Source organism: Haemaphysalis longicornis, unplaced genomic scaffold (genome assembly GCF_048455015.1).
Source record: "Haemaphysalis longicornis isolate Haplotype H1 unplaced genomic scaffold, Haemaphysalis longicornis Haplotype H1 scaffold_6, whole genome shotgun sequence".
NCBI classification, from domain to species: domain Eukaryota; kingdom Metazoa; phylum Arthropoda; class Arachnida; order Ixodida; family Ixodidae; genus Haemaphysalis; species Haemaphysalis longicornis.
The window spans coordinates 75,155,560-75,280,045 of NW_027526407.1; the positions used below are offsets into that span (position 1 = coordinate 75,155,560).

Genomic DNA, 124,486 nt, shown 5'->3' on the forward strand with positions numbered 1-124,486 from the left:
CTCGCATTAAGCTTTATACCTCTATAACGTTTTCTTTCCTCCTTTCCTCCTTAGACCGACGCCTTAGACAGCTGTTGCAATATTGCTGCTGCTTGAATAAGCTCCTTGTTTCAGTTGCTATGGCTCTGAAGAAGTCACACAATGAAGCGTCCCACTCTAGTTATAACGCAAGCAGGAGGTTAATAAGAAAGTTTATGAAGCGAGGATTTTTCGCTGCCACAGTTGCATGCGTCAAATAGTCTTCTGCCAGGTGCGTGGTGTCATATATTTTACATCTGCGCGGTAGAATCGGCGTCAAATTATTTCTTCTTATATTTTCCTAAGTAAATTTACCTGCGCGTTACAATCGGTGGAGGGGCGTTAGAATTGTGCGAATACGGTAATTAATAACCATCAATATGTTAAATCGGGTGCCATATTTTGTGCAAAGATCGAGGCCTAAAAAAGTAACCGGATGAAAATGACTTCTTGCCTTGCTGTATTGGAAAGTAAGATAAGAAGTAAACAAGACTGGTACAAACCAAGTTGCAAATCACCTGTCGCTGCTGAGCACATTAAGCACTAAAAATACGCCTTTTTTTGCAGCCTCGTGCTCAATGGGAGGAGCCGCGGCGAGCATCGACATCGTCACAGAACACATGAAAGTCCGCAAGCAGTTTGGGAAGCCTCTCGCATCTTACCAGGTCGGTAATGTTCAATCACTCACTCACTCAATCAATCAATCAATCAATCAATCAATCAATCAATCAATCATGCTCTACACCTGCTCTCTTTTGCCATCCATTTCGACATGCAGCACAACCAGTTCAGTTTGGCAAGGATGGCGACGAAGCTCCAGACGGCACGCCTCATAGTGCGCGAAGCAGCTGAAGCAATCGACAACAACAGGCCAGACAAGGTCACCATGAGCGCCATGGCGAAGCTTCACGGAACAGAAGAATCCTTCAAGGTGTGGTAGAGCCACTGTCATGAGGAAAGTTGATTTCATCTGTGACGTCACTGTGACGTCATAACAGGAGTTGATGCCACTTTAGAAGACGAGAGTGGGTGTCACATTACTCTCGTGGAAGATTATTTGGGGAGCAATGCGGAAGCGGTCAAAGCTGCAGAGTCGAAATCGAGCTGTGCATTGCAACGAAGGATGGGCTAGCTCAGCGCAAAGCAGAAATAATTGACTTTAAATCAACAAGAAAAAAACTTTTATTCTGTAAGTTTAATGTCGTTTGAGACGTCCGCATGGTATCCTCACTGAAAAGAGCATGAAATTTTTGAAGCTTTTAAGATTAATAAGAAAGGAAACCCGTGCATTAGTGAACGGCAAGTTTCACTTTTTGAAAAGGAGACTGTGTACTTGTCATGATCAGTTGGCACTGCGTCGACGGTAGGTAGATGACATATTGTCATAGTCTACCCAAATCATTTTCTGATATTTTTATGCCAATTCTTTTTTTCTCATATATTCTTCGGCCGCAGGGAACCGCATTTAGTTGTTTGTCAGTACTTGTGTTTTGTGGATCCCTTCTTTTTTTGTGTGGTCTCTAGTGCTGGTTCCCTTTCAAATACGATGTTCCGGAATACGAGTAAGACTTTCTTGCCCCATGGCTGGTTGAAAGAAATAATAATTTCAGTTTTCAGTCTCTGCGGAATTATTTTCTTCCAGGAGAAGATGTAATACTGCATTTTCAGCTTCATACTGCGCCGCTTTTCTTGCACGAGTATTCGCTCACTCTTGTGAGCGGGGTGACACCTCTATATAAAGGAAGTCCCCTATTCAATGTTTCGACCAAATGTGTCGTTGCAGATCACGAACCAAGCCCTTCAGATGCTGGGAGGATACGGCTTCATAAAGGAATACCCGGTGCAGCAGTACCTGCGGGACCTTCGGGCGCACATGATCATTGAAGGTAAAAACTACTGACTACTAAGTAGTGCGTAATTACGGTACTTCACTTCCTGGCTGTGTGTCGAAGCGAAAAAAATGCGGGTTCGGGAAAATTAATTTCGTTCCGGCTCAGCTCCGGTTCGACTAAATCACGTACCAAACCGGTTCACGAACCGGTTCGGAAACTTTGAACCGGTTCGCAAACCGGTTCGAAGAGTAGAATTATCAGCAAAATTAGAAAAAAAATGTTTAGTGGTTTAAAGCGACCGTAACAACAAAATCCTAACAAAAATTCAAGATATAGCTTTTTATCGATAACACTGGTGCAATTTCGAAGAGAACTTTAAACAATTGAGCCAGATATTCGGGTGAACAGACGAAGTGTTGACGATCCCCCATCTACTTTCTCGCCCAGCCCTTATGTCGTCGTAGGGACTAGATTGGGGGTTTTCTCTAGAAAAGGGCAGGTGTGTCCGGGCGACATTTTTTTTTTTATTTTGACGAAAAATTCGTACATAGCTCTTTATGCACAGGGAATATCTGAAGTTAACTGGCAGGGAACAAAACTTTTAATTTCTAAAAAAACGAAATTCCAATCCTGGCTCGGCTCACAGACGCGTTGGACAAATCGCGCGAAATTCGAAACATTTAACTCTGTGCCACAAACACAAGCTATTGCAGCTATCACCGCAGATATTTTCCTGTCTAGACTTTGCATACATACTTTTACATGAGTGAGCCTGTTTATTTTTGGTATCCAGAAAAAATTCCTTCCAATAAAAATTACAAACATGACACATTTTAAACAATTGTCGAAGTGTTGGGTCCTGCTTTTCTGCATCTAAACAAGATAGGGAGTTCGACTTTCTAATAATATTTGCCATTATTTTCAATTTCTTGTGCCAACTTAACTTGGTCGGTTTATGTTTGTAGGTATTTGTTTTTGCGGTTCAGTTCTGGTTCGGGTTCAGTTCCGGAAAAAAATACCGGTTAGGTTCCGGTTTTCGGTTCGGTTCGGTTCGGTTCTGGTTCGACGCCCTGCCTTCTGGTTATGATAGCTTGTATTGGCGAAACAAGAGAACACTGACTGCAATGTTTCATAAAATGAATCACCTCCCGCGAGTCAACTTCGCCAAATGTTGATTTCCTGAACTTTTGGGGTTGTTTGCAGTTCTCTTCGATCAGCAGTGATTCGTACAAACAAGATGGTTTCTATTCTCGTTTAAACTTTGGCTATTCATATTGCAATTTGTTTTTTTTTCATACAGGAACAAACGAAGTTATGCAAATGGTGATCTCCAAAGACATCCTCAAAGGCTGAAGTGATAGGAGAAAGAGGTGAGAGGTTTGCAATGTACCAAACTTTATAGCGGCTCAGACCACGCATTCTTTGTCTGTTTCAAAATTAGATACCTCATTGCCAATGAATTAAACTGAGCTACCTCATGCTCATAGATTACTATACATGACTGCATACTGTGCATACTCTGTAGGAAGTTGCACTCGTTTGCATACACAGTAGATGGAAGGGCATGAGTGGCTATGCACTGCACAAGGGTTTACGCCCTAAAGGAGTACTGACACGAAATTTCCATGTTCACTGCACAAGGGTTTACGCCCTAAAGGAGTACTGACACGAAATTTCCATGTTACGTTTTTTTCACTGCTATGGGTGCCTACCAGCCCACTAGTCATAGAATGGCACATTAGGCGGTCGATCGCAGCGTTAACAATTATTTACTGCGTCATTTATTCGTGTCAGTTTCGGTTTTGACAAAACGAACGCCGAGCGGCCGCCATGAAAGTATGACGTCCGTGACGTCATCATTCTTGTCGCACCGCTGTCGGTCTGGACGCGCGCGCCCGGATTGGTTGAGGTCTTATGACGTCAGTCCCAAAACCATGACGTGATAAACACGGCGTAGCAGCGCCCGCCTACCGCAGCCAGCGTTTCGGCTACGTCCCGGGAGCCCCGACTTTGGCTGTTTGGGGCAAGAAGCAGATGATGTCATGCCAGCATGACATACATGTCATGCTGGCCCGCTGGGGACTTTCTCGGGCGGGCAAAGATTACAATGGATTTAAAATATGTTGTACTGAACGGTTGCTGTTGAAACCTGCTGGGAGATATCTCCTGATAACAAGGAAGCATTTTACATAGTTATCTCAGCTTTGAAATTTCGCGCCACTACTCATTGAAGGATGTAAATCACTGTCTATAACTAACACCCTTACACCCTAGAATTAAAAACAAAACACCCGTGTTTTCTTGTTTATAACACCCTGGAAAAGACACAATGATACACCCTTCTAAAGGGTTATTTTCTTTGTTTTTTGATAGGGTGTAATGGTGTTACAGAAAGGGTGTGAATCATTTTACGGTGTAGGACTCACCGCAAGTCCGAGCATGTACGCAGTCATTTGTGAACACTAACTAGCCTTGCGTATGGACATAATCAATTTCTAAATCAAAGTCGCTCACACGCTTAGCGAACTGTAAGCGCATGTAAATCGATGGCCTCCAGGCATGACGACAAATCAGGAGCTGTACACCTCGCTAAGCAGTGTCGATCATGTATTTTTTTTATTATGAGGAGCGCATGTTTCGCGCCATTTTTTGTCAAATTGATTTTATTCAGGGACAGCTAGTTACAGTTTCGACGAAGGAAGCAGTTTTAAGCTTGTATCTTGAGCCCAGAAATTTGGAAGCCGAAAGTAGGGGGGCGGTGCTTTTAATCAAGCGTTATGTGAAGAGCGTGATAGCGTGATTCCGTTTCACGTTAGAAGCACCCAGTCACGATGCCCATGAATGCTAGCGCATTGCAACAAATTCAAATCCAGCATATTCAGCCAGTGTTTGTCCTTTTCTTGTACAGATTTTACAGCCGTCGTGACGTGTGATCCACAGGCTTGTACAGATTCTACAATGTACAGATTCTACAATCACCGTGAAACATGGACCAGAGACTTGGGACTCAAGGATTCGCTCCAAGTGGTGTGCCAATGTTATGTGCCGATGTGATGTGCCAATGTGATGTACATAAATCAAACTACTTTTGTACCTGGACAATCACTGTTATGCTCAACAAACGAAACTATCCGTTCTATTGTTACAATAAAAAAGCAACAACTATTTTTTTTGTGTTCGTACTGTGTATTCTGGTGGCCGACTTCGGAGAGTTGAACGCCTACGCACTGAGAATTACGCCTTAAGAGATTGTCAGAGCAAAACACAATGTTGTGACATGCAGTGCATGCATCATGCCTGTTTTTCCTTTTGGATGATGATGTTTTACCACCTCTCTTTACAGCATGTTTCTATTCTTGCTTCGTAGAGAGCTTGTTTTGTACAGGACTAGAAACGGAAAGGAATGATAAAAGCCGAATTTCTTTAGAATGAGTCGTTAAGAAGGACGTTAGTGTCGGCGGGGGCTGACATGGGCTAGCTAAGAAGACAAGGGAATGCGTTCTTCAGAATCACCATAATTTCAGAAATGTATCTGCCTTCCAAAAACCAAAATGAATTTCTAAAATGGTCGTTGATTTTCAACCCACGTTCGATCAGCAGAGTAATAAATTAGGCTGGAATTTCTTTGCAAGCGCTGCAAGGTAATTAAGAATAGCTTACCTGTCTCACTGAAAATTTGGCTGCTCACTGGATGCATGCGACAGCATGCGGTAACCTTGCCAGTTTTGACTACGTGTGGCCCACGAAGTACGTGGCATTGTTGAACACCACAAATATGCCTAGCAACCTGTATTCCTCAGCAAATGCAACATGTAGAGTACCGGTTTGCCAACACTATCTGCAAGCAGTGCGACGCCACCGCATTTTCTTTGCGATGGTGGCATTGCCATATAATGCTCGCAACCTGCACTATGTGGTTACCCAGAGACACAACGAACCGATCCAGTTGACACAGTAACCGATCTCCGTTAAAGAATACATCTCCGAACCATAGCACAAGTCTTCATGCATAAGTTGGATCTGTTTCGTGGATACCATGATGCTGCACATTGTGTTTTGATGTTGCAAGATGAATATAAATATCAAGATGAATATGTGTGTGCAAGATTGTTGCCTGAAGTTGAGGGTAATTAGGGAGCAATACACGTCTATTGTCTTTGTAATTAGGGACTACTTATAGAGGGTCTTTAGGGCAGCACTCGAAAGCAATGAAAGCTTGGCGGTTTGCGACGCACACGTACATTGTCATATGCTTCGAGCAGTCGAGCTTTGTTGCTTCAGGAGCAACGCTTGTTCTTTCAACCCTCACGTGCTCACAGGACTCCCGGACCAAGTAAGGCATTAATTTCTCGCGCAAACAGCCGATCATTTTCAAATGACAGCTGGCTTTGCATGCAGAATTTGGTCACTGATTGATTACCTCTTACATAGCCTGTTTAGAGTTCGTTAAAGGACACTAAAGTGCAGAACAAGTTGGCATCTATCAGCAGACTACAAGGCCATGGACACGAATATACTGCTATAGTGGCAGCAGCAGTTCCTTATTAAGGCAGAAAATTCCCAAATTGTTGTGCTGAAACAGATATTGTCGCCCCACACACTTTCCTGCACAATGATTTGCGACATCCCCAATCACGAAGTTGGCAGAGCCTGTCTTAATATTGGCGCGGTTGTCATTTCGATTTGGAAATAGCCTTTGGAATGAACCAAACTTGTTACAGAAGGAGACATGCTTCACTCCGCAACCCTTTCCGGCGCCACGCGACATGTCTTTGAGCATATCAACAGATCCACAAATTTTGCTAAGTCTATTGGGTGCTCAAACGACAACCCCTACCCCAAAGTGACCTGTAACATTCTTCAAACCGTGGGACAATCTATGAACATATGGGAGTACCGCAGGAAATTTCTTGTCCGCCGGTTCTATATCGTCACGCATTGCGCATGTGCCTATCTTTACCCGTTTTATCAGCTTCTGTACCATGAGGCGAATGACGTCACTTGGAGAGAGAGAGAGACAAAACTTTTATTGCCGCAAGGGCTAATTCTGGGGAGGGGTGGTGACCGAGGGAGGAAGGTCCCCGGTGACTTTGGCAGCCCGGGCGACGATGGCATCTTGCACCGCCGAATCCGAGCTGCCCAACGCCCTCGCCCAGTGCTCACCGTCTCGATATGGGGGGAATGGGTTGTGGGGGCATTGCCAGAGGAGGTGATCCATGGTTTGGACCACCCCACAAGCGGGGCAGTGGGGTGAAGGGTACAGACCGGGGTACAAGCGGTGCAGGCGGGACAGGCAAGGAAGGGTGTACGTTTGCACTAAGCGCCAGAGGCGTTCTTCAGTGTGAGAGAGTGCCGGGTGTGCAGGGGGCAGTAGACGGCGGGAGAGGCGGTAATGAGACGTAATCTCATGAAAGGAAAGGAGCCGATCTCGAGCTGACAGGGCTCCATGGAAGGGTTCAAGGCTAGGACCCGCTCGGAAGGTGAGCTCTCGAGCGGCTCTGTGTGCTGCCTCGTTCCCTCCCACGCCCGTGTGGGCTGGGGTCCATACCAGCTCGGTAGGGGAGTCAGGGGGATTTTGAAGAAGGATTTTGAGTGCCAGGGCAGAAATGCGGCCCCGGGCGAAATTTCGAATGGCCGTCTTCGAATCGGAGATTATGATCGCAGGGGAAGGCCGCAGTGTTAATGCCAGAGCAATAGCCGCCTCTTCCGCAGTCGCGGGGGAAGAAGTGCGAAGGGTGAGGGTGGTAAGAGGGGGACTGTTGGGAGCGTTGATGATTGCGACCGCGTAGGCGTCATGGTGCCTGTAGCTAGCCGCGTCAACATAAACAGTTGCCGGATGCACTGGGTATCGCTTCGTAAGGGCCCGCGCACGCTGCTCCCTGCGGGCTCGATTGTGCGTCGGGTGCATGTTACGGGGAATGGGCCGAACGATGAATAGGTCATGGATAATGCTAGGAATGGCAAGAGAGGATTCTGTAGCGAAAGGTAAGTTGATTGCAAGTCGCCGGAGGAGAGATTGACCTGTTGAAGTTGTTGCAAGGCGGGCGTACTGGCTCACAAGATGAGCTTCGAGGAGCTCAGATGCGGTGTTGTAGACACCAAGCGATTCTACACGAGCGGTGGCAGCGCTCTGCGGAATCCTGAGCGCCGTCTTGTACACTTTTCGAATGAGGCAATCCACCTTTTTGAGTTCCGTAGAGGACGGTGCTAGATAAGGAAGAGAGTAAGTAATGCGACTTATTACAAAAGCCTGTATCAGCCGCAATCGCTCTGCCTCCTTGAGCCCTTCGTGGCGGGTGGTGATGCGGCGGAGGAGGTTGATAGTCTGATTGACTTGGGATGTTAGGTTGGCGAGGAATGTGGTATTGGCGCGGTTCTGTTGGATATTGAGGCCTAGGATTTTAAGGCAGGGCACTCGGGCAACGGGGTGATCATCCAGCCGGATGGTAATGTTCGGAGCTGCGCGGGCGCGTTTGGGACTCTTGGGCAAGAGAAGCAGCAGCTCTGCCTTCTCGGGCGAACAAGTCAAACCGACATCACGAGCATAGGCTGCAACACAATCTGCCCCCTGCTGGAGGGTGGTTTCAATGTGTGCGTCACTGCCGCCTGGAACCCACAGCGTGACGTCGTCGGCATACAAACTGTGGCGAAGGGAGGGCACATTAGCAAGAAGACGAGGGAGGTCTATCATAGCGATGTTAAAGAGCAGTGGGGAGAGAACTGCTCCTTGTGGGGTGCCTATGGAGGGGAGCGGAATGACGGCGGAGCGTAGATCATTAATCTGAATGACGGCCGTGCGATTAGCGAGAAAAGCCCGCACGTAGTTGTAGGTGCGGGCTCCAGGAGACAGAGCAGCCAAATGGCGCAGAATGGCGTGGTGGGAGACCCGATCAAAGGCCTTTTGGAGGTCTAGCGCTAGGACGGCTGATGAGTCGGCAGTAGGGGGAGCAAGGAGAAGATCATGCTTGAGCTGCAATAAGACGTCTTGGGTGGAAAGGCCGGCTCGAAATCCGAACATTGTGTGCGGGTACTGTTGCTTACTCTCCAGATATTGGGTCAAACGGGCATGTACGATCATCTCGAGGACCTTACCCGCACACGATGTGAGGGAAATGGGCCTAAGCTGTTCAAGAGCGAGCGGTTTACCCGGCTTGGGAATGAAAGAGACTTTAGCATGCTTCCATTGGGGTGGGAGCTCCCCAGACTCCCAGTGACTGTTATAATATTCTGTTAGGACCTCTATGGACTGATCGTCTAGATTTCGAAGGAGCTTGTTGGTTGTTCCATCCTCTCCTGGCGCTGAGTTTGGGCGAATTTTAAGAATGGCTGCGCGAACTTCAGCTGTGGAAATGGGACGATCCATTGTCTCATTGGGCTGGCCGGTGTATGGTGAAAGGGGCTCCTGCGGACCCTGGGCAAGGTAAAGCTCCCTGAGACGGGCGAGAAGCTGATCGCTTGTGCCGGGAAATTTATTTAATAGGGTGGTAAGACGATTGCGGCTGGTTGATTTCGAATGAGAAGGATCAATCATGTGGCGAAGAATGGCCCAGGTGCGCCGCATGCTAAGGTTGCCACGCATGCTGTCGCAGAACTGACCCCATTGCGCACGTGCCAGTTCAGCCGCATAGTTGTCAATAGTGATGCGGAGATGAGCAATGCGCAGTCGAAGACGACGATTGTGCTTTTGACGGCGCCAGCGTTTCTGAAGGCCCTGATACGCTGCCCAAAGATGCTGAAGGTGAGCGTCAACAGTTTCCGAAGGAATGTCGGGGTCTAAGGATGAATCGTGGGCTTTCTTAATCTCGAGTAGATGTTTAAGCCAATCCTGAACCGGAGTATCATCGGTAGGGGGTGCTTGTTCTTGACATGAGAGCCGAAAGGCTGGCCAATTTGTGATGTGAGTCTGCCGCAGTTTTGGAGTAAATGCAGAATGCAGTCGCAAAGTGGATTGAATAATGAAGTGATCGCTCCCTAGGTTGTGGGGAGTACATTGCCATTTCAGGTCAGTAACGCGCAAGGAAAGTGTGAGGTCAGGAGAGGTGTCTGCCTGTACACTGTTGCCTATTCTGGTAGGAATAGAGGGGTCAGATTCTACTGTTAAACGTCGAGTCTGAATTGCTTCCCAAAGTAAGCGGCCTTTCTTAGTGACGCGATTGTAGCCCCAGGCTGTGTGAGGAGCGTTAAAGTCCCCAAGTATAAGAAGGGGGTGGCCAGTTGCCGCTTTTGTGGCCCGAATCAGAAGGGTGCCAAAAGTATGATTAGACGCTTTAGGGCCACTATAAACGTTAAGTATATGAAGGCAAGAGGCAGAGCGTTTTGGTGGATACAGGGTGATGAAGTCATGTGGTATCGCAATATCGGCAAATGTGTGGTGCTCAGCGGGAATGTTACGCTGTACCAGAACCGCCGTTGAGTTATTACCAGGAGTCACTGGAAAGCTTGATACCCCGTGAGTTTGACCTCTCTTCCAGGCTCTTGCAGGGCAATAACAGCGGGGGGTAAGGGTTCAGCAGAAATTAGGTGTTGAAGATTTTGGCGCTTACGGAAGAAACCGCGGCAATTCCACTGCCACGCGACAAGGGGGTTGCCATGCCTATTCATCGTTGCCATCGTTACAGGGAAGGGGGGCATTCTGTGCGGTGTCCAGGGCTCCGAAGAAATGCCGAAGGTTATGGTTGATCGTTTCCAAAGTGGATTGCATCACCGCTTGGTTGGCTAGAAGGGTGTTATGTAGGTGCAAGTATTCATCCCTCTGACTAGCAAGGGAACGTTCAAGAATAGCAAATTTCTCATCACATGCGATCGCACATGGTGACTCATTGATAGATACCGCTATGCGCTTAGGGGGAGGAGAGTCGGAGTTATCAACTGTCTGATGAGAGGGGGAGTACCGGCTGGATCGGAGGCATCAGGCGGGTGGTTATGGGCATGAGAGGGGGGAAGCTTAGCAAGCTGGAGCTCCCGCTTAAGGGCAGCATTTTCTTGACGCAGGGTAGCGACCTCTGCGCGGAGGGCCCGAAGCTCCTTCATTACTTCTTCTAGCAAAGGGTCTGGGGAAAGGGGTGGAAAGGAGGATCGAGACGGAGCCCCACCGGGCGAGGAACGCTGGGTGCTCACCTGCTGATGGTGTTGCACATTGCTTGGCAGATTGAAGGCTTGCGTTTTCGTGTTCGCTTGGTTGTTGCCGTCAGGGGGGCGTTTCAACTGCGACTGGCGGGTTGGCATGGGGGGAATACCAGTAGACGGGGTGCCAGTCACAGCCGATGCAGTGAGTCTACCGGCGGCGGCTTGGGCATACGTAGGAGGCTGGCGTCGAGGCTGATAGCGGCGGGGGCACTCAGCTGTGCCGGTGACATGTGGGCCCTCACATACAATGCACTTGGGAGAGCAGGGGTGGTCTTCTGGGGCGTTGGGAAGTCCGCACTTGGGGCAGCGTTGGGGGGTTGTCTGCGTGTTCGGACACACATCTTGGCGATGGCCTGTCCGCCAGCATGTCGTGCAGGCCTCAGTTTTGCGGCGAAAGGGTCTGCAGCGGTAGGTGGCGGAGCGGTAGCGGATCCAAAAAGGAACCCGCGTGCCATGGAAGAGAATTTGAGCGATGTTCGAAGTGTTTAGACGCTTGACGTCTAGTATTTGGAGGTCAGGGTTATAGTTGCACACACTCTCCATTATTTGCGCCGGGGTGTCGTCCGGGGGGATATTGAAGATGAGGCCGGTGACGGTGTTCGCCGGTACGGCAATGTGTGTGCTCACAGGATACTGTTTCCCATTTAGGAGGAGGGTTTCAAGCTTCTCGTAGGATCGTGCTCGCTCCTCAGAGGGCGTACTCACAACGATGAAGTTGGAGACCGTGTGTATTCGCACTTGGTCGTCTGGGATCATTGGTAGCGCAGCCTGCCGTTGAATGGTGTCGGCTAAAACCGCTGCAGATACTGTAGCAAGGGCGAGGCCTCCGCGTGGTCGAAGAATTATTTTCACGTCGGTCGCTGGTAATGGAGTCACCGGCGTCCGACGTTTAGGAGAGCGCTGGCCATGCTTGGGACTGGAGCCCGAGGCCGACGGTTGGGAGATTGCAGCAGACGCTGGCGCTTGGTTGGCTGCCATAAACGATGATTGTTTCCGTCTTACATCGAGCCATCCTGGAGTAGCGAGCTCGTTGGGGTCGATGTCTTCACCGTCTACAGTGTATTCCATGCGGCCGTCGCTGGTAGAAAGGTTGACGGTAGGCTCGGCCAGGGCGTCGGTAGCCATGGAGCTAGCGAGGAGGCACGAGCGCTGCGGTCGGAGGAGGCTGGCGCCGGTGGTGCACGTGCCACGGGAGCACCGGCGCAGCTGCGGCGGCAGCCGGTGGGGCGGGGGTAGGCCTAGCTGCGGCTCTCGGCGTGGTCGTCACTTCGAAGAGCAGTTTTAAGGAAACGCTTACTCGGAGGACAACGTACTTGGTACCGACGTTTCGGCCGTGATGTTAGGAAGGCGGCGATGTCTGTTTTAGGGCCATCGATGCACTCTGTGAGCTGAAAAGGTCGAAGAAGCGGGAGCCCATGCGAGGCGTGTGAACGGCTCTGAGGCACCCACGTCACTTGGAAACCCGAAGAAGAAATTTCCTGCAGTACTCCCATATGTTCATAGATTGTCCCACGGCTTGAACCAAAGATTTTGTCTTGGGAGAATACTCATCGGCAAAGCAGTCTAGATTAAACATAGGTTTGAAAACTGATTGATTGATTGTGGGGTTTAATGCGCCGATGCAACGCAGGCGATGAGGCGCGCCGTAGTGGAGGGCTCCGGATTGATTTTGACCACCTGGGGATCCTTAACGTGCGCCGAAATCTCGTACACACGAGCGTTTTTGCTTTTCGCCTCCATCAGAAAAGCGGCCGCCGCGGCCGGGAATCGAACCCGCGACCTCGTGCTCAGCAGCAGAACGCCTTAGCCACTGAGCCACCGCGGCGGGTGGTTGGAAAAACTGACCATGTATCAGCTTACTTCGCTGCAAACGTTTTCGAAAGACGATAGCCTTCTACCGCCCCTGATAAACACGGTGGAGGTTTGCTCACGTCAATTCAATTTTGCCGCTTTCCACTGCCCACGTGCCATTTACTGGAACCTTTGGTTATTGTAGGACTTGGAACGCCACCCCAAGAGGGCGCCGCGAGCGGTTTTTGTACTTTTGGGTCAAATTTTTTTTTCAGGGCGCATTTTTTTACTCGTTATTGCAAAAATCAGGCGGCCTTATATTTAAATTAAAAGAATAGTGTAAATATTACCTGTGTGTTGATATTTTGCTTCAAATATGCCTAATCTTTTCTTTTTGCTGAACAATATTGGCAATTATGAACATTGCCACCAGATTTAGTAGTTTATAAATGCTTTGCTATATAAAGGCCTCGTAGAGGAATTCCTTAACTTTTGGCCGGGTGGCTGAATCGTGGGATATGCATACAGCCAGACCAAAACTTTCGCGTTTAAGTAGTCCAAGAAAGACTACTGTCTTTAAAAATTGGGGGGCGAATTCGCCTTTAAGCGTGGAACGCGATAGCGTTATCGTACTCAGCGATGAGGAATGCTAGCGTGACCGGCACAGACCTACGGCAGCGCATCCATCACACGCGGGTATCAACAGCGAGCCCTACGTTGTATCACAATCTAGCAATGACGTTCTGCAAAATTAATAATAATAATCGTCGTATAAAGGAGCAGAACACATGCGCCAAACACGATTATTCCTACCACTGATGTTCGGCCGATCCCATGATTGGGTATGTGTCCTTCACCAAGGACTACCAGCACCACCACCACCATTATCATCATCATCACCAGCAGCAGCAGCAGCACAAAGAAATCGTGATGCTCGTGCCAACAATGCGCATTTTTTACCACTTATCTCTTGTGGTTATGCGCTCGTTTTTCATTTGAATGGGTTCAATTTGCGTTCTTTTGCAGCGGGCGCATTAGCCCTCCTTACGCTTGAATCATATCCAATCCCCCACGTGGGTATGTGCCATGTCACAAAGAACAACAGCAACGCCGCACAACCGTACCACGCTTGTGCAGTTGGCATCACCACCAGGGTAAAAAAGCTCTGGGCGGCGACGCATTTTTGTTCAACTGCGAAGTTTTGGGGAAAAGTCGTCTAACTTCTGAGAAATTTATGGCCACATGGACTGCATTTCAGGTAGGTACCAAATTTTCCTTTACAGAAAGTTCCTTCACCTTGGGGAATTTCTGTTGAACAAGACCAAACATCGAGTTGTCACGATTCACTTGCTCTTGCATTAGAAGGGGATAGCCACCCGCGTTTGTGCAGTGGTACGCAGAGCGACTGCCATAGATCGGCAGTTGTAATGGGCTCGAATTCCGGGGCGCGATACGAATGCTTCTTCAACCGCGAAGTTTTGTGAGAAAGTCGCTCTTGCTCTCACCCTAGGTAAGCGTTCAAATAAGCATTGTTTGGCATGACAATAGCCCGAAGCAGATATGTTTTTTTTTTTTTGTGAGCAGCACATCTCTCTGATAGAATTTACATAATACCCATGCAGTTCGTCATACCCATTTCATACCCATGGTCATACCCATTTTGAAACGAATTTCTTATGGCGCCAGACAGGTAGAACGGTTCTTGCTTTTTTTGGAAGTGTTGTTGGGTTATTCTGCTAATGCAGTTAAATATGCTTTGTTTTTTAATAGTTCTAGCAATGTTTATTTTTACAACAATGACAAACAGACGTTAAATTTAGACGTCAAAATAACGCGTGCGTCAACATCATCATCATTATTTTCCGCTTACGGAGACTCGCGTCACTTTTCGGCTGCTTGTCACGTTTACGGCTCGGGTTGTGCGTGTTTACACCCGACGCGCGATTTGTCTCCTGGTTGTGGCACTTATTTCTGCGACGTCAGATGCTTATTAAACGTGCCTAGGCCCCTATATATTCGTTTGCGCTAGCATGAGCGTGTTCAGCATGCTTCCGAGATGCGGACACCTGAGTCGCACTTTGCGATGTCTGAAATCTCTACCCAACATTCCGGCTCGCAGCGTATCTACTTCACTTGATGGTAAGCTACACTTTTTTGTGTGTGTCCACGTCTAGCTTCGTCATTGCAGTTATCGCTGTTTATCCTGGTAATTCAACAGTCAGTTCAAGGCCGCACGCCTGATTTTCCGTATGTCACCTGTGAAATGGTTGACCGCCGGATATCCGTACCGTACGTACGTAAGGCAGGTCATGCCATCGTTATTTTTTTTAATCTTACGGAAATTCAGTTAACCTCAGACCCGTTTGCAGTTCAGTTTCGTTCACCAATGCATGTAGGTGTTACCTTGTTCGATTAGACAATCCGTTATTGGTTGCTAGCAGATAATCCATGCCATGTGTGATAATCACGCTGGTGTATTTTTCTAGCAGCCGCCATTTACATGACCAGGTTATTTCGCCGAGAGTGCTTCCCAAAACCTGTTGAGTGCAGCTTAAGAATTCCCCGTTATTCACAATAAGTTACTTCGTTTCGAGTATTTTCTCACATTTCACGTAATCTATCTACAACCAAGCGGGATTAATTCCAATCTAAATTATCTATGCCCTTTTATTGCATACACGGGAAAAGCATTAGCAGCGGAATGTACGAAAAATGGCGAAATATTTCGCCCAGCTGAAGTTTAAGAAAAATTAAGGAAAGCTCAAGACACTGATTTAAATCCGCAAAAAAAAAATATTGTTTTTTGAGCAGGCATTGCTTGACATGCTGTTTTGTGTTGTGTAAAAATTAAAAGGGCGGCAAATTTAAGCTTCAAGTGTTTTATTTGTAACTATCAAAGCATTGTCTGCCTTTGAACAAAAGCTGGGAGGGCTTTGAAAGGTGATCGTCTAGTTACAACGGAAAGTTCTTCAGTGTCATTTTAATTACGACTACGATGGCAGTAATGCTGATTGTTTGATTGCTAACTCTTCATGCATTGATGAACACGACGGCAGCGATTCGAATGGTTTCTGTCCATGACAATACCACCACAATTAGCTTTCTATCCAACCTCCTCTGTCAACAATGACCAAAATACCTCTTATCACTGGCAATAATCATAATCGTTTACATTTGGTGTAATGGCCACTCTCCTGTGTCATTGAAAATGATGGCAAAAATGGCAGTGATTATTTTTTATCCCTACTTTCCTGACAATGTTCGTTAAACAGCTGCACTCTAAAAACACACAAAATGGTGTGAGTCCGAGCGAGGCAATCTGCATGCATTGCGGTTGTATGAAATGAACACACCACTCTCGCAGCTGTGAAAGTATCAATCACTGGGGCCGTGGGTGGACACAAATGCAAGTTCGCAGCAACAGAAAGCAACAACCAACAATGCAGACTGACAGTTTGGAACTGCAGTTCGTGCAAGCTCGTCAAGCAGCAACGAGCATGGCTTTACTTGTCGTCTTCCGACGACCGTCACAGCTTAACGTGACCTGACGAAGAGTGATGCTCAAGGGAAAGTGACATACTTGGAGAGCTCCATCGAGTGACCATAGAGCAGCTAAGCAAAGGACAGCGCTGGCACAGTATCCTGTCATTGTGAAGTGCTGGCTGACAGAATGGGCACATTTTTTTAATACTGTACAAGTTCACACAGGACTCGGGTGTCATTGTACTAATGGCGCTCTTGGGTAATCAGTCTTGGACTCACCCCGGATAATCCTTAGGTAGTCCGATGACTCCACTCGCCTTAGACATGCACGTGGAAAATGAATCCAGATAGCTTCTCAAACTGTCAGCCGTAAGTCTGGGACTGATGATCGAAGGAACCCACAGTGTCACATGCTAGCATCAGTGTCCTTGGCGACGTGTCACTATGACGTTGGGCATGCTTAGCCCTTTCAGTCACGAATTATTATATTCACTGCAGAAAAATTCCATACTTGGAGGTTTAGCAGTGTCTAGAGGTAAGAAAAAAAGTTCAGTCTCTCTAGAATACTTATTACGCAAATGGCGTCGCGTCTTCATACGGAGACACCATTACTCAATCCTGCTTTTCCCTATCAAAAATAATAAATATCCTGAGGCAGTTTACAAACAAGGAGGTGAAATAATAATTTATACACATGAAAGAGGTGTTTTTAGCCTTTATAAATGATTTACGCCGCAGTAAAAGAGAACTTAGGACGGCAACACGCCGGAGCTCCCACAAAGCTTGGTGGCGTACATTTTGAAACGTTGTTTATGAGTGCGGTTCTGCCATTCCACATCACATGGTGCTACTTTTCACTTCCGTAGGGGTTTCGAACATCAGCCGCACCGCTCTGCAGCATGAACTCTTTTCGTTTTTACGAGGAAAACGACGAAGAAAGTCGCGTCTCTATATGGAGACACGGTGACTGAAAGGGTTAGCCCAGCGGTGGCTTGGTGGCTGCGCAGGAGGGGACGACAGTACGGGAAAGAGGCCATAAATCACCTGTAATCAAGGCACTGTGTTGGAAACAGTTTGTCAGACGCATTGGGAGGACATTTGAAATGTGGTGTCGCTGATCTAACTGTCTGGTCGCACTGGCATCCTTTTCCAAAGGTAGCCCAATAGTCATCAAAAAGTGTCCCGCTAACATGCAGAAGCTCTTTCTCCGACGTCGAGAATGGATATCCTGCCCCAGAGGCTCCTTAAAAGGAAAGCAAGGGGCCTTACATGAGTACCGTATTTGTTCGACTATAAGACGGTCACTAATATAAGGCGAGGGTGCAGTTTGGAGAGTACGAAGAAACTGCCGTGAAGTATACTGAGCTTCGAATATAAGGCGGGGTATGACTTTGAGAATACAAATATTGGAAAAAAAAAACCTCGCCTTATATTTGAATAAATACGGTAGTTGCAGTGCTCAGGGTCGACACGAACAACTCCACAAGCAGACTTGTTTCGATGCAAAAAAAGGCCAAAATTCTGAAGGCGGGGGCCACCACCGCCTACAGATTTTCACAGTGCAGTTTATGATGCTAGGAATTGTGGAACAAGATTAGAAAAACGTGTTTGACATTTTTCTGACAAGAGCAGCCGGGTAGGCACGTGTAGATGTGAAATGAATTCACCTGTAATTTTGCTGAATATACCTTTCCAAAGGAGTGCTGACACTGCAGTTTCGTTTCTAAAAACTAATGTTGTCCGCGGCAAAAGTGAGAAATTATTAGCAGCAGTGACAAGGTGACCAATCGCGTCGTTGGGTTAACTGCAAATACATTGTACAGTCTTTGTCAAAATTTTTTAGGCCAAGCCGGGGATGCACAGGCCATGCAAAAAATGCCATGTACAAGCTTACGTCCCTGGTGAGGCTGAAACGTTCTATGCCAGAAGGCTAGAGAAAACATCTTTCTTTCTTACTGTCATAAAACATTTTGGACACATTTAAACGTAAAGCTTATTCTTTGAACTCTGTGTGTTCGAAAAGGCTTAGGATTGGCCTAGAAAATTTTGACAAAGGGTGTAAGTCTCCCCCTAGATGGCAGCAGCTCACAACGTCACCGTGTGGGCCGTGCTTAGTCGTTTCAAGTTTTGACGCGATTTTTAGCCTTACTAAAAATCTCGGGAAAAACGAGTCAGAGAAATGCCAGCCCTAGATTAAAAGCAGCAAACGCACCGTAAAACGGTAAAACACCGTAAATAGTAAAACAGTAAAACACACCATAAAACAGTAAAAGCACTGTTTGGAACTCGAATCAAAACTGGGAAAGCTACAAAAGGCACGGTCTTTCAGTTGAAGCATCGATAACCCACGTGTTCAATTTCTTCTCTCGTCCAGCTACCATTGGGCTCTCGGAGGAACAGATCCAAATGCAGCGAACTGCTCGCGAGTTTGCCGAGAAGGAGATGCTTCCAAACATGATGGAGTGGGACGAAAAGGTGACATTCCAGCGTTTGGCCTTCACTGCGTGTCTGTAGGCCTGTTTTATATAAATTACGATACAGGTATAATTCATGATTTTTTTTTCTGCCTACGTACACATAAAACGTTGCTAGTAAGTGCCCGTTGAGGTGTGCTTGATCGATGTCACCTGTGGAATGACTCCACTTGTAATGAAAACGAAGCTTGTACCTTGGACAATCCAGAAATGATTGAGCAGCTGTAGCTTGTTTGAGTGCGCTACCTTGTTTGTAGTGACACTGGATCCCAACCATGAGGCAGAGATAACTAGAAGGATAAGAATGCAGTGGAGTGCATTGGGCAGGCGTTCTCAGATAATGAATGGCAGCCTACCATTGTCCCTGAAGAAGGAAGTGTATGACAGTGGCATCTTACCGGTACTCATCAATGGGGCAGAAACTTGGAGGCTCACTAAGAAGGTTCAACTTCAATTGAAGATGACTCAGCGAGCAATCGAACGGAAGATGATAGCTGTAACATTGAGGGACAAGAAGAGAGCGGAGTTGTCAGGGAACAAATGCGTGTTAAGGACATATATTAGTAAAAATTAAGAAGAAATGGGCGTGGGCAGGGCATGTAATGCGAAGGCAAGATAACCGTTGGTTATTAAGGGTAACAGAGTGGATCCCTAAAGAAGGCAAGCATGGCAGGGGGCAGGAGATGAGATCAAGAAGTTTGCGGGGATACATTGGTCGCAGTTCGCACAGGACCGGGATAATTTTAGGTTAATGGGAGAGGTCTTTGCCCTGCAGTGGGCGTAGATAGGTTGATGCTGATGATGCTGACCTTGTTTGAGCGTGAGCGCTAGGTGGCCCGGCTTTTTAAAATTGCTGTTGTCATTCTGTTGGAGTGTGAAGCCTATCAGTGAAGGTCGCAGGGCAAACGAATGCTACGCGGGCAAGAAAGAGCATTCCAAGGCAATGTCAGGCGTGCTAGGCACAGTAGCATCTGTGCCACTGTGTCTAGCTTGCTCATTGACTCTGAAGTGCTGGTGAAACTAATTAAAATTTGAAAGAAAAGATCATAATTAATAAAGCACCAAGTCCTTCTCCTGCTCGAGCACTACCGATCGCATTCACTGTAGGAGAATGTCTCATTTTTTTTCTTTGTAATTTGTGTCATTTCATTGTTCCAATAACGCATTCGTTACATTACCTAGCAAAGGCTTCCTTTTGAGATGTTTTTTGCAAGGTGGGTGTGTATGTGTGGAAACCTTAAAGCGAGACACCGACCACCGCGTGCTGTCTTTTTTGCTCTGTGTTTCCGCAGGAACACTTCCCCGTGGATGCCATGCGGAAAGCAGCTGGGCTTGGCTTTGGGGCCATATACATATCGGACGAGTACGGCGGATCCGGATTGAGTCGGCTTGACGCGTCTGTGATATTCGAAGCTCTTGCAAAGGGCTGCGTCAGCACCACGGCGTACATCAGCATACACAAGTACGTTTGTTAGACCTGCGCTTTGCTTTCCTCTGTTGCAATTAAGTTTCAAGATTCGTATCACCCAATGTCTCTGACTGGGGTACCTTTTCTGCAAGCTGTTTTTTTTTCTGAAAGATTGTCATCAAGAGCAGACATCACAATGCATATTTGGAACTCATCCTAAGGATTGTATCAGGGAGTGCTGTTTTAAGTGCAGAGCACTTTAGGGGCTCGCCTTGTCATTGTAGCTTGCTCGCTGGACCCAAGTAGAACCCCCCCGGCGTACCGGCGTCCCACAGAGGCTTCGAAAAGCAAGCAGTTTGTATAGTCATAACCGTTCGAAACTCGTCAACCGCTGGCGCTTGTCATACATCTCCCCGTTGTTTAGCCCAAAGAAAACTGCCGGTACATTTGAGGAAAAATATACGTAATTAACCGGCAGCGCTTGCGCTCATTTAGCTAGGAACGCTCGTTGGGTTAGCTTTTACAATAGTAAGCGGAAAAAAGTGGCAGTGCAACGCCGACACATGTGGGAGGAAAAGAGAGCACAAAAAGAACAGAACTCCCGCTGGTGCAGTTTCAGGCAGGGGGCGGGCGAGCACTGTGAAGGTGGGAAATTTGAATTGTATTGGACAATCCTGCGTTCCATTCATCAAGAGAGGAATGAGACAGGGTGGCGAAGAGCGTGATGGGTGTTAGCAGTGAGCGGATGATGGCGCTAGAGCCCATTATGACAAATCACTGCTCTGCACTTCCGACAGCTTTCACATTGAGTGGAGCAGCTTTAATGCTTCACAACTAGGGACCTTTCTGCAAAACCTGACGGAATGTATGGGTAGTTGGGGTGAGGATGTGAGGCCCTGTCAAGAATGAAGCAGTGGTTACAAATAATTTTGTCCATTTTTGCGAGCTAGTGTCCTAATTACTATTATAAACTTCGTGCACGTTCAATTTCTCGAATCGCTGCCTCCAAATGTCGTGTAATGAGCACAAAAAATTGACTTCAACATCCCCTTGTGGTCAAGAATTTTTTGGTCAATATGGTCCCTTCTTTGGTTGATGGAGAATATGTGAACACAGATGAAATATGTGCACAGATGTATTGTCGTCACGAAAAAGAAAAAAAGACACTTTTCAGCAGTTTGCAACATTTTTTTCTTTGTTTTGTAAGCTCTCTTTACCAAGTTTCATAAACAAGCTCAAAAACTTAAAGCCGTTCCACTCAACGTAAAAGCTGCCGGAAGTGCAGAGCAGTGATCCGCTCACTGCTACCACCCAATGCAATTCAAATTTCCCACCTCTGCAGTGCTCGCGCGATTTCTGCCTGAAACTGCGCCAGCGGGAGTTCTGTTCTTTTTCTGCCTGCATTTCCTCCTGCACGTGCTGGCATTGCACTTTTTTTGCTTACTATCGTAAAAACAAATCCAATGAGCGTTCTTAACTAAATGAACGTGGGTGCTGCCGGTTAATTACGCATATTTTGCCTCAAATGTGCCTACAGTTTTCTTTGTGCTAAACAAAGGGGAGATGTATGACAAGTGCCAGCGGTTCACGAGTTTCAAACGCTTATGATTATATAAACCGCTTGGCTTTCAAAGCCTCTAGGTTACGCCACGATGACCGAATGCCGTGTGGCTCTACTTGGGTCCAGTGAGCGAGCTACGACGACAAGGCGAGCCCCTAAAGTGCTCTGCACTTAAAGGAATGACCTAGCAAGGCCACATTAGCCAGCAACCCACTGCAGCGTCTAAGGCCCAGTGCAGCTGAGGTACAAATTCGCAAGTTCCATTCCTAGCTGCTGCTGTTCTCCCGGTGGAGGCGAAAAACAACCACTGAAGTGTAGCAGAGTTCGGCACACGATTGTCACGTGAACGGATGGTGGGGTGGTCTTTACCAGCTCGGAGCAATGGACACAGGGAAGCCGTTGACGTGTTTGACGTAACACACATTTAATGCACACACAAAAAAAAAACCCTCAGGCAAAGCACTCAATATTTAAACTACACTCAAACGATAAACACTCACACCTCTAACAATCCCCACCAACAATTGAACTCTCAACCCAAAAGGCTCTACAATAAAGTTCTACACAATTCGTCCGAATCAACTCATTCTATCACCTTCTAGGTGATCTCGCTAAAGCACAACTTCCTAGTTGTGTCCTATGCTTGCGTCCCTATTGGACTGGCCTACCCCGGTCGTCGGCGCTGACGTATCGCACCCTTGCGTGGCCGGGACTTGGTGGTAGCCGTCGTCTCGCTTCGTCGGTGCCGGCGTTCGATGCGCACGGTCACTCGTTGGACGGCGTGGGCTCCGCGCGTCCCGACTTCTTTCCTCTGTGGCTACCCCCTGGTAACCACTCTCGCTGGAGGTCCTTGATGCCGGCATTCGACGCGCGCGGTCATCCCTTCGGCGGCGTGCTTCCTCGGTGGCTACCCCCTGGTAGCCGCTGCCGCTGGAGGTTCCAGGTAGGCTCGGCACGAATGTCGCTTTTCGGGGCCGTCGAGACGAACGTCGACGGAGCGTGGACGCTGGCCGCTGGTGCCCAACCGATGCCGCTGGGGCCACGAAGACACAGGTTCGTGGTGCACCTAGGATGACGGTGCCGATGCGAAGTCGGCCCGCTCCCGCCCAGGCTCGGATGGCGTGGTCGATGGCCTGGCCACGTCCCCCTGGCTCGTTCGTTGAAGCGCACGTGCTCCGGCCGCCTCCTGGTTGTCTGCCTCCCGTTGTCTTGCCTCCCCGTCCTTATATGGCCATCTCGCCACTTGTCCCATGCGTGGCCTTCCCTGATTGCCCGACCAGTGTGCTGCCACCTTCGCCCATGATTCCTCGGTGCGTCGGCGCTGGCGCTTGCTGATTGGCGCGCTCATGGCGCGCCCTTCGAAATTCTCGTTCCTTTGTTCTTTTCTCCTATTTTTCCGGGGTCTTGGTGCGTCCCCCTCTCAGGGGTGCCCTGACACATGACAACGATAAAGATCCCCAATCAGTCTAAAGTTCTCCATGCCCTTCCACTTCGGTGTTCCTCAGATCCCAGCTTCAGTCCATATTCGACTTCGACTTGCCGAATTCGACTTGCCCGACACGCTCAATTCCTAGATTACAATTTCACATTGATGCGTGCGACCTAAGGCCCATTCACACTGCGACGAAAGCGACGGAAATTCTGTCGCTTTGTCGCGCGACGACAAGAATTGGTCCCGACCATTCGCCAAAAACGATCGTCACGCGACGGAATTCCCGTTGCTTTCGCTCGCTCTCATTGCTAGTGTGAACAGGCCTTTACCATACAATCTTGTGGCTCTAAGAGTAGCGTGCTTGGCAGCCTATTGAGTACATTTTCTCTCTCTCTGTTTTTTCCAGCATGGCGTTGTGGATGATCGATGCATTCGGGAACCACGAACAGAAAATGAAGTGGCTTCCCGAATTATGTACAATGGAAAAGTTTGCATCTTACTGCCTGACTGAACCAGGTAATTTTTCTGTGCTAGCGTCATTTCGCGAAAACGCAGTTGTGGCAGCGTTGCTGTCTGTGTGAAGCCTCGGCAAAAGATGGCAGAGTGGGAGGAAGTTTGATGGCGTGGAGGGAGGTGTGCTGAGGGTGAGGTTAATTCAGTTGGTCCACACAGATCAGTCACACAACTGGAGTCTAACCGCTAGCACTAGCCCCACTGCTATTGATCAGAATGACCAGCCGTCGATTTTTCCTTCATAGAGGCTCTAGCGAAAGGCTGGCGGTCACAGCCCAGTGAATCTTTCTGTGGTGTTTAGTTTGTGCATGTCACAGCAAACAGTTTTCCTCCTGAACTCTTTTATTATATTGTAAAAACTGCTTCGGCAATGGCTGCAGAAAGAAGCTAGCCTGCCCAAATTTTAATTTTCGCCTTTCTAGTTTACAAAGTTGGTTGTGTCCTTGTACTTTCACAAAGGCAATGTCGTAACTGAGCAAGCTAAAGCCAGATATTAACAGCCAGTTGATTAGTGCATGTATGTATGTATGTATGTATGATTGGTGTATGACAGCTGCATCTTACCGGTACTCACCTACGGGGCGGAAACTTAGAGGCTCACTAAGAGGGTTCAACTTAAATTGAGAACGACTCAGCGGGCAATGGAGCAGAAGATGATAGGTGTAACATTAAGGGACAAGAAGAGAGCGGAGTGGGTCAGGGAACAAACGCGTATTAAGGACATATTAGTAGAAATTAAGAAGAAGAAATGGACGTGGGCAGGGCATGTAATGCGAAGGCAAGATAATCGTCGGCCATGAAGGGTAACAGAGTGGATCCCTAGAGAAGGCAAGCGTTGCAGGGGGCGGCAGAAAGTTAGATGGGCAGATGAGATCAAGAAGTTTGCAGGGATAAATTGGTCGCAGTTAGCACAGGACCGGGGTAATTGGAGATTAATGGGAGAGGCATGTGCCCTGCAGTGGGCGTAAATAGGCTGGTGGTGGTGATGATGATGATGATAGGTGCAATCAATGGGCAAGCTCCCTACCACTCGATCCGCTGTACGGCTGTGACACCTGTTGTGCCCGCAACGAGGTAGCCACGTTTATTGTGAGCTTGCAGAGACCATTCTTTGTGAGGTGACTAAGCGGTGGTTCACTTCACGAGCCTCACTTTACATTGAGGCCTTCTTGTGTCAAGCAAATGAGGGCTAGTGGGCAACTGATATTTTTCATAACAGCAATTTGAATAGCTCTAAACGACATAGCCAACTCCTGCGCTAACGAACGTAAGCTGCGGATATCGCCTCCGCGAATTGCTGCGTCAATTTTGGCGATGACTTCGTCTGTAGTAGCTGCTCCTCCTGTAATTCGCCCATCCATTGCGTGGAGCCTAGGTGTTGTGAGATTATTCAGTGTTGGCACCCCATTTGACATCAAGAACATACATGGGCTAGTCCAATAAGGTGTACCGTATTTTCGCGCGTATAACCCGCACCGAAAAATGTGAAAATTTCAGTGGAAAAGTAGGGGTGCGGATAATACGCGGAGTTCTCCCTTTAGTGCAGCTTCACGGCAACGCGCGTTTTGCCGTGAAGCTGCACTGCGCGTTGTGCCGCGAAGATGACCTTGTGTACAACAGTGAGGACGGCGGCTCAAGTGGTAGCTCTAGCGAGAGCAGTGACACTCGGTGAATTGTGACTTTCGCCTTGCAGTCTGTGTGTTCTATTTGCTAAATACATGTATACGCCTTTTCTGCCTACGTAGTGTGTGATGTGTTGCTTGAGCAGTAGCTTTGGTGCAGCCTTTCCTGTACCAAATGTGCGGGCAATACACGAGGATTTTTTTTTTTTTTTTTTTGTTTCCGGCGGGCTGAAAGTGGGGGTGTGGATTATATGCAGGGGCGGGTTATACGCGCGAAAATACGGTATGTCCTCTGGAGTTCTTCCGCATGTGTCGGTAGTCTCACTTTTCATCGAATGCAGTGGCTAGGGAGAACGGACCACTCTGCGTTATTTTTTTTTTCTTCATGAAATATGGTAGCGGGCTATCCTGTGCAGTGAATGAAATTCTAATCCTTCCTGGCAAGAGGAACAACCGTGCGTCATCTACTCCGTGTGTCATCTACTCCTGCGTCATCTACCCCCTTCACTAAGTCGTGATAGTAGTTCATGTTGGTTACATCTTCTTTTGCATTTCTTCCTCACAAGCAATGAACTAGCTCGCGAACAAACTGGTACACCGTAAAGTTATAGTTTTTTTTTTTTTTTTAAGTTACTCTGCACTGAGCACTCTTTTATGTGTTACGAAGCTGCACACAAACTTTTTTAACCCAAATCTGCCTTGTCTTGCTGTCGTTATGACGTGCGATGTCAGTCAAGCGCCGCTCTGTGTTGGGTCTGTTTCTCAGGGTCTTGACCTCTCTTGATACATGCTTTTCATCCTTAAAGAAGCCATGCAGACAAAGTACAAGTTTGCTTTATTCGAAAGATTTCCTGTTTTATAGTGCCCCCAGCACTTCTCCGGAAGCAAACAATGCTTTATTCACTGCGAAATTAATAGATTTAAGTTGAAATTTTGATTCTCCCACCAAATCGTGTGTTTTAACGACGTCTGCAACGACATCATACGAGTGGGTATTCAAGCTAAACTTGGTGTGAAGTGGAGGCTTGTTTACAGTTAGTCAACCTAGACGGCACCAGCATACCGCAGCGGGCCGTTTTCTGCCTTTGATTTGTTCTTGACCGTATTTGCACCTGGCTTGTTTTTGTTCAGGGCAGGAAATAATCCTTTCGGGGAAGCATGGTGCTCGCTCGGCAAATGTGTTCCCGTAAGATGTTGTCGCTTTCGCCAATCGGTCAGTGTCGTCCGAGACAACCGCAAAGAGCCGCATTTCTGTGGAGCTAAAACGAGCCTAGCGCGCGCAGTACCAACAGCAGTACGCATCGGTACTTCTATGTTTATGTGTGCTTTCGTAACTTCCACTGTTTGTCCCACCATTCTTACTGATATAAAAAGAATGTGCCCTCAATTTAAGTTCAAATAGCTCGTTTGGCAAGCTTGTAAGGTCTGCCGAATTTGCATTTCATTTTGTCGGCCTCAGCCAATTGCAGGGCTGGCACGTGTGATATCATCGGTTCTGTTGCAGGAAATGTACTAGTGGGTCGCATGACCATTCTCTTTTCTCTTAATTACCGTATTTACTCGCATAATGATCGCACTCGCCTAATGATCGCACCCCTGAAGTTCGCCGGCAAAATGTGACTTTTCTTTTTTCCCGCGCAATGATCGCACCCTGAACTTGCCGCAGCCATATGTCGTATGTGTGCCAAGTCTAGACGACGATGGTCGTGCTTACGTCAGTTTCCTCCTCTTTCAAAGCGGACATGGCTGCGTTATTGTTGCGGACTTGGTGATATATTAGCGATATCGGCAAGCGTGAGTTCATTATTGGGCCGGAAGAAACTTTCACTAAATGCACATAATGTACTCACAAAACATATAAAAAAATGCTCGGCTTGCTGTGTCGGCAGCCGTGTCTTGATGTCCCACACTGTGACAGCAGCAGCCACTTATTGGTCGACCTGTTCTCACCTCACAGCAAACTCGTTCTGGCGTGTTCCGCAATGAAAACACTGCATTTTCATCACTCGGTGGTCAGTGGAGTTTGTATTGTGTTTTTATTTGTTATGTTTATGATGTTCATGAGACTTATCGTAAACATGCTGAGCTGCAACTTGCGTTTTCTGCGCTGAAACTTTTTCCCGAAAAATTTACCTCGCGTAATGATCGCACCCCTAACTTGGCATCATATTTTTAGAAAAAAAAAGTGTGACCATTACGTGAGTAAATACGGTATATAGCTTATTTGAATGAAGTTTACATTAAGTCAGTATGATTCTAATGAGGCAATCTTTCAAATGAACCGAACTTGTGTTTTTTCTGCGTGGCCCCCTTTAAACCCCTGGTGTCGATACCTTCCGCTGATCTGACAAATGCCATCCTTGCCTGATCTCCCACTGCCTTTCTTTTGCCTTTCCAATCGAGGATATACGAACTGTCCTAACAATGGTGTGGCTGTGCTTGTCTTTCACTATCGCTGATGGCAGGTTCTCCCAGACTTCGTGGTGAGAACTGTGGAACAGAAGGCGAAAGACTAAATGAAAAGAGGGGACACAGACACGGCGCTGTGCCGTTGTCACCGTGATTTGCCCGGTTTTCTGCTTGCATCAATGTTTACTCAAATTCGCTTGCCTCCGAGCCATTGCAACTACGTTAACTCGTGGCATTTTGCTTCCTGGCACCGTTTTATGATTTCCACTGACTTAACAGTCAGAAGTTGCAGTTTTGAAATGGCACCAATGTTATACCCGTGCCACACGTACACAAAAAGTGACATTAAGTGCTTAATGCCTTAAGTTTTAATGCCATTAATTTGCTGCTACAGACAAAAATCTAATGCTATTCGCCCTAATGTCATTTTTGGTTTAAGAAGTTTCGCACAACTCATTCGCCTTCAATCTGTCTACCCTCGAACGCCACCAAATGAAAGCAACGAAACTCTCAGCACCAACCAGAGTGTTGACGCGGAAACGTAGCTGAACTTTGAAATAAGACGATTTTTCGTTCACTCTTGGTGGCGAAGTTCTCAAGAAGATGAAGTTCACTAAAACAGCGACAAAAGGCAAAACATCGTGTTACTCATCGTTTTGAATTTTTCGGATTTGGCTCCCGCTGGCAGGCGGCTGCTGAAGCCAGTTTTAGAAACGGCTCACACCATTTGTTTAGAAAACACTATTTCTCTTAACGTTTTCTTTCACAAGAAATATTTTTAACCCTTGTAAGACATTTTTCTCAACGTTAAGCTTCTAAAATGTGAGTGCTATTCTTCTTTTGGTCATTATCGCCATCATGTTTAACACATTTAATGCCTTTGCGTTTTCGCGTGTAGCACGGCCCCGACCAAATAATGTCGTTCGGCATCTTAAGGCCTTAAACACTTCATGTCATTTTTCGTGGATGTGTGGCACGGGTATTAATTAAGTAGGCAGACAAAGAACATTCAGTGCTTTGGTAGTCCCAAAATCATACCTTTGTCTCTTTCCACGCTCACTTTCTAAGCATACTCAATTCACTGCTTGCTCTGTCTTTTACATTCTAGTTACGAATACAGAACACTAACTGCACAGCAGAAAGTTTGGAGCACGATCCACCAAGCCGCTGTAACGTCAAACAAGGTTCGAACCCGACAATATCGTAACTTTGTGAATGCTACATGTACTGTTCGCGTTCTTCCTTTACTAACAAACTGCAGTTCCTCCAACAGACATCAGCATCCTTCAACTACGAACTTTCACTTACGACAGCAGTGTGTGTCCTTAGGAGGCGTATATACATAGGTTTAGTATGTATGTACTCATCCTTTGTCTATCATCATACACCCCAAAACAAAACGCTCACATTCTACCTTAAATGTCTAAATGCTGTTTGGCCATGCAATTTGTCTAAATGAGAGTAAAGGCACCAGCACTACATGTTCTAACGCCTCCTGCCCACTAAATTAAATACATAGTTTCGACTCATTTGTCGCATCACCTTAATGATCTCTCCCTCCGCCTGTTCCAACAGAAATGCAGAACAGAAGGGTGCGGTTTTTTTATCCCGTTTCCTTCTGTTTACTTTGCTAACACACAACACCAACTTGGTCCTTTTTTAAAGCACCCAAGGTGTCTTTATTCGATGACTGACAAGCGGTGACAATGGTTAATGAGAACGAGGCGATTATTTTGTGCGGCCAATGCGAGGGGTAACCTTTACTCCAAGTCACTAACAGTCCGTGAAGGGGCCAGCTGCACTGTTTCATGTCACACTTTTTTGAGACAGACGACACACGGAACATTTAAAGAAAAGCTGGCGGATGAACACACAACTTCGAGATCGGCAATGATCCGTCGCCAATGAGGAAAAGAGAGAAACCGGACGCTGAAAGATGGAAGAAGATGATAAATATGAAGTCTCAGAACTGTTCGGCGAGTCTTTGCCGACTGTCCGGGCAGAGTTTTCACTAGATGGGCGCTCCGGCCTGGGCCGCCCTCACTGCCAGCAGCTTCCCGTAGCCACCCCGGCCGCTGTCGTAGTCCGTTCGGTATTCGTCTCTCACTTGACCGCCGCTTTTACCGCGACCGTATTGACGTCCCTCCACAAACCCGGCGTCCCAGTCCGTTCGAATGATGCGGTCGTCCAGTTTGGTGCCGTTTATGTAGCGCATTGCGTTCTCGGCGTCCGCACGCGTGTAGTACTCGACGAAGCAGAAGCCGCACGGGGTCTTGTTGAATCGGTCCAGGCCCATGATCACTTTCCGCACGTCGCCGCACTTGGAGAAGAGCTCGTAGATCTGTTCCTCCGTCGTGAAGAAGGACATGTTACCGATGTAGAGCGTGCAGCTTGTGCGTAGCAGCCGTTCTTGCTCCGCGCGGCTGCCCTTGAAGTGCTGGTCGCGGTAGGAACTGAGGTCGGTTGTCATCGTTGTGGCTTGCGTGCCAGGCGGCGGAGTTCCTTGACGCGCAGAACGCGGAAGGTAGTTGTCGGCTGCGAAAATGGAACGAGTTCGAGCACACGCGTGCCGCCTGCCTGGCTGCTCTCGTGCCCTAGCGGGAATTATGGCGACGGCGGGGAAGCTAACGAAAATGTAAAGCAAAAAAAGTAGCCACGTCGAGCCGCGCTTACGGCCGGTGCGCCGGCCGCACGAAGCCGATCCAATCCACGCGTCCGGCTGATTTTGCGAGTGACGCCGTTTGCAACGCGTGCCATGTGCTCCGTCGCCGCTGAGTTGCCTATTTTGACTTTTCGCGCCAATTAAGGCGTCGGAATCCTTTTTAAAATAGACTCGGACGATCTTCAAGATGCAGGTGTCGAACACGAACGACGTAAAGATCTACAATCTGAGCGCGGGCCGGTCGCTGCCGGAATGGCTGTCCGATCGGAAAAAGCGCATGCTGGCGAAGAAGCACTCGGAGATACGGCATCGCATCGAACTCATCCAGGACTTCGAGATGCCGACGGTGAGCACCAACGTCGCGATGTCGCGCGACGGGCAGTTCGTGATGGCCGTCGGCACTTACAAGCCGCGCGTCCGCTGCTTCGAAGTGTCCCAGCTGTCGATGAAGTTCGAGCGCTGCTTCGACTCCGACGTGGTCACCTTCGACATTCTCAGCGACGACTACACCAAGATGGTGTTCCTCCACTGCGACCGGTACGTCGAGTTCCACGCCTCCTACGGACGTTACCACAGAATCAGGATACCCAAATTCGGCCGCGACATGGCGTACGTGTCGGCCGCTTCCGAACTGTACTTCGGCTGCGACGGGCCCGAAGTCTTCCGGCTCAACTTGGACCAGGGTCGCTTTCTAAACCCGCTTACGACCGAAGCGTCGGCGATCAACGTCTGTCGAGTAAACAACCACCACAACCTCGTTTGTTTGGGCACCCAGGAGGGTCGAATCGAGGCGTTCGACCCCAGGTCGAGGTCGCGGGTTGGAGTCCTTGAGTGTGCGCTGAGCAGTGTCACTGAGGACACTGAAGTGCGTGGCATGCCGTCCGTCACGGCGCTGGCTTTCAGGGACGCCCTGACGATGGGTGTCGGAACAGCCACAGGCCAGATTTTGCTGTTTGACATCCGGTCCGACAAACCATTGCTTGTTAAGGATCATTTGTATGGACTGCCCATTAAGAAGCTTGCTTTCCACAACGAAGCTGACGTCGTGATGAGCATGGACGCAAAGGTGCTGAAGCTCTGGGACCGGATGACCGGAAGGGCGTTTACTTCGGTCATGCCAGGTGTAGATTTAAACGACCTGTGCCTTGTCGGGAACTCCGGGCTCTTCTTCTTGGCAAACGAGGAGAAGAAAGTCCTGTCATACTACATCCCGAGCCTGGGTCCGGCGCCCCGCTGGTGCTCTTTCCTGGACAACCTGACGGAAGAGCTGGAAGAGACCCACCAGGAGACGGTCTACGACGACTACAAGTTCGTCACGCAGAAGGAACTCGAAGACCTCGGCTTGGGTCACCTGGTTGGCACCAACCTCCTTCGGGCGTACATGCATGGCTACTTCCTCGACATCAGGCTCTACCACAAGGCTAAGGCGTTGGTACAGCCGTTTGCCTACGACGAGTACCGGAAGAAGAAAATCCGAGAGACCGTTGAGGCGGCGCGGAAAAACCGCGTCGAAAGCAAGCTCAAGTTGCCGGCCGTCAACCGGGAACTGGCCCAGAAGCTTCAAGAAGCGGCGGAAGTCGAAGCCACGCAGAAGACGAAGAAGGCCAAGAATGTTCCAAAGACGGCCCTCCTGGACGACTCGCGCTTCAAGGCCATCTTCGAGAACCCCGACTTCGAGGTCGATCCCGCGAGTGAGGAGTACCGGCTGCTGAATCCGCTTGTGAAGAGTATGGACAAGAGGCAGAAGAAGAAGAGAGAAGAAGCGGCTGAGAAGCAGGGAGACAATCTCATGGACTTGCTCAATCCGGTTGAGAACGGGAAGGGAAGCTCGAGCGAGGAGGAGAGTTCCGACGACGACCGGACGTGGTTGAAGGAGGTGAAGAAGCAGCATAAGATGTTGAAGCGGGAGGCTAAGTCGACGGGTGGTCCCAAGATGTACGAATTGAAGAGTGGCATTGAACTTCGCGACGGCGTTCTTGATGGGAAGAGGGAAGCGGTGGATGCGGTGAGGAAGCTGCAGAAGACGGCGCAGAAGTTGACGCTTGGGCAAAGACTGGAGAAGGAGAGGTCGGGTGCGGGCGCGGTTGTGGGGGCAAGCGGTAACAGGATGATGACTTTTGAATTGAAGAAGAGCAGAACGGAGCGGGATAGGGAAGTGAATGCCAAGGTTCATATGGCCGAGCGGAAAAAAGTGAGGCGGTCGACGAAGGGACTGAAAATGGGGAAGCCGGCGCCTTTTTAAGTTATCTCATGTTTCCACATTGTGTAAATAAACGGTGTTCCTCTTTTTCAGTAATGTCCCCTTTTTGCTCTCGCGGTTTGAGTTCACTCAGGTGTGCTGATATTGGAATCAAGTGTGAGCAGTACGGTTGCATATTGAAGAAAATAGATCATGATAGGCCCTGTTAACCAAACAGTTTGCAAACAGGACTGTTGTTTGCAGTCGCCCAGTGATGGTTTAACCACTACTAACTCGTCTTGTTTTCGTGTGAATAATACTGCGAATACCCGGTACGCTGCTTTGTCCTAGACGTTTTCCATAGTTGGAATTGCGCCCAACTCCACTAGCATGGGAAAATGTTAGTTGAAGTTCTGTGGAAATGACGATGCGAAACACGACGCTGCCACGCGCATTTGTAGGCTGCTGCGAGTGGTTTCCGGTACTAGTACACCAACTTCTGTTCTATCGCCTGCGTCATGTCCGGCTGCCGGTAATGGCTGCCCTTTTCTTTCTTTTTTTTGACTGCAAAGCTTAGCAAATAGTTGTTTTTCGTGTCCGCAGTTAAAAGTACCAAGAAATTGCCGAGCACGGGCATCGCGGTGGCCGCCCGGCAGTTAATAAAACCAAGAAAATGCCTAGCGCTCGTGTGTGTGTGTGCCTCGCGATGACTGCCCGGCATCCCCTGCACACATTTGTCAGGCCAAGCATCTCCATTTTGGGAAACTGGTCAAGATTGCGGCGACCGCCCGGCAGTTAAAAAACCCAAGAAAATGCCGAGCGGTCGTGGGTGCTTGCCTCGCGGTGACCTCGCAGCATCCGCGGCACACGATTGTCAAACCAAGCATACCTACTTTAAGTAGGTTGGCCAAAAAAACTCCAGCGTTCGCCGTAACTGTGGCAACAGTTGCTCGAAACCAAGAAAGACTCCAGTGTTCGCGTTAATCGGGGCAACACTTGCTTGGAACGAGAAAGACACGTCATTGTGTATGCATCTCCAAGGTAATGTCCAATGATTAACACCTCCAGAAAAATGAAAGAACCTCACACTCGCAGCAACAGTTACGGAGTAAAGGTCGTCGTGGCAGCAAAGAAGACTCAAATCGGCTGCAACCGTGGACTGAAGCCTTCGTGAAGGTCGTGTACAGCTTCGCTACCTTTAAGCCTTGGACGTTAGTGTGAGCTTCTTTCATTTTTTCATTTTCGTTTCCAGAAACGCCAATCTTCACAAGCCGTTTGTGTAACGTGCGTTCCTGTTTGAAACAGTGTTTTGCAGTTTGTACTCTTTGTACTCTTTTTCAATGTACTATTAGGTTACATTATTTTTACATCGCCAAAAATTTGACTGCAGTTGGCCTTCAGTGAATGTGGAAAACAAAACAAAACATGGCAATGCTAAGGAAGGCTTGAGGAAGTTTTTTGTCACCTGTTGTTGTTAGCTGGGGAAGAATAGAAACAGACGCATACATTCTCCAGATGCGAGCTGTAGTCGCAGCATCCAGACTATACATCCAATGCTCTACCATTCAGCTACTCAAGTGGCTGTCCTCCCATGCATTTCTAGGTGTATTTATGTGTATGTAAGGGCTTCACATGCTGAATGTAGTGTAGGTAGTGGTAGTGGAATGTCCGTAGTTCGAACATCCTTAATCAAGGCATTGTGCTGCTGAGCATGAGGACACGGGTTCGATTCCCGGCTGCGGCGGCCACTTTTCTGATGGAAACGAAAAGCAAAAATGCCTGTGTGTACGAGATTTCGGCGCGCTTTAAGAATTTCAAGGTGGTCAAAATTAATCCGGAGCCCTCCACTAGGGCGCATCTCATCGCCTGCGTTGCGTCGGCGCGTTGAACCCTACAATCAATCAATCATTCAGTTCGAACATCCTAGTAGTATTCATGGTTAATTCGCAGTTGTGTTCTGGTCTAATAAGAGCAGCTTGCTAAAGTTGGTAGCTTCCCCACAATGCTGTTTTCCCTGGGCTGATGCAGCGTGCTTGTCAGAGTAAAGACAACATTTGAGATTGACACTACATGAGAGGAAGGGGCACACCTTTGCTAATTTTGTTGTCATGCACTGCTCACACCCAGCTACTTGAATGCAGCCCAGTTAAAGTTGAAAAAGTGTGAAGAAATGTCAGCTTCACGGTTTTAGCAGCGTTGCGGTTGTAGCTGGCCGAAATGCGTGGCACGTAACGCGTTGAAAATACCACGAAAATGCCCAGCACTCATGAGCGCAGGCCTTGTGGCGACCGCCAAGCGCTCCTGGCTCGCGCGGTGGCTTAGCAAAAAGAACGACAAAAACTCCAAGGAGCGAAAAAATGTCGAGCGCTCGTGAGCGCGTGCCTTGCGGCAACCACAGAGTATCCCCGGCTCCTGCAGTGGCGTTAGCAAAAAAAAAAACTGCGAAAACCTTGAGGAGCGCCTCGCGTTGCCTAGCAACCAACAATGCCACAGCTAGTGCAACACCTGCTCCACAGAACCTCGACACAACTCCAGGAACGCTATGCATGAGTCGAGCACAAAAGCGCCGCCTCTGCGCCCCAGCTGTCATCAAGCGCTACCGTGCATGTAATGCTTGGCATGAGGAACATGACGGTATCGGTGCATATGACGACGACGACTACTACTACTAGCACAGTGCAAAGCGACGACGGAACATGTAAACAAACAATTTCAAACTTGTACACATGCGTGGTGATGTGTCCTTCACGGAGGAAGAAACCCTGCAGCTTCGCTACGGTTCAAGCCTTGCGCGACTTCGTGCAAGCTTCGCCAGTTTTTTATCGAAAAGCCTTTAGTTCGCGAACTTCTAAAGCAGATCCAAGCAGTCCGAGCTCATATATATTCTCATTTTGTCACTGTTTGGATTGATGGGACTTCGCAGGCACAAAAGGTAGAGCAGGGGAGGGGGGGGGGGGGGGGGGGGCACAATAAGAAAAGGGCATGCGCAACCAAGCTTTGCTTTTTCTACAGGTGAGTATTCACACACAAGGTGAAGATTTCAATTGTAATGGCCTTCAGTACTGACAAGTATGTGTCTGAGATCCAGGCAGCATTTCAAAAGACCCAGTAGAGATGCATGTGCTGCCAAATGACTGGTTGCCCATATCTAGAAATGTAAGATTTAGGGTACGACTACATGCGCAGGTTTCACATTTTGGCATTAGCTAGAGTTGGTGATGCAGATAATTGGTTGATGACAATCTCTCAATTGCTTTAAATGAATTTTTTGTAGCTAAAAGATTTGCGATTGTTTGGCTGTAATTGGCTGGTTGTTATTAAGTTCGTTCTGAAGTGTTTTCATCAAGCCTCGGCCAATCCCCTTTCGTGGGCATTTTCTGCTCTATATGTGCACGTTTATTCACTGGGGCATGCCCTAGTTTGTTGCACGCCAACTTCATGTAGTAGTAGTAAGAAACTGGTTCATTCAGGGGAGATGTTGTAAGCAATTAGGCCACTGTCTACTCTATTGAATTGAATGAAAGGTTGTAAATCTGCTTGAAAAGAAAAGGTCGCAACTTCACAATAGAAATGTTCGTGAGCTCAAGCTGGTGTTCATGAAGTCAGCTCATGAGTCCATGCTCACGGTTTCATGGCGAGAGTGAAATACACACTGTCAGTTAATATTTTGAGGCAATACCTGTTGTCTTAATGGGGACTCGCCACTACTTCGGGACCCACGGTCTTCAAAAGCATCGTGTACTGATGAAAAAAAGTTTTACAGACACATGAAAAAGGTTCCTAACAACTTAGTTTGCTTCTTTTAGAAATACTTTATCATTTCTTTACTGAAAAAAAAAAGTAAAGAAGAGGCATATTTTAGTTAATCTAGTTTTCACTAGATGGCACTAGTTGCTAGCAAGTGAGGTTTTTTTTATTACTATTATTTCAGCAACGAAGTGAGATATTTTTAAAATAAGCAAACTAGACCGCCGGAAACATCTTCGTGAATCTGCAATACTTTTCCTATTGGTGCACAATGGTTTTTTTAAGCCCGTGAGCCATGAAGTACTAGTAAGTCCCATAGCAATGTCAACAGGTGAGTCCCCCTTAAAGGACACGTTTAAGCACCGGCAATTATATTTTGAAGGGCAGTATCAGGCCGGGCCATGGTCCTAGTTCTGTTGCAAGGCATGCCTATCAATGGCAAGCTACGGGCAGTTTGTGTTGTCAAGTTCACGGCTTTGCCGACAGTACAATGCAGGGTGTAATTGCATGGGGGAAATATCTTCCTCAGGCTCTCGGCATGCCTGGTATGGCGAGCTCAAACTTGTACTCGACAGCTGATGCTGGAAAAGAAACTGTGTGCCTACGAAGAAACCCAAAGGTGGTGCCTGTCTCTGCTGGCAGTTTTTTATTAAGACGATAGTCTTTCTTGGGCTACTTAAACGCAGAAATTTGTCTGCCTGCCTGTATGTCTGTGACTCGATTCAGCTACCCAGCCAAAGTGAAACGGAAGCTGCGCAATAGTCTTATATACCCACAGCCAATTCTAAATGTCTAAGTCCGGTGGCAATGTTCATACTTGTCGACATTGTTGAACAAGAACAAGACATTACGCAAAAATGAGGCAGACAATCAATACACGAGTGATATTTGCAGTGTTCCTTTATTAAAAAATTCACAGATGCTTGGTTTTTGGGATAGCAAATGAAATACTACATCAACTGAGGGAAAACGTCGCCTGCTGTCGCGCGCCATTTAGCTCCTGACAGCATTTTAAGAAATCAAAAGGCAACGGTAACGAAAGCTTCCACTAGATAGGTTCTACGTTCCGCTTGGAACGCATGGGGAGTAGGGAATTGAGGTTCCATAAACGTTGTAGTAGGGGGCTTCAAGTCACGCGCGTCTCCGCCGTACAGCAGCGCTGGCATCGAGGCACCCAACTTGGAGCGGTGGAACACGGTAAATTTAAATTGACTTGAGCAATCCTCTGACATGTTTACCTTGGGTGGAGCAAGACGGGAGAGGAACAGCATGAGGGGTGAGCAGGAAGGAGAAGGGAGGCATTTATTTGGCAGGGGTGCCTGTCGACTATCGTCTTTTGTCAACATTTGCAACTAAAAGAGCAGATATGTGGTTATTTTCCCCCCCTATCGCCACTGTTTCTTTCATTGTGCCTTCGTGATCTTTCATGCACACACTAGCACAGAACCATCTCTCGAAGTGTTCCACGTCGGTTCCTCAATGCAGGCAGTGGCAGCGATGCTGCAGCCCTCGTCACAACCGCCAAGCGAGACGGGGACGACTACATTCTAAACGGCACCAAGGCGTTTGTGAGCGGTTCCGGTGAGAGTGACGTCTACGTGGTGATGTGTCGAACGGGCGGGCCGGGACCAAAAGGCATTTCCACGGTCGTCGTCGAGAAGGGAACGCCTGGCTTGAGCTTCGGCAAGAAAGAGAAGAAGGTGGGTGACTCTCGCACCAACATGGGGGTCTATAGGCGCAAACCACACCCTCTCTGCTTTGTTTACGTTTGTGTTTTATCACCAGCACCCGACTGCACGAAGCCGTCTTATCTGTTTTCGAAGCAAAGCCGCACTGGCTATCTCATTTTGATAGGGAGAATACTTCATCCTGTTGTCACTAGGCTAAAATAATTGTAAGTGTTCTCGAGCTAGTTCGACTGTTCCGGAAAGGATTTCTGGGAAAGATAAATGCTGGCTGGCCGAACACGGGCATATTCAATTTGCCAAAACTCGCCCGGGAGCGTCACGTTGTTGACCGCTTTGTTGCCACCTGTGTAATCTTTGAATTCTGAGTGGAGCATGGGTTCGCTCCAATAAGCGTTTTTTCCCTCAAGAAACCTGTGTCGTCTTTGGCTACGTGACGATATCAAGGTCCCGTATCAGGCCACTGGTTGGACTCCTTTGCAACGTGTTGTGTGGGTGTCTTGCAGAGAACGATGACGGGTTTGGCGTTTCAGGGAACCTAACAAAGGGAACAAAGACACCTAAGTACTCTTTATGACGGGGTGATTGCAAAAGTTTTGGTGTCAAATTGCCGAATGTGCCCTAGTCCCATCCAATTTCCGTCTCTTTCCTCTTCTCTCGCTTACTAAGACTCGAGACATACCCGTGTTCGCATCGCAAAGCAAGGAATAAATTAACAGAAATGTATCTTACTACTCACCTAGTCGCTACATCTACAATTACTGTGGGCAAATTACTCCTGTATGCCTCAGCATATGTCTGTAACACGTTTCTAAGTTGAAGGCCACAACGCATATTCAGTATGTCTCTTTTTGGTAAACTAGGTTTGTCGAGCTGTGGTGGTGTTAGGGAGCGTGTTAGTCTCGCGTTTCGAAAGCCACTGGTTCAAATTCCACCCTGGCTTCAGTTAGACTTTTTTTTTTCAACTCAGTTACTTTGTTTGTTTGGTTATTTTGTTCTTTGAGCTGTCAACTATTTTGGGTGCCATCCACGTTCCAGTGACGTCAGATTTTCGATGTCACTTTCACATTAGAACAAATATCATAGGGTAGGGAACGTACTTGGATAAAAGAGTCACCCTTGCTGAAATTAAGAGCACAAAAGTGGACTGTAAACGGGCGTGTATGACTGTAGAGGACTGACGGAATGGCTGTCGAGGGACGAAGTGAGAAGTTGGAAATGACAGAAAATTAGGTGGCCAGATGAGGAAAGCAACCAATTTAGACCGTAAACTTGCCTAGTGCGCAATGTTTAGTCTGGGCTTATACTTCTTTTTAGCGTGGAATCTTCACTTTGTGCTGTCGGAGCATATCCAAACCAACTTGTGTGGGGCAGTTTTGTTTCAATTTCAGACAGCTTGTTGCTTTAGGCAACTACTACTTCAAGTTAATTTCTTCTCAATTTAAGACACTCCAAAGAATTTATCTTTTCACCAGTGCTCAGAGCTCTAGTCGGAACAATTTGCGGTGAAAGTTTATTATTATTGAATGAGCAATAGACGGGGTATATCGGCAAAACTTTTCGCTGTCAATTCGTCAACAGAGCAAGCAGAGGATGCGAAAGTGCATGGCTGCATTGGTGCTGCTTTTGCCTCAAGTTCAAAGGGACTGTGACGAGATGCTTGCCGGTTCTTAAAGATGCACCAATGGATCTTTAAGAGGTGCAGTGTGCTGCGACTACAACGACTTCAGTAAAGGAAAAGAAGTGTACCGTATTTTCGCGTGTATAACCCGCACCTGCATATGACCCGCACCCCCACTTTCCGGCGACGAATAAAAAAAATATGTCCCTACATATTGCCGGCATATTTTATACATTAAAGGATGGACCAAAGCTCTACTCAAGCAACATTACACATTTGTTTATGCAGAAGAACTTACCTAGCTGGCTACGTTGCTAGTTGACTTGCCGCATACATTTTTTCAGCTTGGTATACTGTTGAGCTGTGTGTGCAAGATAAGCACCGTCAGGGGGATAACAGTGGCTTAGTCGCTATTACTGCTGTAGGGGCATCACGGCCCAGTGCACATTGCAGTGAAGCTGCACCAAAGGAAATACCTCTCATATCATCCGCACCTCTACTTCACCCCTGAAATTTTTGCATTTTGGGTGCGGGTTATACGCGAGAAAATGCGGTATTTACATCAGATTACATGCCACACCTTTCCACTGGTCACCATTGTTCCTCATCGTCAACTTCTACCCACATTTTCCACTCACTTCTTTTCCTTCAGGAAAAAAAAGATTCAACGCAGTGTAAGGTCCACTACGGGTGTGTGTGTGTGTGAAGCCTTAACCATTTTTTTTTTTTTCAGCATACAGGTGCCTGCCTTTTTTGTGCCATGGTGGGCATGTCTTTTTTCGAGGGAATAAGCTCCCTGCCTCCACGTTTCCCTTGCAGCTGGGGTGGAACTCGCAGCCGACGCGGGCGGTCATATTCGAAGACTGCAGAGTGCCCGTGTCCAACCGTCTCGGGGAAGAGGGCCAGGGCTTCTCCTTTGCCATGCTTGGGCTCAACGGGGGACGTGTCAACATCGGTGCGTAGCACGTTGGTGACCGGGATGAAGCTACCATCTTTATTCGAATATAAGGCGAGTTTTTTTTTTTTTTTTTTCCCGAAATCCGTAGTCTCAGTCATACCTCGCCTTATATTCGAAGCTAACAAATATACTTTTTAACCCGAAAGTGTTTTATTCCTGAATACACCAAGATTTCAATGACGTCATATCCGTCACGGAAATGGCGTCAGTACAACGAAGCAAGTAGCCTGTAAAGGGTGCACCCCTGTTCACAGGGTCTCCCTGCAGGGAAGCAACCTTTAGTGCTAAAGAGAACGCTATCCTTTGGGTGGTTTCTTTTCAGGTTTTATATTTTAACACAAAGTGTTTTATGCCAACCCCAAGATTTCACTGATGTCATATCCGTCACGATAATGACGCCAGTACACCTTTGCTAAAGCAGGCCGCTAGCAGGACGTCGCTTGCCAAGCACACCCACAAGATAGCCGCCGACCTGCAAATCATGTTTAGCTGCAGATTTCGCTGCGCATTTCACTTTCATGTTTTACCGATTCCTATGACATAAGAACCAACCAGTTTTTTTTCTGTTTTGACTCTCATAACTGCACTCTCGCCTTATAGTCATGGCTGCCTTATAATCGAATACCGTACTTACCCGATTCTAACGCGCACCTTTTTTCCGCAAAAATAGGCCGAAAAATCGCATGCGCGTTAGAATCGGATACGAAACAGATACTGCCAAAACAGCTGAAATTTCGTTCCACCCATCGCCATCTCCATCTCAAGATGGCGCCAAAGCTTTTAGCAAGAATTTTTCGGATCTAGGCGCCTAGGCTTTTCTTTCGGCGTTCACACAAATTGTCAAATTATTCCACTTGCGTGCTTGATAACAGCAATGGCAGCAGCGGCAACGAAGGTGCGCCGCTTCCGCGGCTTATGAGCGGCTCCCACACGTTCACAACGAGTGGTTGGCTGAAACGTATGCCTCTGGAGAAGCTCGCAGGATGGACATGCGAGGCGTGGGTCACGATCCCGTTGAACATGGTTGAACGTTCCTTCAGAAGTGTGGCATCGCGAACGCGCTTGACAGCACCAATGACGAGTTGTTGCGGTCAGCGGAAGGCGACAAGGAGCTCTCGGAGAGCGACGAGGAGTGAGATGAGTGAGATTACGTCGGGGAATCAATCGCCCGTTTCTCTCGCATTCGGTTTTCTTGCTCACAAAGTGCCTTGCGCGTTACAAACGGAGGTGCAAGTTTTTTCGTTTTTTTGCCTGCAAAATCGGGTGCGCATTAGAATGGGGGGCCTGTAGAATCGGGTAATTACGGTAAATACGGTATACAGTTGGAGTCCTGTCCGCCCTTAAAATGGGCTAACGCAATGGCAATAGTACCAATCTGTGTGTGTGTACTATGCCGCATGTGTCTTGCGGCGTGTCTTCTGCAGCAGGCAGTGCTCTGGGCGTTGTAATGTCACAGATACGATTTCCTGTCTGGCAGCAGCAGTTTCCCCAAGTAGTAATCGCCTTCTTTGAGATCTGTTTGTTGTACGACTTTCTGCCCATCAAACTGGCATTGGTTCCCGTATAAGGGTATATTACCCCTGTCACACGGCAAATCTAATGTCATTCAAAGTGAATGACATTAGCTTTAATGTCAATTCGGTCCGGCCGTGCGGGTCTACATGGCGAAACAAAAGTCATTTGGGGGTGACAGCGGTGGCGATTAATGAGCTTGCAAAACCGCAAAATTATGTTTCAAGCGCATCTAGAATGTTTTCACACACAAAAAAAAATTTTAAAGACATCACAAAGAAATATTTTTTCAAAAATAAAAATAAGAAAATCACGGGTTTATGGGACATCAGTAGACATCACAAGCCGAGACAAGTCCGCAAAAAAAATCCGTATTAGGGTAGCGTGCGCACTGGCGACACGATTTTCTTTTTTGTTAGTACTTGTTTGTCTTTCTTTATTTGAACAACAACATTAAGAGGAAAATATAAGTTTACTGACAGTTTTTAGAAACAGTATTCGTTAGTTTATTGCTGAACTTTCTTCACTAGTGATGCGCCACTGCTGTCGAGGCTACTCACTTGGCCGCTGAATGAGGTCCGGGAGCTTAGTTAGTCGCTAAATGTCATTCGCCTCAAATGTCATTCGGCATCGTCGTGTAGCGCCGAATTAATGACATTTATAACGAATGACATTTGCTCTAAATGTCATTAGATCTGCCATGTGACAGGGTTATTACAGTGCTGTTGAAACAAGGGAGAATAGTACTATAACAAGAGCACAATGTCTAGGAGCTGTGAATAATTTTATGAAAAGTATAGCTTCTTGAGATAGCACTCTGCTGATTAATTGTTGGACCACTCGTGTACGCTGACATTCGGTTGAGGAAATCTCGTGTTTTTGTGTTTAATAATAAAGTATGGCCTGTCTTGAGTTTGTAGCGTGCACCGTGTGCTCTGTAGCACCTCTTGATGCTTGAAACTCTACCCTTTCTTTCTTGAAACTTGCATGCCCTGGTGACGTGCAACTAAGGTGTGCTCCACACTTTCAAGCTCAGAGGACTCTGAAGTGTAGAAACAAGTTGGCTTCCTTAAATAGATTGCAATTCCAAGAATGGAAATACCATATTTTCATGCGTATAACCCACACAAAAAATGCAAAAATTTCAGTGGCAAAGCAGGGGTGCGGATAGTACGCAGGGTTTTTTTCCTTTAGTGCAGCTTCACGGCAATGCACGTTGTGCCGTGAAGCTCCTACACAGTGACAGCGACTAAGCCTTTCATGGCAGCGATTGTGCAAAACATACGAGGACAAGGAAGAAAGAACAAGGACGAGGGCACTCTTAACAACTGAATTTTATTTGTGAATTGTTACTTTTGCCTTGCAGTCAGTGTATCCTACTTGCTAAATATACGCCTTTTCTGTCTGCATAGTATGTGATGTGCTGCTTGAGCAGTAGCTTTGGTGCAGCCTTTCCTGTATCAAATGTGCGGGCAATACTGAAGGATTTTTTTCTCTGGCGGGCTGAAAGTGGAGGTGCGGATTATATGCAGGGGCGGGTTATACGTGCAAACATGCGGTATACTGCTTATGGCAACCGCAGTTTCTCATTAGCGCAGAAAATGCCAAATGTGTGAAAGCAGGTATTGCGCCTTCCACTGACTTTCTCACACTATGATTTGTGGCGTGACTTATCTAGAATGGTGAAACAGAAGATTGGTGGAGCGTGCCTAGGTGTTTTTATCAAACAAACACTGATGCAGGGGGAACATGTTAATGTCAAATAAATGTATCCAAAAACTCATACTGACAAAGCGTTCTCCGTAAATGTGCAGACTTTAGCCCTTAGATTTCATTTACGAGGTTTCTTTACTACAACTACTGTACTGGTAACATTTGTTTCAGTTTCAACTTTGGTCCAGTGTAAGTACCGTTAAAAGGCTTATGCGAGTGAGAATGAGAGGGGTCTCCACTTTTTGCTGTCTGTGTTTATTGTTTATTTATGCAGTATGAAAATCAGTAGAAGAACTTCAAGTATGAAAATCAGTGGAAGAACTTCAAGATTACAGGCTCAGTCTGCACAAGATGCCCAGCTGTCGGCCGCCAATCTGGGAAATCGTGCAAATAGTTTCTGCTGCTTCTCCTAGGTAGCAGCACCTTCCTTGTTGGAAACGCCTGAAACGACTTTGTGCGCGGTCCCTCTTCATGCTGTGTGGCGTGATCTTTTGCATCCCATAAACATGAAAAAAAAAAACAGCAGAGAAAAATGACAGCACTAATTATTTACTTCTAAACAAACTAAGTGTTGTTTGCCATCGAAAAAAAGCCAAAATAACTTTGGATGTGTGGCCTTTCAGTTGAAAAAAAAAGGTCGTTCTTACTTTAGTGTCCCTTTAACTGCTAGCTGCAATGTACAAGGGGAAAGCTGTTTTGTTGTAAGCTACGGGAACCTCAATTTAACCTTCAGAGCAACAGTACGTTTACTGTGGTAATACAGTAGACTCACGTTAAGACGAACTCGAAGGGACCGTAAAAATTTGTTCGTATTATCAGAAATTCATCTTAAGCGAAGGTATCTTTTTTTTTTTTTTTTTTTTTTTGCATTGTGGACGTTACAAGAGAGGAAAAATGTTGTTCGTCTTAACCATAGTGATCGTCTTAACCTAGTTCCTCTTAACAAGAGTCCACTGTAGTTCCTGCTGCACTGATGCAATGCAGGTGCAAACTAAATCACTGAACTATGGTTTCTAAAAAATACCTGTACTCTGCAGCACTTTCCAGTTCCTTTCTTTGCAATTTTTTGTGCAATCAGAGGCCAAAGGCAGGTTCGCTTTGAGTTAACAGTTCCCTGATACTGCAGTGGGAATTATGTAATGGTGGCGTCTAATTATGTGTTTGGATCCTGTGCCCTTTGTGTTCTCTTTGCTGAGGCTAGTACTTCCTTCGCTGTTGCTACTAGGCACTAGACAGGGTCAGGCTACCGTCTTGCATTTGTGGTTGAAACTGCGGCCTCTTGCAGCGTCCTGTTCCATGGGAGCTGCGGCTGCTAGCATCGACATCGTCATCGAACACCTGAAGGTCCGAAAGCAGTTTGGCAAGCCCCTCGCATCTTACCAGGTACTGATATCAGCCAATACCCGACCCATCTCTTAGCTGTCAATTGTTTGTCTTTGTAAGAACTTCGCTGACAAGTGCAGCAAACTTACAAAATGCCTGCTTTATGTAACCTGTAACCTAGATCGATTCCCGTGTCATTTAAAATAACGCAGTGTGTATGGTGGCATCCAACAGTGGGATCAGTGCAGAGCACTTTAGGGGCTCGCCTTGTCGTCGTGGCTCGCTCGCTGGACCCAAGTAGAGCCACACGGCGTTCCGTCATCGCTGCGTAACCCAGAGGCTTCGAAAGCGAAGCAGTTTATATAGTCATAAGCGTTCGAAACTCGTTACCCGCTGGTGCTTGACATACATCTCCCTGTTGTTTAGCACAAAGGCAAGATATATGTAATTAACCGGCAGCGCCCGCGTCCATTTAGTCAGGAGTGCTTTTTGGTTTTATTTTTACGATTACAGTAGAATCTCGTTACAATGAATTTCGCGGGACCGCGGGATTTAATTCGTTATTTTGAAATATTGCAGTACTGAAAAACCATTATTTCCATGTCGGTAATGTAACACAACAACAAAAATTACGTACCTTTGCTGGAGGTGCGAGTGTTGATACGCAAATAACAAGCAAAAACGCTGGGCACAGTCTGATTACAATTTATTGCTTAAAGAAATCTGTTATCTTCTTCTGGCGAGTAGACGACAGACGCTGAAGGACGAACGACTCCACATCCTCGACCTTCTTGTGAACGTCGTCGGGAACATCTTCGCAGCGCCCGAGGAATAAACGGATCTTCTCGATCGAAACAAGAGCATCAGAGCTAGAAACAGTCGCTTCCTCTTCGTGCGTTGATACGGTGTCGGCATCTTCCGCATCATCTTCATCATCGCACTGTTCTTGCCCACACACTTGGTTGACGATATCTTCGGTGGTGAGCTTCGCGGATGTAGCCGCCGCACTGTCGCAGTCAACGTAATCGTCGAAGGTCACCGCGGTGTCAAAGGGGAGCTTCTCCGTAAGCTCATCCCAAAGTTCTGGGTTGAGCTCCTCTCTGTCCTCGCTCTCTTGTGGCACAGGTGAAGTCTTGAAAAGGCCAGCCCTTCGCCAGCAGTTGCTGATGGTGCTTGCCTTCACGCTCCACCACCACCCCGTGAGCATTTCTGCCGCTTGACGAATGTTGACCTCTGTGGGCAGCTTGAGTCGGATGTTAATCGGGAGGCGCTGCACAAGACGCTTCCGAAATTCGGCTTTCACACATCTGATGATGCCCTGGTCCAAAGGTTGGAGCAAAGAAGTGCAATTGGGAGGCAGAAATTCAAGTTTCACATTGCTCAATCGCACGTTCACCACATGCGCCGAACAATTATCAACGATGAGAAGGATTTTTCTTCCTTTCTTCTTCATTGCGTCGTCGAGTTGCAGCAGCCACTGGGTGAACAATTCTCGCATCATCCACGTTTTCTTGTTGGCTCTGTAGTCGCAAGGCAACGAGACAACGTTTTTCAAGCAGCGTGGCTTAGCGGACTTGCCAATCACTAGTGGCTTGAGCTTTTCTGTGCCCGTGGAGTTGCAGCAGAACAGAACTGATACGCGGAGACGCAATTTTTTTCCGCCCTTGCACTTCTCCCCTTTAAAGTTCATAGTTTTATCAGGCAATAGCTGATAAAAGCACGCCGTTTCGTCGGCGTTAAAGACGTCGTCTGGAGAGAAAGCCTCGACGATTTCTTGGAAGTTGTCGTTCCGCCAGGTTACTGCACTCTCGGTGTCTGCTGCCGTCTCTTCGCCACAAGCAACTTGCCACGCAATGCCATTCCTCTGACGGAAGCGATAAAGCCATCCGGCACTTGCATCAAAGCCGGAGATGTCCAAGGCGAATGCAAACTGTCGGGCCTTCTCCTGAATTATAGGGCCTGACAAAGGCACATCGTGTTGCCTAGCGTCCTTAAACCACGTGAGGACGGCGTCGTCAACCTCCTGGAAGTCGCCCAGCCGCAGGCGTTTTCTTGAGGGTGCCAGCTGAGACTCTCGATGCAGCTTCATGATCTTGTCGCGATCTTTGAGTATTGTCGCGACTGTTGACGGCGCAATATCACGCTCCCTGCACAAGTCGACTTGCTTTTTTCCATTGCTCAGCTCCGTCAGAATGTCCACTTTTTCTTTGAGCGAAAACTGGCGCCGCCTCTGTTTAACACGGGGTCCAGAAAAACTCATTGTCGGCCAGCAGAATGCACAACACAATCATGGCGCAGATACTTTGCAGCTCCAGCTGACATCTACAAACGTGCTCACACTAGGCGTACGACGTAGTGTACGCACTCACCAGGCCGGTAGTGACGCCGCTCGCGATGATGCCGATGCTGCTTGGACTGTATCCGTTGAAACGGGTTTCCCCAGCTCTTACCTTCTGCTGCTGATGATGATGGTAGGTGAAAGCTTCAAAGATTTGACACCGAAAGTTCAGTGGAAGTTCGTAATAACAAAGCGTAATAACGATTGCGAGTAAAAATTACCTACGTTATTCTGAAATATTCGGTATTCTGAAATTCGTAGTACTGAAATTTTTTTACATATAGAGTATAGACGTTTTGGCGGAGATTTTCAAAAAATTCGTAAATCTGAAAAATTCGTTAATTTGATGTTCGTAGTAACGAGATTTTACTGTAAGTGAAAAAAGTGGCAGTGCAACGTCGGAACGTACAGGAGGAAAGGTAAGCACAAAAAGAACAGAACTCCCGCTGGCGCAGTTTCAGGAAGGGGGGTGCACAAGCACTCCGAAGGCGGGAAATTTGAATTGCATTGGGTGGTAGCAGTGAGCGGATGACGGCTCTACAGCCCATTATGGCGAATCACTGCTCTGCACTTCAGACAGCTCTCACATCGAGTGGAACGGCTTTAATTATTTGGTGTAAAGTTTCCGTTTTAGCTCTGTGTACTGAAAGGCCATGGTTCAAGCCTTGAGCTCGCCAGTTCTTTTTCCATATGCAGTTTTAGTTTCATTTGTAATTTTGAATGGCTTTGGTTAGTTTTCAGTGTTTTAAGTGATCGCTTTTTGTTCGTTATGTCAGGGAGAGCAAAGTAGTGCCATACATGGCAGTTTCTTGTGGGCGTCACTTTGCTTTAGTGGAGTGCTTGTACAGTCGAACCCCGCAATAACGAATCCGCCGAAGAAAGCTAAAAAATTCGCCTTTGCGGGAATTTCGTTGCCGCGAGAATGAAACATAAACGGCAGGAAAATCGCCCGCAAACTGAAAATTTATTTCCGAAAGTCGGTCATAACACCTTGCGAGCCTTACCTTGCAGTAACTTCACAGCTCAGCTCTCACACTACAAGAAGTGCTTCATTGCTAGTCGTGCGGGCGCCTAAGAACGACCGAATCCAAACGCAACCAAAACATCCTGCGGGTTCGCCTTCTCTGTGCGTTTTTCTCCCTAGTCCTTGGCACCGAGTATGTTTGAGCATGCAAGCGAAGTCCAGCTTCTTCTGTTGACGAACTTTGACAGACAGTGGCTCCTCGTCGTTCCACAAAACTAAGTGAGCACCTCTTTGTCGACACCCACAAAGACCACAGTCGTCGCTGCTTTGTTTTGCGCACGTGTGCCTATAAAGAGTGGCACCCTTGCTTTTCGAAATGGTAGACCGAGCTGCAGGCGGTTCCAAACTCGTCGGCGCTATCCTCCCTTCTTCAACTTGGCCTACTGACTTGGGCAATGGTGGCTGCCTTATCTTGTAGCGATAAAAACTTCTGCTTTTGATTGAGAGCAAATGGGCCACACAGCGAACGCACGCACGCTGTTCAGCGATAGCCAGCTAGCATAGCCCAAGCCAAAGACGTGCCTCGAGTCACCATGTGTCGCCCCCTGGTGGTGTCACTGCGAGGCTGTCTCCATGGGCGCCTGTTGCGCGGTCTTTTATGTGAACAAATATGGCGGCGGCCATGCAAGAACTCTGTGGCAGAAGTTTACGTACTCTAAAAAAAATGCATTTGAGCACTTTTCGGGCACTGTTAGCCTCAAATGGGTTGATAAAATGCTGACTGGGCTTGCGGTGAATTTCGTTAACACAGGATTTATTTCCAAAAACATTTCGTTGTTGCAAGATAGGAAATACATGGGCTTCTATAGACACTCGCTGGGGATCCAGAAACATTTTGTTGTTACGGGAATCTAATACTTGCAAGGTTGGTACTGTAGACAAGGGTGTTTCTAAAAAGGTGGAGATGAAATCTGTGTGCATGCACAACATCTATCCGTTGGTCAAAACTCGAACTTTGAAAGGCAGCTGCTGTAAATCTGTGCTCACTTGAATTTGAAACGCAGTAAACTGAAGTTGAACTGACTTCAATCATGGGAGCATTGCCAAAATTTTACCCTGGATGGACCGTTTGTGCATCGTAAGCTTGTCTGCGCTGTCACTGGGTTGTTCCAACAGAATGTTCTCCCTTGCTTTCCCGTGTTTACAGTCAGAGAGATTGCGGCAGCAAATTTTGCTGAGGAACTCGAATGCAGCTGTAAGGATGGCTCTTGTCTGAAACTCGTGATTTGAAGCTGTTTGGAGCGATGTAAAAACTAGTGGCATTTGAACTTCACGCATTGGCTCACTGCTAGCTTAAATGTACTGGTTCTGCGCGTTGAGGACTTGGTAACTTTCAGTTCTTCTCCGCCGTCAGGAACACGCAATTGTCAGCAGCTCCTTCGGGGGGTGAAAACTCTCAGCATTTGCATTGAGAGTGGGGCCACAAGTAGAACAACGACCTCCTCAGCCAAACCTTACACCTCCCACCCAAGATACGTGTAATCCCGATAGTTGAAATGGATTAAAACTAGAAAAATGTTTAAGCTGCGTGGCCAATAATTTGGGAATAGACAATAAACACATTATACAATGCAGTTCAAACTACGACACTCATCTGATGGCAAAAAAAAAAGCTAAGAAAATACCGGGACATTCACTAAAAGCAAGCCAAGGACACCACAAAAAATGATGAGCTCATGTCGTAGTACAGCATGAGCGGCCACACAAGAAATGTTTGGTTCAACTGCGTTCATCATGCACCGATATTCAAACACACGGAGAAAAAAGCAGTCCACCAGAGTCACGTCCATGAACATGCAATAATTCATCGTGCTGCGCTAAATTGGAGATTGGCGATATTCACTCCAATTGTTGTGCGGCCAAACGTACTTGCACAGCATGGTCTTCCCTCCCCTCGGTTCTTCTGCAAGCACTGCTGTCCGAATGGGTGTTATGCCTTGCAATTACAATGAACGTGTTCCGCTTCTCAGTGATGTAGGGAGAAGGTGAAAACGTAATCAGTCATGGTTTTCGGGGGCCTAGGTGCCAAAGAGCCAAAGCTCCAATTTGATCAAACAGCGAATTGCCTAAAAGGGCTCTCCCCCATTATTTGGGTATTGGGTTTGCATCTATGAGTATAAACACATTACGCGTAGCTAAAATTGCCGCTCGCTTTGTCGCGTGCGGATCTGTCGGGAGCGTGTTTACGCACGCCTCTACACGACGGTGCTGCGCTTACTGTGAAGCTAGACGCATTGCCCTGACTTACCTTGACTGACTGTGGCTTCTTGGATGGCAGCATTCTATACGCCTTAGCCAGGGCTGCTACTAACTCTACCTCTTCCCTGAGAAAATGGTGGGAGCTGCTTTTACAGGCAGCATGGCTAGTTGTGTCACCGGGAGGGTCGAGGCAAACGTCGAGTCGAAACGATGTACAAAATTATGTACCGGATATGTACAGGACAACTGGGACAGCCCACAGTGAAGCTTAGAAAACGCTTGCCGGGGTTTAACCGGCATTGCGGGACTCTCCCCACGACCGACAGCAAGTTGTACAGCGCTGAACATGAACACCTGAACCTCATTATAACAAACACTGATATAGTGAATTATTGGCTATAGCGAACAAAATACAAACTTTGGTTGGGCAGGCTTCATTTCAATGACACTTATTCTTTTATAACGAAAGGGAAACTGTGAGAGCCGCGTGCACTATCGGATATAACGAAGAAATATTTGGCCAGTAGGCTGAGAAGCTACTTGGAAAAAATCCTGCCATCCGAAACTGCAGAAGTAGGAAAGGCCCCTTTGTTCGTGGACATTGTGGAAAACTTCATCCTGCACAGTGCTGTGAATAGCCACCAGACGAAGATCCCGTCTTTCCTCGAAAAAAATAGGAATGCAGGCCTGTTTTGTCAAATGAACTTTGTTCTGTTGTAATTTCCCGTGTCATGTTCCGGTTAATTGAGCTTGAAATGCCACAAAGAGAAAGATAAGGGTTACCTTGTTTATAGTAGGTTCAAAGATTTAAAATAATGCGTTTTTGTATCAAGGATTTTTGCGAGAGCCTGATTACCGATTGGTCTGAACCGATTTTTATCTCTACTTTTACAACGAATGTCAGATATAACGAAATAAATTACTGTCCCGATACTACTTCGTTAAAATGCAGTCCAACTGTATACCCTTGAGTGAGCCGGAAACAGAAAGGAGAAACCAGGAACACCAAGGCATGCATTGTCTATATGAGCAAGGGGCGTTCAGAGAGCGTGCGTGCACGTGGCTCGCCAACCACAACAGCAAAAAGATGCTACACCTTTTGTACCGGGCTGGGCGCGGCCTTGCTCGTTTCTGCGCACACTGCATGTGCTGACATCGTAATTGTCAGCAGCCCCTTCGGTGAGTGACAATGTCTCTGCATTTGCGTTGCACAAGCACCGCAACGACCCCCCCTTGCCCAACCTTACAGACTTGTTTTTAGAAATATGGCTGCACCGTTAGTGTGGTTATTGTGTGTTTGGGCTAATACGAAAAAATTCTGAGTTGTGTAAATTGATGTGCAACCCTTGTGGAAGACACTGATGTTTGCTTTGTTTGGTGCACGTAGAAAAGAAACATGGCATTATGTAAATATATTAGAGCCTTGCACTAAAACACAGTCCTGTAATAGAAGTGGCTTCTCTACGTACAGGAATTTTTTTTTGCTGATAAAGCAGAATTTTATTAGATCGACACTTTTTGTACACATACTTTTTGATGTGCCTGAAGTCTTTTTTTTTATGGGGCAAGAAAAAAAATTGTGCAACAAATAAACCTAGTCAAAGTTTCCACGAGTAAACAAGAATTCCTTTGCATGTTCTAATAGTACTCCCTCTACACGTGCTGATTAGGTGCTGATTAGGAGTAATCCTGGACACCTTTTGTTCAGTATTTTGTAAGCTTGCGGGCGTATTCATGATTACATCGTTTCACTTGCACTTGTTATCGGGTTTGTACCGCTATGTTTGTTCTGCGCACATTTTTTGGGGTCACATTATTACTTTTGGCTTTCCCCCACAACTCCGGCGTCGTGCGGGATAGCGTACTTATGTGCACTGCGTTGCACGGAGAAGTCAGAAATTTGTACCTTGCGACAGAAACAGGTTCTATTCTTTGCGTCATTTTTAATTTTCTTAACATTTGTTATTTTTTAAACTAGGAAAACTCCAACACTCTGAAGAAGAGGCGAACGTGTGCCAGTAATAATTGATTTTAGTCGGAAACACTGCTCACGAATCTTTTGAAGTTTTTAACATAGCGTTCGGTTCATCTCTGGTCCACCTGGTTGACATTTTATTGTCTTATTAGCAGTAATATGCCCACCAAATGGGCAGAGCCATCGAATGAGTAATAGGCCCATCAAATGGACTTATTGCCCCTAATAAGCCCGAACCTCCATTTATATTGCATGCACAGTTGTCGTCAAAATTTTCTTCGCCACAACACAAAATGTTTCTGGGCCCCAAAGAGTTCGAAGCAAAAGCCTGTGTTCACGTGTGACAGAATTATCATATGACAATCAGAAAAAAAAAAGGTGGTTTGACCAGCTTTCTGACTCAAAACATTTCAGTCTCACTCATGGGGTAAACTCAAATTTTAAATTCTTCGTGGCCTGATGACTTCGTGGCCTAATCACTTATATGGCCCATAATTTCTTGACAAAGACCGTACATGTCAAAGCTTGAATCCATAAAGTCGTGTTCTGGCATGCGAACACAGATGGTACTAGTAGCAAATGTGTAACAAAGCTTTTAATGGCGAGAAAGAGGCTCAGGCACAAATGCATTCTACCATTTCTTAATTCACAGAATAAGCACTAGTCACGTCAAATCTAAACAAACTTCAACTCTTGTGCGGTACGCAACAGCATCACTAGAAAATAGAATACAGAATAGAGTATGCTTTACCCAAAAATACATAAAAAGAAAATAACAACAGCTATTTGTTAATTGCCTTTCATTTTGTCTGAATAGGTGTTATGTCTCATTATGCTTACCCAAGTATAGCTGCATCACTCTAACTGCGTCACTTTGAGATCATGCGAGTTTTGCTGCTGATATCACTGATTAAAGCACTAGCCTCAGTATATATAGAAGGCCTTACCTTTAGTCATGACTCTTCTCATATCTTGAATTCAGACAGCACTTGATAATAGCTTCGTGGCTAATCGTGGAATATTGTGTAAGGGCTGTGAAAAAAAATTAAAGCCGTTTCACTGAATGTGAAAGCTGTCGGAAATGCAGAGCAGTGATTCAGCGTAATGGGCTGTGGCGCCGTTATCTGCTCGCTGCTACCACCCAATGCAATTCATATTTCCCACCTTCGCAGTGCTCGTGCGCCCCCTGCCTGAAACTGCGCCAGCGGGAGTTCAGTTCTTTTTGTGCTTGCTTTTTCCTCCCGCACGTGCCGGCGTTGCACTGCCACTTTTTTTCGCTTACTATCGTAAAAACCAACCTCACGAGCGTTCTTAACTAAATGAATGTGGGTGCTGCTGGTTAGTTACATATATTTTGCCTCAATGTACCTATAGTTTTCTTTGCGCTAAACAACGGGGAGATGTATGACATGCACCAGCGGTTCACGAGTTTCGAACGCTTATGACTATATAAACCGCTTGGCTTTCGAAGCCTCTGGTTTACGCCGTGACGACAGCCTCGGGCTATCTGGATGACCAACTTTGAACTAACGTACTAGCAGCAAGTGCTTTCAGTCATCAGTAATGGTTGCCTACTACATGGGCTGTTGTGAAAAACTGCAGTTGAACTTGATCTATTACAGCTAGCAGAGGAAAAATTTGCTTTTGTTGGGTGTTTTTGAGCCCTTGTCCTGTTGTCGTTTCTCCTGCAACTGTACATCCAATGCCGCAGTTTATCACTGAAGCTGTGTGGACAGTAGGTTTCTTGTTCTGGTAACCGTGGATCTAACTTGAGGTTATTACACTGGAGCTATGCTGTTCCATAGGTCACAGCGGTTGCAACCTTCATGGAGGCATTGTATGAAAACACCCATGCATACTAGGATATAGAGCTGCCCAAATTATGCTGTTCCAAGGCACTTTAATCCTTCTGCTATAATGTTCTTCACAGCCTGTTTGTTTCTTCAGTGTGATACACCGGGAATTTTGATTTAAAAGGACTCGCTGCTTCATAGCGTTAGCATTGTCGGATTGGAAAAATGTTACAAGCTGTTTCACCATATCGAAGCTAAACCAAGGTTATATTGTCTTTTAACTCTTTCGCTGTCTCTGACACACCGGTACGTTTTCGCATTTCCCCTTCGCAGCGTCACTGACGTACCGGTACAAACTCCATTGTGCGTTCAAAAATTCGAGCCATAGCGCAAAGCAGACGCGCCTGGACCATTCGCACCATCTGTCAAATCTTTTTAGTGGCTCGTATTTCACTCACTAGATCTCTACGATGGTATATTCAAGAGTACGGAGCAACCGCGCCCAGCTTTTGTTGCTGGGGGGCAAGTTTGCTCCGCGCGCTGTACTCAGTCGGGATGAGTGACCATGCAGCACGCGTGCGATTACGGGTGCAAGGGTCGTTGTGCCATCTGCAACGGGTTTCTAGGTTTTTTTATTCTGTTCCCGTGTCTGCTACGGTGCACCAGGTTAGCCCAGCGCGCCGTTCCTTCTTCAATAGACCGAAACATGACTCAATCGCAGCTTTTGCTCACTCGCCGCACCCTCGCTTGCCGCTGTCAGCAGCAAACGAGGTTGTTGTATCAATGTTGTATCCCCTTTTTATCTCTATCTGCCATCGTGACTTCGCAATGCATCATTTCTGTGCGTTGTGCGGGCTGTTGAAAGTGCTCCCTCCATGCGCGCGGGTACTTTCGGATGGCTGGCTGCGCAGGGCCTTTGACTGCGGACAGGAGCGATGGTTCTTCCGATTACAAGCCGAGCTCGGATTCGCATCCTGGGAGTTTCTCATCCGAGGGAGTGGTGTGAGTTCCGCAGCGTCAGATTCTGATGTTGAAACGGTGGGGTCGTCATCTTGGAACTGTGCACGGCAAACTAAAAATATCTGGAAGAAAGGCGATTTCTCACCCACGCTCTTTCCTTTTGACGCGTTACGTTCCGGATGCTATCTTAGTCTAATAAATCACTATGCTCCTTCCCTGATATTCCGTAAACCAAGCCAACACTGGGGGTGCGTCTTGGCTAGAAACACCCGAAAGTGAAAGGATTAATAACATGCCTGTGGAATGCCTTTTATGTCACTTTTAACGAGGAGGAAATAATTTTTTTGCCTTTTCTACAAAGACAAACTACATTTAAGCAAAATTAAAGCTCAAGATGCTTGAGCTGCTGTGTTATAGCATCAAGGATCACGTAGGCAAGGTTTTGGAACTTAAAATACAACTACATACGCAAAATTAATGGATTTAGAAATGTGTATCTTTCATGCATTCCTGCTGCGGACTTATTTGCAGCACGAATCGCTCTTTTCAGAACAACCAGTTCAACTTGGCAAAGATGGCGACAGGCCTGCAGACGTCGAGGCTCATCGTGCGAAAGGCAGCCGAGGCCATCGACAATAACACTCCGGACAAGATGTCCCTCTGCGCCATGGCGAAGCTCCACGCCACTGAAGTTGGCTTCAAGGTGGGGCCCCAAACTGTGTTTCTCTTTGTCTTTAGTGGCATCGACCTGCGTCTTGAGATTCGGTGCTTCTGTGGCTCTTATTTGTATGGCAAAATCTCGGTGATACGATCACGGCTGGTACGAATTTCGGTGCGACATGAATTTGTAACATTTTTTCGCCGAAATACATTGCCTGCAATGGGGAAAACTTTGGTCGTTCCGAACGCGTTGGAGCACCTCTGCAGATCATACAAATGCGTGAGCAGCAGCATACGAAACTGGGACACACAGAACATCTCGCAGGGCAGGCGCTGAGTTTGCGAAGCCACTTGCCGCCGATTCTAGTGTGTACTAATGCGGCCCACTTTGGGAGAGATGTGAAAGCCTGCCGACAAAACGATCCGGGCCTGCCAGTCATGGAGAACTTTCAGCTGCAAGTTGGGAAATTCATGTGAAGTGCAACAGCCGATCTCCGAAGAAGGGAGGGAGACTGCCAGCTCTGCTGTTACACCAGCCTTGCACCACCAGTCCAAGCTGCGCCAATTTTTTTATTGCAGTGTGTGCCCAATAAGATGTTATTCCTCGTACTGGTCTCATTGTATAAAACGTCATTTTAGATTCCTTAAAATTAAGCACCCCCTTCACTTGGGGCATTGTGATTGTGAAAAAAAAGGGGGGGGTTGCTTAGAATCGAGTAAATACAGCAAGTACAGTGGCACCCCGATAATATTACTTTCAAGGGACTGGGCAAAAACATTGTAAGATCGGGGTATGGATCAATGTCACCATAGTAGACGGTCTCATGCAATGGTTGGACGAAGAACATGTTTAAATTACTATAATTAGCACGTTCTCGCATAATTTGTAAACCCCTCACTGAAATCCCAAGTTTCTGCAAAAAAAAAAAAAAAGACAGTTTTGTACCCCCCTCCTACCGGGCATCTATGTTTTCCCACCAGCCGTGCACCACACGCGCGCGAGATAAGAAGGCCGACGTGGCTGAACAAAATGAGAGCGGAAAAGGCAAAAGTGTTAAACTGCCAAGGCGATGCAAGAAAAGGCATTAAAGAAAAAAATGAAGCGACTGTTGCCATGTGGTATCACGCATGTGTTCACGTTTGTCGGTTTGGTGTGAGCTTCAAATTGACAGTCCGCCAGCCACCTGGACTTTTGACTATTCACGATTGATGCGTTGGCGCTCTGCAGTCACATGCGGCCGTTGAAGGTTTCCTCCCGCTGGTACGCATCTGCTTGCTGGAGCAGCAGACTGTTTACCTTTGCACATCAAGCAGCGTCGAACGGAAGTTAAGAAATAAAGGTTGGGATGAGACAGCAAAACGGCGTAGAAGGTGGGAAAAACACAGGTTATCCCCACCAGTGTCCATCGTATGAAGCTTGCACCCGACCGCATGCACTCGAGCATTGCATAATCGAGGTTTTTAATGCATTGTTTGTATGGGGAGTTTGCCAGGGGACCGCAGTGATCCCTCGTAGCAGGTCGTCGTAAAACCGGTGGACATACAATCATGGTTCCACTGTACTTCACTACTGAGATACAAACATGCTTTTCAAGCGTATCTCGTTGTAGAAATGTCGCTAAGTTACTGTCGTGCTACTTTTGTATCTACGATTACGCACTGCTTTTGTTTCGGTGTACAGTCATGGACAGCCTGAGCTGAAACAAAATAACAGCAGATGACAGATACTGGTGGCACGGCCCCAGCTGCGAGGACCGATAGCTGCTACAAGATAAAACGTGTTCGAGAGCAAGCACTTCGCTGCTGCCATGCAAGTCAGCCCGTGTCATCTATCTGCGGCACAGTGGATCTTTCTGCTACCACATGCGTGTTTCGTCTGATTTCGCTTTTCTGGAAATTAATCTTAGGTATGCACGACATTGTAGTTGCTTCTCAAAAAAAAAAACAAAGAACTTTAACCACCACCATCTACGGCTTAGCTAGCAAACGTGTTTCAGTTTGTATTCACTTTTGCCGATTACTTCACATAAAAAGATAGGTTTGACGTGACTAAACGTTTTCAGTTAAGATAAGGTAGACCACAAAAAAGCATGCGTGAAAGTTGCTTAGTAGCGTGGCAGGCGAAACTGGCCGACTCACACGGCAGCAGCGAAGGGCACTCTCAAACACGTTTCACCTTGTCGCAGCTTTGCGTTCTCGTGGCTGGGCCATCCCATCAATATTTGTTGTCTGCTGTTATTTTGTTTCAGCTTAGGCTGTCCATGACTACATCTGAGTGTGGGTTTCAAAACAAAGTGTGCATCAGTGGCTTCCATTTCTGTTGGCATTTTGTGTAACCATTATCATTTGATCAAGATAAAAATTGCGGTTTCATTTCATCTAAATTATTTTTGGCGGTTCCTGAGGTTTAGGTTTGATCTAGTGGGAATTTTCTCGTTAGCCAATGAAAGCCACACACCGTCAGTTATCACGAACTAAGCGATGAGCGAGTGTATAGTTTTATTGGACACTTATGAGACATCGAGCATTCTAATGAAGTCAAGTTTACTCGGAATATACCAACTTGTCTTATCGTGGCTGCTGGAATAAACTGAAAGACTGCATCAGTATCTACAAAATGTACAATGCAAAGCTTTATTGCTTCTGTTACGAAAACAAAAACTACTTAAGTGATTAGGGCCAGAAAGTAATAACTGGGATCATTTCTGAAGGGTGTCTGCTTCATCATCTTGCATGAGGCATGTAAGACAGGTGTTGTTTTTGTTAGTGCAGCAGAACTACACACTGAAATGCTTGTCGGGTATTTGTATAATCGTCCCCGCTGTTTTTTGTTTCTGTGGCATTCGCAGATTACGAACCAGGCCCTTCAGATGATGGGTGGCTACGGCTTCATCAAGGAATACCCGATACAACAGTACCTGAGGGACCTTCGAGCACATCTGATCATCGAAGGTATGATACGGAAGAATTTTTCGTTTTTATTTTTTTGGTGGGAAGTGTTGCTGTTCCCATAACGTTGTTCATCAGGCTTTTGATAAGGAGTTGAGCTATGCGAGTTAGTCACCGCGCCTTCTGGAGCCTAAGGCCAGTGCGTTCGACCGGATACTTAAAGGGGTACTGACACCAATTTTCGGTGTTAATGGGATTACACAGTTCGCTTCCTTTACTCAACGGAATACCCTGGCTGAAATATGAGCGGCCTGCGATGCGTGGAACATACTTCAATTTGATCGCATTTATCGCGCCGACGAAACAGCACGCAAAGAGGAGCACAGGAACTGGACACCGGCGTGACATCGGTCCCTGTAGGGAAAAGAAGTGACATAGCTGTCTGCCTCCAACGCTCGTCAGAAACTTGTGACATCACTTTACCCGCGCGGCCTGGCGAGCGGCGACTGGGCGCTGGCGCGTTCACGAAGTGATGCACGTAGCCAGAGCCAAAGGCATAATTGCTGCCCAGAAAGGCACTCTTGCCAAAAACGAAGTTCCACATGCGGGAAAGTAGCCGATAATAAAGCCCAGAATCGCAACAGAAGTCGCTATCAGGACTTTTATTGAAAGCAGTCGTCGAATTTCTGCGGCAATGCTAGGCCTAATGCCTTCGAGCAGCTCAGCCACTCAGCTCGGGCGGCGGGGCGGTCGAAACAGCACCTTTACCGGCCTTTGCAACGTTTTGACGTCCACACAAAACGATGAAGTCATACTGTGGTTCTGTCGTACATGCCCTCAGGGCTGGAAGAGAAGAAAAACGAAATGGACGATTTTCGGGCTGTTCAGTAAGATTAATTACAGCACGCTGACATATTTAAAGTGCTGTTTCGGGTTCACCAGACCATTAAGTATTGATAGAAGCACTAAAAAAGGGAACATAAAATTTTGGTGTCAGTACTCCTTTAAGCCATGTACCTATCGTTGGGGCACAGTAGTTGGCTGCTCGATTTTCGTGCCTCTTTAGTCACATCTCTGATGGAACCAGTGTGCATGAAATTCGGAGGAAGGCCGCTCGCTTCTCACGCAATTTCTTCCACCTTGTCTTACACGAGTGATTTTGTTGGGTTTTTTCTGATTTGCCATAGAGTTGAACCAACTTGTTTAGCCATTCGTTATTCCTGTTGAGACGAGTCCAAGGACGCGGGTTCGATTCCCGGTTGCGGCGGCCGCTTTTCTGGTGGAGGCGAAAAGCGAAAATGCCCTTGTGTTTGAGATTGCGGCGCACGTTAAAGATCCCCAGGTGGTCAAAATTAATCCAGAGCCCTCCACTATGGCGCACCTCATTGCCTGTGTAGCTTGGGTGCATTAAACCCCACATTTATTCAATCAATCATTCCTGTTGAGATGTGTTTTCTTCACACAGCATGCCTGTGCAAGGAAACAAGGAAAACGTTACAGTTAGCGGGTGGACTAACTTAGCACATTCATGCACACTCATCTCGGGTTTTTTTTTTTTCCCAGGAACCAATGAAGTGATGAAGATGGTGATATCGAGAGATATGCTTCAGGGATGAAATCACCCTGAGCGAGTTCTGGGTGAGTATTGTCTCTTGTAAAACGACAAGACGACCTTAAGTTTTCCTTGCTTTTGGTGAAACTTGGTGATTTGGAGTAGGTTCGTTGTTGCTGGTGCAAAAAAGGGACAGGAAGAGTGTGGAACTTCAACTTTGAGCCATTAAATGCGTCTTGAAGGTAGAAAAGTGACACCGGGTCAACAAAACACTAGCAACACAATGCACAGGGACGAAGCTCTGGTCAGCTCCTAGCCAATGCAGCAGTGATTCCACGCACGCACACCGTCAACTACCCAGAAAGAAATATTGAACAGCCAAGACGCGCAGCGTATACATAATGTCAGCGAATTGTTGTCTGGAGAAGCAGGTTTCTGCAAAGCAGCCTTTCCTGGAACAGCATTCTCACGCCACAACCAAGTACCAAGGATGTATTAAAAGCCTTTCGCATGCACTTCGCATAAAGATTAAAGGGGCCATGCAGACAAAATACAAGTTTGTTGAATTCGAAAGATTTTGTGTTTTATAGTGCCCCCAGCACTTGTCCAACAGCAAAAGATGCCGTATTCACTGAGAAGTTAATCAATTTAGGTTAAAATTTTGATTCTTCCGCCAAATTGTGTGTTTTCGTGACGTCAGGGATGAAGTCATAGGTGTGCGTATTCAAACGAACTTCCAGTGCGCTATTTGGCTCTGCAGTAGGGGTGTGCGAATATTCGAAACTTCGAATATTCGATTCAAATTTTTTGGTATTCGATTCGATTCGAACGACACTTTTATTGTTCGAAATATTCGAACCACCCAAAACTAAAAAAAAAGAAAAATTCAGAGCATGTCTGTATCGGTGTTATTTACAGTGGACTCTCGTTGATACGATTCTGGGAGTGCGAATTTCGGGATGATACGAATTTCCAAAAAGTCCCGGCAAAATCGCATCGTTTGCAATGGGAAAAATTTCGGCTGTTACGAACGGACCTGCGCGGCTTGGCGGAAGGTACGAACGAGCCGGCGAGGCACCCGACTGCTGAACGAGCAAGTGACGGCTCTCGCTCCCCTGTTTGTCACTCTTTCTCCAGAAACGGCCGGGCTGTTGTTTTCTGCTCACGAAAACGCTCTGCGCACGCCCAACGCGCTGACACCGCCGCGAAACCACCCCCACGCTGCGCGCGGCACGGCCGGCGACGTCAACATGGCGTCGGCTCCAGCCGCGATTTGGCGCGGGCGCTCGAGCGACCGCTTCTAACCGCTCTTTAAAATGCGGCTCAAGGGAGACACGAAGTTGCTTGTGCGGTAAAGGAGCTGATAATTCATGCGATAACGGTACTATAAAACATCATCCGCTCCGCTAGTGAAAGCGCCCATAAATATTTGCCGGGGTGCTAAGCCTAACCGTCTCTGGCGGAGCCAAGCCGGCTGTCTCGATCTCATCGCAAGTAGTCAGGCTCCTCCATTCTGCCGCGCGCGTACTGCGTCATTTTCTGACCGAGGTAGGCGCTACCGCGGACACGAATTCGTCGATATGGGCGTGAAAATACAGCGCTCGCAGAGCCGAGGCGAGCGAATCGCGTGCAAAACCGCACCATGCGGTTCACGCTTGGCTGTTGCGGCGTGTAGCAAGCTTGGGCACACCGAGTGAGGAGACGAGCGCGAAGCTTTACGTGCTCCAGAAAGGACTGCTTTGCGACACGGGGGTTAAAAAAAGCAGAAAAATCACGAATTTCTTCACGCAAAAGTAGGAAAAGAAATAAACGAAAACTTTTGTCAGCGCTAAATTTTTTGGTCTGTGTTGGTTCATACGAATTTCGGATGATACGAATATTTTTCGCAGTCCCGCGAGATTAGTACAGTGTAGACCATTTATAACGTAACCGCTTATAGTGCGGGACCGGATATAACGCGGGTTTTCGTGACCACCGGTTTGGCTCCCATAGAACTCAATGCATAAGCATACCGCTTAAGATGCGGTTGGCCGAAGCACCATACCGTTTATAGTGCGGTTTTTCGGCGGGTCTGCTCATCGATCGGCGCAGGGGGCGGCATCGTTTTAGGGTAGCAAAAGAAAAAAAGAAATGATGGAATCGGCCATCTGACGCAGCGCGCACCCCTTGCTCTCTAACTTCGACACAGAAGCAAAAAATAGGCACCCTTTAGTTCGCGCGTATGTACGTGATAACCACAGTTGTCCTTGCTTGATGCACCTCGGAAGATAGCGACCGGCTCCCCGCCCGCGCGTGGCAAGTTATTTCTATTAATCGTGAACCGCATGGCCCGTTTTCGCACATCGGCGTTGCGCGTGCGTTTTTTTCATGCTCGCGTCTACGATTCCGCGCTCGCGGTGGCTTCTTCGCGTGGCAGTGGGAGGAGCCTGACGACTTGCACCAATGGAAAGACGCGCACCTAATGGCGGGAGATTCGAAGCGCTCCGAGCCGGCGGCCGCGCCAAAGGTGTTTAGGATAAAGTCCCTCGATCAGATGAAGAAACTTTAGTTTAGGCTTACCGCCGCGGTATTTTTTGATGGGCGCTTTCACAAGCAGCGTGGATGGCAGTCTATATTCCACTTTGCGGTCACATTATCAGCTCTTTTCTTGCATGAGTATATTCGCTTGCGCCTCGTGCGGCATTTCAGCGAGCGGTTAGAAGTGCTCGCTGGAGCTGCCTGCACCGCTTCACGGCCAGTGCCGACGCCATGTTGCCGCCTCTTACCGCGCCGAGAGTTTTAGCAGTACGTATGCTCCGGCCGTTCCGTTCGTTACGTTGCTACCGGGATCGCCGGGACCCGACTGCGCATGCGCCATTTGTTCCGTACGCGGCCGGCGTCTCTCCCGGCGCTCTGCTTCCGTGTTACCGTATCCGGAGCCGGCAACCGGCTTGCTCGGGTGTTGGAAACTTTAGGCTTAGCGTCCTGGCGAATATTTGATCGCCGCTATCTGCGCAACTGCGAATGACACTCCGTAACACAACGTTTCACCTCACTATCATCCCCTTTCTCGCATGTGAAACTTTATTTGAGCTACAACTGCCGTGAGCGATCGGTGAGCGAGACATCTGCGTAGCCTGTTTCGATGCTTCCGAGGCAGGTATCGCCATCTCTCGGCCGCGCGCCGCACCGCGCGCCGCGGCATCCATGGCCGGTTAGCATATGCTTGCATCGCGGCAGATATATCTGATCGCCGCTTTTAAAATAAGCCCCGAGAACAATCCCTAGCACAATTTTTCACCACACTAACACCTACTTTCTCGCAGGTGGAACTTCGTTTTAGTGATCAGATTGATTTGGAAGAACAGCGACAAGCGGTTGCTACCGTGGTCTGCGCCGGTTCGAGCCGCTGAGTGTGCCGAGCTGGCAGGCGCGACCGGCGTGTGCGCGGACTGTTTCCGATGCAGAAAACGCTTCACGATTGCCTGCTTTATCCATTTCTTGCGTACAAACCCGCGGAATCTACAAATTCAGCTCAGCGATCGTCGTAGTTGACCATGGTGCAAAAACAGTGGGCGGAGCGGCGCCGACGAGGCATCGCACACCCGCATCGGGCCATGTGTCTCAAATTCACGCGTACGACTAGTCGTGGTGACAGTCGTAACGATCAGTCGCATACGAATCGCGTGTACCAATTGTACATCTGTCTAGCGTTTCAATCGGGCAAGGCCAAGGCCATTCCTCCACGTGAACGGCGCGCGACCATGTCGTCACCTGCGCTCGCTCTGGTGCCGTCGCCGCCACCGCAGCCCCTGCCTCACAATGCGTCCGGCCGAGCGCGATTTATTTTAGATTTGCAATGCTTTAGGGGAAACTGCGTTGTTTATTTACGTATTTTTAGCGTGCGGATTTTTGCAACTACTCGGCTAATCAGCCGTCACACGGAACGAACGGTACGACGCTACGGAGTGCTAAAACACGTTTTCCGTCTCACTCTACGGAAAGAACCCGGTACGTACGCGCGCATGCGCAGTCGGGTCCCGGTAAACCCAGTAGCAACGGAACTGCTACCGAACGTACTGCTAAAACTCGCGCCGGCGTCGCCGCGCTTGCGGCGTGCGCTGCACGTTTTCGCGAGAAATCGCTCCATGCGGTTCACGCTTTAGAACGTTGTGCAGATAAGCCACCGCTCTTCCCGAACAAGCGAGCCGCGCGAAGATTTCCACCACCAGTACGTTGCGCTGATAAGCAGCCGCCTTCGGCATCGTGAACGCAAGGTGGGGTAAAAAAAAAAAATCCCGCTGGCCTTTCTTATCATGTCCTGCGGCATCTTCATAGACGCAAAAAACGCAGCCATGGTCTTTCGAAACACAAACACAACGGAAGTTAAAGCCGCACTCGCCGTTTGTAAGACCGCGCTTTTGCAATGTGTGAGACCCGGCAGCAGCGGCTGATGTTAAAAATAATACGAACTAGAGACCCTTCCTTCGTTTTTAGGCGCTGTGCGTTCGGGTGATAAAAAATTTAGGATGACTTGAGAGGTAGGTGGCGATTTGGTTGAATTCGCGCACGTTTTGGTTATAGTGCGGTACCGCTTATAGTGCGGATTTTTGCGGCTCCCGCGACATACGTTATAAGCGGTCTACACTGTATAATCAAGATTTTACTGTATCAGCGCGCGGCAATGTGCACGGGCTCGGGCATGCCAGCTACTAGTGTCTCAAGTGAGCGGCTGTTTTCGATATCTGATAAAGTGGTGACGAGCAGGAGGTTGCACTGCTCCCCGAACATGTCGAGCAGTTAACCTTTCTCCATGTTAACATTTAAGTGAGTGCAGACCTTAATCTGTTGAGTGCAATGGTATTGTGTAATTCCTAATTTTACTTTGTGCGATTTGTTGTGCAATAAAGTTGCAGTTTTTGTGTCTCTAGATGGTGAAAACATTAATTTTACAAAAAACCATAAGTATTCGATTCGAAATTTTTTTTATTATTCGAATTCGCTTCGAAATTAGAAAATTGATATTCGCACACCCCTACTCTGCAGCCTTGCTTGCCGTCAGTGCTCCCAGATGACGCTACTATACTGAGTGGTGGACCATTCTCCACTGTTGCTTTGTTGCTTTGTTTTTGACCGCATTTACTCCTGGGTTGTTTTTGTTATGGTAGAAAGTAATCGTTTTGTGAAACATGGGGTATGCTCGACAAAGGTGGCTTTTAGTGCCGCCTCTTGCCATGGCACCAAGACAGACCGCTATTGAACATTGTTTTTGTCAATAAACAATAAAGAGGGTCACTTAAGACAACGTCGCTTACGCCAATCGGCCAGTGTCATGTAAGACAACTCCAAAGCGGCGAACTGCTGTGCAGCTGAAGAAAGCATAGTGTGCCCAGTACCAACAGCAGTGCGCATCGGTACTTCTATGCTTACGTGTATTTTCGCAACTTTCATTGTTTACCGCACCATTCTTACTGCTGTATAATGAATAGGCATTATATTTAAGCGCAAATAGCTCATTTGGCTAGCTTGTAAGCCGTGCCTAATTTGCATTTGGTTTGCCGGCCTCAGCCAGTCGCACAGCTGGGCATATGACACCCTAGGTTCTGTTGCGGGAAATGAGCTAGTGGGTCGCATGCCCATTCCCTTTTTTCTTAATTATGTAGCTTATTTGACTGAAGTGGTCGTTAAAAGTTATGTCAGTACGATTCTAACGAGGCTACCTTTCGAATGAACCAAACTTGTGTTTTGTTTGCATGGCCCCTTTAATTAAGATTACTGGTTCTGTTGGCTAAGCGACGTTTGTGGCCATCAGCAGCCTTCGTGGTAAATGATGCTAGTAGTTTCTACTGCTTACCCTAGGCGGCAGTACTTTTTTTGCTAGTAATGACTTCTTTGTATGCAGTCCGCCCTCACTCTGTTAAGCATTGTGCGCTCTCGCCGGGCATCTCCCATTTCCTCTTCTTCTTTCCTTACCCACCTGGCTTCTATCGTCTGCTATTTGTTTCTTGAGAGCTGGACACCAGTCATCACAGTCTCATAAAAATTGATGTGAAACAAGAGCGAAATAACAGATTTAGTTTTTTATTTCTACAGAATCAAAGCATTGTTTGCTGTTGAACAAAAGCCGAGAAGGTTACAAAACACGTGATCTTTCAATTAAAACAAAGAGTATTTCAATCATTAGTGTTCCTTTAGAAAAAATCGGCTGCATGCCTGCTCACTTGGCGGAAAAGTCGATTCAATTTTTTCCGCATTCCGCAGCTCGCACACCATCTTTTGGAGCTTTTCGTTATTGTCTGAATTCCGTTAACGAGCTCTAGGCTTGGGCAAAAGCTCTTTTGGAATTTTTAATTCAAAACAATGTTTTCAATGCGCATTTTTTATTTATCAAGTGCACATATATGAAGTGCACATGTACTTTCAATTAAAATCAATTTTCAATATCAAGTCCACATATATTTTTAATTAAGAGAACACTGCGAGCTCTACCTATGTATGGATATTTTGCCTAAAATTCTCCCAATGTCTTTTTTTTTTCTCAGCAATGTTGATAAGTATGAGGAGTGTTACCGTTTAACAGTTCGAAATGTTTTGCCTACATTAACTTTTCCTTCGACATTTGATTTTAACTTGTGGCCGGGTGGCTGAATTGAGGTACAGACAGACACAGACAAAATTTTCATGTTTCAGTAGCCCAAGAAAAACTAACATCTTTAATAAACAGGTCGTCACATTTAATATTCTCACCATTTCTATCAAACGAGGAGCTGAACCTACAATTTTCAAGTCTGTTCACAGTGCGTTTGAAATCGTAATCGTGACTTGTAACATGCTGTGTTTTTTTTTTTTTTTGGCTTTTACAGGGTGCGCACATTTGGTGACCGGCTGTTCCACTTGCATTTGCAACTCCGCATTTTTGAGTTTCGTGACTAAAAGATTGCACAAGACGCGGCATGGCATGTTAGCCAAGTGTTGATCATGTTGGCATCGTCTGTTTTGCCGTTACGATCTCTACATGTAAAGAAAATACAGTGTACACTGTGAAGTGAATACGTTAAACGATGCGAATTTGTAAATAAACGAATAGCATGAAGATTCTGCTGTCTCATTTCTCAGCATTTTTCTGCATGGGTTTTTTTAGGTCAGCTTCGAGGTTTATGATTGCTTCACCTAGCCTTGTTGAATTTCTAGCAGATTCAGAGCTGAAAATAATATGCCGGGCAATGCAGCAGCATGATATTTGCATTGCTAAATGTATCGTTTGATTGTTTGTGTTGACATTACTTACTGCAAATTGAGCACTTTCCGAAATGTGCATGTGGTGGGCTAAAACATATGAAATGGCTCAGAACAACTTTTAATTGTAGTTTTATTGGTTTCGAAAATTTGAACACTTTCTTCCCTGATGAAGCGGCAAGCTTTTGTTGCAGCTCTTGTAAAGATTTTGTTGCTTGAAATGGTGTGTTATGGTAACTAACTTTATAGCAATTTCATTACACCAACTTTTGTGATGCCTCTCTCTCTCTCTCTCTCTCTCTCTCTCTCTCTCTCTCTCTCTCTCTCTCTCTCTCTCTCTCTCTCTCTCTCTCTCTCTCTCTCTCTCTCTCTCTCTCTCTCTCTCTGTATATATAATTCATGCAGAAATTCGTCAACAGGACATTTGTGAGGACACTTGGTATGGATTTTTCTGGGGTGTACAAATGTTTGTGTAAATTTACCGATGCCCTTGTTGAATCTGGGGTCACCAACAGAACATTGCAGTAATGGCCATAAATTCGTATGGTTTAGTAGAATTCTAACCAAGCACCTAAAGCCGTGTTGCCTGTTATCACTAAGAACTAGGGTACAAAAATGGGAAATGCCAGTAGGGGCATATGAATATTCGGAACTTTCAAGTATTGAAGTGAACAACGCAATATTCGATATGGCTTTGAATCAAATGTAGCAGTATTCAAAAATTTTGAACAAATTTGCGAAGTATTTGAAATAGTACTTTGTTGAAAACGAAAAATGCCTTGCTAACAACAAAACATATTCTTTGCAGTGAGTCGGAACTAGCTGGGCACCATACGCATCAAAACACTTAGTGCTTGTGAACGATGGCCATAAACATGCATCAGCACTCTCCGCTATCGGTGATAGACTTTCCCACACTGCACCAGTGATGTGCGGCTTAACAGCAGCGGAGCCATGGTTTTGTTTAGCGCAAAGAGTAAAAAAACCATGGGACTGTCTGCCTCTCTTTCTTCTCGTCTTGCTCTCATGTTCTCCCGCCTTTCGCACTAAATAAAACCATATATTACCCACAACAACTAGCGTAAACCGACACACTAATACACAAGAGAAAGGTGCTGCTTTTGTGTAGTGCCTCTTATCTCTCGGCATTTGACCAACTCCACCTTCCTGCTTATCTTTTCCCATCCTGATAGTAATGTAGTGCTCAACCTGTCCTTCTCAGCACTATCTAGATAAAAAGCCCGGCTGCCTAATAACACAGTCCCCATTTTTATAATGATATGATGGGCAAAGGGTATATTCATTGAAAAATGAAATACAGACACGAAAATATCAAGCAGAACACGTACAATTGAAAAATACTCTTCGTGGAAATCAAATGATGGCGTGTTATTGATACGTATTTGCAACGTCATATTTGCCGACTTTGTTGCAATTAAGCCACGCATCAATTTTACTTGCATTAAAAAAAATTAAGAAATTACACTATTTTTGAGTTCTGGTTCATATTCTTGTGTTTGCCTTTCGTTTGTATATCATTGCACAACCTTTTTATCCGTAATCTTCCACTTTAAAGCAAAGCTGTATGTGCCCTGGTTTCCACAAATTGTCTGTGTGGACAACTTGGCATAGAACGGAAATTTTTCACCCCCAAGAGCTCGAAGGACTGCTGGAATGACATTTCGGCTGGTGTTTTATATGCGAAGCATCTCATGCTCGGGGTTGTGTCCCTCCTTTCCTCGTTGTCGTTGTCCGCCGCCCGCACTCTACTGCGCATGCACGTCTCTTCAGCCCCGTCAGCGTTTGGGCTGACGTCAGCCCAGTCCACTATAAAAAGAAATAGCCAAGCGGTGCCCGGTTTCGATCCCACGACTCTCTGGCCGCAACGGGAGGTACGTGGCGCTCTTCCCACTGCGCTACAAACCGAGACGGGAGCGTGTGCTACGAACGCGCCTTGTGTCCTTCACTCATACAAACGTCAAGAAGCTACTGATACAACGAAGGCACGCGAAGCTGAACGTCAACGGAAATGACGAACTGAAAACTAATGGGAACTTCAATCGACCCCATGGCTGCTTCGCATACTACTCGGGGTTCCCCTACGGGAAGATGGTGTAATTTTTTCCCTTCCAGACTGCAGCACCTTGAAGGGTTGTCTTTCCTGTCTAAGCGCGCGTACATTACCGGTAGCCTCTTCATGTGTGCACAGGTGTTGGGGTGGAGGGGAGGGGGCATGCACGCACAGCCAGGCTTCATGCACTCACCGATGACAAGCCTGTCATGCTGGTAGGAGATTTTAGTGTGGTCCTCTCGTGACCCGATGTGACGTCCCTGAGCCTGCTCCCGTGGTCGAGCACGATGCCTACAACGTGGGAGGAATCGGGCAGCCCCATGTTTTTCCGCTAGAATAAAATGCTAGTGTTTGCATGCAAGTTTCATTCTGCTAATTAGCTAGGAAGCATGTTCAATTGCACAATTACAAACAAACGTGTTTTGTTTTGTGCACTGCTTGGACTGCGCCCGGCTTTGCTTGTCATCCTTCCTCATAGAGCGGAAAAGCACTGAATTTTTTTTTTGTAGATGATACATGGAAAAGTTAATTGGCGTATTAATAACCTCGGGAGAGCACAGCGGTTTGAGAATGGTGGTGCGGCAGTGGAATTGGGAAGCGAATATATATCTACTTCGGCCATGTTGTGACCCCGGATCTCAACCATGAGGCAGAGAGAATTAGAAGGATAAGAATGGGGTGGAGTGCGTTCAGCGGGCATTCTCAGATAATGAATGGCAGCCTATCATTGTCCCTGAAGAAGAAAGTGTATGACAGCTGCATCTTACCGGTATACGGGGCAGAAACTTGGAGGCTCACTAAGAGGGTTCAACTTAAATTCAGGACGACTCAGCGAGCAATGGAACGGGAGATGATAGGTGTAACATCAGGGGACAAGAAGAGAGTGGAGTTGGTCTGGGAACAAACGCGTGTTAAGGACATACTAGTAGAAATTAAGAAGCAATGGGCGTGGCCGGGACATGTAATGCGAAGGCAAGATAAGCGTTGGTTATTAAGGGTAACAGAGTGGATCCCTAGAGAAGGCAAGCGTGGCAGGGGTTGGCAGAAAGTTTGGTGGGAAGATGAGATCAAGAAGTTAGCAGGGATAAGTTGGTCTCAGTCAGCACAGGACAGATGATAATTAAAGATCCATGGGAGAGGCATTTGCCCTGCAGTGGGCATAGATAGGCTGGTGATGATGATAATGATGACGTAGGAAAGACAATCTTGTGTACCTTCATACTCTTGAGAATGATGATAAAGCTCTCCTAACAGAAAAGCATTTACACTGTGCTGGCGAAGATTATTTGCAGACCCTGCCCGGTTTTTATTAGGCACTTGAGTCAGTTTTGGTCTTAACTCTTAATACGTTCATATTAGGCATAAAATTCACCTCAAGGAAAAGAGATTCTTCTGTGAATGGAGCAAGTGTGTTTGGAAAGTGAAATTCATGCGTTGTTAGTACACGGAAAGAAATGCGCAAGCAGAGGGTTGGAAAGCAGGGATATATCATCACACCTTGGAAGCATGCCTGTTCTGTTCCGTAAATCAGGCAGATTTTTCATGTGTTGCGTTGCCCCATACGCCATGTTTTTTTTATCTTAGAGCATACATCAAAGTTCATGAAACTTTCATTTACATTTATTCTTCACTGGGAAATTCTGTTAATCATGTAGCTTGACAAAACATGCAGTGTGTTGCACTATATAGTCACACTATAGTTCACTGAAGCAGTTGTGGTTGAGGTCACTACGAGATAAAATTTGCCTCCGTGTGAAGTTTAATATTTCAAGATTTTCGAGATTTTATTTTGCCCAGTTTGACTTGGTAGGGCAGAGGAAAAATGCCATACGTTTTGCATTTTCCGTAATTTTTTTAATATTTTCTTATTTTTTTTTAGTTTTCCAAAATTTCGTCCGACCAATTCTCTCCATTTACGTTATTAGAACGATTACATTTTAAACTTTTCCGAAATCTGCAATTTTATCGAAATGCAGGGGGTTACACGCTTCTGGCAGGGAGGTGGGGGGGAGGGCAGGGGTACTCAGCAAAGAATACTCCGCATTAAAAAACGGCACGCCCAGCTTGACGGGTCCCCAGCCCTTGCGTATACGGTGCAAGGCATGGGCTAGCACAATATAGGCCTAACTAGCGTCACTAAATAAGCTACGCTTAAAAGCCTTTATTTTGTGACGCTAGGCCTAACGAACCCAGGCATAATAAAGCTAAAGAAGCAGGATATCTTCTGCGCGTTTGTTTTATGCCATGCAAATTTTAAATGCACATAAACGACCCTTTTACTTTTTTACAGGCTAGTTACTAAGTTGCCGACTGTATATTTCATTTTTTGTTGTCTTTTTTACAGGCTAGTTACTAAAGTTTGCCCGACTGTAAATTTCATTTTTTTTGTTGTAAATTGCTAAATATTCGGTTTGATTCGAAAATATTTACTTTGTGTTCACTTCAAAAGCAAAAAAATCACCACTTACGCACACCTAGAAAATGGAGAAATGCTGTCTTTTTCTCCCATATTTCTGTAAGCCTACAGAAGTATGTATTTGTTACATAGCACTATCCACTTTGCATATTTATGCGCTACCAGCTGCTGTTCGTGGGAACCTATGTAATGCAGACAGCTAGGCTTGTGTAAAAATGTGCATACATCGGGAATTTTTACTAAAACCTAACTACTGAAATCCTTCTACAAGTGATGGCTAAGATCCAGATACGCTTGTAAAGGACAACCAAGCTTCCACCCAAAATTTGTCACAGAACATCCGGGTCTTGACAGAATTAAGGTGAGACTTCCGTCATCACAAATTCAACCAAAATTGTTAGAAATATCACTGCTGCCAAGTGTAGCCGAAACTAAGGATTTAAAATCGACAACAGTAAGCCTTGCGACAGAAAGCAGGCTCACAAAGCACCTGCACCTTTAAGTAGCAGCTTTAGGGTAATCGCAAATGTAACTACCAGTTGCACCCGTAGTTGGCTGTCATTTACAAACATCACAAGAAGTGCAAGAAAAGTTCCACGCGGTGGAAGTAAAGCACGCGTGACGTGGGGGAGGTTCTCTTTTTCCACCAGCAGTTCTACGGTAGATACTGGCAGACAGGTAGTGACTGTGGGAGGTCTCTTCGGTAGCAGACGCGATCTGCCGCTGTGCGGCCAGGAAGCATGCCCCGGAGAATCCACAACACACGGACAGGGCATATGCTTCTAGTGCGCTTCTATAGTGCGGATTCAAAGGAATAAATGGAAAGTATGAAAATAAGCCGTCCACGTCTGCGCCAACTCAATGATGCAGTAAGCATTTAGCCCCAATAAAAGTTTGTGAAAAGGAAGAGGCAACCCTAAAGAGACCTCAACTGGTAATTACACTGGTAATGACACTTTGGGAAGTAGGGGGGGACAGGGATTAAAATCGCAGGGAGGGGGAGGAGGGGGGGCAGACCCCGCCCCCGCCCGTAGTCTCCGCCTATGGTCAAAACCGAATATAAGTGGTAGTGGCCGTGCGAGGATAGAGCGAACTCGGATAGACCGAATTATGCTTTATAGCGAACACTCAACGTTCTGCCATTACGCATGTAAAATGTTTTTTTTATAACGAAATAAACATTGGATACATCAAACTCTGAGCGCGTGATTAATCACCAAACGCCCCCCAACGCGCTTCTGCGCGGGCTGCGTCGATACTCCAGGCCGCCGCGCTGCATGCCCGCGCTTCTGTGAAGCGCAGAAGCGGGAGCAATCCGCCGTTGAATGACGAATTGAAGATTAATTCGCTGGCTCTTCCTAAATAAAGTTGAGAGAGACGCGAAAGGTAAAAGTTCGCCCAACCTTCGCTGAAGGTGCGTCCAATCGACCGCCAAACCTTCGAAGACCCAACTCGCAAACCAAGAACGAACCTAAGCATAGGCGTGCGCAGGGTTCTCGATTAGGGGGGGGGCTAAGCCTTACCTGAGCGCCCCACCCCCACCCCTCGGGAACTCTCGACCTCCTCCCACTGAAGGCCTAACGGTCAGAACGCAGTGGAAAGACGAGGAATTGTTATAAAATTTTTATTTCAACGAAATGGTATTGCAACACCTACAAAATATGTCTGGGCAGAAGTTTTTACTTTCATGTGTAACATCGGAAAACGGAGCCGGTCCCAGGGCGGATGCGGCATCAATATCACAACGCGCTGCCGAAAGAACTTCCATTCTCCCTAAAGCACAGAAACATATGACATGTGCACATCTGTCTTTTGTAAACTGCAACGTGGTTCCCGTGCGTACCGCTCAAATGCTAGCTTTTGAAATTCGTAAGAATTTAAGAAGGTAATATGGCCTGTTCTGAAACTCTTTTTACGTGGCTATTTTGCTCAGTACTAGGACGTTATTTTCGAGGAAAAGTATAAGGAGAGCAAGCTCCGCAGTAGCTGCAAATATGAAAATTAAGTGATAACGTGTTCTCACAGCGACCTGCTTTTAGTCCCCGCATTTCCGGGGCTGAAAGTAAACAGCTTTTGGAAGGTAACACGAGGATTCTTCGGTTGCCATGATCGTCAAAACACACGCGTGGTCGACTCATAACCCTATGGGACAGGTTCGATTGAGTTAAGGCATGGGGAAAATTTGGCGCCCCCCCCCCCCCTCTTTCCCCCCTGTGCGCACGCCTATGAACCTAAGCGACGACTTTTCGCGCACAAGTAAACGCATCCACGAACGATCTAAATGCATACCGATACGTGGCTCATGAGACGAGGGTATACTATTGTACTCCTTCTGCTTTATCGATGCGTGCATTGTCTTATCTAAAACCGTTTCCTTTTCGCGATTTTCGAGAAGCGTCTTGACACAATCGAAGCCCGGTTTCACGAACGCGCCGTGTGTTGAGACAGCTGATCAGGGCTCTTCGGTCGACCAGCCGGTCTATGGGGAGAGAAAGAAATAATTATTTATTGGAGAGTTTAGCTCCAACCCAAACAGGAGCTGGCTATTCCAGGCATTGGAGTATACAAAAGGTACAATACTTGCCCTAAGGTACAATACTTGCCCTAAGGAACCACAAGGGGTTAGATTAAGTACATTGAGACAGCAGCGGATGAAAGATGCGTACTCCGTAACTACTTGCTCTGTGTAGTACACAAGCACACCCACACACACACATATATATATATATATATATATATATATATATATATATATATATATATATATATATATATCAGGGTGTCGAACCGGAACCGAACCGAACCGAAAACCGGAACTGAACCGGTATTTTTGCCGGAACTGAACCCGAACCCGAACCGTTATTTTTTGATCACACTGAACCCGAACCGGAACTGAACCGAAAAAGAAATAACGGTTACCGGTTCATGCCGAAACGGTTCGACCCTCCGTTGTTGACATTGCACAGTCAATGCAATTCAGGCCTTTTTTTCTTTCACGTACCATCAACTTCGTACCCGCTGGCGCACTTTCTCCTCCAGACAATTGAACACTATCACGCTCTATGTAACAACAAGGGAAATGAATGAGCACCAATGTAGCAATGGTCTGTTGCTGCTGGAAGTGCGAGCGTAGTGCAAGCTGACCAAACGAAATGTCATTCTCCGCAGCTTGCAGGGGATATAAAACGACTTTGCCCTTCCATAGCTGCAACTTTAGTGGAACAATCAGGCTGCAGGAGTGCTCCAGTGCGCAGCAGCGAAAGCCCATACCCGATGTGTGCAAACGTTTTGCATTAATTAATTTTTTTAAAAGGTCCGACACCTGCAAATTGTTAATACTTGACAAGTGTGACCGCAGGAGCTGCTCAGTGGCTAAACCGCTTGCTGCTGACCACAAGTGGCTTCGATGTCCCTTACCCACGACCATTTTTTAGGACAGTACAGTGGACAAGCTCCGTTTTTTACAAGTGTAAATAACAACAGATATGTCAGGGAAAACTGTTAAGGTGCGCACTTAATCCCTTGGCAAGGAACTGCAGGCTTTGACCTTGTCTTGGAAGCAGAAACACTAATAAAGCAGATGACATGTGCAGAAAGGCAGGCCGGTACGTCACACTGTCCCATTCGCCCAGCGATCATCTTTTCTGTTCAGCAAACTTTCCTTCAGCCCTCAGGGCACCAAGTTCATGGGCTCGTGACGGTGGACGTTCGCAAGGCTTTCGATACCCTCCTTCACGACGCTATCCTGTCCCCCCTCCAAGACACTAATTGTGGCTCCCATCTCTACTCTTACGTTCGTTCTTTCCTTCGCTCCCGAACGGCTCGATTCCGGCTGGGGAACACACTATCACCACCGATCACCCTCACTCGCGGTACTCCTCAAGGAGCTGTATTATCGCCTACACTCTTTAACCTCGGCCTTTCCCCTCTTGCCAGAGCATTGTCCGAGATCCCGAACCTTCACTCAATTCTCTACGCCGATGATATTACACTGTGGTGCACTCATGGGTCTCCAGGGGAGGTGGAACTCACTTTGCAATGAGGCCTTGACCTCATTTCTCGATTTTTTGCCCGCACAGGCCTGCAAGCAGCTCCAGAAAAATCTGAGCTGCTCTTGCTTTCCGGCTCTAAATATCAACGATCTGTGAACCCGCTCTTGTCGCTTACCCTTGATGGTACCCCCGTCCCCCGTGCTTCCTCCTGCCGTGTTCTGGGCTTTCCCCTCCAAGACCATTCCTTCACCCATGTCATGAAGTCCACGATCACCACATGCCAACAAGTTACTCACTTGGTCCGACGGGTTGTCAAGCGGCGTGGTGGTCTCGATGAACGCAGAGCCAGTCAACTGGTAACAGCCTTCGCCCTCAGCAAAATCTTGTACTCTCTCCCATATTGCACATTAGCCCAGACACAATTGCGAAGGGTTCAGTCTGCCCTTAACACACTTTACAAAGCTGCCCTGCATCTCCCAATGCACGCATCTACAGAGAAAGTATACGCCACAGGTCTCTTCCTTCCTCTTCCCGATCTTTTGCGCCTCCACAGGGATCGACAGCTGGGCCGTCTGTCTGGTTCTAAGCAGGGCCATTGGCTGTTGCAGCAGGCGGGCATTCGGCCAATTGAGTTTCCTCTGCACAACCCCCAACGGCCTCTTCCCGGTAACCTCCGCTGTGCCCCCATTCCGTCCAACATGACCCCACGCCTTCACGAGGGAAGACGACGAGCTCGTGCCCACCACCACGAACCCTTTTCTCCGGACACTGTCACATGCTATGTTGACGCCGCATATAACCCTACTCGGGGCTCCACTGCTTGTGTCATTATGGCTAGCTCCAATGGCCCCCCAATCACCTCCACAGCAGGCCCTTTCTCCCATCCTACTTCACCCTTAGCACTCGAACTGGCGGCGATCGTCCACGCAGCTAGAGAACTCACTTTGCAACCCCGTTCTCCCCGCTATCGCATTTGCTCTGACTCTGTGGCGGCGATTCGAGCTCTTCGCGACAACCGACTTCCCGAAGATCTCCATGACGACATATCTGAATCTCTTTCGCTCCTCTCCCCTGCCTCGGTTGCTGTGGTGTGGGTGCCAGGCCATTCAGGGATCACCGGCAATCAGCTGGCTCACCAGCTGGCCCGCGAGATTACTAGCCGGGCGCCGGTGATCCCTTGGCCTTCCCCGCCCTTAGCGGACGAGGCATATCTCTACAAGAAAACCCTCAAACAACACTACAAGCATCTCCGACACTCACTTCAGACCCTTCCGTCACCCCACACTTCCTTATCTACTGCACAAGTACACACCCTTCGGGCAATTCAGCTGAACACTCTAATCACTCCGGCACGCCTTTACCTCTATCGTCGTCGCTCAGACCCATCCTGTCCCAACTGCGCCTGTACGTACGCAAATGTTGAGCACATCATCTTCTCCTGTCCAGTCGCCCAGCAGTCCCCTCATTACCCTAACCCTCCTCTTCCCAACTGGCGGGTGTGGTTGGCGTCGGCGGCCCTCGACGACCAGCTCAGCATGGTTCTTCTGGCTGAAGAACACCAATAGGTCTTAGTCTGACCGGAAATAAAGTCTTTTCTCTCTCTTTCTCTCTCTTTTCTGTTTGTTCTGCAGTTTTGTCTCTTTTAGATCTGCTTTTTTTTTCGAAGGTGCACTTGTGCTGGCTGCCCAACTCGCTACATTACTTCCGGTGCTACTCGTTCCGGAGGGGAGTACTGATTTGATTTGATTGTGGGGTTTAACGCGCCGACCCAGCACAGGCGAGGAGGCCGCCGTAGTGGAGGGCTCCGGATTAATTTTGACCACCTGAGGATCTTTAACGTGCGCCGAAATTTCGTACACACCAGCGTTTTTGCTTTTCGCCTCCAGCAGAAAAGCGGCCGCCTCGGCCGGGAATCGAACCCGCGACTTCGCGCTCAGCAGTGCCTTAGCCACTGAGCCACCGTGGCGGGCCGGAGGGGACTTGCTGTGGACGAATTAAAGAGCGTCTAGCCGAAAAAGTTCATCTCATGCTCCACGTGTCAAATTTCCCTTTCATTTTGCAACAGCATAATCTGTTACAAGATTCCGCAATGTAGCACACGGAACGATGGCCGGGGGTCAGGCGGTACGATGACATACTGATAGTAATGCACACATCCAGTATAGCTTTCGCAAAAGGAATTGCAGTGGTCAGAGCAGTATTGCAGTGACTGAGCGTTAACTAAAGCTTACTTTTAACAAAAGTGTGGCTAACACATTCGATAAGGTGGCAGCTAACAAATTATTCAGTGTGACGAAATGATCTAATTCATTGGTAGTATTTATGTGCCTGTAGTAGGATTTTTCTGTTTTGTTACAAATATGAAAAAAATGTGCGCCATTGGTATAAAGCGCTGATATTTGAACGCGCCCGTACGCAGACCTAAATTTGAGGCTTCAAGGTTAGCGTGATGCGCGATTCCATAGCGACGATTGCGATTTCAACAAAAAATGAAAGGGCAGAAAATATATCCCACCGTCATATCTCTTGGCGGTGGTTTTATGAATAGTCGCTAGGACAACATAAAGTCTGGATGAGAAAGTAGGTGGTAAATCGTCACCACTTCATTTGTTTTTCTAATATCTCGTGATTGTTTAAAGTTTGCTTTGCAGTTGCGCCACTGCCCTTGGGGAACAGCAGCATTTTGAATTTTTGTTTGTGTTTTGATTTTACTGTCGCTTTAAACTACGAAATGTTTTTTTTTCTAATTTCAGTGACAATTCAACTCATCGAACCGGTTCGCGAACCGGTTCAAGCTCCCGAACCGGTTCGCGAACCGGTTCGGTACGTGATTTTGTCGAACCGGAACTGAACCGGAACGAAATTATTTCACCCGTACCCGAACCGTAACCGAACCGGTATTTTTTTCGGTTCGACACCCTGATATATATATATATATATATATATATATATATATATATATACATGATTCCTTACAGCAGTGGAATATAGTTTAAAAAATACCAAGAGAACTATACACATCTATATACAGACGACAACCACGACGCGACACAGATAGTTTCGCCAATATACATAACACCCTTGTGTGTTTCCACACCCATTTCAGAGCGTTTCAGAGGAATGTGCACGCATTTAATAGTGTTCACACATCTTCGTCATTTGAAAAAAATTCCCTTAAGGCAAGGAAGGCTTTCGTTTGGTTGCGTACATTTTCCCACGGACCCAACAGTTTCGGCAAGGATAGGGGTGTCCGAGATAGCAGGTTAAGCTTATCACTTAGTTTTTTCCGATCGGTCGCATATAGAGGGCACTCAAGCAGGACATGATGCACATCTTCAGTTTGGTGTCCACAAGCACAACAGGTGTCATCAGCGAATCGAATACGGTAAAGAAATTTCTTGGTGTAGGCCACGTCAAGGCGAAGGCGATGTATTAGCCGACCGAACGACCCAGATGAGGCGCACACGGGTATGTAAGGTACGTGTCCACTTAGTATAACAGCGATGAACGATATTTATCGGTCAACCTGGTTTCCAAAGTAATGTGTGTCCTTAGTTTTTCAAATAATTTTTAACATCACCTCTGGTAAAAGGCACGGCGCTACACGTGGAATTTGAATGAGCGGTTGCTGCTAGTCGGTCAGCTCGTGAATTTCCTCTTATTTTAATGTGCCCGGGAATCCACTGAAATGTTATTTTCTGAGTTTTTCCTATGGGGAAATGTATTAGTTTTTTCACTGGACGTCGTGGGTAGCACTCAGAAAGCTTTCGCTATCCGCTCTTTCCAGCCCCTACAGGTGGCGCTGCGGAAAACGGCAATGGCGGACGAGACGGTGATCGGGCCGCCGTAGCAACATGCGTGCCAGCATCAGTAGCGGCCTGAAAGCCCATTGCTCCGCTTGAAACAACTACTTGCTTGAAAAATAAATGGATGCATACGTTGCTGATCGCGAGACAACACAACATTCGATTCGTTTCAGGGTGTCTGTTGCGGTGTAGAAAGCGCTGTGTGCGAGGCAATCCGCTGTGCATGCATGGCCCAGGCCGCACGGAAGTGGTTTGAGAACAACCCCGTCTTATTGGGCAAACAACCTGCTACAGAATGTGCAACGCTAAGTTTTGGGACATTATTGCAGTGTACGTCCATCAGTGCACGTTTTACTTTAGGCGAGTTCGTCTCCGTGGGTACACAGAAGCCCGTGCGCACCATGCGCGGGCGATATGTGCGTATTGCGGTGTTTTGCTTGGGTGTAGTAAAACTTAGTTACGACATTGAGTAGTCAAACGGCGAAAAAGAGGCTCCCATTATGTCGTATCAAGTGGTGTACAAACGATCGTGTTAGCATTATATGAAAAAAAAAATATTTTGTAAGCCCACGTATTTACGCGTGCATGTAGCATACACTGGCGTGTGATATTGAAGCGTACACTGTTAAACTACAGGCAGTACTTTACAGGTGTGCTACTGTCTTGTACTAACTAATTTACGTTAAAAACTAATTTACGGCTGAAATTACGTTGTGTTGATTTGACTGCCGGTAAGATTTTCAAGTGCGTCGATCCTTATTACCAAAACTAAAACGGGGTCTACGAAATGCATTCAAGAGCTCGCATTTAAACTACCAGACGCAGTTACAGTATTGTCGTTTCTAAAACATCTCGCTTAGACACACTTATTTCGATATTCAATGATTAATCAATAAACACATCCCACATTTGCTTCTCGCCTTCGCGTGCAAAAAGTTTTAAGTCGTTTCTTTATTGAAATAAAAGCAAGCGGATTGGACAGCCTCTGCTGCTTATGTTTGGAAGCAGTGGAATTGAGCCAATTTAATCACACATATAAGCGAAGATCGGTTGACACATTTTGCGGCAGTGAATGTAAATAGTAACCTAAAAAGGCGATCGCAAGGTTATGCAAAAGGCCTACAAAATCAGCGTCCTCGCCGCAAATAACTATTAAATGTGGCAGGCGTAATTCAGTAAAGAATAATTAATGCCCCACGTACGCACGCTTGGGTCGGAAGGGCTTCAATTTTTGGCCGCAGCAGACACCAATGAGTCTCCAAACTCTTTCGTTTAAATGCAGCTTATATAGCTTTAACAAAGTTGAGAGAATATGAACGCTCGTTCAGTCTATATTTCCCGATTATTTATACGGCATTGTCGAGTACTATATATGCAATTACAATTTTCCTGTCGCTTCTGCGAGCCCGCACGGATGCCGCCGGCCGCCTCCGCCGGAGCGACCGGTCCGCCGATCACCATCTCCCGGCTTCGAACAAATTCCGCGCGGCGTCACTAGCGTCGCTGGAAAGAGCGAATAATAGAAGTGGCTCTCGTTGGGGAAGCCATGTACAGTGCAGTCCACTGTTAAAGGGAACACAGGAATTCATTTCATACGCTCGTAAAATGCGCAGTGAAGCTTGTGTGCTCGCGTATTCAGTGCCTCCGGTTGTGACGAAGGCCCAATATTGGAGGCACTCCTTCCCCTGCTTTCTGCACACCTGCGAGTCAGCTTTAACAGACTTTCTGAAATACGCAGTCTTGTTCGCTTTAACAGCGAACCGCACTGTACCTTGCTCCGCACTGCACTGCATCGACCGAGCAACGTTTCTCAATAAGCTCGCGAACAAAGCCCAAAGAACGTCCCGTGTCGGCAGCTCTCGCATTCAACATGTTTCGCGCGCTTTTTTAATTTTTTTTAACGCCGACCTCAAAGCGAACAACTGCGCGGCGTGCGCACAAAGCCGCGAAAATGGGGACACTTTAACGACCGCAATCCGAAGCACCGCCGTGCACTCCCGAGGCCCGAAATCGCCCTCGGCAATCTCTGGAGAACTTTTAAAGGGAAAATATTTTCTTAGAAAGAGGTTGAAAGGAAAGCGTGACATTCGTCCCTCGCTACAGCTCCCCGCCAGCCCTAAGCCCTAATACATTTTTGGGGGAATAAGAGGGGCTTTAAAGTTCCCGCGCACGCAAACGCCCGGCTTTGTTCGACGAATGCCCGAAGATGACGGAGGGAAGCGGGTCGGGAAAAGGACTCAAGTGTTGGGAAACCTGGGGAGAGCGACCTGCACAACCCCGCACCTTGAACAGCCGCCTTTGTTCGGCGTTGTCGTCATACCTGCTTGAATCGAAGCCCCGACAAAGGTGGTTTCGACACAAAGGAGCCAACGAAGGGGGAGCTACAGAAAGGGAGGAAAGAGCGTTCGAATGGGGCTTCGGGGTGAAGCTTCAGGGCAAAAGAGGCACGTCTTTTGTCGGGGCTCGGGGCGGGTACTATTGCACGGCGTCGAGAGTAAATGTATGGTTGTGTTCAGAGCGAGGGCTCCGGTGTAAGAGCTTACGACACCGTGCATGTAACTGCATCCACGCTGCCGCGCAAGCGAACAACCTTTAGGGTACAAGACCCACGGGTTGTGCACTCGGTGAAGTTTGTTGTTTAAGTCGAATGACTACACCAAAAGTTTTTTGCGACGTTTGTTGACACAGGCCAACGATGAGGGTGTAACGATCGGTAGTGTAGTCTTACCGCTGCGACACCTCGCGGAGGCATTGTTATCTAGAGGGCGTCGCCCAGTCAAGCAATAAGGGAAGCTGATGACAGAAATGAAGAATCGAAGGTTGAGTCATAGCCCCCCCGCGAGTCTTGTGCATTTTCTTGCCGAGAAAGGGGAAGGGGGGAGATGAGGGGGGGGGGGGGGGGGAAGGTCTGGTAAATGAAACATCACACTGTCGGGACTCGTAAGTCAGCGGGTGGGCGAACGAGCCTTGCGCCAGAGCCAGAAATCCAGCGTTCACTGGCTAGGTTACACAACTGTCGACTTGTGCCACTATTTTCGAATTTAGTATTCAAAAAAAGAAAATAGTTGGGGGAAAACTTTGAAGACAGGGCGCGTATCAATATTTTTTGTTTGTTCACTTGCTCGCCTGCTTGCTCGTACGTTTGTTTGCCTTTTTGTTTGCTTGCTCGTTTGCTTGTTTGTTTCTTAAAAAGCCTTGTTTGCTTGCTTGCTCGTTTGTTCGCTTGCTTGTTTGTTTGTTCGTTGAAAAGCCTTGCGGCTTGCCCGACTGTTTGTTTGTTTTGTCTGTTAGTTGAAAAGCCTTGTTTGTTTGTTTGTTTGTTGAGAGGCCTTGATTATTCCTTGTTTGTTCGTTCAGTCGTTCGTTTGTTGGTTTGTTTGTTAAAAAGTAGTTGACTTTTTCACAAATGCCCCGCTAAAGCGCCAGTTACGTTTAACGGCAGAGCTGTTTAACCTTTTAGTTCCGCCGTTGAGCGACACCTAAAAACTCAGCCCAGTTGAGCCGGCTTCGTCCAGGCTTGCGCCACGTGGGGAGCTCGCAGATAAATACAAGAAATACCGAGCGCACGTCAGCGTCCGCCTCGTGGGGAGCGCTCGATCGGCGTCGGTCACTTCGACCTTCGAGAACACTCGCCCAGGGTTACTGGCGTGATCTCTCTCGTGCTGTTCTCATCAGTTTACGTGCGTTAACGCCTGAAGTTGGGAGCACAGATGCCGACTTCGAGCTACAGACTCGGAGTTCGCGAATCGGGATGCCGCGGGTTCTGTAACACGCGTTAGCACGTTGTAGAACATGCTAACGCGGTCCACTTTGGAGAGATGTGAAAGGGTGCGGATTAAAAAAATGCAATCTTGCTTCTGGCCAGTTTTTTTTTTTTTTTTTTTCCCACGATGTTCTGCACTGCTAAGGCATTGGGGTTCCGTCGGCGCCGTGGCTTAGTTGGTTAAAGCGCCTGTCTAGTAAACAGGAGATCGTGAGTTCGAATCTCACCGGTGCCTGGCTGATTTTTTTTCTTTTTTTTTCTTTTTTAACATTCTTTCTCGGTGTTCTGTGACATTTAACACCAGTTTGATACCCGCTGCGGTGGCTCAGGGGCTGAAGCGTTGCGCTGCTGAGCACGAGGTCGCGGGTTCCATTCCTCGCCGCGGCGGCCATTTTTCTGATTGAGGCGAAAAGCATAAAACACCCGTGTGTACGAGATTTCGGCCCACTTTAAAGATCCCCAGTTGGTGAAAATTCATCCGGAGCCCTCCACTATGGCGCACCCAATGGGCGCGCCTCATCTCCTGCGTTGCATCGGCGCGTTAAGCCCTACAATCAAGTTTGGTTCTCGCAACTGGGACGAAAAGAAATGGAAAAGCCTCAGTTAAATACAACATTTTGGTCGGATTTTAAGCCATATGCATTGTGAACGCGAGTTAACGTTGCTCGCATTGGTTAACATTGATTGGTTAGGTCGAGGCTTTATTTTTACGATTTCTCTTCGTTCTCTCTTAAGTGGGTTGGGCACCTTATTATGGCTGTTTTCAAATGTGTTAAAATTTCTGTTTCTCAACTGAACTTTTTATTCCTACGCCTCTTTCGAAGTATCTGTGTTTACGTTGCTATTTGCATTGCAGTGTTTGATGGCATTCTGCATGTATGTGCTATCATGAGCAATATGAGAGGAAACACAGGAACGCGTTGAGAACAACCTCAGACCGAGCTATGGGTCATACGCAGCGGCCGCCGTGGGAAACAAAGTGGAAAGGAGGACGCTGTTCTAACAACTGTCCCCATTCCCGCCGTGCGACTTATCGACTGTCGGACGATACCATATTATCGCGAAATGACGTAAGCTGCTGCTTTGTATGAAGCCCAGTGTGGTGGGAGTGCCAACCGTTAGTGGAAGAGCGCCATCCTTTCCAGCTTTGTTTTTCACAGAGATATCCGCATATCGCTCCGATTCTGTTTCGAGGCTGTTTGCCGCGCGTTCCTGTGTTCCCTTTCATATTGCTCATAATAGTACATGTATGAGTACAAATATTCAATGCCTTGCCTGTCCTGCTTTGGCCATTCCATTCATCCGTCTGGAGTATTATGTAAATAAACAAATTTACCATAATCCCTAGAGTATCTCATTTGCTCTGATTAAAAGGCATAAATGCAATTGCTGCCTTATACTATAATGGACAGTAGCAGTGCAGATTTGTCTTCTTCGTGTTACCTGCTCTGGGAGTAAACGCTCAGCCTCTAAATAGACCGAGACACCGGTAAGAAATGCACAAGACCCCAACGTGGCTCCCCCCCTTTTCCCTCCGTGTCGCTGCTATTTTTTGCCCTCGGAGAACGATGTCAAAATTTGGCTCCAGTTTTCTGCAGCGATTCCCCCCAATTCCCTCACGCTCGAAACATTAAGACGCGTTTGTTTGCTTCCTTCTTTTATATCAGGCACAGATGCAGGCGGTAGCACCTAAGAGCGCGGCCGCTGGATGAAAAGGAGTGGAGAGAGAGTAGAGCCCTGCGCCACGTCGTGTGGATCCCAGTTCCGGCGTGTCAGCAGAGGGCGCGGACGTCAAGCACAGCGCTTAGCGGCGCGCGAATGGATTTCGCCGCAGGGCGTGACGGCGTTACGCCCGGACATTTGGGACACGGCTGTGCGGGCTGTGCAGTCAAATCGTCGCGCGACGCACCGAACTGCACACGCACGACGCCGCAAAAATAAAGAAACAGGTAAGTAACAAGAAATTGCGGAGATGTACGCGTCGCATAAGTGCGGGTTTTCTGCTCGGCACGTATGTAGTCGCATCTCGCTTCGTCCGACGGAACGTCTCAAAGGAGCATGCATGAAGACGAAGCACAACCGCGGGTTTTAGACTTTCGACTCACGAGGATTTAGGGCTTTTTCCCAAATATAAAAAGGACAAAAGTTGAAATTTCTCACGTTTCACCCAATTTATAGATTTCCGAGTCGAGTCAGTTAAATGAAGGCAGAGCGGGGCCAACGAAACCACTGGTTTCGAACTCGCCCCAAACCCAAACGAGCTTGCTCCACCTCTCCTCACTATCAACGTTCAGGCTGACATCCGCTTAGGTGATTTTACCTGAGGAATAGATGGACCCCATCAGTCTATTATAAACTACTTCGCTTTCAGATTTACCTCACTTTCGCTCTCACTCTATTTCGACTCTACTGACCTTCAAAATGGCGCCTGTGGATAAGTCTTCCTCCATGGAATAAGTAAACAACTCAGCATGCATATCCGAGTGGTGAGACGTATGAGCTTGAGGTCTAAGTCATGTTTTCCCTTGAAAATGACGCCTATTGATAATTGATATACATAAAATACCCAAGGAATTTGCCCTTATTTCCACGCTCAGACAGGTTTTACTCACTTTCAACTCCCGCCTCCTTCTGAACCAGCGTGACCGCTAGGGTGCGCGCACACTCTTCACAGAATAGGGTGATTCGATAACAGCGCCGCCGTACAGGGTGGAGACACCCTTTGAACGGCCCCGTGCCGCCGCTATTGGGTCAAAGTGCTCAACGCGCTGTTCTTTTCGCTTCCCACAAAACCCATGGCAGCAACGCGAAACAAATAAGATGATTCAATCTTCGCCAGTCCGCGTTGCGGCGATAATTATAGCGCGGTCTTGATACAATGACTTGCTTCGGCGGCGAGCGAGTGACCAAAATGGCGGCGCCAACGTATGCGTGTCTCCACCCTGCGCGGCGTACGCGGGTGAATCGAGGAACTCTATCACAGAAGCTCCGCGTTGCGACACTCAAGCCCGGGAGCGAAAGTTGACCGCACTCTTGCATAATTCAACGTTTCTATCGGCGAACCGAGCCAGCATCTAGTGACGTCTGCACGGTGGTATGATTCGCGAAGTGAGCAGAAAGCAACGCCCACGTAGTTCACGTGGGAAGCTGCCCGATGCCGAGATGAATTTGCATGTGCCTGATGTGCGTACTCTGCTGCTACCCGCCGACGTATCGCCTTTCACTCGTGCGTGAAAGATCGCGCGCATTCCTCTGGCCCCGACCATCCGTTCGAGCACTGAGAAAGAGAAGGGGAAGAATGATAAAAGGGTGTGCATCCTTCGCAGGTAGCGAAATAAACATGAACGTTTTTTTTTTTTTGCATTCCGTCGCTAAGTTGACTCGCGATAATTCCAAATCGAAGGGACCCCAGGATTTTGTTTGAATTATCAGAAGTTCTCATGTACGACTAGGGGCAACATACCAACTCGTGTTGTACTGAAACATTCACATATATCTAATATTACAACCTTTACACACTATGTCAAAGTGCTGCGTTCACCCTTTCTAAAGAAATCGCGTCCATATCCCGAAGAAGAAGAGGCTTACGCGCACAGACCAGGTGAGTCGGTCGCGCTACACGCTACAATTAAGACCATTCAACAAAGTCCAAATAAGTAAAATTCCCCGCCAAGCTATAGGCACGGTAATGGGACGCACGGCTCCGAGGGCAGAACTGGCCGAAATGGCCGCCGCCACGTTCGACAATGCGGCCAACATTGCTCATATTTCACTTTATGATGAGAATCATGCTGCTCGCCTCGCGCAAATTGACCACCTCACCCTCCGACACAACGGCAAGGTTGAGACTAACGTCACTAAGTAAAGGCTTTTAGAGTATCGGTACTCTTTTCTCTCATTGTTATGTGCCGCCAGGATTTTCAGGGGTCGGTCGGCACCACGTGATATTTGTTTACATATGGGCTCAGCCATTTTGTTTCTGGGCGCCTCTCTCTCTCGCGCTCTCTCTCTCTCTCTCTCTTTGCTGCGCGGACGCTAAAGCGGTTGGTCACACTCTGCCCGTCACAACCCGCGGTGGTTTCGTTGGGAGAGATGGCAACACTGCAAGCCACAAACAAAATGGCCCCCAGGCGCTTCCGGGTGTACGAAGTGGCGGTACTCTTAAGCGTAGCTTATTTAGTGACGCTAGTTGATACGATCGATGTGGTGGTAGAATTGACCCCTTAGTCTGGGAACACTACTCGGGGCGTCATACAAGTCGACCCCGCGGATAGCAATGAGGCGATTCTAAGCTGGTTACGCTGTGAGCAAGCAGATGTCCTGAAGGTCCAGAAAATCGGAAAGACAGATCAGGCCATTCTAAATTCCCCCCAACCTTCCCAAAACAGTCCTCTCTCGCTCTGCGTCCTCTCACCCTCATACTCAAAGAAACACGAGGCACCTGCAAGATTCCTGACTACACCACATTTATGAATACAGCTATGCCGCAGTATACTCGATCCCACGATCAAAAAACCCCAGGACAGGCATAATTCCTGACAAGCGGTTCGACACCGTCATGGGATGGCGCTTGCAATGAAACCAGAGAAATCATCATTGCACATATTACACCCCTGTCACACGGCAGATCTAATGACAGTTACAGCGAATGTCATTCGCTCTAAATGTCATAAATTTGACGCTACACGAGAATACCGAATGACATTTAGCGACTGAGGTCCCGGACCTCAGTTAGCGTCCAAATGAGTAGCCCCGACAGCAGTGGCGCGTCACTAGACACGAAAGTTCAGGAATAAACCAAAGAATACTGTCTCTAAAGACTGTTAGTAAACTTATATTTTCCTTTTCGTGTTGTTGTTGAAATAACGAAAGACAAACAGGCACTAACAAAAAAAAAAAATCTCGTCCCCAGTGCGCGCGCTACCCTAATACGGATTTTTTGCGGACTTGCCTCAGCTTCTGATATCTACCGATGTCACCTAAACCGGTAATTTTTTTTATTCTTATGTTAAGTTTTTTTTCTAAATTGAAGACATTCTAGATGCGCTTTAAATATAATTTTGCGGTTTTGCGAGCTCGCTAGTCGTCACCGCTATCACAATCAAATGGCATTTGTTTCGCCGTGTAGACCCGCACGGCCGAACCGAATGTCATTAAGAGCTAATGTCATTCACTTTGAATGACATAAGATTTGTTGTCTGACAGGGGTATTACACCCCCAGGCGGTAAACCTATGTTGATTGCGTCAGTGTATTAGACGGCGCCATCCCTTCCACTCTGTACGATTGGATATCGCACGTTCTCCCTCTTAATTTTTCGGGCCACATCATTATAGGGGGCGATTTTAACGCCTGGTATACCCTCTGGGATTATTCCTCTTCGAACTGCCGGGGCCGGCTCTTAGAGCAAACCCTCGAATTCGGGCCCTTGCAACTCCGCAATGAAGATGGAGTCTCCGCCCGTTTTGGCCTCTACTACGGAATAAGATAATCTTACTCCGTGGCCTCTACCATTCACAGGACGATACAACACCGAACTTGACCATCACCACCCCCGGAACACTGAAGACATTGCGCACATTGGACAGTACCTGGGGAAGTGATCATTAGCCCATTCTACTTAAAATTAACAGCAAGAAATTAAGAACGAGTACGACATATACCACCGCGCAAACTGGAACTCTCTTTTCGCAAGCGATCCCTAGTTGGCCCCCATTCATGACCTTGGATGATTTCGTCCCGCCCTTGACCACTACCCGTTCGCTCGCTACTGAAACGATTACCAGTACCGCTGAAGTTGACCGCCTGGATTCCCATACGTCTCAACTTCTTCGCGAGGCTGAGCGCTTTACCAAGCGTTATAGACCACAAGGGAGTCACGTCACCATCATTTGACGCAGTTGAAACATCATTACCGGGTTATTCGGGAATATCAGCTTACGCTTCAAAGTGAGAATTGGCATAATCTCTGCCAGGAACTTGGCCACGAGACCGGACTCTATCGACTATGGAATATTTTTGGTGGCATGAATAGTTGTGCGAAAACCCGCCTCCCCATACTGGATGAGATGTGTCTTCAAAGGTCCCTACCGTCAGGCGGAAGGTACTCTATCCACGCATTTTTTTTGCGCATGCTGCGGATGATCCTTTCACTTTCCTGGTTCTTCCTGTCATCGACATCGACCACTCACTTGAAGCACTTCACTCCCCTTTTACCATGGGAGATTTACGGATCACCATTTCGCAAGGAAGACCAAAGTCGGCGCCAGGGCATGACCGCGAAAACCTCTGCAATCTCCCCCCTGCATGCAAGGCCTGGATGTTCTACTGCAATTGGTGAACCAACTATGGGACTCAGGCGAGGTCAATGACTCTCTCCGGGTCACGATCACCCACCTAATCCCAAACCCGGCAAGGACTCTCGCAATCCCCAGCACCACCACCATTTTGCACTGACCCCCGTCATCCGTAAGCTTATTGAACGACTTATCAATAATAGGCTTGTTTATCATCTCGAACGTACCGGGTGATTTCATTCTGCACTCGAAGGTTTTCGTCCTCACATCTGTACTCATGATTATTTGTGGCTGCTTAGACGTGTCATTAACAGGACATCCTTCAAGGAATTTCCTAAGTCCTCGCCCTAGATATCCGTGAAGCCTTCGACAACATTGGTCAACCAGGCATTCTGCAAGAACTCGCTCTCTCCTTTCCTAGACAGAAGGCTCAAGTTTGAAACTTCCTCCAGCACCGCCCGATTCGTCTCAATCCCAGACAAACAGCCCACCACTTACCACCTTGATAGCGGTGTCCCTCAGGGATCAACCTTGGGACGTATACTTTTCAATCTGGCGATGAATCGTGTAGCTCGTACTTTGGAACAAGACACTGCCGCCCGGTTTGCTTTCTACGCTGACGATGTTGTCGTATGGACCGAGGCCAGCGATATCCCTTGCAAAGAGATCATGCAGTCTGAACTGCAAGCTGCGAACTTCAGTCGGGAGAGCAGCTTGCCCCGCTTCCAACCTTGCCAAAACGGACTGTTCAGCGTCTACTTTAAACGTGCTACGAATAAGGACCAGATAATCTCTCTTGAAGTAGAAGACACTCTATTATAATCTCATAATGGCACTGTTCGTCTTCTGGATCTTCCCGTCAGCAGTTGCAACAGCCCGAAACCATGGATTGCTTACCTTAGGAAGACCTGGCGTCCTACTTTCCATCTGGTCACCCGGTTTCCAAAATAAATATGGCGTTGCACACCAACACGCCCGTACCATGCTTGCTCGTGCAGCTTCCCAGTGGATGATCTACGACCTTCTCATGTTAGTGCCCTTCGCAATCTGAACTGCCACCTTCTCCGTGCAATTAGGGACCTCCCTAACTTCATGCGAGTTGATATTCTGCATCAAGTGGTCGAGTGCTCACCGAATTGGATCAACTAAAAAGTGATTTTAGCAAAACGAACTTTCCGCCACCCATTCCTCCATGGGAGCGACCTTCTATCGGCATTCCGCGCCGCAGACCAATTAGGAGAGGCCACCAAACGGAACGAGAGCAGTATGTTTGGACCCTCGACGACGACAAGGCCGAGGATGAGGCACACATTTACACAGACGCAGCGGTTGACGGAACGGCGGCCATAGCCTGGGCCTCTGCGGATCTCCTGCAAATAAATGGATCCCATCACATCTCTAATACATACGGGCTTTTTGGAGCAATTTTTGGAGCAATCCGGCGCGTTGGCGACTATTCCTACACCCTCTCCCTCAAGAAGTTCAGAATATTCAGACTCCCGCGTCGCACTTCGAGAGTTGAACCGTGTGTTCTCACCTGATAGCACGGCGACCCGCATTATGATTTCGGTACGCGACCTAGAAGCATAAGGCTTCACCATTCGCATCGTCTGGACACCCTGGCACACCATGGGTGCCCATGGCAACCTTCTGGCACACGCTGCTGCCAGGGAGCGACTTCAAGCACCTCCCACGGTTCCTAGTGCACCAACCCCTCTCTCCAGTCGGATTGGCAACTCCGGCTTCGGCATCTAAAGAAACTAAGCAGACAATATATTGTCACGAAGCCAAGGACGACGCAGTTGTCTTGAAGGAGAAACAAGTTTATTGGAGCGAACTTGTGCTCCCCTAACAACTCAAAAGAATACAGAGGCGGCGAAGAAGCGGTCAACAAAGTGACTTGCGCAGACGAGTGTCGTCGAATCGAAATACCGCGGCGTCTGCTCTGCAGGCTTTTATCTTTCGGCGCGAGTGTTTCTCGAACCGTCGGTTTACATCCAGAACATTGTAGATCAAAGAAGATTATTCCAGGCCAGTGACATTAGGGGGAAACGCTCTCCTTATCCGAATGAGATAACCCGTGCGGCATCAAAATAAAGAATGGAACGTGCGCTTCGCTTGGGACACAGATAACACAGCCGGGCGCAGCCGGGCAGTAAAAACAAACCACAAATAAACAAACCCAATGCTTGGTTCGCGGCAATATGCGAGATGCGACCCCGGACGTCGTCCTCGACCTTCTCAAGCCTCTTTCACGCTCGGGGGAAATATTCGCGAACAAAGTCCACGCTACGAAGGAAAGCTTGACATCCACCTCAATGCAGCCGTACGGCTAAAAAGGAAAGCTGTACAGCTTTCTCAGAAACTTTGTATTTGAGGAAAAATTCGTCCTGGTCCAGGATACCACCCCCGGAACCACCGCCTATCTAGGGCAGTCGCTCTACCAACTGAGCTACGCAGGAGGCTAGTAGTTTGTAACGTGAGAACGAATTCATCAACAACTCGAAGTGATGGACAGGTGCTAATCGACCAGATTTAGGGGAAACCCTCGAGGTTGCGTTTTTTCAACTACACTGTTAAAAAAACTGTTAATTTACGGGACATGTCTATGCTAACCTTGTTGCTAGAACGTGTGCCGCACTACAAAATTACGGCACACGTTCTGTAGCATTAGGTGACGGGAAGTGTTCCGCGGTTCTAGGTTATGGAACAAATTCCGTATTAACTGGATACAGGAAATGTTCCGTACAAATGGGGGGCAGTAAAAGTCTCCTGTAGCTAGACTACGGAACATGTTCCATATTAACAGCGAACAGAGAATGTTCTGTAAAGCTTAACTACAGGAAATGTCCCGCATACGTGGGTTACGGAACAAACTCTGTACAAGGTCAGTACTCCGCACAAATACACTACAGGAAGTACCGTACAACGTAATTACAGTACAATTTCTATTTTTCCTAACTACAGGAATTATGTTACGTCTTTTTACGGCACATGTTGTAGAAACCGCAAACCGTTAAAATGGCAAGTGTACTCTGTGCTACAATAGAGCTACAATAGAGCTTTCGTAACGATAAAACACACTCGCAGCATACGCACAGTCAGAAAATGTGCTGGAATGCAATGCATTTTTACTCACTCTTAATTTATGAGAAAGCTGTACAGATTTCCTTTGTAGTCATACGAGTGCATTGAGGTGGATGTCAAATTTTTCCTCGCAGCAACTTACTCCGCCTTGGGGATTTCCCCTAAATCTAGTCTAGTAAAGTCTACGCTAATGCGGCCTACACCACTGCCCAGACTGCGGTTGCGATGCCACACCAAATTCATTTCATCTTATCTGGCTCTGTCCCGCCTTCGACAGAGGCCGTGCGCACCTTTTAGCAATTGGCCCGATTCCTACATCCGAATCCGAACACTTACGTCGGGTGCGGAATGCGCTATTGAGAATGGTCTCTTCAAACTGGTGAAGCCGTCTGTCCGGTTCTCCTAGAGGGCGCCACACACGCTCCATTTGCCTGATTTAGCTTTGCGTGAAAAAGGAACAAATGAGTGAACTACTGTGAACCCCATATGAACAGCGAGCTTTGGCATGACCATAGAACTGCGTGAACAGTGAACATTTGCTGAACTGCTCTTTCGCCTACCTTTCTACCCCTATACCTTTTTCCCTCTCTCCCACAAGGATATCTGGCATCTCTATCTGAATTAAGTGATTCTCTGTCTCTCTTCTTTCATGAAAGTGATCTAAGAAAGGGCCAGTAAACTGGGAAAGTTCGGTGTTAATAACGTCAATGTTTGCATTTCGGTAATCTCGTAATTGTTTGGTTCTGCTCATTGTTTTCGTGGCAGGTGTGCTAACTTCAGAAGAGAGAAGCCAGTGATCTCTAAGTCCTGAACAATGATACTTCAGGGTCGAGTTCGGGGTGGGTAGTCAAGACTAGACCAAAGGTGTTAGCGACTCCATTTGCGACTTTTGTTGGTTTGAGAATTACTTGGGACAACGAAAACAAAGAGCGCAGGTCCAAAAATTCGGCACCCTGAGTAGAGGGCGGGATGCATAGCAGAAGTACAGGAAGTCCATGAAATTGACGGAAAAGTAAGATCACCTAATAAAAAGAGCGAGTTAGATATCGGGGTGTCGTGTGGTAACAAAATTGAGGGAATTGTGCACTTCGGAAACGAAACTAGGGGCATAAGAGTGAGGGCGGTAGCGGACAGCAAACATAAATGCGCGATAACGAATTTCTACACATGCCCAGACAGCTTCGAACTCAGACTGAACATGAATAACACGTGACGGTATAGATTTCCTGATAGCGAGCAGGACAGCGCCTAGTGCCGCCCAACCACTCAAAAAAGGCAAACATTTTCCCAGTCGACCGCCAGTTATTAGGCAAGTCGAAGCGAGACTTCGATGTTTTAACGGCGAAGCTGTTTAACGAATCGTTAGAGCTTCGTGTCGACAGTTAAAAAGACCAAGAAAGTGCCGAGTGCACGTGAGCGCATTCCTCGCGGCGACCACCCAGCGTCCCCTGCGCACGTCTGTCAAACCAAGCATACCCACTTAGGGAGATTGCCCAAGATTCCCCCCCCACCAAAAAAAAAGAAAAGAACTCCACCGTTGTGGTTGTTGGTAAACTTTATTGACACACAAAAACAAAGAAAAAGCCCCAAAGTCCGGGGTTCCGTTAATTCGAGGTAATCGTGGCAACACTTGCTCGGAATGACAAAAATTCCCCGCATTTACCCGAGGGGAAGAATGTGAAAGTGCGAATGCAGGAGTTGAATTTGCGCGGTTCGGTAATGTTCGCGAAATAGAGATCACACACACACACACACAACTACAAAGAAAGAAAGATGCATTTATTCACAGACACCTATTTGTGTTGTCGTTGTACTTGATTGCTAGAGCGTATCTCAGTTTTGAAATTTCGTGTCAGTACTCCTTTAAGCGGGTGCATTAGCCCTTCTCACGCCCGATTCCTGGCCAATCCCCCACGTGGGTATGTGCCATGTCAGCGGCCAGGCAGCGCGCGCCCATCTCCCCCCGTTGCCAAGGAAGACGAGGAGCGCGCGCGCACCCGCAGCTGTTGCTATGCGGACGGCGGCGGACGCTTCAGGCTCGCTTAAGAAGTGCATTCGCACTTAAAACACGTCATAGCGTACGCCCCTCCAAAATGATGTCTAATGATGATCACTTCGAAAAAAAAATGAAGGAGGCTCACACTTATGGCAACAATGATGGAGTAAAGTTCGTTGCGGCAGCGAAGCAGCAGCAAATAGGCTGCAATCATTGACTTCAACCTTCGTGGTAATCGTGAAGGTTGCGTACAGCTTCGCTGCCTTCAAGACTTACGCGTTAGTGTGAGCTTCCTTCATTTTTCCCGTAAGATTTCCTATGCGTGATGTGTCCGAGGTCGGGCGTCAGTTTTCTATACTATAGGTTCCTTGCCTGCTTTTGGAATCTGTCTGACTAGTGCTTCTTTGCACGGCGTTGGTACGTTACCTCGTTCCCACCATGGGTTCAGGTATCCTGTCAGTAAGGCGATTGAGGTGTGGCCGAGGTTCTTCAGGGCCCCATTTGTTAATTGTCCCATTCCCGGAGTTGTACTTTTTCGTACCTTGATGAGGCTTCCAGGCCCGATACAAAACTAGCGCGCCTCCTTGTCGCAGAGGCCGAGGTGGGACGATGATTCACGGCTGTGTTTTGGAGCCAGGAGACCGGTCGCCCTAATAGCTGCCCTTGATTCATTCAGTTTGGCGGACTATTCCCCGCCTGAAGAATACAGCCAGTCGATTGGTGTTTGTGTTTTGGCTATTTTTTAAACCTTTCCAGTCTTTAGAACTGTTGAAAATGGTGACAAGGAGCAGACAAGTCAGAAACACGCAGTTTCGGAACGCATTAGGGTTATTTGTGAGAAGGTTGAAGTGTGAGAAGATCGGCAAAGTGTAATAACAACAGGAACATGTAATCACTAACGATATAAGCAGAGCACACACACACACGCACATACGCACTACTGCCATTCAGAGTCGCGCAAAAAAGTGCAATTCTCGTAAAGTCGCGTTAGTCCTCTTCGAAATTTTAAGGAGGACTGAAATGGCGACAAGGAGCATATGTAGTGTTTATTAAGCAACGACGCGTACAAAAACACTACACAAATGCGATCACAGTACACCGATAAATTGCCATCACGAACTAACAAATACTGACGATGTATACGCGGAAACCAATGTCTCGTTACTTTCGAACCGATTCTGTTAGAAATGTTGCAATTACTTCATTTACCCTCCCTAGCCGAACGACGCCGCCTAGCTAGACTAGGGTTTCTTTTCTTAGTCTGAAAAAAAAAAAAGCATTTTAAAATAGACACCTCGCAATACTTAGCACCCTTACGAGGCAGAACGTTAACAGGTACACATGAACATATTTTCCGGATCTCTCAACTACACATTAATGCATACTCCAATTCCTTTTTTTCCCCCGAACAATATAAGAATGGAACGCACTGCCAACAACCGTTACCCAGAGTGACTGTGTAACACAGTTTAAGGACAAACTGAAGCGAGTGATGTCCTAAGCAAAATGTGCATTGTTAAAAAAAGATCTATCAAACTGGTTGTGTTCATTTGCCTAATAACTTTTAAGTGTGTTCTGCTGTTATAGTACTGCGGTGTTAAATTCATGCATTTATTCAATGTGACAGTACTGATGTATAGTTTGCGTACATTCTGTATAATGTACATTTTGGTCTCTTCTATTTGTGCTGTAACCCTACCCCTGTAACGGCCTCCGGGTCAACAGTATGCTTAAACAAACAAACAAACAAACAAACAGACCGACAGACAGACAGACAGACAGACAGACAGACAGACAGACAGACAGACAGACAGACAGACAGACAGGCAGGCAGGCAGGCAGACAGACAGACAGACAGACAGACAGACAGACAGACAGACAGACAGATAGATAGATAGATAGATAGATAGATAGATAGATAGATAGATAGATAGATAGATAGATAGATAGATAGATAGATAGATAGATAGATAGATAGATAGATAGATAGATAGATAGATAGATAGATAGATAGATAGATAGATAAATAAATAAATATAAATAAACAAAACAAGCGTCATTCATGAGAGCCGGGCTGAACGGCGCACTTTTCGCGCGGTCGCATCGGGCTGTGCGCGGCGCACCCGAAAGCTTCGAAGAACTCCCTCGTGTTCATCACTCCCAGCCAGCATCTACCCGCGCCTCCGAACGGGTATTTCTTCGTTCCCGGCTCCCCGCACAGCCGCAGGCAGTATCGGCGGAAGAAGAGCTGCAGCGCAGCGTTCCGCTCTGGAGTCGGAAGGCGGCGGAAGAGCGCCATGTTGGCCGCCCTCAGCATGTCCAGCGCGATGCCGAGTGCACGGCCGCTCCGGAGAAACGTGAGCTTCGACACTGGGACGGGAATGCTCCAGTTCAGCTGCCTTTGGAAGCAGCTGCAGGCGACGAAATAAAAAAAAAAGGAAAAAAAATTAAAGCCGTTCCACTCAATGTGAAAGCTGTCGAAGTGCAGAGCAGTGATTCGCCATAATGGGCTGTACTGCCCAACGTTCTAGTAACGTTGGTACTGCCGTTATCTGCTCACTGCTACCACCCATGCAATTCAAATTTCCCGCCTTCGCAGTGCTCGCGCACCCCCTGCCTGAAACTGCGCCAGCGGGAGTTCTGTTCTCTTTGTGCTTTTCTCCCCGCACGTGCCGGCGTTGAACTGCCACATTTTGCGTTTACTATCGTAAAAACCAATCCAACGGGCGTCCTTGATTAAAGGAACGCGGGCGCTGCCGGTTAATTACGTCTGTTTTTCCTCAAATGTACCTACAGTTTTCTTTGCGCTAAACAACGGGAAGATGTATGACAAGCGCCAGCGTTTAACGAGTTTTCGAACGATATATAAACCGCTTGGCTTTCGGAGCCTCTGGGGTACTCCGCGAACAACAGCGTTACCCCGGGATGCCGCCTTGGTGCTCCGTATACTTGGGTCGAGCAAGCGAGCTAGGACGACAAGGCGAGCGCCTAAAGTGCTCTGCACTTAAAATTAAGCCGTTCCACTCAATGTGAAAGATGTCGGAAGTGCGGAGCAGTGATTCGCCATAATGGGCTGTAGCGCCGTAATCCACTCACTGCTGCCACCCAATGCATTTCAAATTTCCCGCAATGATGATGATGATGATGATGATGATCAATATTGGTTTCCCCTTTGAAGCGGGGTGATGACATGTCATCTTACCAAAAAGGACTAATATAACCAGGTTTTACACTCTTGGTTTAATACTAGCGCTGCTTAGGGCAGGCACTAAAGCTTATTAGGCCCGAAATACTTTCTTTTCCCTGTTACAGGTGGTAACTGTCCTAGGCAATATTCCCCTCTCTGCTTTTCGTCCACCAGCATTCTAATCTTCTTTTCGTCCCCTCGACAGCCTTGAAGTTAACTGAAGTTAACTCTCTGATACCCTTCGCGGTATCTGCTAAGCTTCGCGGTGCTCGCGCGCCCCCTGCCGGAAATTGTGCCAGCGGGAGTTCTGCTCTTTTTGTGGTTGCTTTAATTTCGTATGCTGGAGCTATTTTACGTCATTTAGAACGCGTAATTTTTTTTCTTGCGCGGCTGGAGCCTTTGTGCGGCATTTCGAACGCGCCATTTTTTAGATGCGACGCACCTCTTTCTCTGAGGCATGTCCCTCCTGCGTCGGCGCCGGCGGCGTCCGCACGCCACCTGCGCATGCGCGACTCTCCTCCGCTCTTCTCTCCGACAGCTGTGCGCAACACTCTCACTCCGTCTCATTATCATAAACAACAGCTGCGTGCGCGCGCTTCGCTCGCTTCGCTCCGCTCCCGTCGCGCAAGTGCGCGCATGTGCGGCTCTCCTCCGCTGTCTCCTGTCCTTCAGGCGCTGTGAATATAAAGCGTGTAGCGCGCTGCGGCGGTTCAGTCAGCGCTCGCTCTCGTTCGACTGCGCGTCACTTTGCTTGACGACTGCGCGCTTGACTTGATTCTTCCTATGAAGACGTGATGGAAGCGACGGTCCCTTCATGAAAAGTAAAATTACGCCCATCTTCCTGCGTATGAGAACACCCGCATGTGATGGAATGCATCATACGCGTTCACAACACGTTTCACCTGATTTAGAGAATCAACCCAAAGGAAACGCCAATTGAACCCCCCGATGCGTTGCATCACACCAGGGTTCCTTCGCGGGAAGATGGGCGTAATTTTTTAGATGCGAAGGCATCTCATTCACTCGCCTTGTCCCTGCATCCGGCGTCGTCGTCGGCGTCCACCCCTCCCCCATTCTCCTCGCCGTGCCAGCTGCGCTCTCCGCCGCTCACCCCTCTCCTCCCCGATAGCGAACACTCTCTCGTGAGGGGCATTGGATTGGATTCGATTGGCTTGGCTTGGCTTGGCTTGGCTTGGATTGGATTGGATTGGAATTGAATTGGGTTGGATTAAAGTGGATTTTGTTGCGTCATAGCCGCGGCAGACGCACTGACGCCGGCGCGTCCCCTCACCGTTATGCGCGCTATAAAACGCGGTGCCTGCGCCGCTCCGCTCCATCGTTCCAGAGCCGTTCCTCCGCTGTCCAACGTTGCAACGTGAACCCCCTATGCGTCGCATCTACACAGGGGTTCCCGCGAGGGGAGGTGGGAGTTTTTAAAGACAATAGTTTTTCTTGGGCTACTTAAACTCAGAAATTTTGGTCTGTCTCTATGTCTGTCTATCTGTCCGTCTGTCTGCCTGTAACTCGATTCAGCCACCCGGCCAAAGTAAAATGCTTACTGCGCAATAGTCTCATATACTCACAGCCAAATACAAACGTCTAAGCCTGGTTTATATGTTCATACTTGTCAACTTCGTTGAACAAGAACAAGACATTACGCAAATATAAGACAGGTAATTAGTACACAAGGGATATTTACAGTGTTCCTTTATTAAAAAATTCATAGATGCTTGGTTCTTTGATAAAAAATGATATTCTACATCTACTGAAGAAAACCGCCGCCTCCTGGCGGCATATGAAAAATCACGCGGCAACAGCAACGAAAGGTTCCACTAGCTAGGTTCCGCGTTCTGCTTGGAACACACGTGGAGCACGGCCACGTGGTTCTATAAACCTTGTAGTCGGCCGCCTCCATTCACGCGCGTCTCCGCCGTACTGCAGCGCTGGCATCGAGGAACCCGGCCTGTAGCAGTGGAACGCAGTAAATTCAAATCGCCTCGCGGAAACCTTTATTGTGTGTACCTTTGGATAAGCGCGACGGTACAGGAACAGCATGAAAGGTGAGCGGGAAAGCAAAGGGGGGCATTTCCTTGCCAAATGTATACAAAGACCATCGTCTTTTGACGACATTTGCAACGAAAGGAGCAGATACGCGGCCAATTTTTTTTATTCCGCGGCCACTTTTATTCGCTTACTATCGTAAAGGCCAATCCAACGAGCGTTCCTAACTAAATTAGAACACGAAACGCCGATGGACGTCGACCGTGACCACGGCTGCCAGTTATATACACAGATTTTGCATGAAATGTACCTGCAGTTTTCTTCGCGCTAAACAACGGGGAGATGTATGACAAGCGCCAGCGGTTCGCGAGGTTCGAACGGTTGACTATTTGAACCGCGTGGTATTCGAAGCCCGAGCGTGACTCCCCGACGACGGTACACCAGGCTCTACTTGGGTCCGTTATCTCGCTGCGCCGCCTGGTTCTGGCAGTCGCATAGACTGTTAGCTAGTTACGACGACAAGGCGAGCCCCTAAAGTGCTCTGCACTTAAAGCAGGTCCACTGAACGTGAAAGCTGTCAAGGGCGGCGCCGTTCTCCGCTCTTTGTTACCAACCCTCACGCTCTTCCCCTATTAACACGAAAGTGTTTTATTCCCGGATTCACCAAGATTTCGCTGACGTCATATCCGTCACGGAAGTGGCGTCATTACAACGAAGCAAGCGGCCTGTGAGGGGTGCACCCCTGCACACAGGGTCCTCTTGCGGGGAAGAAACATTTAATACTAAAGAGTACATTATACTTAGGGTTGTTCGTTTTCGGGTTTTATATTTTAACACGAAAGTGTTTTGTGCTGGGATACACCAAGATTTCGCTGACGTCATATCCGTCACGGAAGTGGCGTCATTACAAGAAGCAAGCGGCCTGTGAGGGGTGCACCCCTGCACACAGGGTCCTCTTGCGGGGAAGAAACATTTAATACTAAAGAGTACGTTATACTTAGGGTTGTTCATTTTCAGATTTTATACTTTAACACGAAAGTGCTTTATGCCGGGATACACCAGATTTCACTGACGTCATATCCGTCACGGAAATTACGCCAGTACACCTTTGCCGAAGCGACCCGCAAGCAGGACGTCGCTCGCCAAGCCCACCCACAAGACATCCGCCGACCCGCAAATCATGCTCAGCTGCAGATTTCGCTGCACATTTCACTTTCGTGTCTTACCGATTCCTATGACAGAGGAATCAATCACAGTTTCTTTGTCTCACTCCTCGCTTCATGAACTGAACAGAGGTTATTCCAATGCATTTCAAATTTCCCGCCTTCGCAGCGCTCGCGCGCTTTCTCCTGGGACAGCCCGCATTCTTTTCTTTATCTTTCCTATCTTTACTTTATGTTTCTTGTTCCGCCTAAAACAGAACGAGCGGGAGTCCTGCTCTTTTTGTGCTTGCTTTCATTCGCACGTGCTGGAGCCTTTCTGCGCTATTTTGAACGTGTAGTTTTTTTCTTCGGCGGCCACTTTTTTCTCGTTCACTATCGTAAAAACCAACTCAACGAGCTTTTCCTAAGCGGGGATTGTCGGTTAGTTACATATAGTTTGCCTCAAATGCAACTGAAGATATACTTTTTTGCCCTACACAATGGGCACATGTTTGAGCAGTGCCAGAGGTTCCAGGAGTTTCGAACAGTTCTGCCTATCATCATCAGCTTATCTACTCCCACTGCAGGGCAAAGGCCTTTATATAGGCCTCTGCCTATATAAACCTCTTGTTCAAGTATCCTTTTAACTTTTGGCCGGGAGGCTGAATCGAGGTACAAGCGGGTATTTTTTGAAGCCTCTTTGGGCGCGTGACGCCGCTATGACCGCGGACGAGCTCTGACGACAAGCCGGGCCCCTAAAGTGCTCCGCACTTAAAGGCTGTGTTTAGATTGCAGGTACGAGCGGGTATTTTTTAAATGCAGAGCATTTCAGTAACTCACGATGTCACTCGCGTTGACGTCCGTAGTCGTAGTCCGCACCCCTCCCCCTACACTATATAAAAAAAATACTATCCGGCGCCTGGTTTCGATCCCTCGACCCTGCGGGCGGAACGCAATGTACATGGTGCTCTACCCACTGTTGAAGCCTCTTTTGGGTGCGTGACGCCGCGTAACACCATGACCGCGGACGAGCTCCAACGACAAGCCGGGCCCCTAAAGTGATCCGAACTTAAAGGCTGTGTTTAGATTGCATGTACAAGGGGGTATTTTGAAGCCTCTTTTGGGTGCTTGACGCTGCGTAACACCATGACCGCGGACGAGCTCCGACGACAGGCCGGGCCCCTAAAGTGATCCGAACTTAAAGGCTGTGTTTAGATTGCATGTACAAGGGGGTATTTTGAAGCCTCTTTTGGGTGCGTGACGCCGCGTAACACCATGACCGCGGACGAGCTCCGACGACAAGCCGGGTCCCTAAAGTGCTCCGCACTTAAAGACTGTGTTTAGATTGCAGGTACAAGCGGGTATTTTCTGAAGCTTCTTTTGGGTGCGTGATGCCGCGTAACACCATGACCGCGGACGAGCTCTGACGACAAGCCGGCCCCTAAAGTGCTCCGCACTTAAAGTCTCTGTTTAGATTGCAGGTACAAGCGGGTATTTTTGAAGCCTCTTTTGGGTGCGTGACGCCGCGTAACACCATGACCGCGGACGAGCTCCGACGACAAGCCGGGCCCCTAAAGTGCTCCGCACTTAAAGGCTGTGTTTAGATTGCAGGTACAAGCGGGTATTTTCTGAAGCTTCTTTTGGGTGCGTGATGCCGCGTAACACCATGACCGCGGACGAGCTCTGACGACAAGCCGGCCCCTAAAGTACTCCGCACTTAAAGTATGTGTTTAGATTGCAAGTACAAGCGGGTATTTTCTTAAGCCTCTTTTGGGCGCGTGATGCCGCGTAACACCATGACCGCGGACGAGCTCCGACGACAAGCCGGGCCCCTAAAGTGCTCCGCACTTAAGGTCTGTGTTTAGATTGCAGGTACAAGCGGGTATTTTCTGAAGCCTCTTTTGGGTGCGTGATGCCGCGTAACACCATGACCGCGGAGAGCTCTGACGACAAGCCGGGCCCCTAAAGTGCTCCGCACTTAAAGGCAATGTTTAGATAGCTGCCACCCGATGGCACAACTACCGCTCCGCTAAAGCGATGTCCACCGGCGTTTCGAAAAAAAAAAGCCGCGTCTGGCACTACTTTAAAGCAATCACTTAAAACCCCGAAAACTAACTTAAGCCATCAAAGTTAATGTTGAAACTAAAGCTGCACAAAGAGCCATGGTTTCGAGCCAGCGTGTGATAATTTTACAGCTCCAGCTAAAGCTTGTCCAGGGCGAGGCATGGGTCCAGAGTGTGCTTACTACAGACTTTATAAAACAACTTAACAACTTTCTTCTCGCTACAATCAAACCATCGTGTTAATTAAACGCGTTGCTACTAGAAATAACGGCGTTAACGAAGCTGATCGACTACGTTTGATTTAAGTATTTATCATGAGCCGTATTACTTATTCCCTCCCGCACCTCCTCCCAACCGACGCGGACCTAGTAAAAATAAATTTTCCCATGCGGAAAATCCATAATGTTGCCTTACAACTCCCACCCGGCACTTCCACTGCCAGGCTTGAAGCCACGTACCGCTACCTTCAACACAGTACAGGAGCTCATAGAAGCGCACCGTATTGGCCAACTTAATGGACTAGCCAAAACACTTCCCGGGTAGTATCTGCTTCAACGCCTCCAGCTCAAAGCGCTAATCGTCATAGCCTCCAAGTCCCCTATTCCACTGGAAACTCACATATCAAAATCCGCCCCCTCCCTCGAAACATGCACCCTCATGCAGACAGGGGCCGCAGGGTGCAGAGAGCCAAAGCGCTTGCAGAAAAGTACCCGATACGTCCAGACACAGTGTATGTCGATGCTGCTGAATACCGCAATGCATTCGCAATAGTTTGAATTTTGAGGCGGATTACTCCGACCAAGACTCCGACAGGCCGGCTGGTCGCACTTCTTGCTGCAGCTTCTTCACAGTCACAGCTCTCCTCCGCGTGCACTAGCTCTACGCACGTGTCATCACATGCACCCGTCACGGCGCTAGCACCAAGCTAATTTCTGTTATTTTATGCCATGCTGCCGGGTTGGCGCTGTCGTTAGAGCAGGTGGTTTCTGCTGTGGAGAACCGGGTTCGAATCCCACACGAACCCAATTTATTTTTTTCTTGAGTGGCAGCCATTTTGGTACAATTCGTGTTGACCACGACTGCGACTACGGTCACTTTAGGGGCGAAGCACCCTAGGGGCTCGGGCTGCCGGCGTCTCATGTAGTGAAGGTACCAAAACACCGGGACACTCGTTTCGCAACGTTTCGCGCTAGAACGTGTTCATCCCCGTGGTCAAAAAACGCCTACTAAAAGAACACACCGGGACACTTGTTTTCCTAAGCCTCGAGATAGAACGTGTTCATACCCGGTCAAAAACGCGTACTGAAAAAACACACTGGGACACTGGTTTTCCAACGCCTCGCGCCGGAACGCTTCGTGTTTCAAAGACACGGCACTTTTACAGCAAAGATGTATTCCTCTACGGTTTCATCTCCGTGGGAAAAAAACACCAAAGCACCAACGCCTAAGACGCCGACTGCTCAGCATCGAAACCGCACCATATACTCACGCACTGCATGCTTCGCCCCTCCCCAGGTTTCACGTTAGTGGGGATGGCAGGGTTTCTTTCTAAGGATTTCGCCCTATAAAAGACTACCAATAGCCGACTCCGAATCAGAGTCCTTAGTACCACGGAGCTAAGATGGAATCTCTACACCTCTAAAGTAAATGCTGCCGCCGATCGTTGCTTAGCCCCCCAAAACGACCACTTAACTGCTTGCGTCGCTGCAAATGTCGTTGAAAAAACGATAGTTCTCTGCCAGCCCTACCACGTGACTGCTTCTGCCAACGTATAGTAGGGAGCATAGCCTTTGATTACTCACTCAGCTTCATTCAAGCCTCACAAGACGTTTTTGAACGCAAAATACAAAAATAAATTGCTTTCAAATTTCGCGCTACAGTGACGTGATATGGGCAGGACTGACGTTTTATGGGCAAATGCTAAAAACATTGTTCTCACTGGGTTAACTGCACCGTAACATTAAAACGAGGCAATCAAACGAACTAGAGGCCCGGCATACAGTCGCGAAGTCAGGATTTTTTGGCTCGGCGGCCACCATTCGTACAAACAAGATTCCCTGACGTCATAGATAAATCGCCGAGTAGGGGCTGGGGAGTCACCAGTGCTTCATCTGCTTTTATATCTCCATTATTTGTTTAAAGTTTGCGATAAAATTGGCACCCTTGTTATCGGACAAATAAGACTTTGTAACCCTTTCAGGCCTGATTTTTTATTTCAAGCAAAACAATGTTTCCTGTCTGTTTTCCTAAATTTTAGGTTCCCATTAGCCCATAAAAAATAGAGCTGAAAGTGCAAATATTAAGATTTATTAATGAGGCAATTAGGACATCTAGCAATTAAAAATTTCGCGTTGAACAGAGACATCACTTTCTCATATTTTCCTAAACCTTGTGACTACCTGAACCAACAATCAAAAAATGAGCTTCGGAGTGCACGTATTTACAGATTTACAAGCTTGGAAAGAAAACTCAGACCGCCATTTTTTTTCAGCCTCAATGTCGTAATTTCGTCTTCACCGGAGATGATTCTCCTTTGTAGCGTCCAGCTCCACCAAAATGAAACAAGTGACGCCTATCGCAATAGGCATCAGTGAAGAACAATTCCCCAGAAAAGTAGCAGTTTTGGTTTCGTTTTCCATGCGCTAGAGGAACTGTTAGGTGATGGCGTCAATTGCCACCACCGGGGCCGAAAGGGTTAACGAACCAAATTGGTATCTTGTCGTCATGACCCATTTGATGCTTACACCGTAAAAGAAAGCGCGAGGGTTTGAGCCGACACGAACCTGGCTTGGTCCTCCAAAATCCGTTTGCGCTGCTCGTCCAGCTTGTCGCTGTGGAAGATGGCCGATATCACTCCCTCCACAATGGCCGACACCGCGAGGCCGTAGTTCAGGAAGGGCCTGAACTTGCCTCCGTCACAGCGAACGGTCAGCTCTTCCCGGAGCTTCGCCGTCGCGCCGCTCGGGGCGCTGCCTCCCTGACCGGCCCCCAAATGAGTAGTGCTGTTGCTACTGCAGTAGACGGGTTGCTTGAGGTGCTGCGTGGCCACCAGTACGCTGGCCACACGCTCGTCGTAGTCGAGCATGCCGTTCAGCTGGGCCTCTACGTGGCTCAGGTCCTCGCCGCCGTACTTGCCCTCCGCGATTCGCCGAAGCATGGCTTCCATGGTGCCGAACAGGCCAATGAGCGTGTTGTTCGCGTACCACGTGGACAGCGTGACGTTGGACTGCTCTTCGCGGTCGGGCTTGAACTGAGCCGCCTCCAGGACGCTGATGCTGGCCTCGACGGTCCCCTTGATGCCCAACTTCTCCGCAGTCGTCACCTGCAGGTTAGACGAATGCAGAGCGCTAGTACTAGGATGAACGAGCGTATTTGAATTACTTTTTAAGCGGTGGCTCCATAGGGTGGTTTAACGGCTGTGTCCAGGGGCGGTATTCTCCAGTTTTGTCCCTTTTGCGTCCCTTTCAAAAGTGTCCCTTTTGGCGAGCCCTGACTGGCTAAAAGCAAACAACCGGAAGTGACGTAACGCAAGCGCGGCAAACCTACTGCCAACCTTCCTCCGTGCTGCCAACGTCCACTTCTTAACCGCAAGTACGTCACGATAAAAGGGACGCAAAAGGGACGTTTTCAAAGGGGACAGTTACGAGAATACCGCCCCAGAGCGCCGACCGACGGTGCTATAAGCACTACACTAAAGCGACGTCCACCGGCGTTTTGATGAAAAAATGCCGCGTCTGGCACTTCTTCGCCCTCTATTGGCGTAATGTAGCGTAAACTAACCGAATATAACCTAAGGAACAGAAAAAATCAGTTAAAGCGCTGAAAACTAACCTGAGCCATAAAAATTATCAATAAAATTCAAAATGTAAAAAAAATGAAGGAAGCTCACACTAATGCGTCTTGAAGGTAGTGAAGCTGTACGCAACCTTCACGACCACCACGAAGGTTGAAGTCCACGATTGCAGCCGATTTGCTTCTTCTTCACTGCCGCAACGACCTTCACTCCATCTTAGTTGCTATAAGTGCGAGCTTCTTTCGTTTTTTTTTAAGTGATAATCATTGGACACCACCATGAAAGGACTACGTTATGACGTGCCTCGCTCCGAGCAAGTGTTACCACAATTACGGCGAGCGCTGGAATTTTCTTCTTTTTTTTTTGTCCAATCTTTGCCGATCTCCCTAAGTGGGTATGCTTGGCTTGACAAACGTGCGCCGGGGACGCTGGGAGGCCATTGCGAGGCACGCACACACTAACGCTAGGCCTTTTCTTGGTCTTGTTAACTGCCGGGCGGTCGCCGCGAGGCCCGCGCTCACGTTCGTGAGCTGGGCAATTTCTTGGTATTTTTATATGCTGACACATTTGCTAATCAGCTTCGCAGTTAAAAAAGTTACAGCCGTTCCACTCTACGTGAAAACTGTCGGAAATGCAGAGCACTGATTCGCCATAATGGGCTGTAGCGCCGTTATCCGCCCACTGCTACCACCCGACGCATTTCAAATTTCCCGCCTTCGCAGTGCTGGCGCGCCCCCTGCCTGAAACTGCGCCAGCAGGAGTTCTGTTCTTTTTGTGCTTGTTTCCCTCCCGCATCGCCGCCCGACGTTCACGAATGGCTGCGGCTTCTCGCTGGCGAAGTTCGGCGTCGGCGGCTCGCTTGCGGCGCTTGCGCTCAGCATCCGCAGCACGCCGCCGCGCCGCCTTCTCTTCCAGCGTAGACATTGCCGATGAAGTCGATGGTGAAACGTGAAACGTGCCGTGAACCCCCCGCCGCGGCTATGACGCAACGTGGCGCGGCTATGACGCAACACAATCCAACACAATCCACTTTAATCCAATCCAAATCCAAACCAATCCAAGCCAAGTCAATCCAAGCCAATCCAATCCAATGCCAGACCGACGGGGAGCGATGCGGACTACGACTACGGACGTCAACGCGGGTGACATCGTGAGTTACTGAAATGCTCTGCATTTAAAAGCAAATAAAGGAGGCGCGGACAGGACTCGATCACCGCCTTAGTAACAGCAGAGTCCTTCAATGCTTTACTGGTCACGAAACTGCTCCGTAACTCAAAGGGAGAGCTTCATATGCTGCGTTTGGCCGCCGCGCTGTGGCGCCACCCTCTCACTGAGGTTACTCCTCGGGCGGCGTTGCGCTGGCTCGAACGGCGGAACCGCGGCGAGTTGTGTTTGTTTTGTGCGGGAAAAAAATGTAACGTGCATATCGCGCTCTTGTGATGCGGAGTTGCGTCCCGGGATGTCGTTCCTTGTACAACGATGCCACAGAAAATGTTTCCTTGTTCTGTTGACCGAGCGACGGGCAGCTGTGTGAGAAATGGAGGGGCGCCATTCCAAGACAAGCAACGGGAGATTTCAGCTTCGATTATAAGTGTGCGACAGTGTGTGGAAATGCACTGTGTGTGAGAATGGACAAAGCAATGTACCCTTTTGAGAGCATCGTGGACCTAGAATTGTACAAGGCTAACTTAAAGCCGGATTTGTGACATATCAGTCAGGTTGTAGCGGTGCTTCATTACCTGTTTGCAAACTTGTATTACCTTGCGCTCAGGCTCGCGTGTAAAAAAGCTTTGGGACGTCCTTGTGCTTTTACTTTTCATATTTCCGCGAATTATCCCTTAGGGTTCGTTTTGTTTGTTTTGTAACCGCGCGTGGCCGATTCCGGTTTCTTATCTGGCGTTTCAACCGGAGCGCCCGTTTGATCTTTTTGTCGTACGTCCCGTCGGGCAATATTGTTTGATATGGAAAGGGTGCCACCTTGTCGCTAACTTGATTTTTTGTTTCTTCGACAATGTTCTCGATCCTATTTCCATAAATCTGAAATTAATAACGTTCCAAGAGTAACGCATGCATAGCAAACGCCGTGCAACTCCCTTTATCGACGTTCACCTGTACACGTCACACTACGGACTGCTTCTTCGACGATTGTGTTTCATTTTAGTCTTTTGTAGTGCAGGAGATTGCTAGCTCGCTGCGTTCAGAAACGCTTTGCGTCGTTCTTGGCTACGTGGCAATATTATGTTTCCTCCGTGTGCTGCACATCGCAGCGCAAAAAAAAAAAAAATTGTACACTGGACCACGCTCTTCTGACTCCCTTCGTGACATTGAAATTTTTCGTTGCGTGTGATAAAATCAGTTTCATTGTTCTTTTTTCGCTTCCTGTTTTTGCAAGGATTGCAAAGCGTGGAAGCAGAAAGACACATGGTGCAACATATATCTCTTCGTGTTTTGATCCTTCGCGTTTCTGCAGCGTTTTTAGATGTTCTCAAGTATGTACCCACTCATCGAAACGTCAATACTATTGGGATATTTCTTTTAGCGTTCTGTGCATTCCAGAGCAATCAACGGATTCATTAAGCGTAGTCTGAACGACGCGTACTTGGTTTCTTTCAGTTTTTTTTATTGTAATATTGATAGGCCCGCAGCAGTCCGTGACTACACAGCTACCGTATGTGTGGTATTTACAACTTTGCTTTAAGAAAAGAAGCAATATAGATTTAAAATCCATAAACACGACGGCGCAGCGCTTGTGCCAGAGCACACAGAAGCCGTTGCCGTTCGCGGCCGAAGTTTACGGCAACTTACTTCGAAAAATAAAACCCCATTGAAGACAGGATAAACACAATAACTGGACTATTCATCGCTAACTACTACGAAAAAAAAAACACTTAATCAGCGCGCAGACACCAAAAGCAGCGAGCGTTTGCACGCCAAGAGCTGGCCAATACGCCGCACGCGCGGCGGCTGGATGACCTTCGTGCGGCGGTGGCGCCTGTAGTGGCGCGCGCGGTCCCTATATGAAGCGAGCGCCGAAGTTTCGTGACCAGTAAAGCATTGAAGGACTCTGGTAACAGGTAGCTAAGACGGGGCCTCTACACTAAAACGGCAAACGCTCTGTCCTGTGTCAGCAGCCCACTCCTAGAAATTTGAACGTCGTCCGACGGCACTATCGCCGTCGCGGCAGCGCCGAGCAAGGGTGCCGTCAGACGGCACTCATTAGTAAATACTGCAGGAAAATCTTGCGCTGGTGTCTAGGTGAGCCGCGCTTCAGCGAACGTTCCGTCACGTGTACATCGGAGAGCACGAAAAAGCGTCGATTAGCTTGTTGACATGGCTTATCAGCAATCCCAATATTTGCATGTGTTTCCAGAAACCATAATTAAAGGACTTCCTAAAGTTCGTTTAACATTACACAAGTACAGGTAACAAAAAACAAAAAAAAAACAGCTATTTGAAACCTCAAGAATGAATGAATGAATTTATTTAAAAGAAAGAAGCAGACTGCCCCGTGCGGGCAAGAAGAGGAAGCAAGAAATAAACAAAACTGTGGTTGATTCATCTGGCATAGGAATCGGTAAGACACGAAAGTGAAATGTGCCGCGAAATCTGCAACTCAGCATGATTTGCGGGTCGGCGGCTGTCTTGTGGGTGTGCTTGGCGAGTGACGTCCTGCTGGCGGGTCGCTTCGGCAAAGGTGTACTGGCGTCATTTTCGTGATGGATATGACGTCAGTGGAATGTTGGTTTATCGCGGCATAAAACACTTTCGTGTTAAACGAACAACCGTAAGTATAACATACTCTTTAGCACTAAAGGTTGCTTCCACGCAAGACTGTGTGCAGGGGTGTACCCTTTACAGGACGCTTGCTTCGATCGTTGTACTGGCGTCACATCCGTGACGGATATGACGTCAGGGAAATCTTTGTGTATCCAGGAGTAAAACACTTTCGTGTTAAAAAATTTAAGCAGTTCCACTTAACGTGAAAGCTATCGGAAGTGCAGAGCAGGTATTCGGCATAATGGGCTGTGACGCCGTTATCTGCTCACTGCTGCCACCCATCACGCCCTTCGCCGCCCTGCCTCAGTCCTCTGTTGATGAATGGAACGGATGTTAGTCCAATGCAATTCAAACTTCCCGCCTTCACAGTGCTGACGCGCCCCCTGGCTGAAACAGCCCGAGCGGGATTTCTGTTCTTTTTGTGCTTGCTTTTCATCCCGCACGTGCCGGCGCCTTACAGCGCAGTTTGGAACGCGCCGTTTCTGAAGGCCTAACTTTCTCGCTTACTATCTTAAAATCCAACCCAACGAGCGTTCCTAACTAAATAAACGCGGGGTCCGCCGGGTAACTACGTGTATTTTGCCTCAAATGTACCTGCAGTTTTCTTTGTGTTAATATGACTATATGAGCGGTTATGACTGTACGAATGGTTATGACTAACCATTCGAGCTTTGAACAGTTATGACACGCACGCGAAATCCGCCAGCGTACGGGGCGCAAGGAGAGCTCTCGAACCGAGAGCGACGGGAGAAAACGACGTACCCATGAGCTTTTCCGCTTTTTGTAGCGTAAGCTACACTGGCCGAGGTTGAGCAGTTTCGCGTGGACCCTGAAGGGCCGTACTGCGCAAGCGCGAGGAGCATTGGATTGGATTGGAATAAATTGGATTGTATTGGATTGGAAATCCAATCCATTTGGAGTACGGGTGTGTAGCGAATTGGGTCTGCACATTCGCCGGTCTGCGCATTCCAGAGGAGTGACGTCATAGCCGCGGCAGACGCACTGTGCGTTTCCGTTGCCCAGCTGTGCGCCTCCGTTGCGCAGTAGCCAAGTCTGACGCTGCGCCGGAGCCGCTTGATAGCCGTTTCCGCGTGGCTCCTGGACAGCCGTGCTGCGCATGCGCGAGGATCAGTGACTGGACTGGACTGGATTGGATTGGATTGGATTGGATTGGATTAGATTGGATTGGATTGGATTGGATTGGATTGGATTGGATTGGATTGGATTGGATTGGACTGGACTGGACTGGACTGGACTGGACTGGATTGGATTGGATTGCTGAACCTTAGCTCACGCTACGTATATCCTGGCATAGCCGAGGTGAGCCACTGCTAATTTTTACCGGTCACCTATTCGGGGAGGCGCTTTTCGAGTTCTCCTTGTGGAACAGTACGAAAGGTCTTAATCTGACCCGAAATAAAGTTTCTCTCTCTCTCTCTCTCTCTCTCTCTCTCTCTCTCTCTCTCTCTCTCTCTCTCTCTCTCTCTCTCTCTCTCGAGCGTCCAGCAGCGCAAGAGGAAGCGACGAGACCCACCTTAGCTGCGTCGAAGCTCCTACGCAGTTCTGCCGCCGCATTCCTGTCGTAGAAGAGCAGCGCCTCGGCCCTGCCGTAGGTGATGGGGAAGAGCTTGGAGGCGGCCAGCGTGCAGCTTAGCGCCTCCTGGAACTTCTTTCCCGCGCCTATCACCAGCGTCTGGTACTTGGTGAAGAAGAGCACGAGCATGTACATGTTCGCGGTCTCCTCGTCTGCGCTCGCCAAGGTCTCGTAGGCTCGCGAGATGGCCCGGCCGCCGACGACGATGGCGCGTACGTTGGTGTGCAGATTCACTCCCGAGGGCACGCTGTTCACCACCAGCTCGCCGACCTTGAAGCGGCCTGACGCCAACCGGTGTTCCTCCAACCGCGCCACGTTCTCGGTGTCGTTGCTCGCGGGAATCCGTGAGAGGTTCAGCGCGAGCCGCACGATGTCACCCAGCGTGAAGTCCGAGGCCTTGTCCCTCCACAAGTAGCGAAGCTGGTTGTCCACGGTGACGAAGATCCTGTCTTCATTCGGGAGCCCGAAGGCGTAAGAGGACGGCGGGCTGTGGTGGAGTTTGAGTTTACTGCGCTTTAACGAACTTCGCCTGAACCAACGTTTGGCGTAAATGAATCGTTGCCCTGTCGCCCTCCTTCCCTTACAGCAGTGAAACATAACCGCTGCTGGAAAGGGTAAATTTTGAATGAGTCTTTAAGAAGACAAAATAAAATGCAAACTTGTTAAGTTCAAAGAACTAGCCTTAGGTTAGTTAAAAAGAAAAAAATCACGCATCTCCACGAAGTGAATCATGACGAGTGGGCGAAGCACTGGGGATCGTTCTTACCGTAAATCACCCGTGAGTGTGCTTACTGCTGCTAAAACGGTTTCCAATCCAATCCAATCCAATCCAATTTAATCCAATCCAATCTAATCCGATGCTCCTCGCGCATGCGCAGCACGGCTCTCCAGAAGCACTCCCTCCCTCCCTCCCTCCCTCTCTCGAACCTTTTGTGAACCTTCCATTTTGTCTTTGTTAACCTTTTGTGAACCTTTTGTTCACAGATGTTTGTATTTACATGGTGCTGTGCCGTGAGCACGGACGCCGGACGTCGGACAAGCCTCGGTTCTCCCCTAAAACGAAAGATGTTTTAGAGTTTTTCTTGGCTCTTCGAACATGTTTTGAGGGGGCTGCTGCTGCTGCTGCTGCTGTTTCCTGGCCTGGTGGTGCCCTGCTGGGTTTTGCCTTACACAGGATACCGCTAGCTGACCTCCGAGTATCGCACCCGTTGTGCCCGGAAAGCGACTCTCGGGGGGAAGGGGGATGCGCCTGGCGAGATAACGCGAGATAACGCTGGCCTTCTCGGACCGTGGCCGAGGGTTTGGCTGATGGGCGGGGGGATGGGGGCGAGGGGGGAATCGCCTCCAGGGAATCCCCATTTGCTCTGCGTGTACAACGGTCTCTGCGTTTAGAACTGGTGGGCCTTTCGTCAGGAAAATAGAAGCGTCGAACGCTCCTCCTTACAAATCGTATTTTGCGACGCCCTCAGCAAGGCTCATTATTAAAAAAAAATCGGCAACTATATATGCCAAGCACAATAACACATTGAAAAATCATTCCACACGGAAATTCATTTAAAAACAAGTTGCAAGAATGAAAATTAATTTTTTTTTGCACTGAGAAAATAAGATATATTGAAAATCTATCAAATGTGGCGCTACACGATAACAGTATCAACGCAATAGCGGAAGCAGTGACGCAATAGACGCCAGCACTGATAACATGGTTATCGCTGGCCTCTATTAAAACATGATTAAAACAACTCAACGTTGTTTAAATCACGCATCTTCACCGTCCTTGTCAGTTTTTTCTCGTGTCCTGTCCCTTGCGCTATTTTTATCATTCTAGAAAAAGGTTTAACGTTTAAGGGGATGGGAATTGACTTTGTCGTTACGGCAGAAATTTGTGTCGTAACAACAGATGGCTTTGTCGTAACAACAGGGCTTCTGTTGTCACAACAAAATTTTTGGTCGTACGACAGGCATTCTTGTTAGCTTTTTGCGGTATTCCTGTTGATTTTAGAGAACATGCATTACACTTAGGTGAAAATAGCTCGTTCTGCGAGCTTATAAGCCCTGGCTAACTTGCGTTTGCTTTTCCCTGGCCTCAGTCAATCGCGCGGCTGTGCATATGACGTCATATGTTCTAGTGCGGGAAATGAGCTTGAGAGTCGCATGGCCATTCCTTTTTTTCCTAATTATGTAGCTTATTTGACCGAAGTTTCCGTTAAAAGTGGGGTGATTCTAACGAGGCAATCTTTCGAGTGAACCAAACTTGTGTTTTGTCTTTCATGTAGTCCCAAAGACAACATAAGCGTTAGATGCGAAAGCAGCCATTAAGCCGTGACTCCTTCACCTGCTTCACCTGTTTTCCTTGCAAGCAGAACGTGGAACCTATCTACTGGAACCTTTCGTAACTGTTGCCGGTTGATTCCTTAAAATGCCGCAGAAGCTATAGTGGCGCGGGCGACAGCAGGCGACGGCGAAGTGAATTTTTTTTCTGGAGTTGATGAAGTATTTAATTTCGCCAAAGTCAAGCATGTATGATTTTTTATAAAGGAACACTGCAAACATCACTTCTACATTAATTTGTTGTCTTATATTTGCTTAATGTCTTGTTCTTCTTCAACAATGTTGACAGGTATGAACATTACACCAGACTTAGGCGGGTAGATTTAGCTATGACTGTCTAAGACAATTGCGCAGGCATTGTTTTACTTTGGCCGGGTGGCTGAATCGAGTCACAGACAGACAGACAGAGAGAGAGACAGACAGACAGATATACAGACAGACAGACAGACATACAGACAGACCAAAATTTCTGGGTTTAAGTAGCCCAAGAAAGACTATCGTCTTTAAAATGCCCGCCAGGTGGGATCCGAACCCACGACCCACAGAATACCGGTCTGGTGATGACCACTACGCTACCGGCGGGGCTATTTCCCCTCCACTTTCTGGGGTATTTATGTTGGTATTTTTGTTTTCTGCGCTTGGGGGTGGTAGCCAGCGCCCCTCGGACTACTCGGGGTGAAGGGGACCTTCTTTTTAACCCACGGGCCATGGATCGACTGTCTACGACATGTCGAGAGTGGTCGACCAGCGTTGAACCCTCTTAAGCTCCCTATGGCACCAAGACTGCCAGAACGGAGGCTCTGGCTATGCATGTAGCGAATCAGAATAGGAAATGAGGGGCTCGTTCAAATAAGACAGAAATAAGGGTTGGAAGTCAAGAAAACCTCGGAAAGCAAATGGGAGGGTGTGGTAGGTCATTGAAACAGATAAAGAATTGGGAAAGAAAGAAATGAAGTGGAGAAAAAGTGCCCGCCAGGTGGGATCCGAAGCCACGACCTCCAGAATACCGACCTCGCGGGTTCGGATCCCACCTGGCGGGCATTTTTCTCCCCTTTCTCCCCTTTCTTTCTTTCCAAATTCTTTATCTGTTTCAATGACCTACCACACCTTCCCATTTGCTTTCCGAGGTTTTCTTGACTGCCAACCCTTATTTCTGTCTTATTCTGTCTATGGCACCAAGACTGCCAGCCCCTCGTGTTCTGGCAGTCTTGGTTGCCATAGGGAGGTTAAGAGGGTTCAACGCTGGTCGACCACTCTCGACATGTCGTAGACACTCGAGTCACGGACCGGGGGTTAAAAAGAAGGTCCCCTTTCCCCCGAGTAGTCCGAGTGGCGCTGACTACCACCTCCAGACGCAGGAAACAAAAATACCTTAGCATAAATACCACAGAAAGTGGAGGGGAAAATATCCCCGCCGGTAGCGTAGTGGTCATCGCACCAGACCGGTATTCTGGAGGTCGTGGGTTCGGATCCCACCTGGCAGGCATTTTTTCTCCACTTTCTTTCTTTCCAAATTCTTCATCTGTTTCAATGACCTACCACATCCTCCCCTTTGCTTTCCAAGGTCTTCTTAACTGTATATATATATATATATATATATATATATATATATATATATATATATATATATATATATATATATATATATATATATTTGGAAATGAGGGGCTCGTTAAGAAATACAGAAAGAAATGCCGGCAGTCTACAACGCCAAAGAAGGCATAGGGGAATGGTTAGACTATTTTTTACCGTTAGTGACGTTACATTATTATTTTTTATTAATTACGTGAGAAAGAAAGAAAGAAAAACACGCGCCCAGAATGGGGATCGAAAGGCGTAGGATCGGTCCCCACTCTGGGCGCGTGTTTTTTTTCTTTCTCACGTAATTAATAAAAAAAATAATAATGTAACGTCACTAACGGTAAAAAATAGTCTAACCATTCCCCTATGCCTTCTTTGGCGTTGTAGACTGCCGGCATTTCTTTCTGTACATACACACACACACACACACACACACACACATATATATATATATATATATATAGCGAATCAGAATAGGAAATGAGGGGCTCGTTGAAAATAACACAGAAATAAGGGTTGGCAGTCGAGAAAACCTCGGAAAGCAAAGGGGAGGATGTGGTAGATCATTGAAACAGATTAAGAATTTGGAAAGAAAGAAAGAAAGTGAAGAAAAAATGCCCGCCAGGTGGGATCCGAACCCACGACCTCCAGAATACCGGTCTGGTGCGATAACCACTACGCTACCGGCGGGGCGATTTTCCCATTCACTTTCTGGGGTATTTATGTTAGGTATGTTTGTTTCCTGTGCTTGGGGGTGGTAGCCAGCGCCATTCGGACTAATCGGGGTGAAGGGGACCTTCTTTTTAACCCCCGGGTCGTGACTCGAGTGTCTACGACATGTCCAGAGTGGTCGACCAGCTTTGAACCCTCTTAAGCTCCCTTTGGCAACAAGACTGCCAGAACAGAGGCCCTCGCTATGCATGTAGCGAATCAGAATAGGAAATGAGGGGCTCGTTGAAAATAACACAGAAATAAGGGTTGGCAGTCGAGAAAACCTCGGAAAGCAAAGGGGAGGATGTGGTAGATCATTGAAACAGATTAAGAATTTGGAAAGAAAGAAAGAAAGTGAAGAAAAAATGCCCGCCAGGTGGGATCCGAACCCACGACCTCCAGAATACCGGTCTGGTGCGATAACCACTACGCTACCGGCGGGGCGATTTTCCCATTCACTTTCTGGGGTATTTATGTTAGGTATGTTTGTTTCCTGTGCTTGGGGGTGGTAGCCAGCGCCATTCGGACTAATCGGGGTGAAGGGGACCTTCTTTTTAACCCCCGGGTCGTGACTCGAGTGTCTACGACATGTCCAGAGTGGTCGACCAGCTTTGAACCCTCTTAAGCTCCCTTTGGCAACAAGACTGCCAGAACAGAGGCCCTCGCTATGCATGTAGCGAATCAGAATAGGAAATGAGGGGCTCGTTGAAAATAACACAGAAATAAGGGTTGGCAGTCGAGAAAACCTCGGAAAGCAAAGGGGAGGATGTGGTAGATCATTGAAACAGATTAAGAATTTGGAAAGAAAGAAAGAAAGTGAAGAAAAAATGCCCGCCAGGTGGGATCCGAACCCACGACCTCCAGAATACCGGTCTGGTGCGATAACCACTACGCTACCGGCGGGGCGATTTTCCCATTCACTTTCTGGGGTATTTATGTTAGGTATGTTTGTTTCCTGTGCTTGGGGGTGGTAGCCAGCGCCATTCGGACTAATCGGGGTGAAGGGGACCTTCTTTTTAACCCCCGGGTCGTGACTCGAGTGTCTACGACATGTCCAGAGTGGTCGACCAGCTTTGAACCCTCTTAAGCTCCCTTTGGCAACAAGACTGCCAGAACAGAGGCCCTCGCTATGCATGTAGCGAATCAGAATAGGAAATGAGGGGCTCGTTGAAAATAACACAGAAATAAGGGTTGGCAGTCGAGAAAACCTCGGAAAGCAAAGGGGAGGATGTGGTAGATCATTGAAACAGATTAAGAATTTGGAAAGAAAGAAAGAAAGTGAAGAAAAAATGCCCGCCAGGTGGGATCCGAACCCACGACCTCCAGAATACCGGTCTGGTGCGATAACCACTACGCTACCGGCGGGGCGATTTTCCCATTCACTTTCTGGGGTATTTATGTTAGGTATGTTTGTTTCCTGTGCTTGGGGGTGGTAGCCAGCGCCATTCGGACTAATCGGGGTGAAGGGGACCTTCTTTTTAACCCCCGGGTCGTGACTCGAGTGTCTACGACATGTCCAGAGTGGTCGACCAGCTTTGAACCCTCTTAAGCTCCCTTTGGCAACAAGACTGCCAGAACAGAGGCCCTCGCTATGCATGTAGCGAATCAGAATAGGAAATGAGGGGCTCGTTGAAAATAACACAGAAATAAGGGTTGGCAGTCGAGAAAACCTCGGAAAGCAAAGGGGAGGATGTGGTAGATCATTGAAACAGATTAAGAATTTGGAAAGAAAGAAAGAAAGTGAAGAAAAAATGCCCGCCAGGTGGGATCCGAACCCACGACCTCCAGAATACCGGTCTGGTGCGATAACCACTACGCTACCGGCGGGGCGATTTTCCCATTCACTTTCTGGGGTATTTATGTTAGGTATGTTTGTTTCCTGTGCTTGGGGGTGGTAGCCAGCGCCATTCGGACTAATCGGGGTGAAGGGGACCTTCTTTTTAACCCCCGGGTCGTGACTCGAGTGTCTACGACATGTCCAGAGTGGTCGACCAGCTTTGAACCCTCTTAAGCTCCCTTTGGCAACAAGACTGCCAGAACAGAGGCCCTCGCTATGCATGTAGCGAGGTCGTGGGTTCGGATCCCACCTGGCGGGCATTTTTTCTTCACTTTCTTTCTTTCTTTCCAAATTCTTAATCTGTTTCAATGATCTACCACATCCTCCCCTTTGCTTTCCGAGGTTTTCTCGACTGCCAACCCTTATTTCTGTGTTATTTTCAACGAGCCCCTCATTTCCTATTCTGATTCGCTACATGCATAGCGAGGGCCTCTGTTCTGGCAGTCTTGTTGCCAAAGGGAGCTTAAGAGGGTTCAAAGCTGGTCGACCACTCCGGACATGTCGTAGACACTCGAGTCACGACCCGGGGGTTAAAAAGAAGGTCCCCTTCACCCCGATTAGTCCGAATGGCGCTGGCTACCACCCCCAAGCACAGGAAACAAACATACCTAACATAAATACCCCAGAAAGTGAATGGGAAAATCGCCCCGCCGGTAGCGTAGTGGTTATCGCACCAGACCGGTATTCTGGAGGTCGTGGGTTCGGATCCCACCTGGCGGGCATTTTTTCTTCACTTTCTTTCTTTCTTTCCAAATTCTTAATCTGTTTCAATGATCTACCACATCCTCCCCTTTGCTTTCCGAGGTTTTCTCGACTGCCAACCCTTATTTCTGTGTTATTTTCAACGAGCCCCTCATTTCCTATTCTGATTCGCTACATGCATAGCGAGGGCCTCTGTTCTGGCAGTCTTGTTGCCAAAGGGAGCTTAAGAGGGTTCAAAGCTGGTCGACCACTCTGGACATGTCGTAGACACTCGAGTCACGACCCGGGGGTTAAAAAGAAGGTCCCCTTCACCCCGATTAGTCCGAATGGCGCTGGCTACCACCCCCAAGCACAGGAAACAAACATACCTAACATAAATACCCCAGAAAGTGAATGGGAAAATCGCCCCGCCGGTAGCGTAGTGGTTATCGCACCAGACCGGTATTCTGGAGGTCGTGGGTTCGGATCCCACCTGGCGGGCATTTTTTCTTCACTTTCTTTCTTTCTTTCCAAATTCTTAATCTGTTTCAATGATCTACCACATCCTCCCCTTTGCTTTCCGAGGTTTTCTCGACTGCCAACCCTTATTTCTGTGTTATTTTCAACGAGCCCCTCATTTCCTATTCTGATTCGCTACATGCATAGCGAGGGCCTCTGTTCTGGCAGTCTTGTTGCCAAAGGGAGCTTAAGAGGGTTCAAAGCTGGTCGACCACTCTGGACATGTCGTAGACACTCGAGTCACGACCCGGGGGTTAAAAAGAAGGTCCCCTTCACCCCGATTAGTCCGAATGGCGCTGGCTACCACCCCCAAGCACAGGAAACAAACATACCTAACATAAATACCCCAGAAAGTGAATGGGAAAATCGCCCCGCCGGTAGCGTAGTGGTTATCGCACCAGACCGGTATTCTGGAGGTCGTGGGTTCGGATCCCACCTGGCGGGCATTTTTTCTTCACTTTCTTTCTTTCTTTCCAAATTCTTAATCTGTTTCAATGATCTACCACATCCTCCCCTTTGCTTTCCGAGGTTTTCTCGACTGCCAACCCTTATTTCTGTGTTATATATATATATATATATATATATATATATATATATATATATATATATATATATATATATATATATATATATATATATATATATATATATATATATATATATATACCGGCCTCAGAGCACTTGTAAATATAAACCCCCCGCGGTAAAGTCGAGAGAGAAGCCGCTGCGGGATAGCGTAATGACGAACGTACCGCACCGGTTATGCGGAGATGTGGGTTCGAGTCCCGCTCCCGGAAAAAACGGCGGATTTTTTCTCGACTTATATTTTCGCTTATTTATCAATGTAACAAAGAAACGTGACAAACACACGTCATTCGGCCCTATTAAATATTTTGAAAAAAGCCGAATAGCACTGGCAATGACGACCTCAACCTTGATATATATATATATATATATATATATATATATATATATATATATATATATATATATATATATATATATCGCAGCGTACCTTGCTTGGATGCGCAGGCGTTTTTCCCCGCGATCGCTGCCGGAGGTCTTCCCTTCGTCAGCAGTGACGCAGAACAGGGTGCAAATGCCTATCCGCACTGCTGCAAAAGTCAAGTTGCGAATCGTGTCCTCGAAGCTTGCACGCACCATCAGGAACGCCTCCATGTAACCGAACAAGGAGTCAACCATCTGGGCCGCGATGGTCCGCGTCGAAGGGTTCTGCAAAGAGACCGGGCAGTCCTCACTTCGTTTCCAAAGCACATAGGTGAGAGTATACCGTCACTAAATAAAGGCTTTTAGAGTGTCGGCACTCTTTTCTCTCCAATATATGCCGCCAGGATTTTTATTGGTCGGTCGGCATCACGTGATATTTGTTTACATATGCGCGCAGCCATTTTGTTTCTGCGCGCCTCCCCCCCCCTCTCTCTCTCTTTGTTGCGTGAACGCTAGAGCGGCCGGTCGCACCCTGCCCGTCACAACCGGCGGCGGTTTCGTTGCCAGAGATGGGAACACTGCAAGACAGGAACAAAATGGCCCCCAGACGCTTCCGGGTGCACGAAGTAGCGGTACTCTTAAGCGCAGCTTATTTAGTGACGGTAGGTGATAGCCTCCCTCCGTGGTAAAACGGAGAGAGAGAGGGAGAGAGAGAGTGCGTGCGTGTATGTGCGTGCGTGTGGGCGTGCGTGTGCACATTACTGGAAGCGCGTGGTATACACGACTTTAACAAAACAGCGCGAAGCACGGGACAAAGGGAAGATGGAGCTTGTTTTGTCTTCATCTTCCCTTTGTCCCGTGCTTCGCGCTGTTTTGTTAAAGTTATGTACCAACTTGCCCAACTACAAACCCTGCTGCGGTATACACGAGACGCGTCAAATCACACTCGCCTACATCAACTGGCATGGGTAATCGAAGTCCTGATAAAAAATAGGAACATACCATATCAGTTTGAACCCCAAGTACAACACTCTTTTCAGCATATTACGCGATATCATCCTCCCGGAGCAATGGTTTCTAAATCGTGTACGTGGAAATTGGTGGGCGGAACCATTCATTCATACGGTGGCGGATTACTCAGCGAGGCTGCTTAGGTTTCATTGCGTTGTGCACATTCATGAAACAGAACACGACGGACCGGGGGCGCTGCGAAGTGCAATAAAGCGGCTGCCTCTTGCCGTCCGGCGGTGTCCACGTGACCGGAGGCGGGAGCGGCTGTGTCGCGTTCTTACCAGTCCCATCCCTGTTCCCCGCGCATCGGCTGCTGCGTCGCGCCCCATTCCCCTCTTTATAAAGCGCGAACCCCATGGCGCGTTTCTGCACTCCATTCATGCACACTGGCGCGGTGCGCGCGTTATTTTCACGCCCACGTCGACAATTAAGCTCCGGTGGCTGCATATAGTGAAATCTGGCGCCACTGTCTACGCGAGCCGCGCTTTGGGGAGGCACGTTGCACTCGTCCTTGGCATGGCTCATGAATAGGCTGAAAAGTTGTCTGTGGCTATGAAAAGGCGACGCTTTTATTGTAAAGACTATTGAAACATGGTGAATAAAAATAAAGCTTTAACAATACTTATTTGTCAAGGATTACTCAAAAGCTTTATGCAGTACAAACAAGAACTAAAATATGTTACATTCGCTGTTCATTTTAGCTTCAAGAGCAAAAAGAAGCCATGTGGGTAGGCTGGCCAAGTAAGCGAAGGACGTCGCTCGCCGTTATGGCGGCGCCCACGACGGAACGCGACTGCAGTGACATATTTGATTGATTGATTGTAGGGTTTAACGCGCCGACACAACGCAGGCGATGAGGCGCGCCGTAGTGAAGGGCTCCGGAAATAATTTTGACCACCTGGGGATCTTTAACGTGCCTCGAAATTTCGTGCACACGGGCGTTTTTGCTTTTCGCCTCCATCCGAAAAGCGGCCGCCGCGGCCGGGAATCGAACCCGCGACCTCGTGCTCAGCAGCGCAACGCCTTAGCCACTGAGCCACCGCGGCGGGTCTGCAGCGACATATTTCACTCTAGTATATGTTAGTATGGAGCTGTATGGCTTGTGTATGGCTTGTGAAACTGTACGTCCTCACTTGCGGCAGTGATCTCGCGCAGCGCCGCGCGCTCAGAAACGCGCCCGTTTTTTGAAGGCCAACCTTATTTAGTGACACTAGCGTCACTAAATAAAGGCGTAGCTTATTTAGTGACGCTAAGTGACACTAGTAGTAGGCCACACTACTGGGAGCGCGCGCGCGCAAAAGCGGCGGCGGCGGCGGTGAAACCGGTCTTCGCCCTCTCCGACAGGGGGTTCTTCCCTGCGGCCAGGGAAGAACGGGTCTGCGCACTCGCCGGCTCTCCGCGCCGGCCAAGCTCCCCGAGGAGAGCACTGACCTCGCAGCTCACGTGACCCGCGCGGTGATTGGCTCGCTGAGTTTGGCGCAAAGCGCCCTGCCGCAAAAAAGGGTGCAAGACCCATTCTTGCGCGGCAGAGGAACCTTGCCGCGAAAGGGTAAGGCCGAACCGCATGGAGCGTTTTTTCACGCGATTCGCGCGCGTCGGCGTTGCGCGTGCGTTTTTTCGACGCCCGCGTTGACGATTCCGCGCCCGCGGCAGCATCTGCCTTGGCTAGATTTTGACGCGCGACGCAGTGGGAGGAGCCTGGCGACTTGCGCCAATGGGGAGGCGCGCGCCTCATGGCGGCGGCTTCGAAGCGCCCGAGAGAGCCGGCTGGCTCCGCCGGGGATGTTTAGGCTTACCACCCCAGCAGATATTGAATGCGGGCTTTCACTAGCGGCGAGGATGGTGTTTTATAGTACAGTTTTCGCCCACATTATAAGCTCCTTTACCGCACAAGCAACTTCGTGCTGTCTTGAGCGGCATTTTAGAGAGCGCTCAGAAGCGGTCGCTCGAGCTCCCGACGCCACTTCGCGGCCGAAGCCGCCGCCATGTTTCCGCCGCCTGCCGCGCCGCGCGCAGCGTGCGGGTGGCTCCGCGGCTAGGGTGCCTCGATGCGCGCCCGCTCCGCTGAGGGTGAGGACAACCGCGTCGTCTGCTAGCGCGACGGCCATTTTCTTGCATCCGCTGGACGCGGGGCGCGCGCTTGCTGCGTGACGCGCCTTGATAGTGCTGGTCTCGCTAACAGTGTGGGCTTGATTTGGCTTTACTTTTGA

At 47.8% G+C, this 124,486-nt stretch overlaps 5 protein-coding genes and 1 non-coding gene across 7 annotated transcripts in view; 4 read left to right on the plus strand and 2 right to left on the minus strand.

Annotated features, from left to right (window-relative positions):
• The window catches only part of LOC144143510 (isobutyryl-CoA dehydrogenase, mitochondrial-like), a 24,896-nt gene extending 19,881 nt beyond the window's left edge, over window positions 1-5,015 (plus strand). Inside the window, exons 7-11 of the mRNA XM_077675289.1 lie at window positions 586-683; window positions 797-949; window positions 1,802-1,904; window positions 3,151-3,220; window positions 4,759-5,015. Coding sequence (XP_077531415.1) covers window positions 586-683; window positions 797-949; window positions 1,802-1,904; window positions 3,151-3,203 — 407 coding nt within the window. The 3' untranslated portion in view covers window positions 3,204-3,220; window positions 4,759-5,015. The remainder of the gene's footprint in view (window positions 1-585; window positions 684-796; window positions 950-1,801; window positions 1,905-3,150; window positions 3,221-4,758) is intronic.
• Window positions 5,016-13,906: 8,891 nt separating this feature from the next.
• Window positions 13,907-67,531, plus strand: LOC144143513 (isobutyryl-CoA dehydrogenase, mitochondrial-like). Of its 2 annotated transcripts, none has more exons than XM_077675292.1 (11): window positions 13,907-14,025; window positions 18,625-18,725; window positions 20,017-20,186; window positions 23,532-23,641; window positions 37,743-37,957; window positions 40,383-40,518; window positions 45,032-45,129; window positions 55,909-56,061; window positions 58,868-58,970; window positions 60,471-60,545; window positions 67,302-67,531. In XM_077675292.1, the coding sequence occupies exons 1-10, from the start codon at window positions 14,010-14,012 to the stop codon at window positions 60,521-60,523; spliced, it is 1,155 nt and encodes a 384-aa protein (XP_077531418.1). In that variant the 5' UTR covers window positions 13,907-14,009; the 3' UTR covers window positions 60,524-60,545; window positions 67,302-67,531. The 2 variants fall into 2 exon arrangements, with proteins under 2 accessions (XP_077531418.1, XP_077531417.1); XM_077675291.1 differs by lacking the exon at window positions 13,907-14,025 and adding an exon at window positions 14,626-14,906.
• Window positions 29,325-30,280, minus strand: LOC144143514 (nuclear cap-binding protein subunit 2). Its single transcript, XM_077675293.1, has one exon. It carries the CDS (start codon window positions 30,137-30,139, stop codon window positions 29,681-29,683), a length of 459 nt encoding a protein of 152 aa, XP_077531419.1. The 5' UTR covers window positions 30,140-30,280; the 3' UTR covers window positions 29,325-29,680.
• On the plus strand, window positions 30,310-32,623 carry L(2)34fd (nucleolar protein 10 lethal (2) 34Fd). Its single transcript, XM_077675290.1, has one exon. It carries the CDS (start codon window positions 30,519-30,521, stop codon window positions 32,571-32,573), a length of 2,055 nt encoding a protein of 684 aa, XP_077531416.1. The 5' UTR covers window positions 30,310-30,518; the 3' UTR covers window positions 32,574-32,623.
• A 16,352-nt stretch (window positions 67,532-83,883) lies between the features above and the next one.
• On the plus strand, window positions 83,884-83,957 carry Trnat-agu (transfer RNA threonine (anticodon AGU)). Its single transcript has one exon. It is a non-coding gene; the product is annotated as a tRNA-Thr (tRNA).
• A 12,936-nt stretch (window positions 83,958-96,893) lies between these two features.
• Window positions 96,894-121,544, minus strand: LOC144141686 (uncharacterized). Its single transcript, XM_077673209.1, has 4 exons — window positions 121,333-121,544; window positions 112,598-113,144; window positions 106,277-106,815; window positions 96,894-97,511 (listed from the first exon to the last, which is right to left on the minus strand). The coding sequence occupies exons 1-4, from the start codon at window positions 121,518-121,520 to the stop codon at window positions 97,157-97,159; spliced, it is 1,629 nt and encodes a 542-aa protein (XP_077529335.1). The 5' UTR covers window positions 121,521-121,544; the 3' UTR covers window positions 96,894-97,156.
• Window positions 121,545-124,486: the final 2,942 nt, after the last annotated feature.

What these genes read in the sequence shown, in the direction of transcription:
- LOC144143514 (XM_077675293.1), bottom strand. Translation starts at nt 30,139, where the DNA reads ATGACAACCGACCTCAGTTCCTACCGCGACCAGCACTTCAAGGGCAGC.
- LOC144141686 (XM_077673209.1), bottom strand. Translation starts at nt 121,520, where the DNA reads ATGGTTGACTCCTTGTTCGGTTACATGGAGGCGTTCCTGATGGTGCGT. An exon ending in CGCCTGCGCATCCAAGCAAG is followed by an intron (nt 113,145 to 121,332) that starts GTACGCTGCGAT and finishes ACTCCACCACAG; the next exon opens with CCCGCCGTCCTCTTACGCCT. An exon ending in GGAGCTTCGACGCAGCTAAG is followed by an intron (nt 106,816 to 112,597) that starts GTGGGTCTCGTC and finishes TCTAACCTGCAG; the next exon opens with GTGACGACTGCGGAGAAGTT.
- LOC144143513 (XM_077675291.1), top strand. Translation starts at nt 14,798, where the DNA reads ATGAGCGTGTTCAGCATGCTTCCGAGATGCGGACACCTGAGTCGCACT. An exon ending in CGGGGGACGTGTCAACATCG is followed by an intron (nt 40,519 to 45,031) that starts GTGCGTAGCACG and finishes GGCCTCTTGCAG; the next exon opens with CGTCCTGTTCCATGGGAGCT. An exon ending in AGCACATCTGATCATCGAAG is followed by an intron (nt 58,971 to 60,470) that starts GTATGATACGGA and finishes TTTTTTTCCCAG; the next exon opens with GAACCAATGAAGTGATGAAG.